This window comes from Erythrolamprus reginae, chromosome 2, assembly GCF_031021105.1.
Source record: "Erythrolamprus reginae isolate rEryReg1 chromosome 2, rEryReg1.hap1, whole genome shotgun sequence".
In the NCBI taxonomy this organism is placed as follows: Eukaryota; Metazoa; Chordata; class Lepidosauria; order Squamata; family Dipsadidae; genus Erythrolamprus; species Erythrolamprus reginae.
In genome coordinates this window covers 281,959,582-282,103,760 of record NC_091951.1, presented here as the reverse complement: position 1 = coordinate 282,103,760, position 144,179 = coordinate 281,959,582, and the positions used below count along the sequence as shown (strand labels likewise).

Here is a 144,179-nt window from a genome sequence, read left to right as displayed (position 1 = left end):
TGCCTTTGCCTTTGCCTTTGCCTTTGCCTTTGCCTTTGCCTTTGCCTTTGCCTTTGCCTTTGCCTTTGCCTTTGCCTTTGCCTTTGCCTTTGCCTTTGCCTTTGCCTTTGCCTTTGCCTTTGCCTTTGCCTTTGCCTTGCCTCATCACTGTTCGCTCATCATGCCCCTTGTCTTCCTTAAGTGCTGAGCTGGTCAGCTTGCCAGGTAAGCCTGTCTCCCTGTTCTTGGCGCCAGCTGAGCAGCTGGCCCACTCCTGTTCCCTTGTGGAGCAGCCAATCAACAAGGGCATTGCAGTTTAGCCCTATGAGATAAAGGAAGCAACCTCCTCATTGATTGGCTGCTGCTGCTGCCTCAATCCCTGAAGCAGGAGGCTGCTGTGGCCCAGACCAGGCCTAGGACTACTGGCCACATGGCTCAGCTGAAGTCTTTTACTCAGAAGCTGGTGAAAATGCTTTGCTTAGATGTCACCTTCTTACAGCTTCACCATCTTGTTGTGAGCTGCTCCGAGTCTTCGGAGAGGGGTGGCATACAAATCTAATAAATGAATGAATAAATGAATGAATGAATGAACGAACAAACAAACAAACAAACAAACAAACAAACAAATAAACTAACTGAATAAAAATTCAGGCTGCTCTGCCAGTGGGGCAGCCTCTTCAGGACCACTGGAGATCTTCAAAAAGTACCATATTTTTCAAAGTATAAAACACACCTTAGTTTTGAGGGGGGGAAATAGCGGAAAAATCTACCTACCAGATATTTATCTGGCTAGGGTTCTTAGTCTGCTCAGCTTCAGCACATAATTTTATCCCCTGGTTAGGGTTGAGGAAAAAAAATCTTCCGAGAGAGTAGCAATGAAAACAAGCCTGCAAAGACTTAGGGCTGGGGGAAAAAACTTATTCAGAATAGCACTGAAAAAATACTGCAAGCAGGGAAGTTCGTTAGCATCTCGTTAGGGTTGAAAAAAACTTTAAAGGAGAGAGTAGCAATGAAAACAAGCCTGCAGGCCAGGGAGAGCAGAGAATATTGTTATCACTTCATTAGGGCTGGGGGGAAAAGCTTGTAAAAGCTACATTCTGAGTATAAGACGCACCCAAATTTCCAGCCTCTTTTAGGGAGGTAAGTAATCCATGCAAAATGGGGTGGGGAGGAGTAATGGAATCTGAGATGCTAGCAAACCAGTTGATGGAGTCCCAGTGGGGCAGGATGGGGGTGGGAGAAGCAATTGTAGGGATCCCAGGGGAGCATGAAGTGATTTAGTGGATTGCCTTGTCTGCTCCAGCACTAGGCCCCATAAGGTGTTCTCCAGCCTGAGATAACTCATGTACATTTAAAGACCTGCACATTCGATTAACAAATGGGGGCACTGAGGACAGCAGGGAGCGATCACGTTCATTTAACGTGATTCAATCAAATGAATCCCCAGGTTCCAAATGTAATTGGCAGGTTCCATTACATTAGAACTGGAGGATTGCCTATATAATGAGAGGGTCTCAGGGAAGTCTCTTAGCCTTAGCACCACACGAGTCCTGGGATGCGCCCACCCTGGCCACACCCACCCAATCACATGACTATCCAGCCACACTACTGTTGTGAGGGCTCCTTGTTCACCTCTGGTCATGTCAGATTCTGAGGAGGATGAGCTAGGCCCCTCTGGATATCATGGGCCTGTGGGTTTGCCAGCTGATGCAGAGAGTGAGAGTGAAGAGGAAAGTGACCTGAATCAACCCAAGAACCACTAGAAGGGGCTGATATAATGATGGGGGAGTGGTCTCAGTTGGAGGAAGAAGACATTAGAGTGGACAATCTATTGTTAGATGCTAGATATAGGAGATTTCTGAGAAGGCAAGAGGACTTGCATAGTAAAAGGAAATAAGCTTACAGCTTTATCTCTTTGGGGTGTGATGTCATTTCCAGGCAGTATAGAAGCAAAGGATTTTGGGTAAAATGGGTGTGGGGTTTCAACGACATTCCTGGAAGAGGTGTTAGAGTAGGGGGTGCCTGAAAAAGGCTTCAAAACATGATTCCTGCCTCATTAAAAGACATTATTTGTGGGGTGATGTTTGTCCAAGATTCTGGTGAGCTGCTTTATTCTCTTGAATGATAAATAGACTCTGTTAACTAAGGAATGTCATTAGGTCGAATTGGCACTTTCCCCAGACTTTGCTAATGTTTCACTTCAGAGAGAAAAATCACTCCCTTTTCCTTGCCATTCAATCCACTTTTCACTGTGTGCTGCTTTTGCCAATCAATAGTGTGCTTTTACCATGAAATGGTGGACTTTTGGGTTGGTGGGTTCACTCCGAGAGGCCGTGCACAGAACACCTACCCAGCTGGTCATTAGGGCAGAGAACTGGTTGTTAAATTATTTGAATCCCATCACTGAATATAGGACAGTGCATATCAGTACAGTGAAAATGAATTCCCTTGTATGCCAATATTTCTCAACCTTGGCAACTTGAAAGTGTGTGGACTTTAATTCCCAGAGTTCCCCAGCGTGAACTTCAACTCCCAGAATTCACCAGACAACCTTGCTGTATGAGGAATTCTGGGACTTTAAATCCGCACAACTTTAAGTGCGAAAGCTGAAAAATACTGATACATGAGATACTTTATCTTTGGAGTAGCTTTCCTATAATTGTCCAAGCAAAATTAAAAAGAAAGAAAAACTGTATGAATGAGTTCAAAACAAGATTTTGTTGGAAGGCCTCAGAATAATTATAAGTTGTACTTATATTTCAACACAATGCTTTACAAAGCCCAGGGAATGCTCTTGTAGACTTATAACAATGTTTCCACATTGCACATTTATTGCAGTTATTCAGGAAGTCAGATTGCTAGCTCATGAAGTCATTGGGAAAAGAAAGAAGGATTTAAGACATAACAATTGTTAGATGCCTACATGAGGCTTTGGGAACAGAATGTGCTGTAGTTCAGAGTCCAGTGACCTTAGAGAATGTGTTAAAGTTGCCGTAAGCATGAAATGATTTTGGATTTATGTTTCAATGCTGCTTCTAGGTTCTTGTCAGTTCATTGTTCGATATAGTGAAATTATCTAAATGGAATTTTAAGTAATATTTCATCAGATTGACAAAGTAGAACTGTAAACTTTTATTTGTTAGTTGAATTTTTTAAAATGTTTGATTGGTCACCAGAGCAGGCAATTCTTAATTAGTGTGGTAGTATTATTAAATAAAATATGTTTTAGTTTATTTTGGTTTCCTGTATAAATATGATATATAATTTTATATCATGAATGGTAGATGATTTTACAAAACCAACAATAAATGTTAATACTGGGTACACAATCTTTCATTAGATAGAGATGTTTATTTAAAATGTAAATTTATTTTGACAAGGTGATCTAAGAAAGATGCCTGAAGTTATAGTAAGATAAATAATGCTGACTTCTGAATGAGCATCCCAACCTATATCCATGATATCATCCACCTGATTTATTCTTTTTAGGCAAATATACCCAGTTTTTAAGTGGTGGGAATATTTTGCACTCATAAAGGCTGATGAAAGCTGCATGGAATCCATCCTCCAGGGCATTCCTGCTCCCCATCAAATTGTCTAAGGAATCCAAAATGCTATAGGATTTCCTGCAGATTGCAACATTAGCTCTCTGCCTTCTTTTTAATGACAATTCCAGCAAAGACCAGCTCCCTTGACTTAGTTTAGTAAGTCAAAAGGTAGATCATCTTTCATTCATCACCTTTAATTTTTTTTAACATGAAGCACAGTCATAACCATCCATTGTTCATCAATACAGCTTATGAAATATTATTTCAGGATATTCATGATGATAAGTGAAGGAAATCTTAAAACTCAAATATTACAAGATTGTCTATGGAATAATTTAGATTAGTCTCAAAATGTTGACATAGTTCTAGAGAAAAGGAACATTGCAGTAACATTATTTTTTTGTTTCTTTCTCATCCCTTCCTCTTTTTTTCTTTCTTTCTTTCTTTCTTTCCTTCCTTCCTTTATTTCCTTCCTTCCTTCATTTCTTTCTTTCTTTTTCCACATCATATTGTTATCTCCACCCCAATCAAAGCACCACCTAGATTTGATTCTCAACTATAGTATGGATGAAAGAGTTATGCCTTTCTATCAACCCCATACCCCTCATAAAAATATCCTGTTTTAAACATGCTATTAGTTCAATGATATAAATCAAGACTGGTAACCTGAAAAATCTTCAAAGGCTGGACCACAATAGGGTTACAGGATCAGACTACCACAGTACTTCGACTAGTTGCAGTTTAAGATGATTATGGCAGGTGTATCCAACCTTGGCAACTTTAAAACTTGTGGACTTCAACTTTCAGAATTCTATGGCTGTCTGGAGAATTCTAAGAGTTGAAGTCTGCAAGTCTTAAAATTGCCAAAGTTGGACACCCCTGAGTCATAACCGCCCCACATCTTTTGTAGACATTAACAAGCATAGTCTCCAAAGTGCCATTGTTTGCAGTTAACTTGGTAATCTTCCATTCTTAATCGGTTTCAAATCTTCATTGTCATTTTGGATCAGTTTGAAAAAGAGAAGGGAATATCTGACACTCCAGATATGCAGAACCATGATGGTTAATGGATCATTGAGGCCAGCACTACCGAGTATTATTGTTTAGCAACAGTGTGAGGACAAGCCACCCTAGGACATTCTTCTCTAAATCTACTTTGGACCAGGTCATTGTTTGTACTGGAATTAAGACTCCTTTATTCATATTATTCTAAGTTCAGCCTCTGCTTTGTGGCTGTTCACATCTTGGTCAAAGATATTGGCACAACTCCTTACATATTTTCCAGTGTGGCTGCTGCTGCTTCTGTAGTTGTACCCATCTCACATAGCTGCTTGTAGATGCTTATCCATGCAGTTCAGGCTCCTGGCTTCCATACAGACCACAGAAGTGACACCTTGGGAGGTCTACAGTAACATTTCAGGAAGTGAGCTGCACTATCTGTGGGTGGGTGAGGGAACAATTGCACAGACAACCAGGTTGCCTTTTCAAGGCCAAGCTTGAAGTTAGACCACAAATGACACACACACACACACACACACACACACACACACACACACACAAAGCCTATGTAAGGCAATTCCATATTTTTATGGAAAAGACTGACCATAAAAACAGATGCACCCACATGATTTAAAGTGATAGGAGAGCATGTCCGGTGGACGTAAATAAGATAAATTAAGTGTTAACTAGTTTCAATAAGCCTTGTACAGTGATACCTCTACTTATGAACTTAATTTGTTTGGTGACCAGGTTCTTAAGTAGAAAAGTTTGTAAGAAGAAGCAATTTTCCCCAAAGGAATCAATGTAAAAGCAAATAATGCGTATGATTGGGGAAACCACAGGGAGGGTGGAGGCCCTGTTTCCTCCCAGGAGATTTCTAGAGAGGCCCCACAGAGGCTTCTCCCTGCCTTTTCTGGCCCTGTTTCCTCCCAGAAGATTCCTAGAGAGTCCCCATGGAGGCTTCTCCCTGCCTTTTCCTGTTCCAGGAGGCTCGGGTTTGTAAGTGGAAAATGGTTCTTGAGAAGAGGCAAAAAAAAATCTTGAACACCTGGTTCTTATCTAGAAAAGTTTGTAAGTAGAGGTGTTCTTAGGTAGAGGTACCACTGTACTTAACATTTGTGGGAACACTGTGAATCTCACAGACCTTTCAGCTATTTTAGAAAAGAGAGAAAATGAACTTGCTGTAGAATAGGGGTGTGAAACTGATGGTCCACGGGCCGGATGCATCATACGCAGGCCACACCCACCCCAGCTCCAGGAAGGGAAAAAACATCACAACAGGTCATGTAAAGGCAACCTGACATGGCAAGTTTGATACCTATGTTTTAGAGCAGTGTTTCCCAACCTTTTTTTGAGCCGCGGCACATTATTCAAATTTACAAAATCCTGGGGAACATTGAGCGGGGGGGGGGGGCTAAAAAAGTTTGGACAAAAAACCCTCTCTTCCTCCCTTTCACCCTATTTCTCTCTCCCTCCCTCTTTCTTTCCCCCTCTCTCTCCATCCCTCTTTCTTCCTTCCTTCCTTCCTTCCTCTCTTTTTTGCTCTTTCTCTCTCCCTCCTTCCCTCCCTCTTTCTCTCTTTCTGGCTTTCTCTCTTTCTCTTGCATTCTCTCTCTCTCTCTTGCTCTCTCTTTTATTCTCTCTTTCTCTCTCCCTTGCTTTCTCTCTTTCTCGCTTTCTCTCTTTCTCTCTCTCTTGCTTTCCTTCCCTCTTTCTCTTTCTCTCTTGCTTTCTCTCTCTCTCTCTTTCTTTCTTTCTCTCTTTCTCTTTCTTGCTTTCTTTCTCTTGCTTTCTCTCTCACACACACTATTTCTCTTTCTCTCTCTCTTGCTTTCTTTTTCTCTCCCTCTTGATTTCTCTCTTGCTTTTACTTCTCTCTCTTTCTCTCTTGCTTTCTCTCCTCCTTTCTCTCTCTCTCTCTTTCTCTCTCGTGCACCACACCAGCAACAGAGAGAGAAAGAGAGAGAGAGTGGAGAGAGAGTGGAGGGCGGCTTGCTGGTCCGTGACCCCCTGGATCAGCAGCCCCGCATGGCCCCAGCACGGACTCCGCCGTTGCCTTCGCCTCCGCCTAAGAGGCAGCAGCCACATTCACCACTTTGCCCTCCCAGGTGTCCATGGCGCTCAGCGCCCGGCCACGCACCGCCTCCGCCTCCCAGTATCCCGCCTGACTGCTACCTGCAGGAACGGGTGGTGGGGTGCCACGAAGGGCGGCGCCGTTGTTGTCATCACAGCACAAAGCCACACAGTCCCGGATCGCTTGCTTCTCCAGCCAGCAAGCCAGCTGCCTGGGAAAGCGGCACGCTTTTAAAACGCGCGTTTTTCAAATGCGCCGCTTTCCTAGGCAGCAGACTTTGCTGGCCGGAGAAGGGAGCGATTCAGGACTGCGTGGCTTTGCGCCACTTCAAAAATTTCTGCGGGGGGTCCTAATGGCTGTGCGGGTGCCCACCCACGCAGCTTAGAAACAACAGTGGCCGGTGCCCTCCCACCGGGCCCCAAAAGCTCACGCCGTCACCGCTAGGGAACCTCCAGCCAGGCCAGGCTCGCGGCACACCTGACCATGTCCCGCGGCACACTAGTGTGCCGCGGCACACTGGTTGGGAAACACTGAGAGGATAGAGGACTACTTAATGCCTCCAGTGCTGGAATTCTTTGAAAAATGCCACAGTTTAATAAAACTATTAACTCAGTCTTCTAAAGGATTAAATTAGGGAATAGTGGAATGTTTATTCCATTGAATTGATGATGAGGGCATCTCACCACAATGGAATAAAGAAAAAATATACTAATTTGCTACCATTGATCAGAATACAGAAAGAGAAAGAAAACAGTAAGCAATTCAGAATTCAACCCATCTTGTTCTGCAATAGAAATAGCTACTATGCCTGTATATAATATACAGTGACCCCTTGTTTTTCGCGGGGGATGCATTTCAAGACCACCCGTGAAAAACAAATTTCCGTGAAGTAGAAGAAAGATATTTTTAATGTATTTAATGAGCATTTGGACTTTTAAAACCCACCTTTTGCATTAAACAGTCATTCTATGATGTTTCTCAGCTGGAACTTTTTCTGTTGGCTTCTAGTACAAGTCTCCGATGAAAAGGAAATTGGCTCAAAACAGACACACACACTCAGTAGAAGTCCAGTAAATGTTTTTTATCTCAACAAAAGAGAAACAAAACTCTCTTTTAGAATTCAAAGGGATTTCTTGTATAAACAAGGCAGTAGTGGATTACAGTCGGATAACAAGGCAAGCAATAAATCAGCAATAAACCAGTACTGTGCAGTTCGGCACAAATACTGTTTGTTCCAGACGTGGCAAAAACTTACAAGGATTTCTTTTCTCAAACTCCGTGACTTCCAACAACTACAATCAGATAATCTCCACACTGCTCAGCCCGCACCCTGCCAATTTAACAGCTGCTATAATTATGTGAGCCCCACCCAACCACAGGTGGATTCTCTATCGCCTGTAATATTTCTTCAATTGGTCTCTTCTATGCATAACTTTGTGCATGCTTGGGTCTAGCAATTCCTCATCCGAATCGACCGAAGATAATGGAGATTGGCTTCCTGGGCTGTCTGCCAAGCCCCCCTCTCCCAAGTCACCCCCACCTTCTTCTTCTTCCGAGGAAACTTCACTACCTGACTCTGTCAGCAATAAAACAGGCCTATGACATGTTGATGTTTCCCCTGCATCCACCTCCACATTCCTTGGGGCAGGAGCTGGGCCAGAGCCAACCACAACAGAACTATATGTGATATCCTACCAGTTTATTTAATAGAGTAGAAGAATTTTATGAATTTTTAATGGATTTAAAATTTTTAATGGATTTAATGGATTTAAGCCCCCTTTGAAAACCTATGAAGTAGTGAATCCATGAATAATGAACCACGAAGTAGTGATTACTGTATACTACAGTATATATCTGTACAATCACCTTACTTAACTGAATAATTTAAACCACAATGTCTGGCTTTTTCTCTATTATCTCCAAATCCTAATTTATTAAAAGAAAGCAAGTGTGGCAATCTTTAGTCCTGTCTAAAAGAGGGAATAGTAACTTCTACATGAAATTCTTTACAATAAACATGGTGGAACAATACATGAACAACAGAGATTATCCTTTTTATTCCAAGTGGTAGCTCTTATCGGAATACGGAATCCATTGCAATCTTCAGTCTAAAAGGATCAACATAGAATATTAACATATGCTTCTGTAAATATTTTCCTATAGTAGTAACTTCTAGCCTGAAATCCTGAAAGTAGATGTGGCTCCTTTAATGAGTAGTTACATTTATGTTTTTGTGTGTTCAGAACTGCCTTTCCTAGACAGAATTTAGAGCACTGAACACCCCTGTTTTCTATAGGTAGCAATACAGTATAAAATCAGTGAAACAGATTCAGGAAGCTTTCCTTATTAAAGAGCATAAAATGACTAGATGCCCTACTTGAATTGGTTTGAACATCAACAGATTTTCTACGCTGGAAAATAATCTCTTTCGCTTTGCAAAATCAGACTGGTTTCCTGCATAGGTTTCCCAGATGTACTGAAAATTGTTCCAAGGTACTGAAGGATTTAAACCCCAGTAGAGAAAGCGAGAGTTTGAATGCAAAAGCTGAAAATGTTACCTCATCACCTCATCTCAGTTTATGAAATCTTGGTTACTATTTGGCACATTGTTTTTGAGGTCTATAACTGGCACACATCATAGCAGAAATAGTATACTTTTAAAAAAAATTGGATTGCATCCTTTCTAGTTATCCTTTTTAGCCTTTAAAATACCTAACTGGAAGACATAAAGCATCTGGTTCAAATGCCTTGCCTAAAATAGGTTTAGAGCCAAAGGCATATTGGCCTCCAGTTTAATAAAATAATTTAAGGATAACTGATATACACCCCTAGACAGTCTTGGCTTTGTATCTGCAATGTGCTTCCAGAACTTTTTAGCAGAAAGAAGTAATCCAATGTATTTGATGAGATAAATTAATTGGTCTATTAAATTCTCACAAATAAGCCACTTTTTAATTTAAAGCTTCATATAGAATGCCTTCCAGATGTGTTGGATTGCAACTCCAACTCACAGTTGTGTTTGCTGGGGTTATGTGTGTGGTCAGCCAATACATTTAAAGGGCACCAGGAGGAAGATGACTGGCATGAAATTATAGAAATGGTTTCTCTGTCCCTGTGTGAACCCAGAAAAATGAACAAATGTGCACAAAGCCCTTTAGGACAAATAGTATGGCTCTGAAGACAGTTTTGCTTTGTTCCAGAAAAGAGAGAAATCCTTCTATTTTAACCGGCCCACCACTGATATCAATGAGAACATGTCAGAAATTATTTACCCTCACTTGCACGCAATGTTCTGTCTTGAGTCTCAAAATATCTCTGATCGTATTTTATCTGGACTTTTGCTCGGTTTCTCCTTTTGTAAATTTTTTCCCAAGTTTGCATGTTGCTATGTCAGGCCTTTACCTCATTTAATCATGTTTCCTTAAACCTGTATCTTTGCTGCTTTCTCCCAAAAGTGCCTTCAAGAGGCAACTGGACTTTCTGGTTTTTCTTGGAAGACATTTCACTTCTCATTCAAGAAGTTTCTTCAGTTCTTTGGGACAACCATGACTTGGACCACTGAGAAGCTCCATAGACTGCCTTTAATCTCATTAAGTGGTGGAATTCTGCATTATTTGCCATGAGTATAATTGCCCATCACAACAAGAGTTTCAACATTATTATATTTAAACCTTAAGATAGTTCTATTTCACATAGACAAAATGTCTGCCCTGGAAAATGGTTTCCCTAAATATAAAATGACTGCAATGACAGGCATGCACAGTTAGAAATCAACCATTCATTCATTCATTCATTCATTCATTTATTGTATTTCTATGCCGCCCCTCTCTGAGGACTTAGGGCTGCTCACAACATATAGTACCCAGTATACAAAATCTTGAATCCTATTAATTAATTAAGAATCTAAAAAACCCAAAAAAACCCATTTGGCAGAGGACAAACTACCAACCCATCTTACATTAAAAAAAACCAAAAACAACTTTTTACCATCATTGGGTGTACTTTGCATGAAGAGGACCATGTTAGTTTAGGGTAGCCAAAAGTTATTTACAAAACCTTGATAGCATAATTTTAAGAATAACCAAGATTTGTTACCTTAAAATAAAAATGGATTAGTGTAGTTTTAAAAACCTGTATCAAGATCATTCTGATTTTCAGCATTTTGTACGATAAGCCATCAACTTCAAACCAAGTCCTTTTCTCACCCATTCATTTTATTTTATTATTTTATTTTGTTTTGTTTCATTACGTTATGTTTTGTTTCGTTTCAACCAAAATTTTTACTGCCACACTGTGGATGCGGCTTATTTTGTGGGTGTGGCTTGATGGTCATGTGACTGGACAGCACGGGAAACATGTGACCAGGTGCAAGTGGCTTGAACGATCATCACCTTTCAAGTGAACTGTTAAGTCCTCGACTTACAACCTCACCAGTGTCGCTCTCTGGGGCGACAATTAGCTTCATGTTTCCCGTGCTCTCCTTCCTGGGTCACTCCCTGCCTCAGGCTGGGTAGCTAGGCAAACTGGTGCCAATCAGCTGTTGATAAAAGATGGGGGAGGAAATGGGCCCCCTGCAACTCCTGCTGGTGCTGGTCTCCCTGCTGCTTTCCAAGGAGCAAGATGGGATGATCAGCTGGAGCTGGGCACACAGCTTCATTTATGTTGTGAGCCGCACCGAGTCCTCAGAGAGGGGCGGCATACAAATCCAATAAATAAATAAATAAATTTCCACTGGTGGAACTGAGTTCCACTCCATCCTGCCTGCTGCCCATCCCTGCATCCAAGTCCAGGAAGGAAATATCAGAAATTCATAGTAAAACCAACATTTGTAAATGTAGTAAAAATTCATGGATGGGAAAAATCTCAAGGGGATTTTTGTAGGTGAGGTCTCTAGAACTGAACACTTGCTTTATATCTTTTTGGATCTGTATTATATTTTTTGTAAGCTGCCCTGAGTCCTTCAGGAATGGGCGGCATAGAAGTCAAATAAATAAATAATTCAAAAAGTGAACTACTCACGCAGAGGAAGCCTAAAAGGCCATTCACTTGGTTTAAACAAGGTTCTAATTGCTCCCATTAAAAATGAAATCCCCCCCCCCGTGGAGCGTGGGAACCAGGGGTGTAGAACCAACCTTCCTTGAAAATAATCTCGGTCTGAGCTTGACATGATGACGAGAAGATTGAAAAATCAAGAAGAATCAGAATTTTATGAGGTTTGGCAAAAGGTATATATCTGGTGGGATACAAAGAAACATAGATAACCTTATTTTTACACTATTTTAAATATATTTGTACCTAATAGTTATATTGTATTAGACAGTGATTATTAACAATATAAAGATAAACTCCTTCTTTCCTCTTCTACCATTTCTCTTTCTTTTTCCTTCATAATTCATTTCAAATCATAATTTTAAAATTTCTATATATTTTTAAATGTTTTAGATGTGTTTTTACTTATTATCTTACAATTGATATATCTAAGTATTTTATAAATAATGATAAAGTTAGTTTATTTTTTATTTTTTTTACTTATTATAAATATAAAGATGACTTCTACTTTGAGAGGAGCGATTGTTGCTCCACTAAATGTTACATGTAATGTATGTTTTGTCTGTCTTTGCAATTTAATAAAAAATATTTATTAAAAAAAAGAAAAAGAAAATAATCTCAGTCTCTTTAAGAACATACACTCTCAAACCAGACTTGATCCTGATTGGATAGAGTGAAGATTGAATATAGGGAGTAGTTTTTTCGGCCAAAATAATAATAATAATAATTTTTAAAAGTTGTATATTGTTTGCTCAGAAAGCCTGGAGGACCTTCTCAGTCCTGTTTCAGGAAAACCACAGCGTGTCATGGACCTCAGCTTTCTGGCAGGAAGGAGGGTGAAGGAAAGGGAGAGGATCAGAGGTAGCTGAGCACCCCTCCACGCATAGCATATGTTTCATTCCTTGGCAGCTGTGTAAATGATAACACTCACTAATCATCCAGCCATTTATTAAACCCTGCAATGAGAACCAAACAGCCACGGAGCAGACCAAGAATCTCTTTCAATGAGTGCATTAAACATACAGAAATCAGGCTGAGTATGTAATGCCGAGAGACACCACATCTGGCGCATGACATTTTATACACACTGTCATAATAACACAAGTCTAAGTTCTCTCAAATAAAAACAAGGTAGCCTAACCTTTCCACACTCATAAGGCCATTAAGAACCAAGGCAGGAAAACGAATGCCAGTGCAGAAAAGCATGAGGCCAAGGGCATGGTGTTTTAAGGGATTAATTAATTAGGGGAGAAAACATCAGAAGCAAAGGCACACATATGAAGATTATTATTATTGGAAAGATGGTTTTGCTGAAGAATTTTTCTAAATGGAAACTGCTTCAAGTTCAAGCCATATTTAAAAATACAACCATATGGGACAGTTAAGAGCAGCAGCTGTGCTGAAATACTTTCCAAAGGAAAAACATTCATGCTCTGCCCGTTCTGTATCGCACAACGTTGTCGCTCACAAAGTTGTTTGCAAAAAGGAATTATTTATTTGCCTCTTTAGCTATGAGATTCTATTTGGCTACAAGCAAACACTACAGACAATACAACAAAATATTTTTTTGATCTTCTGCTGTCCAAACCGCATAGAAAAAGAAACATTTAAAATTCTTCTTTGCTTTTCTTTTTTAAATCAAAGATTTTTTTAAAAAGCTGTTAAAAAGAAAATGCCTGAGAACAGACATGAGAATGATATTAACTACTACAAAAACATAACACTGAGAGCCATATTGAAATATATCCTTTAAAAGTGGGTATAAATTATGGCAGCCATAAATTAATGTAGTACTTTACAAAGAATTACAGTATAAATAAAAGAATGACAGGAACAAAAGAAAGAAAAGAATCGGTTCTGTAGAAGCACACTGGAATAACTGTGTTAATAGTGAGAAAGGGAATGGTGCTATTGAAAATGACATGTAAAAGGATCTGGAAATAGAAATAGAAAAATAAAGACATGAATTGCTTTGGTTAATATACATTGCAATCCAGTCTAAATTAGTCTGAATCATACTGTCCCAAATGATATAGAGTTCCTCTGTTTATTGATACCACTTTAAGTCTATCTCTTTGCAATTTTTGTTGTCACTCTTAGACAATTTTTGTTGTCAATCTAGATTTTTAGACCCAGTCTAGCATTGTGTCATTAGTAAGATGTTTAACTCATGCAATATACTTCCCATAACATACTTCCCAACCTTTAGCATTATGTATTCTTATAAAATTCTATTTTCTCCAAGCTTTTTTCCCCCATACTTATTAGCAAATGTGACTTCCCATCAATGCAGTGTGTGTAAGTACACTGAGCCATTGGTTCCTGTTTACATTGTAGGTCTTACCAATTATTATATTTGAAAGTTGTCTATGGCCACAAGACAGTAAAATATCATCAGTTTTGGTAATCTTGTGAATTTGAATAGAATGAATCAGCTTTCATTAGAGTTGATATGAGATTAGAGTTTTACAATATTTTAATGAGATTTCAAAGATTTTAATCAGCTTGCGAGAGATTTCGCGTCAATGCATTCAGGTTTACTGAGATTATACAAGAAATGCAATCTTCTGAGGTTTATCTAATGTTTAAATTATGAATTTATTAATGTCAACTTTGGTGACTATCAATATGTTTCAGAAATTGCTGAAAGAATAAATTGGATTATACTCACTACTCATTCTGAATCCTCAATAGAACCATCTCTGAGTTTTCTATAATGCAGCCTTCAATTATTTGTCCCTTATGGGTGAACCAAGTGGAAATCTTATTTACACTGAGAGCATATGCACCAAAACAAATGTCCAATCACACTTGGCCAATAAAACTATTTTCTATTCTATTCTATTCTATTCTATTCTATTCCATTCCATTCCACTCCATTCCATTCCATTCCATTCCATTCTAAATTCATTTCTCCACATGGCCACAGTGATGAGTAGGTTTATATGAGCCTCAAATAGGGAATTCCCTTGTTTCTTCTTCTCCCCTCCCATACCAGAAAAACAAATGCCAATTCCTTTCCTTTTGTGAGGGTATTTTCTGAAGTTTGGTGAGCTGGGGTGGGGGAGAGTGTGATGGGAGTTTTACTGTCTTCCTGTCACTTCACTAGAAAGGGAAGCTTGGCAGAAATCTTCTCAATTTCACTCAGTTTAAAAACAAACAAAACAAAAAACCCTTTCAATTTTATATTGGTCGTCTGTGTTCAATGATGTTAATTGGGTCCGGAAACTCCGCTGCTAAATATCATGTGACTGAACCACTTCTTCTGATGGACAAGAAAACTGAGGTGGAGACCACTCCCCAGAAGGCTGAATGGCTTTCAGGAATGTCCTCCATTCTTACCAGCCCCAAATGATGCGTAACCCATCCTCAAAGTGAGGCACTCTGGAAGCGTAAATGGGTTTTCAATTTCAGTGCTGACATACAGCTCTGCAAACTACATCACAGCATAATTCCTGGGTGGGTATTATATTTTAGAAAACCTTAACTTTTGTTGTGGTTAGCTCTGGCCCAGCTCCTGCCCCAAGGAATGTGCACAGGGATGTGGGGGAAACATCCACATGCCGCAGGCCTGTTTTGCTCCCGATGGAATCTGCCGACGAAGCCTCCTCTGACCAAGGAAGCGTGAGTGACAGGGAAGAGGGGAGTGTGGCAGACAGCCCAGGAGGAGATCAATCATCTGTATCATCCTTGGATTCTGAACAAGAATTAATGACACATCCACGCATGCATAGAGTGATGCATAGGAGACAACAACTGAAGGATTATTACAAGAGAAAATGAGGCCACCTGTGGTTGGGTGGGGCTGCTGTAATTAGTGCTACAGATAAAAGTGCAGCCTGGTGTTTTAGGCTCATGGCAGTTTATCTGATTCATTGTTTCGTCAAGATCATGGTTTTTGTGCTGTTCAAGATTGTGCGTGGACTCTCTAGACTTTAGAATTAGACTCAATTTCCCAGTTATTGGGTGAGCAATTGGATTGCATTTAACCTGTGCCTTGGCATGTACCAGAAAATCCCTTTGACATTTAAAAAGGGAGCTGTTTCTGTTTTTCTGTTTATAAAAACTTTTGGGTTTTCCTTTTATCGTGTGGTGTGTGTCTTCCTGGACTAATTACCCTGTAATTACGGGTGGTTGAAACACACCGGCAGAACAACTTTAGAACCTTTATAGCTCATTTCACAAAGGCTTACTCAAATGCATAGAGCTGCCCAGTTCACATTTTGGTACCTTTTGTGCAAAGAATGAAATCAGATTTTAGAAATTCATAAAGACAGAGCAAGACAGACAGGTGTCACAGGAAGAAACTGAAATGGCCCCGCAGCATTGATTCAGAGGAACATTAGCAGTTAGCAAAGCAATATGACATAAAGTGGTAGAGAAGATAACCCATGTTATTGCTAATTTGTTCTGATATATCCATTGCCCCGTCCCCAAAGGCTTATGATGGATAGTGGAAATTTCCTCCTTCAACGGCATGAAACGAAAGACACAAACTTGCTCCATGTTCTGTCAAGGAGAGTTCACAATGTGTGTGAAAAGCTGGCCTCCTAGCTGGCCCTGATTTTCTTTCCAGCTGCATTTGGAGGCTGTGCTTATGTTGGATGTTGCTATTAACTATCTAGTGACGAATCCTGAAGAGTTTCCAGGCTATTAATTACTCTTGGCTTTTTAGAGAAGCTGTGCTTGTTGTTCTTCAAAGCTTTCTCTCCCAGCTCCTCCTACAATAAGACAGACAAACCCTGTTTTTAAGGCACACGCATTCTTGGGAATAATATGTCAGGAAACTTACTTCTTCAACCCATTTTTTTTCTTTTTCTTTCCTTTTCTGACGTTGACATTTTCCTCTTTCCCTGTCTCATACTTCAAAAACACATGTCTTCAGGAGAGAAAATCCAGTAGAACTCCCAGTTCTACTGAAGGATTACATCCTTCACTGTGAAACTAAAATCTGTAGCTCAAAAAAAAAAAAAATAGCTGCAAAATCTGTCTTCAGAGAATTTTCTTTGTGGCAACAATCAAACTCCAAGTTGTCCAGCTTAGCACGCAAGGACTTCTGGAAGCTTCACAGGTCACTGAGGATACACTAGTGTAGTGTCGATTCCAGTTTGGTGCGGCCAGAAATGAAACAGAATCTTCTAGACAATTTATGGTGATTCTATCTGATTTCTAATAAAGCCAGAATTCCCTTTTTAAAGATATATAGGGAGCCTGAAAGTTCTTTTTCTGGATGCTTCATGTCTTCTTTCTTTGTCATATATTCATTTTAGTTGGCATATTTATTTTTACTAGAATAGAGTAGGCCAAATGTGCTTGGACACACAAGGAATTTGTCTTGTCTCTAAAAATTAACATTGTGCAACAAAAGGAAGCTAATAATTATTTTTTTCATTTGCTACTGGTAAGTTTACAGCATTACTTGATTGAAATCCATTAGTGATCTTTGCCCATTTGTTCATGGAGACTGAAATTGTGTCTTGAAAATTAAACCTTGTTCCAAGTTTAATTTCCGTATGACTAAACTATTAGATTTACTTTTAAGAAAACATTGTCTCTTGAAACTCTTGAATTTTGGTTTGACGTATAAGGAAAGTTAGATATGTATTAATGTATTAAGTATAATCTTGACTGTTAGATTTGCCTGTAAAGAAGGAGCGAGTCTCAGGAACAGTTCAGCACCTTTATTGTCTGTTAGTCAGAACTAATATGGACTGCCGGTAGGCTGCAGGGTAGCCGCTTTTAAGGGCTTCCCTGAAGCCTACTAGCCACTGACAGCAGTTTATTTCTCCCGCCGCTAGATTAACCAATCAGTGGGGGTTATGCTCATCGCTGCTATATATGCCTGTACGTAACATTGACTCCTGTAAACTTGATGAGCAGATCAAAGATCTCGTTCAAAGATATGGTAGAGAAGGACAGATTAAGTAATAATTGTTAGTAAAAGATTGTCATCACCAAGGGCTTTTAGTAACTCAGATTGCTTACATTGTATAATATCTGTGCATTTAAAATCAGGTGAAATTGGAGCGAAGGGGGGAGGAATTGAAGCTTAGAGGTACTACCTTTCTTTCTATTTTCTGAAAAATAGAAAACAGAATCCATGAAGGTAGTGATGACAGATCATCTGCAAAGGCTTTGCTGTTAAGCACTTAGTGAAAGGGTTGGGAGATACTTACATTGAAAACACTTGACATACATTGGAGTAAGTTATGAAAGACCGAGGAGCTGAATTAGCCCTTTTGTGAACAAAGCAAACACAGGTTAACATATGCAGGGTTGAACCTTCTATTCGGAATATGATTTTTTAAAATTAAATCTCCCCTAAAACCACCACTTCAAAAATTTTAGCTTGAGTGATTTAAATTGTGAAAACTGTACATGAGGTCGGGAGAGAATAATTCAAAAGTCTCTGGCGTAGTTTTAAAGCAAACCCAGGCTGAAGAGATTTTGCAGTTGCAAAGTATAAATGGTCATATTTCTCTAAGTTTTTGTTCTCTTGTTTTGATGTTTTGTTGTTTGTTGTTGTTGTTGTTATTATTGTTATTATTATTACAGTTCGGTCCCACAGAGTTGGCCTTCTCCGGGTCCCGTCTACTAAACAATGTCATCTGGCGGGACCCAGGGGAAGAGCCTTCTCTGTGGTGGCTCCGACCCTCTGGAACCAGCTCCCCCCTGAGATTAGGATTGCCCCCACCCTCCTTGCCTTTCGTAAACTCCTTAAAACCCACCTCTGCCGTCAGGCATGGGGGAACTGAAACATCTCCCCCTTGCCCATGTTGTTTTGGTGTTAGATTGATTGTGTGCTTGTTTTTTAATATTCTGGGGTTGTTTTTTATGAATTTTTTAGCTTAAAATTGTAATTGGATTGGTGGGTATTGGATTTGCTATTATGTATTGTTTTTACTTTGTTGCGAGCTGCCCCGAGTTTGCAGAGAGGGGCGGCATATAAATCCAATAAATCTAATCTAATCTAATCTATTATTAATTAGATTTCTATGCCGCCTCTCTCCGAAGACTCGGAGTGGCTATTAAGAAATGTAATAGGTAGCATATTGCATATTGTCACATTTTTTGTGCCTTCCGATGTGTTCCTAAACTAGATGCACACTTCAGATGGAATGGATATACAGTGCTATGCATTATTAGTTTATTCTGGGAGGTGCGATGAGTATCAAAAATGATGAGCACTAAAAAAAAATCACATAAGGAATAATGTAGTGAGTCACAAGGCAGTCTCATTATCAAGTTCTAGCTTGTGCATTGAGTATGAAACAAATGATGAGTACTGAGATAACATTTTCAGGAAAATTTGCATTGAGTACCAAATTTGATGAGTATTCAAAGCAGTTGAGTACCAAGATACTACTGGAGTTTAATTTACTAGTATGGTTGACTGATTCAGGACTCCAGGAATTGGGTTGCAAAAACTGGACAATTGCTTGGTAGTATTGAAGAGATGCAGAAATTTTCAAAACCTGGCCCTCAGTCAATTTTAATTAATGTTTCATGATGGTTCTGGAAAGGAAATTCCTGAAATGGGTTAAATTAATTTAAAATCTGACAAAATAAGTCATAGTTCAGCATTAGAGATACGTCATTCAGAAAGTAAACATTTAATACAAGTTATAGTATTGTTTCCAATGCCACATGCTCTGGTCAGAAAATTACGTTGATGGTAAAGCAAGGAACTTGAAGCAGATATCTCAAAAAATTAGTTTGAAGTCCTACTTCATACACCTTCATGCCATACAGCAAAGACGTATTACTTTAGCTTTCAAAATGTATTCAGGCATATGGTTGCTGTCTTTACAGCTAGTGTATCTGGTTATTACAAAGAATTAACTATAGTATTCTTTATTCCAACCTCCATGGGACAGATCTTGGCCTCTGTTATTCAATTTCCATATTAAACATACCATACAGACCCTTACTAGAGTTGTAGACCATTTGTTATTTTTAGCTCACAACCCAATTTATATCTACAGTATACCTACCTGTCTGTCTTGCATTTCATTGCCCAGCTGAAATGCTGGAAATGAACTTTGCAAACACTAGGATTGTTTTATTTCCATCCTTCCAAGGTTGGTAAAATGAGGACCCAGATTGTTGGGGGCAATGTGTTGACTCTGTAAACTGCTTAGAGAAGGCTGTAAAGCATATGTGAAGCTTAAGTTTAAGGGCCATTGCTGTCCCTCATATAAGGACAACCAACAAGTCCGAACTGAGCAAGTAAAGGCTTTCAAATACTTAAGCAACTCTCTCCAATTTCCTGTCTCCTGGAAACTTCAGTGCTTAAGTTCCACACACAAACTTTCTTGAACTTTATCTGAATGCATTATTTAGACTTCTCTCTTTTCTCCCTCTATCCAGGCGTTTTAAGACCATGCAATCATGGTCATAGTTACAGGGGAAATTGTCTGTTTTCATAATTTCTAACAATGTTTTCATTTTACTTTTATAATTCTTAGGGGCTTTAAAATAAAACAGACCAATGGCAGCAGCAGCTTAATCATTTTCTCAGTACAAATTAGGCAAATGTATATACAGTGATCCCTCGATTATCGCGAGGGTTCCGTTCCAAGACCCCTCGCGATAATCGATTTTTCACGATGTAGGGTTGCGGAAGTAAAAACACCATCTGCACATGCGCGCCCTTTTTCATGGCCGTGCATGCGCAGATGGTGGAGTTTGCGTGGGCGGCGGGGAAGACCCAGGGAAGGTTCCTTCGGCTGCCCAGCAGCTGATCTGCTCGGCAGCGCAGCAGCAGCGAGCAGACGAAGATCGGGGTTTCCCCTTTGCGTGGGCAGCGGGGAAACCCCAATCTTTGTCTGCTCGCTGCTGCTGCGGCCGCCCAGCAGCTGATCTGCTCAGCAGCGCAGCAGCAGCGAGCAGATGAAGATCGGGGTTTTCCCGCCGCCCACGCAAAGGGGAAACCCCGATTCGGCTCCTCGCTGGTGCCGCGCTGCCGAGCAGATCAGCTGCTGGTCGGCCGAAGGAGCCTTCCCTGGGTCTTCCTCGCTGATGCCCCCGCTCGCCCGCCCACCCGCCCGCCGCCCGCCAGCAAGAGGGGGAGAGAGAGAGAAAGAGAGAGAAGGAAAGAAAGAGATGAGAGAGGGAGGAAGAGAGTGTGAGAGAGGAAGAAGCAAGATAGAGAAAGAGAGAGAGAAAGAAAGATGAGAAAGGAAGGAAGAGAGTGACGTCATCGGGTGGGAAAAATCGCGATATAGCGTTTCGCGAAGAACGAGATCGCGAAAATCGAGGGATCACTGTATATGGTTCAGAGTTGATACTGTAGCAATTTTACTTCTTTTTTTTGTGAGGAGTATTTTATTTTCCTTTTGTGTGGAGTAGTGGGAAGGAGATTGGCAATAATTCAGAAGGTAGGACATGATCAACATATTATTGTCCTCATCCACTGGTTGACTGAGGAAATTGTCTCCTCTGCATTCCGTGGCCAGTGGAGGTACAGATCAGTATGGGATTCAAACATTTTTACTACCAGTTTTGTGGACGTGGCTTGGTGACTGTAGCTTGGTGGGTGTAGCAGAGGAAGGATACTGTAAAATCTCCGTTTCCTCCCAATTAGCTGGGACTCAGGAGGCAGAGAATAGATGGGGGGGGCAGGGCCAGTCAGCAGTGGTCTTTGCCAGTTCTCCAAACTACTCAAAATTTCTGCTACTGGTCTCCAGACCTGGTCGGAACCTGCTGAATACTACCTCTGGTACAGACAGTCATAAGTTAGCCTGAAACATTTTGTGAGACATGGTATAGTTGGTGCCTATGTGCCAAGTAGATAGGTTCAAGCTTGAGAAATGAATATAATAAACCCACTTCCCTTTCCCCCCTCCTCCGAATAAGCTGCAAGCAAACTATTGGCTGGAGAAGGCTGCTCTACCCACTTACGTGGGAGTAAGTCACACTGAACAAATCATGGCAAGCATGGTGCCCACTGAGAAAACAAGAACCCACTCGACTCCCCCGCTCCACCTGGCTGCCTTCTCTTCCGGGCTCGGAGCAGTGTGCAACTGGGAAAACACTCCCCGGCTGGGGGAATCAATTGAGAGGGACCACGCATGTTCCCCAGAGTCACATGCGCCCCCCTGACATATACTGTTTTTATCACTGTTGTGAGCCGCCCCGAGTCTGCGGAGAGGGGCGGCATACAAATCTAATTAATAATAATAATAATAATAATAATAATAATAATAATAATAATAATAATAATAATAATAGCTCTGTGCCCCATCCAAGGGAGCCACCCCACTATTTGAGAAGCACTGCAATAGGTTAACATGCTATCTGAAAGATGTTTATATATCTATGGCTTAAAGCCTCACAGACCATCTTCTCTGAAAAATACTTAAGACAGTCAGTTCTTAAAAGCTCTTTTACTGGTAAGGCAACACAGCTCTTTTTGAAAATGACTTCTAATAAGAACGCGACTGGGCTAAACAGTGCCAGTGCGCTCCTTATATATTTTATTTTTCCCGCTAAAATCTGGCTGTCAAACTCTCAGCCAATCAGAACGCAGTAAACATTTCAACTATTTACATTTACCTCAGCGCATATTTAACATTCTCCTTCTAGATCAAGGGTGTCAAACTGGTGGCTCACAGGCTGGATGTGTCACATACAGGCCACGCTCACTCCAGCTCCACAAAGGGAAAAAACATTGCAAAATGTCATGTGGCATCAACATGACGCCATGAGTTTGATACTCATTCTAGATAATGATGGAGGAGGAGGAGGAGGAGGAGGAGGAGGAGGAGGAGGTGGGGGTGCCTGGCTCTTGGGAAGACTTCCAAACTTTGAATTACTATAATAATTACCCATCAGTTATGTTACAACACTGATTAAAAGTAACTTCATGATTATGTCGTATTCTTCAAACCTTCCACTGAACTATTTATTTTGGTTGGTTGGCTTTTAGCACGTTGTGGTTACTCAGCCAGTTGTATTGCCTACAAATAGTTCATTTTATTGATCCCCATAACTGAATTCTGTGATTCAGGCCATTAAACAGAAATCATTTCAGAGATGAAGGCTCTGTTCAAGCTGGATTCACCAGCCTTGCCCCCTGCCTTGGCACCTTTCACTTCCCCCAAATAAATGCTTCTTGGAAATTTTGAGAGCTGTGATCTATATATAACCCAACACGTTAAAAAAGCTGGATTTGTCCTTCTCATGGGAAAAAAAAGTAATCAAGACCTTTTTGCAAAAAGGAATGAAAATAATATGTTTGGGATTGCACAAAAGAATGAGTTATAAGATTTCAACTGCTTTATTTGTATAGCAGTATATACAAATAATATACTGTACTGTGATTGTAAGTTGAGGACTACCAGTTTTTGTTACATAAGGACAAAACAAGTTGGTTCTTTTTAATCCTATTAGCAAAACTTCTGCCTCAGTCTGTATGCTGCATATGCCTCTAGAGGCCAGCAAAGTATTAGAAAACAGCTGCTCTGAAAGATGAGGTAGCTGCTGTGCAAACCCCGAGTTGCTGCACTGTTTATTACATTACAAGCTTCTGCCAGCTATCCAAGATTGGCTTGCCTGTTTTTATTATTATTATTTTTTTAAAAAAAAGTTTTCATTTTTGCATGGCTTGTACAGCACTTACTGCTGCAATCTGAAACCATCTCATGCCTTGTTAGGACCACAGATGTTAGAAATGAAATGCTCTGTTTGGGCCTCCTTCATCGATTCCTGCAGATGGATCTGTTGGGATCTGTCCAGGATGATCAGAAAGCCCGAGTATTTGGAGAAGCAAAGTCTCATAATCTGCAAATGTAAGAATCAGAAATGTGGACACGACTGTCTCAATATGCTTCAAGTACTTGAGGGGTAGCGAAAAATGGAGCTGCACCTCAGAGCACCCAATTTGCACTGAAAGATATTGAAAGAAAATGCTGAGCATCCTGCATAAGCCACGCCCAAAGAGTGGTAGTAAAAATTTGGGTAGCCTTTCACTGGTTCTAACTTACCTCACCCCTGATTCGCTTCCTCCCACATTGCGTGGCTGGGCACTCATTGCCTGCCATGTGGCTGCACTGTGTAGCTGTGTGTGCATGCACCCTGCCAAAAACTCATCTTCTGCAAATGCACAAAAGCAAAAGCTAGCATCCCCAAAAGCCAAAAACAAGATGTCACCACCGATTTACTACCAGTTTACTACCAGAGTCTACGGAGAGGGGCGGCATACAAATCCAATAAATGAATGAATGAATGAATGAATGAATGAATGAATGAATGAATGAATGAATGAATAAATAAATAAATACATAAATACATAAATACATAAATACATAAATACATAAATACATAAATACATAAATAAATAAATACATAAATACATAAATACATAAATAAATAAATAAATAAATAAAGAAAGAAAGAAAGAAAGAAAGAAAGAAAGAAAGAAAGAAAGAAAGAAAATTCTATAGAACCGGTGGGGAACCCATTCCTGGGGCACAGCCAGACAAAGCATACAAGTACTGAGTTTTTTATTTTTTATTTTTTGTTTTATTTTATTTTATTTGTTTATTTTTTCCAATACACAATACATATAGAGGAGAATAGACATGAGGTAATATATATAAAGAAAAATATAAAATAGAGAAGATATATGAAAGGAAGAAAATATATATGATATATGGGATAAAGGAAACACAATTGGACAGGGGGCGAGAGGTCAATTGTGGATAGTCTAAGGGAGAAATTTTGGGGGTTAGGGGTTGACACTATTGAGTCTGATAATGAGTTCCACGCTTCGACAACTCGATTGTTAAAGTCATATTTTTTACAATCAAGTTTGTAGCGGTTAATATTAAGTTTGAATCTGTTGCGTGCTCTTGTGTTGTTGCGGTTGAAGCTGAAGTAGTCATTGACTGGTAGGACGTTGCAGCATATGATCTTGTGGGCAATACTTAAATCGTGTTTTAGGCGTCGTAGTTCTAAGCTTTCTAGACCCAGGATTGTTAGTCTATTTTCGTAGGGTATTCTGTTTCGAGTGGAGGAGTGAAGGGCTCTTCTGGTGAAATATTTTTGGACGTTTTCAAGGGTGTTGATGTCCGAGATGTGGTATGGGCTCCAGACAGATGAGCTGTATTCTAGGATTCATAAAGAATTATTTTTATCCCAGTTTTGGTTTGAAAACAGCCAAAATTTAAGTGGATAGAATCTAACCAGAAGAGAACAAAGGTATCGGCTATTATCTTTGTCTTCCAGGTTTACTCAGGAGGAGCAAGGGAAGCATTTTAAAGAGGTATCCATGCCTGTTTAGAAACAAACCTCACTACATTGCTTTTTCCATCCTCCCAGAGGATGTAGCAGTGAAATCAAACAAGGGCATTTCGTATCAATGCAACACAGAAAAATAGACAAATATTCTAGCTGCTCTTCGATGCCTGGAATCCAGAATTTCTCCATCTGCCCTTCCATACTGAGGGCATTTCATCTTTCTGAAATCCAATGAGAACAACCTGGAGAAAAAACAGACTGGTTAAAAAGTACCTTGCCAGAGGCTCACAGATCATTTGGGAAAGGATGTGGCTGAGAAAACTTGCCAGGCAAATTAAGAAAGCAGCAGGTTCTGCCAACTTCTTTATTTTCTGCCCAATATAAAACCATCTAGAGAAATATTTTCCCCACTGGAGTATTTGGATAAATTTTGTGCAATATTGTACACATCAAACACAAATCCAACGTAGGTTTACCAAATATATTTTCAGCCAAGGTATAGTAGAACCTTGCCAATTTTAAGTCTTAGTGGACTTCAATGCTGGCTAGGGAATTCTGGGTGTTGAAGTCTGCCAAGCTTAAAGTTGCCAGGGTTGGAGACCTCCGTAATAGAATTGCACCTTCTTAAACCTAATTTAATGACAATTTAAAATCAGATATCATTGCTCGCATTTCTCCATTTTGATCTCCTGCCCTACTTCTGACCATTTGGTAATGGGGGGAGCATGCGCTCGACTTAGTGTTCTCTCAGGGCGATGGAAACATGATCTGATATTAAGGGGTACAGACACCTTTCCCTTGTCATGGTCAGATCATTTCCTGTTGAGGCTAGACTTTAAGGTGCCAATCCTTCACCACAGGGAGGTGGAGCCAATTACCGTATATACTCGAGTATAAGCCGACCCGAGTATAAGCCGAGGCACCAATTTTTGCCACAAAAACTGGGAAAACGTATTGACCCGAGTATAAGCCGAGGTTAGAAAATGCAGTGGCTACTGGTAACTTATAAAAATGGAAAACAATAAAATTACATTAATTGAGACATGTTTTAGAATATTTATTTTAAAGAAAATCAGTAAACTAGGTCTGTAAATTTAAAAGAGGGTAAACAAATTAACAATATTAACAATAAATTAAAAAGTAAAAAAAGTAGCTCGATCAGCAACAAAGCTAAAACCTAAGAGTTAAAATCCTTCAAAACTGGATTCCTTCTCATCATTAATTGGATTTACATTATTGTTCTGTTTTTATATATGCTGTGAGCCACCCTGAGTCCTTGGAGAGGGATGGCATACAAATCCAATTAAATAAACAAACAAACAAACAAACAAATAAATAAGTGTATCCAAAGAAGAGCTTCAGCATTAGCTGTTGTGAGGTTATCAGCATAGAAAACCAAATAGATAGATAGATAGATAGATAGATAGAAAGAAAGAAAAATAGATAGATAGATAGAAAAATAGATATATAGAAAGATAGAAAAATAGATAGATAGATAGATAGAAATAGATACAGACAGACAGACAGACAGATAGATATAGATAGAAAGATAGATAGACAGACAGACAGACAGATAGAAAAATAGATAGATAGATAGATAGATAGATAGATAGATAGATAGAGAGATAGATAGATAGAAAAATAGATAGATAGAAAGATAGACAGATAGAAAAAGAATTCCTGTCTAGCTCTGCCTCATAACACATTATTAGATCCTATCCAAGCAAGAACAGCAACTACCACAAAATACCATTTTTTAAACAGTTTAAATCCTTTCAAAGGAGGGGGAGGAGAATCTGACAGCAGGGGGCCTTTAGTTGCTGTAAACCTGTTGACAAATACACACAGGGAGTAAAAAAAAAAGCCTCTGGGTTTCAGCAAGAGGTAGCTGGCTTTTTTCACGGTGGGGGGGAGAGGGGGCATACACACACACACACACACACACACACACACAACCTCACCGGCTTCCCATTGCTTTTTTCCCCTCTCGGTTGGAGCAAATGGCTGCCTCCTTTGCTTGAGCCAGGGAGAGGAACTACGGTGTGCGAGAGGGGACAAAAGCTGGTGCCTCCTCGCTCTGGCTCAAACAATGGTGCCCTCGTGTGGTGACTTTGTCAATGACCCGAGTATAAGCCGAGGTTGTGTTTTTCAGCCCATTTTTTGGGCTGAAAAACTCGGCTTATACTCGAGTATATACGGTAAGTGGTTTTGCCCCAGGTGCCTAATGGACCCAGCAGGGTTTCAGAAGGAACTTGGGGAGATACCTGACTCCTTGTCCACAATCCAGCAGAGTCCTTGGTATCTGCATGGAACGAGGCAGCGTCGGGAGCTCTAGACAAGATTGTGCCTTTGCAACCTCTCCAAGGTGATGGATCCCGGAAAGCTCCTTGACTCACTGAGGAGCTCTGGGAGATGAAACGCCAGAAGAAATGTCTGGAGCGACACTGGAGAGCCAATAAATTCAAGTCTGATTGAACACTGTTAAGAGCCTATATTAGGACTTACCTAGTATTGATACGGGCGGCAAAATGTTCACGTTTTCCCACTCTTATTGCATTTGTTGATTCTCACCTGGCTGTCCTGTTTAGAGTAACCTGCTCTCTTCTTAATGTGGAGAGAATGGAGGTTCCCTTGCAGGGCAGAGCTGAGGAATTTGTTCAGTTTCTGATGGACAAAATGACTCAGATTCGAACAAGCAATGGGCAATGTCAACCAAGATGACTGGGGCAAGTCTTAATCCCATTGTGTGAGACATGTTTGATCCTGTGACTACTAATGAAGTGGACAAGGCCGTGGAAGTGATGAGCGTTTCCACTTGTTTGTTAGATCTAGTTTCAGCCAGTAGGGAGTTGACACAAGGCTGGCTACAGATGTTAATCAATGCCTCCTTTATTTTATTTATTTATTTTATTACTTAGATTTGTATGCCGCCCCTCTCCGAAGACTCGGGGCGGCTCACAACACGTGGAAACAAATCATAAATAATCTGACAATTTAAAATATTAAAGATTTAAAAAGACCCCATATACTAACAGACATACACACAAGCATACCATACATAAATTAGACATGCCCAGGGGAAGATGTTTCAGTTCCCCCATGCCTGACGGCAAAGGTGGGTTTTAAGGAGTTTACGGAAGGCAGGAAGAGTAGGGGCAGTTCTAATCTCCGGGGGGAGTTGGTTCCAGAGGGCCGGTGCCGCCACAGAGAAGGCTCTTCCCCTGGGGCCCGCCAACCAACATTGTTTAGTTGACGGGACCCGGAGAAGGCCCACTCTGTGGGACCTAATCGGTCGCTGGGATTCGTGCGGCAGCAGGCGGTCTCGGAGATATTCTGGTCCAATGCCATGAAGGGCTTTAAAGGTCATAACCAACACTTTGAATTGTGACCGGAAATTGATCGGCAGCCAATGCAGACTGCGGAGTGATGGTGAAACATGGGCATACCTAGGTAAGCCCATGACTGCTCTCGCAGCTGCATTCTGCATGATCTGAAGTTTCCGAACACTTTTCAAAGGTAGCCCCATGTAGAGAGCATTACAGTAGTCGAACCTCGAGGTGATGAGGGCATGAGTGACTGTGAGCAATGAGTCCCGGTCCAGATAGGGCCGCAACTGGTGCACCAGGCGAACCTGGGCAAACGCCCCCCTCGCCACAGCTGAGAGATGTTTTTCTAATGTGAGCTGTGGATCGAGGAGGATGCCCAAGTTGAGGACGTTCTCTGAGGGGGTCAATAATTCCCCCCCCCCAGGGTGATGGACGGACAGATGGAGTTGTCCTTGGGAGGCAAAACCCACAGCCACTCCGTCTTATCCGGGTTGAGCTTGAGTCTGTTGACACCCATCCAGGCCCCAACAGCCTCCAGGCACCGGCACATCACTTCCACCGCTTCATTGACTGGGCATGGGGTGGAGATGTAAAGCTGGGTATCATCCGCATATTGATGATACCTCATCCCATGTCCTTGGATGATCTCGCCCAGCGGTTTCATGTAGATGTTGAATAGCAGGGGGGAGAGGACCGACCCCTGAGGCACCGAACAAGGAAGAAACCTAGGAGTCGACCTCTGGCCCCCCACTAACACCGACTGCGACCGGCCAGAAAGGTAGGAGGAGAACCACTGAAGGACAGTGCCTCCCACCCCCAACCCCTCCAGCCGGTGCAGAAGGATACCATGGTCGATGCTATCAAAAGCCGCTGAGAGGTCAAGGAGCACCAGGACAGAGGATAAACCCCTGTCCCGGGCCCGCCAGAGATCATCCATCAACGCGACCAAAGCGTTTCCGTGCTGTAACCGGGCCTGAAACCCGACTGCTGGGGACCTAGATAATCGGCTTCTTCCAAGGACTGCTGGAGCTGGAGTGCCACCACCTTCTCGACAACCTTCCCCATAAAGGGAAGGTTGGAGACTGGACGATAGTTGTTAAGGACAGCGGGGTCCAGGGAGGGCTTCTTGAGGAGGGGGCGCACGAGCGCTTCTTTATAGAGTGATGGAAAAACTCCCCTCCCCAAGGAAGCGTTGGTAATCTCCTGGGCCCAGCTCCGCATCACCTCCCTGCTGGCCGAAACCAACCAGGAGGGACACGGATCCAGTAAACAGGTGGCAGAACTCACAGCTCCAATGGCCTTGTCCACTTCATCAGGTGTCACCAGATCAAACTCTTCCCAGACAGGTGGACAAGTACGTGCCCCAGTCACCTCGACTGACTCGTTGTCAGTCGACTCTGCTTCACAATTGGAGTCGAGGTCGGCCCGGATCCGAGCGACTTTATCAGCGAAAAACGTGTTAAAATCCTCGGCACTACTCTGCAAGGGCTCCCCAACTCCCCCCTGGTTAAGAAGGGAGCGGGTCACCCTAAACAGAGCGGCCGGGCGGGATTCCGCTGATGCAATCAAGGCGGCATAGTACGCGCATCTTGCCGCCTTGAGCGCCACTTTGTAAGTCTTAATAAAAGCTCTTGCAAGTGTTCAGTCGGATTCAGACCTACTCTTCCTCCATCGCTTCTCTAGACGTCTCTTCTGGCGTTTCAACTCCCGGAGCTCCTCGTTGAACCATGGAGCTCTACGGGGTCTAGCGCCTCGGAGAGGTCGCAAAGGCGCAATCCGGTCAAGAGCCTCCGCTGCGGCCTTGTTCCAGGCTTCCGCAAGAGACTCTGCCGAACTGTGGACAAGTGCCTCTGGTATAACCCCAAGCGCCGTCTGAAAGCCCTCTGGGTCCATCAGGCGTCTGGGGCGGAACATCTCCTTGATTGAGGGGTCCTTTCCACAACCTTTAAAGGAAGCAGTTGTGAGACCCCTCCTCAAGAAGCCTTCACTGGACACAGCCTCCTTGAACAACTACCATCCTGTCTCCAACCTGCCTTTGTGGCCAAGGTTGTGGAGAAAGTGGTGGTACTCCAACTTCTATGGACCTTGGAAGAAGCAAATTATATAGAACCATTTCAATCTGGCTTCAGACATGGCTACAGCATGGAAACTGCTTTGGTCATGCTGATGGATGATCTGCCCAGCCCGGGATAGGGAACATTCCTCTATCCTGGTGCTTCTTGACCTCTCAGTGGTATTCGATACCATTGACCATGATATCCTTCTGTGATGGCTGGAGGATTGGAACTGCAAAGCACCGTTTTATGGTTGTTCTCCTACCTCTCGGGCCTATCACCGTTGGTGTTATAGGAGGACACCATTCCTTTGTGGGGGGCTCGGTCCTCTCTCCCCTCCTATTCAGCATTTACATGAAACCACTGGGGGAGATAATCCGATGACATGGGGTGAGTTACGCTGATGACTTTTCCACCCCATGTCAGTTCAGCAAAGTGGTAAAAGTGATGTACTGGTATCTGGAAGCCGTGAGGGTCTGGAATCTCTGGATGGGAGTCAACAGACTCAAGCTCATACTGAGTGGCTGTGGGTCCTTCCACCCAAGGACTATTCCACCTGTCCATCTTTGGAACTGGTGGGGGGGGAGAAATAACCCCTTCAGATAGGGTTTGCAACTTGGGTGTCCTCCTAGATCCCCAGCTGAGGTTAGAGCAACATCTCTCAGCTGTGGCTAGGGGGGCTTTTGAGCAAGTTCATCTTGTTCACCAGTTCTGACCCTACCTAGACCAGGAGGCTCTTCACACGGTCACTCACACCCTCATGCCTTGACTATTGCAACATGCTCTACATGGGGCTACGCTTGAAGAGCATTCAGAGACTTCAGCTGCTTCAAAATGCGGTTGCACAAGCAATACTGAGATACACCCATATTACTCCAACTCTACGTGAGCCAATGGCCAATGCAGGCCACCAGTCGGTCTCCGGATGCAATTCAAGGTGTTGGTTATCACCTTTAAAGCTCAGGGTGAGACTACTTATGGGACCGCTCCTGCCTCATACCTCTCAATGGCCAATAAGGGCCCACAGGGTTGGCTTTCTCAGGTACCATCCGCCAAACAATGTTGGCTGGCGGGGCCGCGGGGAAGGGCCTTCTCTGTGGCAGCTTTGACCCTTTGGAATCAACTGCCTCCAGAGATCCATACCATCCTCACCTGCCGGTATTCCAAAAAGCCTTTAAGACCTGACTTTTCCGCCAGGCCTGGGATTAAGAATGATAGAGTGTATCACAATTCAGAATATCTCCGAGACCGCCTTCTGCCGCACGAATCCCAGCGACCGATCAGGTCCCAGAGTGGGCCTTGTCCGGGTCCTGTCAACTAAACAATGTCAGTTGGCCGGCCCCAGGGGAAGAGCCTTCTCTGTGGCGGCCCCGACTCTCTGGAAACAGCTCCCCCCAGAGATTAGAACTGCCCCTACCCTCCTCGCCTTTCGCAAACTCCTTAAAACCCACCTTTGTCGTCAGGCATGGGGGAACTGAGATATCTCCCCCGGGCCTATACAATTTATGTATGGTATGCTTGTGTGTATGTCTGTTTAATAATGGTTTTTTAAAAATATTTTAAATTGTAAATTATTAGATTTGTTATAAACTGTTTTTATTGTGTTGTGAGCCGCCCCGAGTCTACGGAAAGGGGCGGCATACAAATCTAATAAATAATAATAATAATAATAATAATAATAATAATAATAATAATAATAATGTATGGCTTTTTAAGCCATATGAATACTGTATGTGTATATGTGTATGTGTATTCTATTTCTCATCATTCCTATCACCCATTTCCTCCCACTGCATGGCTGTAACTTGTTTTTGGTATCCTTAAGATTTTTATTAATATTCATTGTTTTTTCTTCATTGCTTATTTGACCCCTACGGCAATCATTAAGTGTTGTACCTCATGATTCTTGACAAATGTATCTTTTCTTTGATGTACATGAGAGCATTTGCACCAAAGACAAATTCCTTTTGTGTCCAATAATGCTCGGCCAATAAAGAATTATATTCTATTTCCTATTTTTATTATTTTTATATTGATTTTTAGTCATTGTAATTGTTGTGAGCCAGAGTCCTGCTGGGGTTGGGTGGCATATAAATATCACAAAATAAATAAATCATATCTAAACAAAATATCATCGCGGAAAACACATTTATAATTCGTGGTTTAGGTTGCATGCAAAAGATGGATTGCAAATCTTTCTACTCTCCTCTTAATCACTGTTCAAACAAATACTCCTGGTAACAGATGGAATAACTAGCATTAAAATAGCAACGGGAAGTAGCTAGCTTAGTTTTTTTGTTAACCAATCATCCGGTTACCCTTAACAGGTTACAAGAGGATCATGATTTCACAAACACAAATAAAATAAATAAAATGAACCTCCCATTGATAAAATGGGCAACAAAGTACAAATAAAGTAAAGGAGAGCTGGGTTTTGATTACATAATTGCATCCTCACCCTGTTTTTATCACAAGCACAATTGTTTAAAAGATGTTATGGAAGAGGAATAAGTTTTACTAAGACTGTTATTGATCTCAACCCTAAAGCCCTGAATCGACTAGCTGCCTTATATGATGGTTGAAGATGATGTTTCAGCTACACTAAAGGAGTAAGAACCAGCTGGTCATCTAGTCAGTTTCTATAAACTATTACTGAAGAAAGCAGCCTCTTTTTCAGCTTCACAAGTGAATGTCAGACCAGATTATCATGATTGATAAAAAGATAACCCAAAGGTGAATGAAATAGTACTTAACAAAAAGTATAACGTAAGTATAATATTCTATTTAAGCCAAATTGTTTTACGACTGGTTCTGTGGGCAGGCTTGGTGGGCATGGCAGGGGATGGACACTGCAAAATTCTCATTCCCTCCCCACTCCTGGGGGAAGGATATTGCAAAAATCTCCATTTCCACCCGACTCTAGGGCCAACTAGAGGTGGAATTTGCTAATTTAATTATTTAATTTAATTTAATTTAATTTAATTTAATTTAATTTAATTTAATTTAATTTAATTTAATTTAATTTAATTTAATTTAATTTAATTTAATTTAATTTAATTTAATTTAATTTAATTTAATTTAATTTAATTTAATTTAATTTAATTTAATTTAATTTAATTTAATTTAATTTAATTTAATTTAATTTAATTTAATTTAATTTAATTTAATTTAATTTAATTTAATTTAATTTAATTTAATTATTAGTTTTGTATGCCACCCCTCTCCGAAGACTCGGGGCGGCTCACAACAGTAATAAAAAACAGTATAACAATGGAACAAATCTAATAATAAAATTATATAAAAACCCCCAACAATTAAAAACCATACAACACATACATACCAAACATAAAATATAAGAAAGCCTGGGGGAGATGTCTTAGTTCCCCCATACCTGGCGATATAGGTGGGTCTTAAGTAACTTGCGAAAGACAAGGAGGGTGGGGGCCGTTCTAATCTCCGGGGGGAGTTGATTCCAGAGGGCCGGGGCCACCACAGAGAAGGCTCTTCCCCTGAACTACTTGAAATTTCCACTACCAGTTCTCCAAACTTCTCAAAATTTTTGCTACCAGTTCTCCAGAACCTGTTATAACAGTGATGGAAAACCTATGGCATGGGTGCCACAGGTGGCACATGGAGCAACACCTGCTGGCACATGAACCATTGCCCTAGCTCAGTTCCAACATGAATGTGTGTGCCGCCCAGCTGATTTTTGGCTCGCACAAAGGCTCGGGGAGGACATTTTTGGCTTCCAGAGAGCCTCTGGGAGGTGATGAGGGAGGGCATTTTTACCCTCCCCTGCTCCAGGGAAGCTTTTGGAGCCGGGGAGTGTGAAACACAAGCCTACTGGGCCCACTAAAAGTTGGGAAACAGGTCGTTTCCGGTGTCCAGATGGCCTCCGGGGGCAGGGGAAGCTGTTTTTGTCCTCCCCCAGCATTGAATTATGGGTGTGGGCACTTGCACATGCACGATAGTGTGCATGCACAGTCTTTTGGCACCCGAGGGAAAAAAGGTTCGCCATCACTGTTTCTGCTGGATTTCACCCCTCAAGTCTTATTAAATTCAAGCCAGAAGAAAGAATACCCCAATTAGGAACAGTGGGGTATAAAAAGTCCTTTTTTGGATGCTTTTGCTTTCCACTCAGAAACTCAGAGTTTAAGAACAGATTTCTAATTATGTGAAACAGCTCTTACACAATAGGATGTATAGATCTGTGAGGTCATTCACACAATCAGCAGATCTTTAAGAGAATGTACTGCTGCTAACTTTTTTATTTGTGAAGATGTAGCTTGGTCACCTTAACAAGGATGTTTCCATTATTCTTTTGCCTAATTGATGTGAATGGTATAATAGTAGGATTCTGGGAAAATTTTGGGATTTTGGCAAACAAATCTAATAAATTATTATTATTGTTGTTGTTGTTATTGTTATTACTATTACTATTATTACTATTTGTTGTGGTTAGCCCTGGCCCAGCTCCTGCCCCAAGGAATGTGCAGGTGGATGTGGGGGAGAAATCCACATGCCGCAGGCCTGTTTTGCTCCTGATGGAATCTGCCAATGAAGCCTCCACTGACCAAGGCAGCATGAGTGACAGGGAAGAGGGGAGTTTGGCAGACAGCCCAGGAGGAGATCAATCATCTGTATCATCTTTGGATTCTGAACAAGAATTAATGACACATCCACGCATGCGTAGAGTGATGCATAGGAGACAACAACTAAAGGATTATTACAAGAGAAAATGAGGCCACCTGTGGTTGGGTGGGGCTGCTGTAATTAGGGCTGTTGCTATAAATAGCAGCATGTGGGTTTGGCCGTTGTGAAAGAGTATCTGATCACAGTTCATCAGGAATCCTGGGTTGATGGTTTCTGGACTTTGCTTGTTGATTTTTCACGCCTTTGAAAACAAAGCAGAGCAACGTGTATGTGTGTGTGTGTCTCACTTTGTTGGAAGAAGAAGGGGTGTGAAGTTTCTTCACAGCTGCTAGCTAAGTACTTAATGCTGCTTAAGGTTAATTGTACAGACTACCCGCTTGTTTTGGGAAGAGTGCTCTTTGCAAAAAGAGTGCTTAGTTTATTTTGACTTTTGGGATAAAGAACATTGTTCTTTTCAAATGTGTGTGCGTATCTGAAATTTGTACCCTTGAATTTTCTCCTACCAGAGAGTCCGGCAGAACACTATTATTATTATTGTTGTTGTTGTTGTTGTTGTTGTTATTATTATTATTATTATTATTATTATTATTATTATTATTTTGAACAACTTGATGCAAAGATTTATTTTTCAACTAATCTCATCAATCCAATTAATTAAAACTACCATTTGGGAATGAAAGAAAACCATGATTAAGTACCTCAGGATTCTATTCCTTTCATTTTTATCCATGAGAGTGGGGCAATGACCCTTATTTCAATTAACAAGTCTCTCTGATTACCTTTAAATAACATGAAATGTTCCACTGTCACTTTTATCTTTTTAGCTTGATTGCAGTCTTGAGGGCTCAGTGTGATTTGGGAGTCTAGAAGGTTCTACTCTATCATCAGAAGGCATTTTTCAACAAGGCCACAGTCCTGTGGGTGGGCAGAAAGATGGATGGATAGACAGACAGACAGACAGACAGAAAAGGGAGTTTCCGTTATGGGTTTCCAATAATTGTTCTGCGGTTTACATTCCATTCATCTGAAGGACTGGGATATTAATCAGAAACAGGCACTGGCTATTTTAATACCTCTAGCATCCACAAACATGTGTCAGTGTATTTTCTCACATGCCTCAGTACCCACTGCCCCTGGAGAGAAGCTATGGTCATTTATTGCTCTGAGCTCAGCTCTGCAGGTATCATAGTAGGATCCTTTTCCAAGGAAAGGTTTTGCTGATTGTTGGTTTCAGAAGAGGAATTACTTTGCAGTAAAGGGGAGTGATCTTCCTCCCTTCCCAACTGGCATAATTTATGTAGAGGAGAAATTGGTGTGAGGTCGAATCCAACTTTGAAAAACCTCATCTGGATGGAACCCTGGCTGTCTGGCACTTGGTAGTTAGACAGGAAAAGTAGCCAGGCAATGAATAAAACCCCTCTGCTAGGCTGTACTTTGTGATCCAAAAAAGTACATGCTATCAGGATAAAAGTGCCTCATCGTGACCCAGATGGACCATTCAGCCAGACGATCTACGAGACCACCTCTTGCCACATACCTCCCAGAGACCAATAAGAGCACATAGAGTTGGCCTCCTCCAGGTCCCGTCGACTAAACAATGCAGGTTGGTGGGACCGGGGGGAGGGCCTTCTCTGTGGCTGCCCCGGCTCTATAGAACCAACTACTCCTCGATGTCCATACAGCCCCAACCCTACTGGCCTTCTGTAAGGCTACGAAGACTTGGCTTTGCCAGCAGGCCTGGAGGCCATGAATTGTACATCTTTCATGGCCAAACTGTATGAATGGTGTGTATGCATGCAATTATGACTGTTTTTTGTTATAACAAATGGATTTTTATTACGGGGTTTTAGTTTTAGATATTATATTTGAGTTCTTCCTACACGGGCAGAAACCCGAATATACCAAGACCATCATACCTGTACCCGTGAAAATCTATGAAAACACACACACACACATATATGTTTTCGCGGGTACAGGTATGAACACTGCGAGACCTGAGCTGCCTTCCTTCTATAAATACCAGGTGTTATCCCACTGACTCACCAGGAAGTTTCTACACAGCAGGCAATTGCTGAGCCATCAAACCACACCCAGCCACCAGTATTTATAGAAGGAAGGCAGCTCAGGTCTCGCTGTGTTCGCCCTAGAACAAGGACACAAACACCAGCCTGAAGATGACAAGTGGGACCTCGTTGAAATGTCGCCAGAAATTTCCAAATCCTACACGGGAAGAAACCCGAATATACCAAGACCGTCATACCTGTACCCGTGAAAATCTACGAAAACATATATATATATATATATTCTAGATAAGAACCGGGTGTTCAAGGTTTTTTGGCCTCTTCTCAAGAACTATTTTCCACTTACAAACCAGAGCCTCCGAAACTGTAACTAGAAAAGGCAGGGAGAAGCCTTCGTGGGGCCTCTCTAGGAATCTCCTGGGAGGAAACAGGGCCTCCACCCTCCCTGTGGTTTCCCCAATCATACACATTATATGCTTTTACATTGATTCCTATGGGAAAAATTGCTTCTTCTTACAAACCTTTCTACTTAAGAACCTGGTCAAGGAACAAATTAAGTTCGTAAGTAGAGGTACCACTTTATATCCATCCGGAGTCAGATACTTATTCGCTTTTGTGAATAGTAGCCGTCCAACACAGAGCTCTGTTGGAAGGCATTCAGAGACTCACATTTTGCTTGAAGTGAGAATGAAACCCGCCCTGCAAATCATGAGGAACTGGCGTCAGACCACACACACACGCACACACACACCACAGCAATTGCTGAACTCCGGCTCACTTCCTTCGTCATTCTCCCCACCTCCCCTCCTGCCACAGTCCCCCCACCGTCCTTCTCCTCCAAAACAAGTTGATGACTGACATTAAGTCCTTTAAGCATCAGACTACAATGAACGGCAAAAGGAGGTTTTCAGAGCTTAGGCGGCTGATTGTTAGCAATGAGCTGATGAAAAAATGGATTACTACAGTATGTGCTCGCCATGGTGAAGAGGAAAGTCACTAAAGTCCTTTCCCCACTGCATGCTCTTTTTTTTCCTCTTTTCCCAAAAGAAAAGGCAGCTGATCTGTATATTGTTGTCTTTTCAAGTATGCCTCCAGCGCTGGGAGGGGGCAGGGGTTGAAGAGGAGTCCTGGGCACTTTCCTTGTGGGCTATTTGTAAAGGCAAACTAGAAGAAATAAAACTTTGAAAATGGATTTGCCTGGTACTCCGTCCATTTGTTTGGTAGCTTTAAAAAAAGGCACTCTGTTTTTGTGCCCTGCAATGTGCTCTCTCGTTTTAGTCTTTCAAAGTGACACTACTCATTTGTCATTTCCACACAGTGCTATTTTTTCTACTTTGGAACATTGTTATAATTTTGACAATACAAAGAGCCAATACAGAAGATTTGGAGGGAAGCCTGATTCACACCTGTCTGTCTATTATCTATCTATCTATCTATCTATCTATCTATCTATCTATCTATCTATCTATCTATCTATCTACCTACCTACCTACCTACCTACCTACCTACCTACCTACCTACCTACCTACCTATCTATCCATCCATCCATCCATCTACCTACCTATCTATTCACCATCTATCATCTATTTCTATCTATCAATCATCCCATCCCATCCCATCTATCCATGCATTCATCCATGCATTATCCATCCATCCATCCATCCATCCATCCATCCATCCAATCTATTCACACACAAGGCTTTGGTCTCTCATAATTTTGCTACATCTCCTGTCAAAAAGGAATTATAGAAAATATATACTTGAGATCAATTATACTTAATCCCTTCAAATAAAAATCTAAGTGATATGGGATCAATTATACTATTTATACCTTCATACTTATGTTATGTATTAAATATACATTTCATGCATATCATACGTTTTGACATGTTACACAGTAGTTATTATTTTCAACTTAACTGAAATCACCTATAATTTTCATTTGAATGGATCCATGAGTGCATAATTCATTTAAAAATATTCCAGATATTGAATCTAACATTTTGTTATCTTTGACCTCAAATATTGCCATTTACCACATCCTGGTGAAAACTTATGATGGAGACTAGTATTTGTTTTACAAGTATATATTGAAGTCCTTTGCTACTTCCTACAATGTTGAAGATATTGAAATATCAGGTCAAATATGACTATAGTGTCTGATGATTATGTCCCACAACCCCTGCTGTCTTCCAAGGAATTGTGATGTATCATGATGAAAACCTTAGGTGTATGGAACTGAAGTGAGTTGTGGGTGGGAGGAGGTGGTGGTTTTTAAGCACGCTTAATTTGGTTGAGGGTATTTATCACATAAAATAAACGCTTGACACATTTATTTTAGAGTAGGGGTGGATACTTGATGTCAAGGAATGACTAAACTAAAAAGAAACAATTCCTTGCCTTGGTTTTTAGTAGTACAGTGTTCCCTCGATTTTCGCGGGGGATGCGTTCTGAGACCGCCCGTGAAAGTCGAATTTCCGCGAAGTAGAGATGCGGAAGTAAATACAGTACACTATTTTTGGCTATGAACAGTATCCCAAGCCTTCCCTTAACACTTTAAAGCCCCAAATTTACAATTTTCCATTCCCTTAGCAACCATTCAGATTATTACTCACAATGTTTATTTATTAAAGTTTATTTAAAAAAAGTTTTTTAAAGGCAGATGAAAGTTTGGCAATGACATATGACATCATCGGGTGGGAAAAACCGTGGTATAGGGGAAAAAACCGTAAAGTATTTTTTAATTAATATTTTTGAAAAACCGTGGTATAGACGTTCCGCGAAGTTCGAACCCACGAAAATTGAGGGAACACTGTACTGAGGAAATACTGAGTTCTACAGGCAGATGGTAAAGAAGGCAGTTATAGGAAGCCCACAGAAATGAGTCCTTTTCCTAACATGTCTTAGCTCTACCCAAGAGCATTTTTAAAAGATGGCATCTATACAGTGAACGCCTACCAAAATTTTTACTACATTGTGGGCTTGGCTTATGTAGGACACCCCGCATTTTTTTCAACATCTTTCAGTGCAAATTGGGTGCTCTGGGGTGGAGCTCCATTTTTGCTACTCCACTGTGTCCCCCACACCCTGGATCTATACCATGTCTACAGAACACATGGTACTACCAGTATAACATGAGGGTTTTATCTGTGCTTATATTGGACAGACCGTTGCCACTTTTTTCTGGTTGCATCACTTTATGGTAGTACTTCTCAATTATGCCCCCCCCCCTCAGGAAGAAGTAAATATTTCGTGTCCCCCTCAACTCTCCAATCTGGGCCCTAATGGAATTTTAGTGTTAATAATTATTATTTTACTTATTATAAGCTGTAAGGAAGGAATTGGTTGGGGAAGGGTGTTCTACCCACTTACCTGGGAGTAAGTGACACTGAACTCAGTGGATCTTTGTTCAGTTAGTCAGGCATAAGCTACTGTGACTTGTGGACTTCAACTCCCAGAATTCCTGCGCCAATCATGCTAGCTCAGGAATTCTGGGAGTTAAAGTCCACATGTCATAGAAGAGCCAACTTTGCCTACCCCTGTTTTAGGGCATAATGCAGTATATCATAAAACGTTTCCTGTGCTGCTGTCAGTACATGCTATATAGTTCAACAAGGGCTATTTTCAAGAGAGAGATATTTCTGAATGTATCCTAATTTTGTTAGTGAAGGCAACACATTAAAAAGTCTGTCATTGTTTTTCTAGTTGATACTTAAATTGCAAGGGATACTTTAAAAAAATAATTTTATCATGTAGACTGAAATGATACCCATTTAATAAGAATCAAACATTTAAGAGATTTAATAGGGACACACAATTACACTTTGTGGTTTAAGTAAGAAATGACTTATTTTCAAATGGACAGTTTATAATAATAATAACCAAGTTAAAGTTATATCTGTCACAATCACTGGCTTTGATGAAATGCAGTTAGGAAATATTTAACATAATTTAAAGTACATAGACACAGATCTGTTTACAGATAAAATTGTCAATATCATAATGTGATTTTTGATGAACTGCAAAAATTCTGTATTGAACAGATACAGTCCACTCAGCAAAGAGTGGTGAGAGGTTTTCAGTGAGGCACTGATGCCTAACAGATTTCAAATTATATAAAAATGGATGAATAGTAGAACATTATGAAACATTTGTCTTTTTAAAAGTCTAACATCCAGAGTGCTAAATTCTAATACCCAGAGTTCTTATGGGCCGAAGAAGATATCCCTCATATAAATAATAATTACTAATTTCAAATATTAAAATGCTTTTTCAAAAAAAGAAATCTTTAACATTTTAAAAAATTAAAATACAATTGATTTTTTAAATAAAACAAATAAGGGGACATTGTCATATGCTTCATACACTGATCATTTTAGTTTTAAGTAATTGAAGTCCTAATTCCGGTACTGCTACTGTATTTACATCATCGCAGTGGTTTCCCCCCCAAAATATTCTCTGAATTGTAGTGTACAACTATCTCCTGTTATTCACTGAGTACTTTCAAAACGTTTTAAATTGTATCCCAATTTTATAGTGCTTAGGGAAAAACCTACTGAAAAATTGGAATTTAAATCTAAAAGTCCCGTTATTTTAATGAATCTATTCAAAGCAAATTTCATTGGTAGATAACTCCACAATTTCCAAGTGTTTACAGATTGCTTTGTTTTTATTTTTAAGTCCAAGCCCATATTGTTTTCAATGTAGTCCCAATTGAGTTTTCAATTGCTTCAGAAATGTAATAAACCCTATGATGCAAACATCAACAGAGCATGAACAATTTAAAAGAGTATAGTTTTCACTACATGACACTATAATATCTGTTGTGCCCTGACCACACTAAATACATGATAAAAATACATGTAACTTAACTAAGTAGAAAGGGAGGAATGTGGTTGACCTCAAAGCTTGCATGCAAAGAAAATGAGATTCTGCTTAACCTCCTCAAGATGCTGCTTTTTTTATATACAGAGAAGGATAATACTTTGCAGGCAAGGGAAAATTTCAATGTGGAGATTTGAATACAAAGCAAATTGGTAAAATCTCCACATTGAATACACTTTTGAAATTGGATTGCTAATTTGAAATTGAAATAAAACCGATTCCCTTCAAACTTATCAAGTGACTCCCTTGCTTTTTTTGCAAATGTGCAGACAGGCTGTTCAGCTTTTCAAACCTACTTGTTCCAGTTCCCACTGAAAAAACAGAAGATGGGGAAAAAATACCCACACTCAATCTCTGAATTTTCTTCAATTCTTGTAAAAGACTTATCTTTTTTTTTCTTGCAACTTCCTTAAAACTGATAGAAAATGTCTGAAAAATAAATATATACATTTTCTTTGTAAGATTTTTGAAAGGAAGGGATCCTTGAAAAAGCTTTTTAGAAAGTTTGCAGTTCTTTAAATTGTTTAATTAACTTCAATTCATTAAATGCATTAAGCCACTTCTGGGAATAAAACCATAATCTGCGGAGTCTGCGGAGTCTGCAGAGAGGGGCGGCATACAAATCCAATAAATAATAATAATAATAATAATAATAATAATAATAATGATAATGATAATGATAATGATAATAATTCAAGGATGTCTGTGAACATTTTTATTCTCTGTCCCCAGTATTTAAATTCCAGATTAAATACCAGAAAAAGATTCATCATCTGTGTCAGGTTTCTTCTCTATTTTCCATAAGAAATTGTCATTTTCCTTCCAAAGTGATTTCTCATTCTCTTCTTTCTCTTTGAACAAAGAAGTGAAAGACGGTCTTTCACACAGTTCCTCTATGGCTGTCACATCTGTGAGTCTTTGGAGACACTCCTCATTCTCTTCATTCAGCATGTCCCAGAAATCTTTTGGTCGAGTTGCTGCTTTTTCGGCAGGCCCATTAAGAGGCCTCCTGGGTATCTCGGCTGGACTATTTTCATTACTTGTGAAGAGGTCATTTAAAATAGAGGTGTCTCCCAGCAAGTCTGCAACAGCATTTTTCTGGCAGATTTCGGCCTGTCTGCTTTCTGAGTCAGACATAAGACGTTTTTTGGGCGACAGTGTCCCCTTCAAATTCAGCTGTCCTTTACAACTACTTGCAGACAGTCTCTCCATTATTTTTGATTTACCAGTTAGTGACTCAGATGCCATAAAGTCTTTGGATGCCTGACTGTTTCTCCCATTAATGCTGTCTTCGGGAATATAAGTTGGCAATTGTTTGTCTTCCCTATTTTGACCCCCAGGAGCCTGTCCAGAAAGCTTATACTGAAATTGTTTTTCTTCAGTGTCAGATCTGCCTGGAACACCCAGATTGATAGGAAGACCAGGCCTCAATTGCCCAGGGCTAGAAATGGAAAGTTTTCCCCTGAACTTGGTTTTATACTTGCGGCCTTCCTTCTTTCCTTCTGAAACAGGAGCTGGGACGTCAACTTTTAAAAGATCTTTTAATTCCGGGTGTTTTGCACTGTAAAATTCTTTTAACATTTTCTGCCTTTCTTCTGATGTAGTTTGAGTGACGTACTTTGCAAATTCTTCCACAGGAGCTTTATGAAAATGATCTGCCATCTCCTCAAACTGCTTCCTGCAGCAATTGGTGAAAAGAATAGTTAATTCTCTCAGAGAATAGGAAGGTTAATCAATGACACTTCTTTCAAAACTAGGTTAAGACTAAATAATGGAAATACAGTGATACCTTGTCTTACGAACTTAATTGGTTCCAGGACGAGGTTTGTAAGGTGAAAAGTTCGTAAGACGAAACAATATTTCCCATAGGAATCAATGGAAAAGCAATTAATGCGTGCAAGCCCAAAACTCACCCCTTTTGCCAGCCGAAGCACCTGTTTTTGCACTGCTGGGATTCCCCTGAGGCTCCCCTCCATGGGAAACCCCACCTTCGGACTTCCGTGTTTTTGCGATGCTGCAGGGGAATCCCAGCAGGGGAATCCCAGCAGCGCAAAAACGGGCGCTTTGCTGGCAATGGAAGTCCGGAGGTGGGGTTCCCAGGGAGGGGAGCCCCAGTGAAATCGCAGCATTGCAAAAACACAGAAGTCCTTGAAACCCCATCTCCGGACCTCTGTGTTTTTGCGATGCTGCGATTTTGCTGAGGCTCCCCTCGCTGGGAAACCCCACCTCCGGACTTCCGTTGCCAGACAAGCACCCGTTTTTGCGCTGCTGGGAATCCCCTGCGGCATCGCAAAAACACAGAAGTCCAGAGGTGGGGTTTTCCATGGAGGGGAGGCTTTGGCTGGCAAAGGAAGTCCGAAGGTGGAGCATTCCAGCGGTGGCGGCTTGGGTTCGTAAAGTGAAAATAGTTCGGAAGAAGAGGCAAAAAAAATCTTGAACCCCAGGTTCGTATCTCAAAAAGTTTGTATGACGAGGGATTCGTAAAACGGGGTATTGTCACAAAATAAAAAGGCTAATGTTATGACTACATTTAAATCAGTGAGATTGTTTTGGAAGAGAAAAAGGTTGAGTTAACAGCATGGTCTGAATTCCTTGATTTACCATTCACTATTTTTATCATTCTGCATGTGAGATTATGCAATATTAAATACAATGTTAAAATTAAATAGGGAAGAGAAAGACTTTTCTTAACTGGTCCTTCTCCCACTCCTTGCAAAATCTTATTAAGAATTCAGATGTAGCACTAAATGTTGAGCTAAGGTTTGTGAATGGCTACTAAATTGTGATTATTTTAAAATCATGCTTTGAAATCCAGACACAGGAAATGTTGGGTTGGGATTTTGTTTAAATAAAAACAAAACATGAAATGGGTTGGTACCCTAACTTAGAGTTTGCAGATTGGGGTTTGGAATCTAAAGCAAAGTTTGTGTAAACTACCTTAAACAACCCCAAATGAATTTGGCAACTAGGTAAACACTCTCATCTGCATCCAGTTTTAAGCAAAATGCTAGAATTATACCGTGGATCATCTAAAAAGGAGAATTTTGTGATGCTGTCAAGTCACAGAGGTGGTTTGGTGTTGCATCTGAACTGGTGCAGAATTTTCAAAAATTAACTTTCATATGGGGGAATGCAAATTTTCAACCCCGGAAAAATAATGACATATGGACATTTGCAATTGTTCATATTAAAAGCTTTCAAACAAAGACTGTAAAGAAATGGAGATATTTTTTTTTGAAAATACAAAAATATCTATTGTGTCACTAGACTCTACGATCTGTACAAAAATAAGACCTATTCATTTAAACCTATTTACTCATCTCTCAATATACAATGCTTCTTCTTCTTCTTCTTCTTACTAAAACACATGAAAAAGCTCCCTAATTTTCTGTAAGCACAACCTCTGGAATTTTTCCCAAGGAAGCATAAGCCAAGTTTTTCAAACATAAATCACACAAAAAATTTGTTTCACAGAACATGTCAAAGCTTCTGATTTGGTAAAATGTCTTTCTTTCTTTCTTCCACCCACCTTCTATCTTTATTATATTGCTATTGTATTGATTGTAACTTTAATAATTCTACTTTCAACAAATTAAAATATAGTAAATTTAGCAATATTTGTGTCCCATACTTATTTTATAATAAATAAAATGTGATTTGTACCCTAATTTGCACAAAACAAATTGCTTTTAATATATAATTGGTCCAATCCAAGAAAGCAATATATTTCATTAGAGACGTGAAATAGCTTTGCATAGCTCCCAGTGACTGATAAGGCCCACAGGGTTGGCCTAATCTGAGTCCCGTCAGCTAGACAGTGTTAGTTGGTGGGGCCATGGGAGAGGGCCTTCTCTGTGGTAGCTCTGGCTCTCTGGAACAGCTACCTCCTGGGATCCGCACTGCCCCCACCCTACTAGCCTTCTCTTCCCTCTCTATCATTCTGTAAGTCTCCTGAATGAGAAGGGGGTCAGACTAGATGGCCACCGAGGTCCCTTCCCTCTCTATCATTCAATGTGTGTGTTTGTGTATGAAAGAGCAAACTGTCCCATTCTTTCCTTCCAAAAGTAGCATTTTGTAACAACCGTTCTGATTGGATGGTGGCGAAGTGTACCATGTGGCCAAAAGGCTGTGGCTGAATTTGGATTTTTGTGGCCAAAGGGCTGGGGCCAAGAGCTAGGGGCCTTTGGGCGAGGGAGTGAAGGCAGCAGTCGAGGAGCTGCTGCGGAGGAAAGAACTTCATCCAACTAGCGGAGGCAAAAAGTCCCATTCCCGTCTAGATATGCTAAACTAAAGAGAGGTACAAAGCCTCTATAGGCAACTCCTTACTTGCATTTCTGAAATGACAAAAGCCCCATTTAGGAGGACATTAACCCTAATCTGCCCCGTATGAAAATCTCCAGAGACCACATCAAAGAAAGTATTCCTAAACTATCATTTTGCTTGAGATTTTCAGGAATAATTCACCTCATGGAAAGGGATGTAAGCGATCAAGCTAATTAAACTACGATGCAGTGATTCTGAAATGAAAGTTTACCGTCTTCTTGGGCAATGAAGGCTTCATAAGACATTTCTTACAAATCTTGATGAGGTCAGTGTTTCATTTCCTAGTCTTCTCTCAAAAGTCCCTTTCCAATAGTTAGATCAAATACTTACAATTAAATATCTTTACTGTGATCGTTCAGTTAAAACACAGGCTTTTCACTCAGCTCAATCTCTGGATTTTTTCCCCTGTTTATTACTTGTAGAAGACTCTGCAGCTACAGATAGACCTCGACTCATGACTATAATTGAGCCCAAAATTTCACTTGCTAAGTGAAACGTTTTGCCTCCTTTTACAACCTCCCTTGCCACAGTTGTTTAAGTGAATCATGGCAGTTGTTAAAGTTAGTAACATATTAAGTAAATCTGATTTTCCCATTGCCTTGTCAAAAGATTGAAAAGGGGGATCACTCTCCGAAGTCTTCGGAGAGGGGCGGCATACAAATCTAATAAATTATTATTATTATTATTATTATTATTATTATTATTATTATTATTATTATCAGGGGTGGCTTCTAACTAACCTCGCTGCTGGTTCGCTTCCTTCCATTTTGGTTTTGGCTTTTTTTATTTTTGCTTCCTTAATTTATTTGGCTGTGCACAGTGCCAAAAAAATTAAGAAAGCAAAATTTTAAAAAAGCTAAAATTTAAAAAAAGCTAAAACTAAGATGGCAATGCATGCACAGTGCCAGAAATTTGGCTTTTGCACATGATCAGAAGAAAAAAAAACTAGGGAAAAATTCATTTTAAAAAAAACAACAACCAAAAAACGTTTTTTAAAAATGAGCGAGACAGCGGCATCCACAGACCAGCAATGACCAAACTGATTTCATGATATCATCATGACATCACCAGTGGGTTGCTACCGGTTCAGGCAAACTGGTCCGAACCAGAAGGAACCCACCTCTGGATCACATGATTCCGGGATAACGCAACTGTCATAAATATCAGTTAGTTGCCAATTGTCTGAGTGTTGATCATGTGACAATGAGGTTGCTGCAATAGTCATGAGTGTGAAAAATGGTCATAAGTCACTTTTTACTGTGATATTGTAACTTTGGACATTCACTAAATCAACTATTACGTCATTGGAGAAGAGATATTAAACAATGCCATAGATATAAATGTATATCATTATTAATTTGTGAGGGAATGAAGGAATTCCAGTAAACACAACATTTGGTTACACTAAACTATTACAGAATAATTTCAGCTGCATCTGCATGTTACACACAATCATCAAAAATTAAAAGATATAAACTACTGGCAATACCTGCATTAATTTGCAAGAAACTATAATTGTAAGGACAAATATTTTTAGATTGTTTGCAAAATATAATAAGTAATAATTCCAAATAAATATTATTTTATTTCTTATTCTTCTTATTTTATTTATTACATTTTAATTTTTTTAAAAATCTTGTTCGGTACAATTAGACAGGGCCCAGAAAACCTGAGGTCACTTAAAACTTTACACTCCAACATCGTAATCTTACCTGCGGATTTTTCTGGGTGTTTTTCCAACCAGGAAGGTAATTGAGCCTATCCGATGAACCATCTTCTGTTTCTGGTGTACAGGATGTGTAATATAAAAGAAAGGAGGCCTGCTGGTTTCACTTGTTAAATGATCCTGCTTCACATTTTTTCTCTTTGATGAACCATCTTCAGGACTCTGTCTGCTTCTCTAAATCAAATTGAAAGTGGAATATTTTAATAGTTATTTTATTCAGCATTATTTCTCATAACATTCCTTACAGATTTTAGGTCAAAAAGATTTTGACCTTATTATGCTTGGATTCATATTATCATCAACTGCTTGATGTTTTTATTGGGAAATTGATTTTTAATCAATGTTAACATGTCACTAAAACTTTAGCCATTTTGTGACAAATGATCACTCTCCGTAATGAGCTCTTAATGGTTCCTTTGCAGCGAAATTCAACAGAGTTGCTTCCTGCATAAAGGAAAATGAAAAAGAAACAGGTAGCCTTAAAGATATTAGTTTATGTACACTAGTGTTTATATTTCAATTATATCCACTTTTTCCAAGCTATAAAGCATACAAACAATAAATAGCCAAAATGGGATAAAACTTAAAACAAAAATCAATAGTAACATCAAGAATTAAACAAAAAAGTAAAATTAAACTAAAATCAGCATAAATGAAGACATGTATAAATGAAACAGGAATGAGTCAATTTCAAAATCTATATCAAGAAAAAGATGTCCAACACTTTTTTCACTTCTGTTCCTTTTCCCCCCTTTAATGATAGTAGCATAGAATTTTAGGAATTTGGCAGGTCCATATAAAGAAAGTTCTTTTTTTCATGCACCATAACTAAAATTTCAAATGGATCAACATGGTGTACTTTAATACCAAGCTTTATAACATCTCTGAAACAAGCAAGAAACCAAAGAAACAAAATTGGGAAATATAATATATTTATACATATATGTACAAATATATATACATTTTTAAATTTTATTTTATTTATTTGTTTGTTTGTTTTGTCAAGTACGTATTAGTTATATACAAAGATATAATAATATTTATATACATGATACCAATAAAAGAGAAACATTAGGACAGGGGACAGAAGGCACTCTGGTGCACTTATACATGCCCCTTACTGACCTCTTAAGAATTGGGAGAGGTCAACAGTGGATAGTCTAAGGGTAAAGTTTTGGGGATTTTGTGATGATACTACAGAGTCTGACAGTAAGTTCCATGCATCAATTACTCAGTTACTAAATTCGTATTTCCTTCAGTCAAGGTTGGATTGTATCTGTTTTGTGCTCATGTGTTGTTGTGGTTAAAGCTGAAGTAGTCGTTGACAGGAACGACATTGTAGCAGATGATTTTATGGGCTATGCTTAGGTCGTGCTTAAAGCGACATAGTTCTAAGCTTTCTAAACCTAGGATTGTAGGGTATTCTGTTGCGAATGGAGGAGTGGTGGGCTTTTCTAGTCAAGTATCTCTGGACATTTTCTAGAGTGTTTATGTCCAAAATGTGTGAGTTCCAGACAGATATACTGTATTCAAGGATTGGTCTGGTGAAGGTTTTGTATGCTCTGCTTAGAAGTGTGAGATTACCGGAGCAGAAGCTACATAGGATTAGGTTAACAACTCTTGAAGCCTTTTTTGCAATGTTGCAGTGGGCTTTTGCACTTAGGTAATTTGATATGAGTATTCCAAGGTCTTTTACGGAGTGAGGGTTGTCTGTAAAATCTTGTTTATTCAGCTTGTATTTAGTGTTCTGATTCTTTTTGCCAATGTGTAAGACAGAACATTTTTTGGTTGAAATTTGGAGTTGCCAGTTGTTTGACCATTCAAACACAAAGTCAAGATTTTTTTTGGAGACTAACTGTGTTATCAGAGGTGTTGAAAATTTTTACATCTTCGGCGAAGAGAACGCAATTGCTTTTAATGTGATTGCAAAGGTCATTTATATAGAGTACGAATAATGTTGGTCCAAGTATGCTGCCTTGGGGTATGCCACTTTTAACCAGAACAGGTTAAGCAGGTGCTCCCTATTTTGACAACTTGTTGTCTGTTTGATAGGAATGCAGTTACCCAACTATGGAGGGATCCAAAGATGCTGTAGAATTTGAGTTTTAGAAGTAGTTTGTCATGAACTACTGAGTCGAAGGCTTTACAGAAGTCACTGTAAATTGTATCTATTGATTTGCCCTGATTGAGATATGCAGTCCATATGTTTTTGCAGTTGCAGGTTACAAGATAATTTTTTTCTGAAACCAAATTGTTTGTTAGAGAGTAGGTTGTTAGTTTCTAAACAATATTTAAAGTAAATTAGTTTCACCCTCACTTCTATCCCACCTTCCAATCATCACTGGATTCCTGGCCACTGTCTGGATAAATCCCCAGAGTTTTCTTGGCAAGATTTCAGAAGTGGCTTGCTAATGTCTGTTTCTTAGGATTCTTAGGATTGAGACAGAAGAATAACCTAAAGTCATGTAGTTGGCTTTGTGCTTAGAGTGGGACTAAAACTCATACTGTCCCAGTTTCTAGCCCCTCACCACAACTATTTCAGTTAATACTAATCCAATTTAGACTTCAGTACTGATCTGGAATAGACACAACTGATTGTAAATATTAAATAGGATTGGGTCTGGTTAGTATTTGATAGGAGCCCATCTGGGAAATTGGGGATTGATTAACCAGACTTCTAAAGTTGAAAAAGCATCCTAAAAGAAGGCAGTAGTAAATCACTTTTAATAATAATATAAATATGCATGGAAATAAAACTACTGTATATGGAAATAGTCATCAAAGGTTGGGGTTCACTGAAGGGCATCTTTATCCTATTTCCTAGAAACTGGGGTTTTGACCTAAAGTAGTCTTACTTAATAATCTATTTTGCAGGATTTCTGGATTTCTTCTACATTTTCCTCTTTTGTTACTTTTGCTTCTCTTACAATAACTGTCTCCAAACTCATAATTTTATGGAAGTCTACTTTTCTTCTGTCTTTTCATTGTCAAATTATAAATGTCATAAGCAATCTGTTTCTTAGTTGGAATATATATGAAATCTATAAAAAAGCCAATGGAAGAACAAGCAAGGTAGGTGCCCAACAAAGTTTCTGTAAGTATATTAGTACCCTGATTCCAGTTATTATTGCCCAGATGTTGAAAGTGGCTTATATCATTACAACTGTCCATGTGAAACTGTCTTTTGGTCCATATCCTGAGGTGGAGAAGAAAGATAATACAACTGGGAACCTAACTAATATTATTACTTTAAATGCTGAATACCTATCTTGGTTCAATATCCTTGATTTCAATAGATTAATCTGATGTTAGTAGGCAATACATATCACTAGGACAGCAACCTTTCATCCCTATAGTCTTAGATAAGCCACTGAGAAGCTTAAAAGTATATTAATGTTGCTGAATTAATGTAAAACATATATACTAAATAATCATATCTTTCTTAAAAGAATTTTGAAACCTAAGAATGTTCATTTATTTGCCTTACTTGTTAAATAGTACCAACCCACAAATCAGATAAGCAAAAAAGTAGCATTTTTTAAAAAGGGGAGAAATAATCAAGCTTTGTAAGTAGATTAGAAGCCCACAAACTTGCTTGAAATACAGTATTGTCAAAACTAATGCAATACTTCTTACCGTGTTTCCCCGATAGTAAGGCAGTGTCTTACTATCTTTTTACCCCCAAAAGCCCCACTGTGTCTTACTTTGGGGGTATGTCTTATATTGTCCTGGGCACCGGGGCCGGCTCGTCTTCGGGCTTTGGCCCGGGCGAGGCCTCTTCTCCTCCGGGCGGGCGGCGTTAGGCGTCCACCCCCCCCCAGCCCCGTACCTCTTTACGGGCTGGACGATTGGGGGGGCGGGGGGACGCGAGGCAAAGGTAGTGAAGGGAACTACGAGCGCCGGGAAGGCACGGAGCCAGGTGCGAACGTCGCGGCGCGCGTGTCCTTTCAGACCCCCCCCGCCGTTTCCCGCCTCCACTCACCAAATTGACAGGGTGAAGGTAGCCGTTCCCGGAGGGCTCTTCTTGCCCGGGGTTTTTTTACGCGCCTTGCCCGCCGCCGCGCCCCGGCCTTTGCCCGGGGAGCCCCGCTAAGCCTTCTGCGCCTGACTCGGCGAGGCGAGAGGGAAGAAGGAGAAGCGCAAGTGGATGCGGAGCGCCCGGGAGGCATTTATCTGCCCGGGAGGCATTTATCCGTCCTTCGCTTTGACGGCGCTGGTCCGAAGCGAGCCGAGCGGGCCGACCAGCGCCGTCAAAGCGAAGGACGGATAAATGCCTCCCGGGCGGATAAATGCCTCCCGGGCGCTCCGCATCCACTTGCGCTTCTCCTTCTTCCCTCTCGCCTCGCCGAGTCAGGCGCAGAAGGCTTAGCGGGGACCAGCGCCGTCCTTCACTTTGCCAAGCCGGGGAAGAGGCGGTGGCGCCGCGGCAAGGCGAAGGACGGCGCTGGTCCGAAGCAAGCCGAGCGGAGGGGAGCGCCGTCCTTCACCTCGCTGCCACCGCCTCTTCCCCGGCTTGGCAAAGCGAAGGACGGTGCTGGTCCCCGCTAAGCCTTCTGCGCCTGCGGCTGGGGGCATTGCCCGGGCCCTTCCAGTAGCGGCTGGGAAATAAGCAACAGAGCAGCCCGCCCAGTCCCGAAATGATCCCGTCGCTGCCGCTGCAGAACCTCTACCGCCGTCCAACTTCGGGGAAGGAGGAGGCGGGCACCCTCTCCCCTCCCTCCGCCTCCCTCCACTGTGCTCACAACTGGCTGCCCTCCCGTCGGCAGCCGGGTTAACGAGAGGCTGGGCTGTCAGCCTCTGGGAAACCCGGCGTGCCCGAAGGGGGTCTGCATCTCGGAGGCATATGCAGAGCGCAGGTGGCTGAGGGAGGCGAGGCGAAGCGAATTCAGGGCGCGCGAAGGAGAAGCCGGCTCTCAAACCGATCGGATTACCTACCGCGCCTTAACATTTATTTATTTTTTCCCCACCTGAGCGGATGCACCGGCACTCGCGAATCCGGTCTGCTCAAAAGCAATTTGGATCGGGAGATAGGAGCCTAAAAACACTCTTCTTTTTTTTCCTTTTTCTTTTGAAATACTGGGTTGTACAGACCCAACCTGTATAGCTGAGCAGACGAATCCACTGCTGAATTAGCATTCGGCATCAAAACCTTTCTCCTTCTTCCCTCTCGCCTCGCCGAGTCAGGCGCAGAAGGCTTAGCGGGGACCAGCGCCGTCCTTCGCTTTGCCAAGCCGGGGAAGAGGCGGTGGCGAAGGACGGCGCTGGTCATCCGGCTCCCCCCCCGGCAATACCCCTGTGTTTCCCCGAAAGTAAGACATATGTCTTACTTTCGGGGTATGGCTTATATTAGCCAACCCCCCTGAAACCCCCCATATGTCTTACAATCGGGGGGGTCTTACTATCGGGGAAACACGGTAGTATAAATAAATTATTACAGTTGGGATCTCTAATTCGAAGGGGGCAGGAAACATTGCTAAAAGTGCCTGCAAAGCTTGTATTTGAAATACTCTTCTCAAAATTAACTGTTAAGTTTCTGCCCAAAGGCTAAATAATAAAATTGTAAACAGAATATATTTCATACTAATGGTAGTATAAGCTTAAGCATTCATAAATTATCCTTGAAGTAGTATTTAGGGGGGAAGGAGTAAAAAAATTTCTGCTAGCTAAACAAACCAACTAGCTGTCTGTCATGTAGGAATACTGAATTAATTTGAATTTGTCAAACATTCAAAGGAAGGCAGCTAATCAAGCTAAACATGTATAGAGTTCCCACAAATGCCTATCAAGAAATAAAGCTCAACACATTTCCAGACAGTTTCAAATATAAGAATGAAAATGTTTGCTGATGTTGTTTTTAATTAGGGCTTGAAAATCAGCAAATTTCAGAGCAACACAGATAGTTCAAAATAGGGGTGGGGGGAAACGAATTGTGCAAGCTGTCGGAATCTTCGCTAACGTATAATTATTTGAGATCTTGACATCTTAAATGTCAATGCCATTCCAAAATTGTTTAAATTAATTTCTAGATGTTTATCTTACTGCAGCAAAACAGCTGAGCTCATGTATACAAGTTTGGAATCTCAAATCAACTCTCAAAAAACCCTATGGCCTTGTCTCTTGCCTGGGGATTATGGCTTGGCTAGTTCTGCTGCTGCCACCACCTACCATGCAAAGGCACATCACTGGGCATTCTGCCTCAAATCCCAGTATGAGATCAGGATCTTATAATTTCAGAGGTTGGTTTCAGCAGGTTCTGGAGAATTTTGAGTAGTTCGGAGAACCAGTAGCGGAAATTTTGAGTAGTTTGGAGAATCAGTAAATACTTTATGTTTGTGTGTATGCTTGCTTTTAATAATGGGTTTTTTAGTGTTTTTTAAATTATTAGATTTGTTCTTACATTGCCTTTGTTATTGTTGTGAGCCGCCCCGAGTCTACAGAGAGGGGCGGCATACAAACCTAATTAATAATAATAATAATAATAATAATAATAATAATAATAATAATTCTTTATTATTATCTATTTATTTATTTTTTATTTATTATTTATTTAGATTATCTACGGTTGACCTATCCAGATTCCTAAGAGGTCAGTAAGGGGCGAGTACAAGTGCACTAGAGTGCCTTCCGTCCCCTGTCCTATTGCTCTCCTATATCTCCTATACCTTTCTTCTATTTCTATATCTCTTCTATTCTTTCATTGATATGTTCTATTACTATACCTTCTTTTCTATTATTTCTTAGATATATTTTACTATGAGTATCTCCTCTATAACCTTCATCATGTATTTTACTATGTGTATATAGATATATACCCACTAAAACCCTCATTGTGTTGGACAAATAAATAAATAAACAAACAAACAAACAAACAAACAAATGTTAAATAAATAAATAAATAAATAAATAAATTTATTTATTTATTTTATAAAGAAGCACTACTAAGGAAGGAGATAGAGTTAGAGAAAATAATAAGAGAAAAAAGTGAGGGCACCAAGGCACAAGCAAGTAATATATATAAGATGTTAGCACAGGCAGATGGGTGTGTGATCCAAGGACTGACTAAATGGCGGGAAAGTGAATTACAAGTAGATGTGCAAGAGATGAAGAATACAATGGAGAATATAAGGACAATTAAGAATGCAAGGGTCAGGGAAATGAGAAGGAAAATATTACATAAGTGGTATCACACCCCCGCTCAACTTGCATACTTCCAGCAGAATGTTAAGAATACCTGTTGGCATGGGTGTCAAGATAAGGGAGTGTTTATGCATATGTTTTGGGAATGCCCGGTAGTGCAGAACTTTTGGAAAGAAGTGCAAGAGGACACCGATAGGATGTTAAACATACGTTGGACAATTACAAAGGAAATGGCGGTATTAGTCAAAAGGAACGAGATGGGAGAATTTAGAGAAATAAAAGAAGCAGTAATAGAAAGCGCTCAGGCGGTACTAGTCCTAGGCTGGAAGGATGCGACAAAATGGACAATACAAAATTGGTATCGGTACATGGTGGGTCATATTCAATTTGAGATTGTGGATAAGAGGATGGTGCAGGAGGCTGACTAGGTCACACCACCATGGCCACACCCACCCAGCAACCAGGCAGAGAACCCCTTGGTAAAAAAAAATTAAGTCCAACCTGTAGATATCTCTCTGTACAAAGAATATCTCTCCCCCATTGTTATTCACTATTACTGCGGGGAAGTTTGAGCATCTGAGATTCCTTGAGTCTGTCCACTATCTAGGAAATATATTCACAACTGATTTTTTTTTTTTGGTACGGGATTGTTCACAAAATTAACACTCCACTTTTTTCCTTTACAAATATCAATTAATTATATGTGTATTTATTTAATATATACCTTACCTTTTCTCTAGATACGTAAACACCTTAACCATCAAGATCTCCTTTCATGTGAATCCCTAGAGCAGTGATGGTGAACCTTTTTTACCTCAGGTGCCAAAAGAACATGGGGATGTGCTATTGTGTATGTGCGAATGCCCACACCCATAATTCAATGCCTGGGGAGAGCAAAAACAGCTTCCTGCCCCCCCCCCTCCGAGGTCCTCTGGAGGCCAGAAACAGCCTGTTTCCCAATTTCTGGTGAGCCCAGTTGGCTCGTGTTTTGCCTCCCCCCCCCCAAAGTTTTCCCTGGAGCCGGGGCAAGGTAAAAATGCCTCCCCATCCCCCCCGGAGGATCTTTCGAAAGCAAAAACACTCTCCCAGAGCCTCTGTGTAAACCAAAAATTAGCTGGCCAGCACACACATGCACGTTGGAGCTGAGTTAGGACAACATCTGGTGTGCCAGTAGATATGGATCCACGTGCCACCTGTGGCATCTATGCCATAGGTTCGCCATCACTGCCCTAGAGGCTAAACCAGTGATGGCGAACCTTTTTTGGTTCGCATGCCAAAAGGGTGTGTGTGGGTGTGCTAGCATATATGTACGTGCCCACATCACTTTCCTGCCACCTCACATGCGCAGCCCCCCTGCGCTTTTCCCGCGCATGCGCACAGGACTTTCTGAAGTCTGGTAGGCAGTGATGGGTTCCTGTCGGTGCAGTCCAGTGAGCCGCACCTTTATGAACCCACTGATTTTCAGAGATTTTTTTTTTGTGGTGTCTCGGTGTAGAAGAAGCCCTCCCGCCCACCCTTGTCTTAATGCTGACCTTTATTCTTCATCCGAAGCACAGCTAAGGACGTCTTCCACACGAAGACGCCAGAAAAAAATTGCGGAAAATCAGTGGGTTCATAACGGTGCAGTTCTCTGGAGCACATCGGTATGAATCCATCACTGCTGGTAGGTGAAAAAAAAATGCCCAAATGGGCAAATCGGAAGTGCATTTTCCTGAAGTTTCCCTGAAGTGTCCGGATGACGAAACTGCCTTTCCAAAGGCCAAAAATCAATTGGCCAGCACACACATGCACGCTGGAGCTAACACAAGACAAATAATAATAATAATAATAATAATAATAATAATAATAATAATAATAATAATAATAATAATTTATTAGATTTGTATGCCGCCCCTCTCCGAAGACTTGGGGCGGCTCACAACAATGATAAAAACAATATTATAGTGGCACAAATCTAATATTAAAAGAAACAACTAAAACCAAAGTCTTGTGTGTCCTCCCTTATGGCTCTGTGTGCCATCTGTGGCATGTGTACCATAGGTTCACCATCACTAGGCTAGATTGAAACAGCCTCAAGTCATTTCTGTGACTGAGGTAGCATACAATATAAGAGATAAATAAAAATCCAATTCCTTTCTCACTTCCCTCTCTTGGCTTTTTCCTCATAGTTTCCTACAAGTACATGTTTTTAGTCATCTTCCTGGCCCGCTTGGAAAAATGTTACAAACTGAAATTTGTAATAAACAGAAATACTGAACTGATTCAAAACTCTTCAAGCATCACTCTGGGAGGTTTGAAAATAAAATCTGAATTAAAACCACAAATGTTTTTATTAGTAATGATTCCACAGTATAAGTTAAAAGTGTCACAATTTGTTGAAATATAGGCTGATGGTGACACATGTTCACTTGATGTAATATTGGAAAAAGTAAAGCTGGCCAATGATACAAAACTGGGAGGTCAAAATAGAGAATATATGGTAATGGAGAAATTGACTGTATATATTTACAAAAGAAGTCTAACCTAAGTCAAAATGGTTCCTTACATGCAACATATTTATTACTTATTTATTAAACAACTTTATATCGCTGCCCAAGTCATTTGCAGCAATTCACATTAAAATTCACAATGTAAGAATCCATATACACCCTCCCCAATGGTGACAATTACACAATCACAGCAGCTGTCAAGCATGAAAAATCAGGCCCACAAAGGTTCTAAATTATTGATTTATTGCTAAAGCGTATGCACCAGAATCTTCTCAAATTAGTTTGTACCTGGACAAAATTAGGTAAGCGTCAATGATATCCAGGGGGAAGTTGAACTTCATTTTCTTGTATGTGTTGTGGTTAGCTCTGGCCCAGCTCCTGCCCCAAGGACTGTGGATGTGGGGGAGACATCCACATGCCGCAGGCCTGTTTTGCCCCCGGTGGAATCTGCTGATGAAGGCTCCTCTGAACAAGAAGACATGAGTGACAGGGAGGAGGAGAGTGTGGCAGACAGCTCAGAAGGAGATCAATTATCTAGCTCCTCCTTGGATTCGGAACAAGAGTTAATGATACAGCCACGCATGCGGAGAGCGATGCATAGGCAACAACAACGGAGAGATTATTATCAAAGAAAATGAGGCCACCTAGGGTTGGGTGGGGCTGTGGTAATTAGTGAGGCTGCTATAAATAGCAGCCTGTGGGTTTGGCCATTGTGGAGGATTATCTGATCGTTGTGTTTCCTGACTGCTTTACTGACTTTGACCTTTTGTGTGCTGATTTTTCCCCCGCTTTGAAACTAAACCAGAGCAAAGTGTGTTTCACTTTGTGAAAGAAGAAGGACTGTAAATTGCCTCACAGCTGCAAGCTAAGTATCACAGAACTAGTAAGGGACTTGTACAAATTACCAGTTTGTTTGGAGATGAGTGTTCTTTGGCTATAGAAAAGAGTGCTTAGTTTATTTGAATTTTCAGTATAAAGAACATTGTTTTGAATTTTCAAACGTGTGTGTGTGTGTGTGAAATTTGTATCTATGAATTTTCGGGAGGATTCTACCAGAGAGCTCGACAGAACAGTATGTAAGAATTCTAAGCTGATGCCTCATTTAACTCTTACTCCTGGCTCTATTAGTCTCCCTCCTACTCCAGCCACTTGATTAATTCCATATCACCGAGAGGTCCCCAGGCCTGTTGACAGAACTACATCTTCCAGAAAACTATCATGTAAGGATCAATCTTATCTATTGGAAAATGGTATTCCAAAGAGGGGAAGGAGCCACCACAGAGAAGGTCCTATTCTGGCATTTCACTAGATGTACATCCTTTAAAGATGGATCTTGTAACATACTTCATCCTCCCATTTTGGTGGTGAGTATATGCAATTTTATCCTCCAAGATCTAAACTAAGAGATTTAGATAAAATGTTTGAATAATAAAATAAATTAGTTTAACAATAATTCATAAAATTATACCTATTGTTTATATCTAATAGATATAAATCATTATTTTATTATACCCCAGAAAAATCCTTGTTTATATGACAAAAACCTTTGAGAGACTTGTATGGTTACTTCTTTTTTTCTCTGTGTTTCTTTGAAACCACGATTTTTCATTGTTATGAGTCAAAAATTGCAATGGAGATTGGTGAGTTTTTCTCTCATATACAGCAATTTCGCTGAATTAAACTCCAGGAAAGATGATCAGTACTCCAACGTAATGCAGTTAACAAAACCTTTTGTTTATACGACCAAATCAAAAGTACTTTTGTAATACAAAACTCAAGAGCCACAATATGTTCTTAATAACCTTAATTTTTTAATGTACAGTATTCTGCAGAGTACTTAAGACCTGCACTGGGCATAAAAAGGGGACTTTTTTTCTCTCATTTACACCACATTGCAATAACATAAAGAGGGGTTTACCATTAATCCAGGTTTTACTACAAAGCAGTCTGTTATTTCTCTATCAAACTTTGTCAAGAGTGCCAAGTGTCTGTCATCCAATTCAAGGGATTAAGTCTTCTTTTATAGTGCGATACTTGTACCAATTTATTAAAATACAGATATAGTTTCTTAGCACTGATCACTGTCTATATTTTGGACTAGGTTCATGCCGCAAAAGTTGAATATGACAGCTGGCAGGAAGCTGAGGGGAAAATACATCCCCTTTTCAGTCACCACATTTCAGTTGCCATAGTGATTAATCCTCAATTCAATGGGTATCTTTGTATATTTCTTTTCAGTGAAACTTTAAGTAAACTTGTTGAAAACAAGCAATTGACAGAAAAAAAGGGGTCTATATAACCAAGGGGCAGAGTATACATTTTGTGACCTTGCATTAAAACAACAAATTAACTATACAGTGCACAATGCAATTATATGATTTCTCTGCTCATATTATATTATATTGTGCTAAGTAATTTTTTTCTTTTCTTTTTTTAACCAAGACTATGTTTTGTATAATCTCCAATTTGGGAACCTAAATACTGTATAGGATTACCAGATTTCAGCTCCAAAAATCTGGGTAGGTTACAGCTTTTCTCTTTGTTGCCATTTACGGCTTATCCAGAGTTCTGAAGCCCCAATCTGGTAGCTACCAAGCAAGGCAAATCTATGGTATATCTCCTTGTAGTTCTGAATTATGTTACAACTTTTTGAGTGTGAACTATGTTACAGACTTCTCCTTGGTTGGATTTTTCTATTTTAGCTCCCTTTGCATATGAAGCAAGGCATGACAAAGTATCAACTTCTGCTCAGGCAATCTCACACTACTCACAAGAGCCTATAAAACTTTTGCCAGACCCATCCTAGACTACTGCTCATCTGTCTGTAACCCATACAACATCTCGGACATCAACACCCTTGAATGTCCAAAGATATTTCATAGAAGAGCCCTTCACTCCTCCACTCAAAACAGAATATCCTACGAAAATAGACTAACAATCCTGGGCCTAGAAAGCCTAGACCTACGGCGCCTAAAACACGATTTGAGTATTGCCCACAAGATCATATGCTGCAACGTCCTACTGGTCAATGACTACTTCAGCTTCAACCGCAACAACACAAGAGCACGCAACAGATTCAAACTTAATACGAACCGCTCCAAACTTGACTGTAAAAAATACGATTTCAACAATCGAGTTATCAAAGCGTGGAACTCGTTGCCGGACTCAATTGTGTCAACACCTAACCCCCAACATTTCTCCCTTAGACGCTCCACGATTGACCTCTCCAGGTTCCTAAGAGGCCAGTAAGGGGCATACATAAGTACACTGGTGTGCCTTTCGTCCCCTGTCCAATTGTCTTTCCTTTCTCTCACTTATCATGTATATTTTCTTTCTTTCATATATCCTCTCCTCTAAGTTCACTTTACCCTTATATATATTACTACATGTCTATTTTTCTTCCTATGTATTTGTGTATTGGACAAATGAATAAATAAATAAATAAATAAATAAACTCTCATCTGCAGGAATCTCCTAAATGGAAAATGAAAATAACAAGAATCTTTTTTAGAGAAAGAGACTAATGGTGGGAGGCTTTTAAACTTGCAAAAAGGAAGCACTGCTTGTCACTCTGAATGTAAAATAAGCATCCAGAAGCAGGAATCTTGTTTCTCTTTTAATTGGCAAGTTCTTCTCCAGTCAGGAAATGTCAATATGACAATGACCAACATAGGTGTCCATTTCTAATCATGTTAATATCCAATCATCATCATTTTGTCACTTCCCCCTTCTTTGTAGAGCAGCCTTCTATTAGATCCTCAACAGCCTTTCCTAATTTCCTATCACTTTTACTGGGAGGCTTTGTCAATCTACCGGAAGGATTGTCATGATAAGAATATGGAATATTCTCATAAACCCAATACTTTTGAAAATGTCTTCCATTCCTAATTGTATTACTGGAGCCTGTTTCTTCAGCCCTTGGACCCCTTTCTTGAAAATATCACTTTTGACACTGAAAATCTGCCCTTCTACTTGTATACCAGAAATTAATTCAGTTTTCTCTATGACCTCATTTTCTACCAATATTCATTTTAATTTCCCTAGTGTTCACTACTCTAGATAGATATTTTAACATTATGGTTAGCAATATGAATCTCTATAGGTTTATATCTTTTGTTATTTTACATTTCTTTAGTGCAAATTTGTGAATCACATTTAATCATTTCCTTAGGTAGCCTTATTTTCTCAATTAGTTCTCCTCAATATTACTGGTTAACTATTCTTGTGAATCACTTAGCTGTGATAATTCTTTCCTGATAGTCTATTTTTCAAAGTTTCTTTTTTAAAAAAGAATTGTGATCTTCCAGAAAGAAACAATCTTCCCTTTTCAAATTCCCTTGAGATACAAGTCCCCGTCATTTTAAAAAAAAGTATTATTTTAACTCAAATATGACTATGCTGATCTCCTGTGGCAATGTAAAATATAATTGAAATCTTATCTTTCTTATCATTTAACTAACACACTACATTCTAAACATTAATTTAATAATAATAATAATAATAATAATAATAATAATAATAATAACAATTTATTAGATTTGTATGCCACCAATCTCCGTAGACTCTGGGCGGCTCACAACAATAATAAAAACAATATACAGTGTAACAAATCTAATAATTAAAAGTCATTTAAAAACCATACAACACAAGCATACCATACATAAAACTCTGTAAGCCTGGGGGAGGTGTCTCAATTTCCCCACGCCTGGCGATATTGGTGGGTCTTAAGCAATTTATGAAAGACAAGGAGGGTGGGGGCAATTCTGATCTCTGGGAGGAGTTGATTCCAGAGGGTCGGGGCCGCCACAGAGAAGGCTCTTCCTCTGGGGCCCGCCAGACGACATTGTTTAGTCGATGGGACCCGGAGAAGGCCAACTGTGTGGGACCTTATCAGCCACTGGGATTCGTGCGGCAGAAGACGGTCCCGGAGGTATTCTCGTCCGATGCTATGTAGGGCTTTATAGGTCATTACCAACACTTTGAATTGTGACCGGAAACTGATTGTTTGATATTCGGTCTACTACTGCTTCCCTTTTCATTGACTAGGATATACTGGTAGTCACTTAAAATGTATTCAAAATTAAACCTCTTTATAGCGGTGGTTTCTGTGATGTTGATTAAAATCACATATCACTACAATAATTTCCCCTCTGGAATCCTCCCTCATTGCCATATCCATTTAAAATCACTCATTTTCACCGAGGAAGTAAACAATGCATCAACAAGTAAACAGATATGAAAATTAGCCTTACACATAAAGATATAAAATTAAAGATTGCAAAGAGATTATTAGGTTAGCTAAAGTAGGAGGTAAAGATGGTAAATAAAATCACCAAGCAATTTTTTCCACCAAGATTGAGGTTTCATTTCCAGTTAGGAACTCCCACTCAATAAATATAGAAAAACAAAATGCATGAGACATGAATCGCCTTCCATAAATGGAAAGGAGTGGGAGACAGATATTCCTTTAACAAAACATGATTCCTACCAATCACTGTGATTCTGCAACTGCTTCTCATCTAAGTCAAGCATGATTATAGCCTTACAAATAAGAACCACTGGCGTGAAACAACAATTACAAAATGCTACATCACAGAATGAAATATTTCCCATACCGGTGAAGTGAGTGAACTAGAACACAGGAGAAGATGGAAAAGTAGGAATCACCACAAAGGGAAAATCTCAAGGCCACAATAAGGATTGTGGAGCCAAAGAAGCATGATAGCTGGAATATGATACACTCACACCACCAAAAAAGCTTCTTGCTTTAGCTGCTTTGATAGCTTTTGCAAATCTCTATGTATGTAATCCCCTCACTACTGTCAAACTATTCACTAAAGCTGCATTACTAAAGCTGCATTACTATCTCATTGTTCCTATCACCCATGTCCCCTCATTTATGACTGTAACTTGTTCGTATCCTTACGGTTTATATTAATAATGTTTCCTGATTGCTTATTTGAACCCTATGACGATCATTAAGTGTTGTACTTCATGATTTTTGACAAATGAATCTTCTTTTATGTACACTGAGAGCATATGCACCAAAGACATATTCCTTGTGTGTCCAATCACAATAAAGGCCAATAAAGAATTCCATCCTAGGGTTTTGATTATTCATCAACATTTGGGTCTTCATTTGAGCCATAGATTTATAGCATGGTGATGTTGAGTTGCTTGCCTTGAATTTGGATAGATAAAAATAAAAAAAATGAAATATAGTAATATCTAATAGAGATTAGATATTACTATATTTCATTTTTATTTTATTTTTATCTATCCAAATTCAAGGCAAGCAACTCAACATCACCATACTATAAATCTATGGCTCAAATGAAGACTCAAATGTTGATGAATTTGAACTTTTTTTACAGTAAGCTTCAAAGCGCTCTCAAGCAAATATCAAAAAAGGATCTTTTCTATATTATGGGTAATTTTAATGCAAAGCTAGGACAAGGATAAGTTGCAAAAATAGTAGGCAGCTTTGGAGCTAGCTGAACATTATAAAGCCAACAATCACCTAGTGCAATTTTGCCAGGAAGATCATCTCAACATATTGAATATGTTGTTTATTCAGCACAAGCGACAGTTATACAGATAGGCAGGACCAAACAGACAATACTGAAATGAAATAGGCTTCACTGTATGCCAACAACACTGGAAAAATTCATTTGCAAATGTTAAGACAATTCCTGCTGCTGATTGTAGCACAGATCATCAGCTATCAATGGCGAAACTGAAGCTCAAACTTTGCAAAATGAAGATATCCCCCCAAAATTTAGTGCGAACAGTATCTCTCCTGTGTATACCATAGAAGTTAAGAATAGATTTGAGCCTATGGATTTAGAATGGAAAGACCCAAATGAACAGTGATGAGAAATGCAAATGCAAATTGTGGAAAGTATTGTATGTGTCACACCAAAAACCATAGAAAATGAACAAGTGGCTATCCGATGACACTATCAAAATAGCTGATCAGCAAAGGGCAGCCAAAGCTAATAAGGACAAAGTTTAAAAAGCTGAAAGTAATTTTCCAACATGAAACCATTAAAGACCAAAATGGGCAGTGGAAGGAACAATATCAATTTCTGAAATAATCTAATAGGAAAAGACATACTAAGGGCATGCTTGCTGTAAAAGCAATTCAGCTTTTCAGCACGACAAGCCACATTAATAAATAATCAAACTTCTTGATAGAAGAAGTAGAATGGGCCATGGAGAAATTGCCAAACTGGGAAACCCCAGGTATTGATGGAATGCCTGCAGACTTATTAAGACCAATGCCACTTAATATTGATGTGGTTAGCTCTGGCCCAGCTCCTGCTCCAAGGAATGTGCAGGTGGATGTGGGGGAGACATCCACATGCCGCAGGCCTGTTTTGCTCCTGATGGAATCTGCCGATGAAGCCTCCTCTGACCAAGGAAGCATGAGTGACAGGGAAGAGGGGAGTTTGGCAGACAGCCCAGGAGGAGATCAATCATCCGTATCATCCTTGGATTCTGAACAAGAATTAATGACACATCCACACATGCGTAGAGTGATGCATAGGAGACAACAACTGAAGGATTATTACAAGAGAAAATGAGGCCACCTGTGGTTGGGTAGGGCTCCAGTAATTAGGGCTGCTGCTATAAATAGCAGCGTGTGGGTTTGGCCGTTGTGAAAGAGTATCTGATCGCAGTTCTTCAGGAATCGTGTGTTGCTGTTTTCTGGACTTTGTTTGTTGATTTTTCACGCCTTTGAAACCAAAGCAGATTAATGTGTGTGTGTGTGTGTGTGTGTGTCTGTCTCACTTCCTTGGAAGAAGAAGGGGTGTGAAGTTTCTTCACAGCTGCTAGCTAACTACTTAATGACTGCTTAAGGGAAATTGTGCAGACCACCCAGTTGTTTTACGAGTGATCTTTGCAATACAAAAAGAGTGCTTAGTTTATTTTGAATTTTGTGATAAAGAACATTGTTTTGAATTTTCAAATGTGTGTGTGTCTGAAATTTGTACCCTTGAATTTAATATTATCACTCCCTTCTGTCAAGAAATATTGACTACATGTCAATGACCTCTGGACTGGAAAAGATCTGGTTGTATCCCATTAATAAATAAAGGTGATGCCAGAGATTGGTCCAACTATTGCATGTTTGCACTGAAAGCTTGTTAAAAATCATTAAAGAGAAGCTACAGAAGCATTGACCAAGAGTTGCCTGATACACAAGCTGGCTTTAGAATGGGGCTCAGCAACTCGTGATCACATTGCCAATGTTAGATAGATTATGGAAAAGGCATGTGAATATTAAAAGGATATTGTATATGCTGTAATGATTACAGAAAAGCTGATCAGGAGGCAACAGTCGGAACACTTTATAGGGACTCCATTCCTGGAATCATTCAACAACTTAGTATTCTATAGGAGACGCCTTGTTGAAATCAAATAAAATTCTAATTAATTAATTCTGTAATTTTGTTACATTCACAGGATTAACAGTCTCTATAGTGGCATATATTTACTCTATGCTGGTGGGGAGGAGAGGTTGCAAAAGGAAAGGGAAAACCTATCTGTCACTGAAGGACTGATAATCTTTTCTAGATTATTTCATTCTATCCTAAGATTTTTATTAATATTGCTTCTTCATTGTTTATTTGACCCCTATGACAATCATTAAGTGTTGTACCACATGATTCTTGACAAATGTATATTTTATTTTATGTACGTTGAGAGCATATGCACCAAGATAAATTCCTTGTGTGTCCAATCACACTTGGCCAATAAAAATTCTATTCTATTCTATTCTATCTCCAGACACAGGATTTCACTGGATTTCCCTATTGATTTTCCCTCCAATAAAGTCTGCAACTTCTCAGGAGGGAGAAGCTTCAAATTAATTGACATTATAGTATTAGTAATGCGGCAATTACCAATATGGCCAGTAGACAGACTCTATATGATATCTGAGAGACATGAAAGTGGAGAAATGAAGAAGACAGAAGAAGTTTTGAAAGAAAGGTCTGTAAACTCTAAACTAAGGAACCAAATATAATATAACAGGCTTGTCAAATTTATACAATAGGACAGCTGATACAAATTTAAGAATCACATGTGACATTCATCCAAAAACCAAAAAAGACTTCTGCTATAACTGTAACCTTTTAACTCCATCAAGGAACTGAATGACTACAGACCAGTTGCTCTAACATCTATAGTTATGAAAACCTTTGAAAGGCTAGTGATGTTCCACTTGAAAACCATCACGGATCCACTGTTAGACCCCCTGCAATTTGCATACCGAGCAAATAGATCAACAGATGATGCTGTTAATATGGCTCTTACACTACATCCTTTAACATCTTGAATCTCCAATGACCTACACTAGGGTCCTCTTTGTGGACTTCAGTTCAGCATTCAATACCATCGTACTGGACATTCTCTTAACCAAACTAAATCAGCTAGCGGTACCTGAACACACTTGTAAGTGGATCACAAACTTCCTAACAGACAGGAAGCAGCAGGTGAAGCTAGGAAAAATCAAATCAGATACATGTACAATTAGCACAGGTGCCCCCCAAGGCTGTGTACTCTCACCACTTCTCTTCTCTCTATACACTAATGACTGCATCTCAAACGATCCATCTGTTAAACTACTGAAGTTTGCAGATGATACAACAGTGATCGGACTCATTCGAGACAATGATGAATCCGCATACAGATGGGAAGTTGAACAACTATCCTTGTGCTGTGACCAGAACAATCTAGAACTGAACACACTCAAAACCGTAGAAATTGTGGTTGACTTTAGGAGAAACCCTTCCACCTCTCACAATACTAGACAACACAGTATCAACAGTAGAGACCTTCAAATTTCTAGGTTCTATCATATCTCAAGACCTAAAATGGTCACCTAACATCAAAAACATATGCACCAAGATAAATTCCTTGTGTGTCCAATCACACTTGGTCAATAAAATTCTATTCTATTCTATTCTGTTCTATTCTATTCACAAGTCTTAAAGTGGTATTCTGATGAAAAGATGGAGAGAAGGGGAAATTACAGAAATAAACGTATCGAATTAAGCTTCTGATTTAACATATGAAATAAACATGTGGGGGGTGTTTGCATACTATAGTTCCTTTCTGATTGTTGTTTTTTTAAAACAACAATCAGCAACAAAAGGATTTATGCCATATCCTTGGCATACCTGACATGTACCATTAAGTATTTCTCAGTGAAACTTCCATAATAATTTTCTCACCCCCCTGGTACAGAAATAGCAACATTCACTTTGTTAAGTGTCTGCTGTAGGCACCATTTTCCAGTAACTGTACCTTTGATCTTTCACGGTGGTCAACAATGAAAAGCCATGTTTAAAAAGGAAAATACTGAGGTTAAAGAACAACAATAGCAAAGGAAACATACTTCTCAGTTTCTGCTCTTTACCTTGGCTCTGCATACTGCTATGTTTGCTGGGAGCTGGGAAAATTGTCGTAGTTCAAAAACATCGTGGACTGCCCAATGACTCATTTTATTTTCAGCTTTACTTGGGCCAACCACATGTTGGTTTGAATGAACATATGGAACCTCAGCAACATTATCTGATAATTGAAACAAAATAAAGAGATTATTGGTTTAAGATTACAATATTATTATTATTATTATTATTATTATTATTATTATTATTATTAATTAGATTTGTATGCCACCCCTCTCCGAAGACTCGGGGCGGCTCACAACAGTAATAAAAAACACAATAGTAATGGAACAAATCTAATATTAAAAAACATATAAAACCCTATCATTATTTAAAAAACCAAACAGCACATTCATACCAAACATAAAACAAAGTATAAAAAAGCCTGGGGGAAAGGTGTCTCAACTCCCCCATGCCTGGCGGTATAAGTGAGTCTTGAGTAGTTTACGAAAGACAAGGAGGGTGGGGACCATAGTTCCCTCTAAGCTGAGCAGTGAGCAATGGCTCACTTAAAAATCATCAACAACTCAGAGTTTTTCAAACCTGCCCAGAAGCCGAGAGGGAAAGTGTGAGAGGGAAAGAGTGCCGCCCAGTCCCAAACGGACTGCCGCTCAGACACTATACTTTTCTGCCCCCCCCAAAAAAATTAGAGGGAACACTGGTGGGGACAGTTCTAATCTCCGGGGGAGAGTTGGTTCCAGAGGGCCAGGGCCGCCACAGAGAAGGCTCTTCCCCTGGGGCTCACTAAACGACATTGTTTAGTCGACGGGACCCGGAGAAGGCCAACTCTGTGGGACCTTATCGGTCGCTGGGATTCGTGCGGTAGCAGGCGGTTCCAAAGGTACTCTGGTCCACTGCCATGTAGGGCTTTAAAGGTCATAACCAACACTTTGAATTGTGACCGGAAACCAATCAGCAGCCAATACAAGCCATGGAGTGTTGAAGAAACGTGGGCGAATCTTGGAAGCCCCACGATGGCTCTCGCGGCTGCGTCAATATGATTGACTTGTAGATGAATGTTCTGTTAAAATTAAGTTCCTCACAAAATCCCAAGGTTAATTTTCATTACTATGGATTCAGAAATTCTAAAGACCTTGTAGTTGGCTGATGGTGCATTTTAATCTCTAACTTTAAATATTTAGCAATTTGGGGGGGAAATGTAAATTTCATTTTTCATTAGTAAAGAGAAACATTTTATTTCCTTGTAGTGAGCTTAATTTATAATAATTTCATGGATATGACCATGCTGTTGTTGTTCTGGGATAATAGAGAAGTGCCTTCTTTCGGGTGTTTTACTTCCTAATTTCCCACTCTAGTCTTTCTGGGCGGTGTCTCCAACTTTATCCAACTTGCTTAGCTTTCCTGAAAGTGAACTAGATAATGCCATCCCATCCAACATTAATTATAATAATTATTAAATATCGCATTGTAATTATTATTTAAAGGGGTTGGTGCATAACATAATAAAATACAAGGTAATGAAAATATATATGCCCATGTTACACCAACACTCTGCAGTCTGCATTGATTGCCGATCAATTTCCGGTCACAATTCAAAGTGTTGGTTTTGACCTATAAAGCCCTTCATGGCATTGGACCAGAATATCTCTGGGACCGCCTTCTGCCGCACGAATCCCAGCGACCGATTAGGTCCCACAGAGTTGGCCTTCTCTGGGTCCCGTCAACTAAACAATGTCGTCTGGTGGGTCCCAGGGGAAGAGCCTTTTCTGTGGCAGCCCCGACCCTCTGTAACCAGCTCCCCCCTGAGATTAGAATTGCCCCCACCCTCCTTGCCTTTCGTAAACTCCTTAAAACCCACCTCTGCCGTCAGGCATGGGGAAACTGAAATAACTTCCCCAGGCCTATATTGTTTATGTATAGTGTGTTGTGTGCATGTTTTTAAATTATGGGTTTTTAGTTTAAATTATTAGATTTGTATTACATATTGTTTTGCTACTATTGTTGTGAGTCGCCCCGAGTCTACGGAGAGGGGCGGCATACACATTTTAATAATAATAATAATAATAATAATAATAATAATAATAATAATAACAACAACAACAACAATATTCAATTTTTAACCACTTAAAATTATTTCTGTTTGATCAGCTTCAAAGATTACACAAAAGAACTAACAACTCTATTCTATGCAATCAACAAACATGAACAACAATCTATATCCAGATTAAATGTTTTAGAGGTTATTAATTACATTTAATAACCACGGAATACATAGGGACTCTTGGCAATTTATAAGAATCATACACACGGAATAAAGAATAGATTAACAAAACGAGACTACAAGAAAACTAAGGCAGAATGAACATCCGAAACACCCCTCTGAAAAGCTTTATTTGGACCAGTTTCTCAAAGGTAGTCTGGGTGACAGCCAATCAGGTGCTAGGGAGAGGCCATGGCAAGGATTTGATGCCAAATGTTCCACCGGCTTTTGCTACTAGTTTAGCAGAAGTTTTGCAAGCCCATGTAAAATTAGTTCATAAGAACAACACCTAATATCTTTTACTGGCTTTGTAGAGAAGGCATAATGCAGGACCTCATGAATGATACATAATATGTGGCATGTAAATATTTATAATAAATACTTCATGTTTAATGTGTTGTGAATTGCTAGATGATCTCTTCCAGTAGCTTCTTTGTGAAATTACATAACAGTGATGGCAAAGCTTTTTTTCTCTCAGGTGCTGAAAGAGCATGCACACGCACTATCACTCATGTGCGAGAGCCCACCCATAATTCAATGCCCGGGGACAGCAAAAACAGCTTCCCTATCCCCCGGAGACCAAATTAGGCCTGTTTCCTAATTTATGGTGGCCCCAGTAGGCTCGTGTTTCGCCCTCCCCCATCTCCCCGGAGGCTCTTTGGAAGCCAAAAACATCCTCCCAGAGCCTCTGCGTGAGCCAAAAATCAGCTGGCCAGCACACTCATGCACGTTGGAGCTGAGCTATGGCAATGGCTCATGTGCCTGCAGATATGGCTCCGCGTGCCATCTGTGGCACTTGTGCCATAGGTTCACTATCACTGTTATATAACATTAGCAACAAGATCAAATCTTGAGTTCTCGGAGAGGGGCGGCATACAAATCTAATATATTATTATTATTATTATTATTATTATTATTATTATTATTTATTTATTTATTCATTCGATTTGATTTGTATGCCCGCCCCTCTCCGGAGACTCGGGGCGGCTAACAGCAACAATAAAGCAGTGTACAATAGTAGTCTGATGTTAGAAACAATTAAAAACCCATTAATATAAAAAAACCAAACATACATACATACATACCATGCACAGAATTGGAAAGGCCTAGGGGGAAGAGGGTCTCAATTCCCCCATGCCTGGTGGCAGAGGTGGGTTTTAAGCAGCTTACGAAAGGCAAGGAGGGTGGGGGCAATTCTAATCTTTGGGGGGAGTTGGTTCCACAGGGCCGGGGCCGCCACAGAGAAGGCTCTTCCCCTGGGTCCCGCCAAGCGACATTCTTTAATTGACGGGACCCAGAGAAGATCCACTCTGTGGGACCTAACTGGTCGCTGGGATTCGTGCAGCAGAAGGCAGTCCCTGAGATAATCTGGTCCTATGAATCTATTATTATTATTATTATTATTATTATTATTATCATTAAATAATAATTTGTTATCATTGACCAATAACTCAACATTGCCTTCTGATCTCTCTGATTTCCAAAGAATGGAATCATGTAAAGCTGACCCCTCCTAAGCAGCACAAAATACTATGTTGATAACATTGGGCATTTTAGTAATACCTGCTTAGGAAGACTTTATCATCTCAAGGAGAAAGTCTAAGGAAGAACTGAAGATGTAATACTGCTTCCCAGTGCTTTACAGCCATCTCTAAGCAGTTTACAGAGTCAGCATATTGCCCCCAACAATCCTGGTCCTCATTTTACAGACCTCGGAAAGATAGAAGACTGAGTCTACCTGAGTCAAAATGGCAATTTTCTAGAAACAAATCCTTTGTGAAGTAAAATATAATTACCTAAAAGTCCATCCAGTGATCCTAGTTTTTGTTCTTGGCCTGAGGGTGGCTCTTTGCTTACAGAAGACTGACATCTGCTAGAATTACTGTGTGTTCTCAATGTCTTAGAAGGATAATTGAGATATGGTGAGAATCTGGGCATCATTTGAATTCCACTCCTATTACCCTTTAGTGTTAGTTTTGTTTTACTAGTGATAACTCTCTTAATGACTGGAAAATGTTCTTCTTCTGATGAATATTCCTCTATAATCTGAGAATCAGCATTGCTTTGTTTCCTACTTTGATTGCTTCTATGAACAACGGTTCTAGAAGACTTATTTCTTTCCTTGTTCTGGAATAGTTTTTGTTTCATAGTACTGGTTGATTTCTGCTTTCCTGAAATGGACATCTCAATATCTTCTGATTCGTCGCTAACATCACTTACTTCATTCCTAGCTGTTCTCTTTTGGATGTTTTCAAATGGTTTTATTTTACTGAGAGGCAAAGCATTTGTGCAACTCTCCTCGGAAGTCAAATGTTTTTGCAATGGTGTAAGTAAACGTATTTTTTCTGCATCACAGCTTTTGTCTGTCTCTTGAAATCTTCTAATAGATTCCTGACCATCAGGAAATTGGGAAGGAAAGATAATATCATTTTCACTTGAGCTGTCATCAATGTTCATAACAGTTCCATCTTTATTTGAATTATACATGTTTTTACATTGATCCTTTTCTTCCTCAGAGGATGATAAAACAGGATACGCCCTATTTGCTATTTCACCAGGTTTCTCTTGTCTTTCCGTACTCATTTTTGACAGCAAGGTTTTCTTACATCCTGAAATGTTCCTGCCTTCAATTTTCACAGAACCATCATTCTGGGCCTTCCCTTTGGATTGCTCTCTTACAATTCTGTGATCAGCATTTTCATCAACAGACCTCCCGATGCAACCGCCATCCTCGGCTGTTCTAGTTTTCTTTTCCAGAAGTTTAGAAAATCCACACTGCCGTAAACTGAGCTGTCCCTCTGCCACTTTGTCATGTTTTGCTTTGTAATTTCTCTTTTTTATTGCTTGGGCCTTAGACTTCTTCTCGTGCTCCTCATCACTGAAATCACTCAAATACCCAAGTCCTTCTTTTTCGAATGGGTTTGCATCTTGATCTTCATAATTGCACTCTGTCTCCTGTATGAAAGAAGCCACTAGTTTAAAACGTTTCATTAAATATCATTGGTAACAATCAGCCTTTAAAAATTACATTGCTGTCATAAAAGTACCACATTTTTCGGAGTATAAGAGGGTGAAAATCTGGGTGTGTCTTATACACCAAATGTAACCCCACCCAGCCTCTCAAATGGAGCTTTAAAAGGCGGAAAACAGCCTCTGAAACAGAGCTTTACAAGGCTGAAAAAAGCCTTTCAAACGGAGCTTTGGGAGGCTAATGTAACTGTTTCAAACTGTTTGCTAAGGACGCTAGCCAGATGCATGCTGGTAGGCAGGGTTTTTTTTCTTATTTTCCTCCCTAAAAACTAAGGTGCGTCTTATACTCCAGGGCATCTTATAGTCTGAAAAATACAGTAATTGTAAGTGTTTAAAAGCTGTATCACAATTTTTAATGTAAGGTGAGATTTATCAGCTCTTGGATTGGTTTTGTGGATCAACTACGAAGAAGGGTTATTTTTCTAATTTCTCTTTTCACATGTAGCTCTCTGAAAAAATGGGAGATACAGTGAAATATGTTGGGAGTTTCACAGGGAGATGGATAGTATTTGACAATATCAAAAACAGACTTCTCTCCTTTTCTTTGGCTTGTGTTCATTGGCTATGCCTGCATTCTGCCTGCACTTATATTAAGCAGGTATGAATTGTTGTGGAAAAGAAAATCCTTAGAAACTAGTCAAGGTCTTGAGATGACTATGCAACAACAAAAAGGCTATCTACTATTTACTTACTATGGAGAAAATCTCCACATAATAATGTCTAATCTTTCAAGAATTTTTCTTTTTTATTTTGTGCAAAACAAAATCCAAATCAAAGATACATGTGTAGCTCAATAAGAAAAGAAATCCTATTCCATTCAAAAATTGTTGTAACTAATACATACAGTATGGTATTAGAAGTTTAATTGATTTTAAAGAAATATATTGCAAAAACTGTGGCATATATGGTATAGAGTCTGCGGAGAGGGGCGGCATACAAATCTAAATAATAATAATAATTTTAATGCATTCCATATTTTTTTAACTTATTTATCATTTATTAGATTTGTATACCGCCCCTCTCCATAGACTCGGGCCGCTATATTCTCTATATATTCTCTATATTATGTTATATTTTAATGATACAGTTGCTACATATGCTTATCATACCTTGTTTATCAGCTGTACTAGGGTTCTTTTTAGAACAAAGTCTTTGACTATAACAAAATATTCATAATTCCCTTGACTCCAAATATAAACAATATAAATTCTTAAAGTTAAGGGAGGTACTTCAGATAAACTTTGCAAATGTTCTCATGGTACAGCTCTTGAAAGTTGTTATCATTTTCTAATAGGAATCATATATCAGAATCTCTATATTTCATGGAACTGCTTGTGCAACTTGCTGCCAATATATCATTATAAATTCTCACTTCTATTACTAAACTGAACATTCTAAATTCTGAATTTTAGTAGCGGGAGAAAATGTTGTCCTGCTCTTGAACTGAGGTACAATAAAGATATTAAGACAGTAAAAGACAAATATCAAATTAGAGTTCATTACACTAGCTCCATAGTTGCATCAAAAGCTTCACCTCTTTTATTTCACTTTTAAGAACCACCTTAGCTGGCTGTACATTAATAAATGTTTGGTTATGAGAGATCTCTGGATTAGTTAGTGCAACTTAAACTGTGCTCTGCAGTGTCATGTAACACTGATCATATCTATTCAGCTTTTCCTTTTCATGAACAAAACTCAAAACCTGCCAAAGGGTCTGGAAAATAAACTTTGTACATTATAATGCAAGTTTTGTATATTACATTTATATGTATAATATAATTGAATTCAGAATATCAATGGCCTCACATTCCTAATACTTCTAATTCTTCCTGTTTTCTTCAGATTTTATTTGTAGAAGGAAATGTTATAAATCATATTTACAAAAACATTATACAACGTGTTTCATGATATTGTTATTTATTATTTCTACCTCACGAGGCCGGGATCCCTCTTTCAACCATGTAGCAGCTGTCATGACACCAGCTTCTACTTGGCCTTCTCTCTATAAAACAGCAAAACAATTTTAAATAAGTCAATCCCTGAGTTGGTCTACAAATTCTGTCTATGTCACTAAATTATATACTAATAGTATAAACATTCTATTTCCTATGCAAGAAATCTGACTTCAATTTGTGCTCAAGGAATAGGAATACAGAATAACAATTGGCACATTTACTAAGGTCTGAAAAGACCAGCTCAATATAAAGGAATTTCCAGTTTTTTAATTTCAATGTTTCATGTAAGAATAAATCCCCACAGTCCTAAGGAATATAACCACCCAAAATAGAAATCTGTCAGAAATAAAGGAAGGGGATATGTAATACAATGTCCCAGAGGAGAGACTGATTGAGTGGCTGACATCCTGAGCAAAAAAACAAACAAATCATAACGATGAAGATAAAGGAAAAAATTATGTATTCACATTTCCCAGTAGGGTAAATCTGTACACAGTTAAAATTAAGCGAATAGGAGAAAAAATGCTGCCGTAACAAACTGGACTATTTTCACGCAATGAGAATTTCTGATTTTATCATAGTGAATATTATTTTAAATATTCTTTTAAATTTTCTAATTAGTCATTATTCAGCGACATAAAAAAACTAATAGGGTGGGTAAATCAAAATATTAAGAAAACCCAAATAAATGTAGAGTTACCTCTAGAATCTCTTTTGTAAGACAGGTTCCTTGGTCTTGAAGTCTGAAAAGATTACGAATCCCAAAAAGTTCTCCTTGATGCTCGCTGAATCCTTGAACCGCCTTGAAATATCGCTTGGCATTTTTACTTCCAATCGCTACACAATGCAGTTGCTAAAACAGAGCAACACACAGGTTTCAAAGGCACATGCCAGTGACACAGCAGAATTTCCAAACACGCATAGTACCGAAACAGGTTTATGGAAAGCAAGCAGAATGTCCAACAAGGAAATAATATATTTTTATTTTCCCAGTAGATATGGTATTGTTCTACCACATTAACATATAGCACAGGACAGGCATGATCTTTCCTATTATTTTGTGTAACATATGAAATTAATAAATCTATTTAAAAAAACTGTTGCAAAGACATACAGTTCAGGGAATCGTCATCTTCATCCCTGCAATAATTCATTAGCTAGAATAGCAAATTATATTAAGATACTAGATAGCTTACTGTCAAGTAAGTATTAATTGAGCTAGGTCACAGAAAGGCCATGAAATTGGTCCCAATGTATTATTATTCAGGTTTCCTTTGGCTAGACCAGTGGTTCTCAACCTGGGGGTCGGGACCCTTTGGGGGGTCGAAAGAGCATTTCACAGGGGTCGCCTAAGACTATGGGAAAAGACAAATTTCCCATGGTGTTAGGAACTAAAGCTTCTATTCTGGTGCTTTGGAACATATTTTTACAATCCGACTAATCAGGCGCTTACAGTGGGAGTGTCCCTCTGACCTTCCTGCCAATCAGCTTAAAGGTCTTTTGGGAGAATTGGTGCTAGGTTGGGGGTCACCACAATATGAGGAACTGTATTAAGGGGTCGCGGCATTAGAAAGGTTGAGAACCACTGGGCTAGACTCTAGAGCAGTGATGGCGAACCTATGGCACGGGTGCCACAGGTGGCACACAGAGTCATATCTGCTGGCACACAAGCCATTGTCCTAGCTCAGCTCCAACGTGCATGTGTGTGCTAACCAACTGAGTTTTGGCTCACACAGAAGCTTTGAGAGGGTGTTTTTGGCTTCCAGAGAGCCTCTGGGTCGGATGGGGGAGGACTCTTACCCTCCCCCCCGGCACCAGGGAAGACTTTGGAGCCTGGGGAGGGTGAAACACGGCTTACTGAGCCCACCATAAGTTAGGAAACAGTCTGTTACCAGCCTCTAGAGGGATTCTGAGGGGGGTGAGGGAAGCTGTTTTCACCCTCCCCAGGCATTGAATTATGGGCACTCGCCCATGTGTGATAGCGCGCGTGCACACTCTTTTGGCACATGATGGAAAAAAGGTTCGGCATCACTGCTCTAGAGCAAACTTGCAACCCACAGCCGAATGCATCATGTGCTGGCCACACTCATCCCCGGGGGGGGGGGGGAGTGACGATACATCAGGTGACAATGTGACAATGTGAGTTTGACACCCCCTGGGCTAGAGCAATAACCCACTTCCTCCTGATCAAGTGACATATCGTCACTCTCTGGTTCTGAATTAAGGTACTCTGTGAGAGGAAGAGCTTCCTAAAAGGAGCATGTGAAGCCGATGAATCATATGTTTATGTTTGTTTGTTTGTTTATGTTTATTTAGATTTGTATGCCGCCCCTCTCCGCAGACTCGGGGCGGCTCACAACAAAGTGAAAAAACAGTTTACAACAAATCTAAATTTCTACTAAAAACATTTTAAAAAACCCATTTTCTAAACACACATACATACACACATACCATTCATAAATTGTATATGCCCGGGGGAGATGTCTCAGTTCCCCCATGCCTGACGACAAAGGTGGGTCTTAAGGAGCTTACGAAAGGCAAGGAGAGTAGGGGCAGTTCTAATCTCCGGGGGGAGTTGGTTCCAGAGGGCCGGGGCCGCCACAGAGAAGGCTCTTCCCCTGGGGCCCGCCAACCGACATTGTTTAATTGACGGGACCCGGAGAAGGCCCACTCTGTGGGACCTAATCGGTCGCTGGGATTCGTGCGGCAGCAGGCGGTCTCGGAGATATTCTGGTCCAGTGCCATGAAGGGCTTTAAAGGTCATAACCAACACTTTGAATTGTGACCGGAAGTTGATCGGCAACCAATGCAGACTGCGGAGTGTTGGTGAAACATGGGCATACCTAGGTAGGCCCATGACTGCTCTCGCAGCTGCATTTTGCACGATCTGAAGTTTCCGAACACTTTTCAAAGGTAGCCCCATGTAGAGAGCATCACAGTAGTCGAACCTCGAGGTGATGAGGGCATGAGTGACTGTGAGCAGTGAGTCCCGGTCCAGATAGGGCCGCAACTGGTGCACCAGGCGAACCTGGGCAAACGCCCCCCTCGCCACAGCTGAAAGATGGTTCTCTAATGTGAGTTGTGGATTGAGGAGGACGCCCAAGTTGCCGACCCTCTCCGAGGGGGTCAATAATTCCCCCCCCCAGGGTAATGGAAGGACAGATGGAGTTGTCCTTGGGAGGCAAAACCCACAGCCACTCCGTCTTATCCGGGTTGCCTGCCTCTGATATAAGACGGCAAGATTATCTCAGGGACCGCCTTCTGCTGCACGAATCCCAGCGACCAGTTAGGTCCCACAGAGTGGGTCTTCTTCGGGTCCCATCAATTAAACAATGTCTCTTGGCGGGACCCAGGGGAAGAGCCTTCTCTGTGGCGGCCCCAGCCCTCTGGAACCAACTCCCCCCAGAAATTAGAATTGCCCCCACCCTCCTTGGCTTTCGTAAGCTGCTTAAAACCCACCTCTGTTGCCAGGCATGGGGGAATTGAGATACTCTTTCCCCCTAGGCCTTTACAATTTTATGCATGGTATGTCTGTATGTATATTTGGTTTGGGTTTTTTTTAATAATGGGCTTTTAACTGTTTTTAGTATTGGATTATTATTATATACTGTTTTATTATTGCTGTTAGCCGCCCCGGAGAGGGGCAGCATACAAATCCAATAAATACATAAATAAAATAAATAAAGACAGCATCTCTACTATGCATTTTACTGAAGTCCAACTTCAACAATTGCATCTAAAATATACTGCATAAATATGGAAATATTTAGATTGGCCATCGGCCAAAATCTATGTAACATAGCATAATCTTATCAAGTAAAATGTATAACCGTGACACAACTTTAAATCTCCCAAATTATTCTCCCTCCACCATGTAAAGTGGGAGCACTGAGGATCACTTAAAAGCTTTATATTTCACAAATTCAGATACAGTATTGCGTAGATTCTAGATATATGAACTTCTATGATAGTGATCTTATTTCCTGGTTCTGAACCCTAATGAGCACAGTAGCACTCATTTTTATGGGTAGTATTCCTTCCTTTTCTTTTCTATGGTCTGCGCTGGAAATTATCCTTAGGAGCCTGTTGCCCTCCAGCTGTGATGGATTATACTGTTTGGAGATGATGAGAGTTGAAATCCAGCATAGCTGGAGGATATCAGAAGTCTGATTTAGAAGGATCAAAATTCAGACTGTGTGAATACATCACGTTTATGGTTGAGGCATGGAATTTCAGCATGTCAGCTGAGCAGTAGAAAAGGAACTGGAGGACAGAATATGAGAAAGAAGGAATAGACGCCCTTAGATCCTTAATAGCAGTTAACAGTAAATATCCTACGTGAGAGATGTCAGCAGTGAGATCAAGTAATCCCTACCTCTACCTTAAAAGAATATTTCAGAAGCAGCAAAATAACTTCTTCCTCTCCTTTATTCTACAGATAAATGAAACACTTCATGATGTGCATTGACTGAACACTATAAAGCACACTAGGAAAAAAGTATCTTGGAGACGCAGGGAAAAAAAGCATCTTTTCTCCTTCCTGCAATTATAAATTAAACAGACAGCAGGGATATAATTCAGGACCTGACAACACAGAGGCTATCTGTCAAGCCATATATTGTAACCCTATATAAGTCAAATGCCTCCGCCACATTTGACAATCAGATTTGGAACTTGGGATGGGGTGTTTCTTTCACCCTCCTTTGCTGCACTGTAAATCCTTGATGACTTCATTATTTGCTTTTGCATTGGAAAAACAGTTTGATTATTACTGGACAATATTTAGATTGGCTGCCCTTGGAGAAATTGCACCTTTTTCCTGGCTAAGAAGGTGTTAAATATGCAGATATACAAGTAGTCCTTGACTTATGGCCAGGAGATCTGGAATTTTGGTTGCTGAGAAATTTGTTTTGCCCTACTTTGTGATTTTCCTTGCCATATTTGTTAAGTGGATCACTGCAACTGTTAAATGAGTTACATGGTTGTTAAGTGAATCTGGCTCCCCCATTGATTTTCCTTGTCAGAAGGTCACAAAAGGGGATCACATGACCCCAGGACACTGCAACTGTCATAAATATGAACCAGTTGCCAAAGCATCTGAATGTAAATCACATGCCTATGGGGATGCTGCAACGGTCATAAGAGTGAAAAATGATGTCATTTTTTTTCAATGCCGTTGTAACTTCAAAACATCATAAATGAACTGTTGTAAGTGGAAGACTATATGTAGTATGGTGACATTGGGAAGATTATTACATTTCTTAAATTAAATGACAAATGAATTTAATGGCCAATTCATACCATTCTTCACCTATGGCTAGAAAGAGATTTGGAATTAATTGTGTTTTTAGAATGGGCATGGAAGAAAGTACAGAAAGGGATGGGACAGCTATTATTATTATTATTATTATTATTATTATTATTATTTATTGGATTTGTATGCCGTCCCTCTCCGCAGACTCGGGGCGGCTAACAACAGTGATAAAAAAACAGCATGTAACAATCCAATACTAAACAACTAAAAAAAACCCTTATTATAAAACCATATCATTCTTCATCCTAAATGCTGATCTCTCTCATTGACTAATGCAATTTACAACTTTCCACCTAAGAGTGTCTTTAAAATTATAGACCTTAAAGCCTGAACATTCCCTTTTGTGACTCTTGTCTGCTGAAAAAAATGTTGAGACTTAAAAGTTTACATAATTTCTTGTGCCGGTTTGATTGTCCCAACAAATATATTGTGATTGAGGGTATAGTAATAAAATAAAATTTGATATTATTTTCATTAAATGCACTTGGGTGAATGGCAGAGTTCCTTTTCCTAAATAATATATGGTTCAGGAATGTTTATGAAACAAAATTAAATTAATCCAAAAGCTATAAAACCAAGCTAAAGATTACAGAGTTGTATTTGGCTGATTTCCTTTCCCAACAAACAGCAATATATTAAGAAACCAATATGGCTGCAAATATAATGAAAACTTTTACCTGTTTGTAAATCTGTCGTAAGTACATGATTTCTTCCACAGTCCCCAAAGAAATTAGCCGAAATACTTTCACATTCCTACGCTGGCCAATTCTGTATGCCCTGAAAAATCAATATTTTCAAGATCAAAATAAATATGAACTCCCAACCAGGGATGGAATTCAGCCGGTTTAGACTAGTTCAGGTGAACCTGTTGTTACGATTTTGCACAGTTTGGAGAACTGGTAAAATCACCCACTGGCTGGACCTGCCCACCCCGCCCTATATACAGTGTTCCCTCACTTTTTGCAGGGGATGTGTTCCGAGACCACCCGCGAAAGTTGAATTTCCGCGAAGTAGAGATGCGGAAGTAAATACACTATTTTTGGCTATGAACAGTATCCCAAGCCTTCCCTTAACACATTAAACCCCTAAATTGCAATTTTCCATTCCCTTAGCAACCATTCAGATTATTACTCACCATGTTTATTTATTAAAGTTTATTAAAAAAAAATTATTACAGGCAGACGAAAGTTTGGCGATGCCGTATGATGTCATCGGGTGGGAAAAACCATGGTATAGGGAAAATACTCCGCAAAGTATTTTTTAATTAATATTTTTGAAAAACCGTGGTATAGACTTTCCGCGAAGTTCGAACTCGCGAAAATCGAGGGAACACTGTACTATCCTTCACCACATGGTCCAGATAATCTCCATGCCTCACCTCCGCGCCTTGTCCGCTTTCCTCACCAAAGGTAAGCATACTGCCCGTTCGCCCTTTGCCTCATTTCGGGGCCCATCCCATTCCCCAGTTTCAGCCTTTCCCCCGGCCTCCACCCACATGCCGTCTCAAATTACCAAACTGTTCTTATCTAAAGCGCTATAGCAGAGATTTTGCAGCTATCCCTTGCCGAGGCTCAGTCACTCGCGGAGACACTCCATGTAGTCTCCGGGCCAGCAGCTGCTTCTCTCCACTGCTGCTTTTGCTGGGAGAGACAGCATTTCTTGTGCCATTGAGCAGCTGTGAGCTGCCGCTTTCCTCTAAGCCCCATCCGGAAACTACACAACACAGAGAAGCAGCAGCCCTATTGAATGCTTTCTCTCTATGCCACAGCACGTTCCAGATGGGACTTAGGAAAGTGGAGGCTCACAACTTGCTAAATTGAACAAAAAACTCTTTCCCACTGTTGTGGTTGGCTCTGGCCCAGCTCCTGCCCCAGGGAATGGGGAGGTGGATGCAGAGGAAAATTCAATATGTCACAGGCCTGTGTTATTGCCGACAGAATCAGTTCAGAGTTTAGTTTCCTCGGACGAAGAAGAAGGTGGGAGTGACTGGGCAGAGGAGGGCTTGGCACACAGCCAAGGCAGTCAATCTCCCTTATCTTCCGTTGATTCAGATGATGAAATTTTGGACCCATACAAGCGCAGAATTATGCGTAGAAGGGACCAAGTAAGAACATATTACAGGAAATAAGGGAGGCCACCTGTGTTTGGGTGGGGCTCCAGTAATTAGGGCTGCTGCTATAAATAGCAGCATGTGGGTTTGGCCGTTGTGGAAGAATATCTGATCGGAGTTCATCAGGAATCTTGTGTTGCTGGACTTTGTTGCTTTTTCATGCCTTTGAAACCAAAGCAGAGCAACGTGTGTGTGTCTCACTTCATTGGAAGAAGGGGCGTGAAGTTTCTTCACAGCTGCTAGCTAAGTACTTAATGACTGCTTAAGGGAAATTGTACAGACTTCCCGGTTGTTTTGGGAAGAGTGCTCTTTGCAATACAAAAAGAGTGCTTTGTTTATTTTGAATTTTGTGATAAAGAACATTGTTTTGAATTTTCAAACCTGTGTGTGTCTGAAATTTGTACCCTTGAATTTTCGGGAGGCTCCTATCAGAGAGCCCGGCAGAACACCCACCAAGAACAGCAGTGGAGAGAAGCAGCCACTGTCCTGAAGAGCAGAGATGGAGTGGAGTAGGCCCCAAAACGCTGCTCAGTCAACCTTCGCCACAAGGTGGAAGCCATGCATGCGCACTCACATTTTTGGCGAACCATTTGTTATCCCACCACTTCTCCCAACCATAGAAAGAAAACTTTAAAAACCCCAACAATTTAAGAGTTGGAATGTACCTGTCAATGGCTTGAAGATCGTTTGCTGGATTCCATGTTGGATCAAACAGTATAACAATATTAGCACCAACAAAATTAAGACCCAATCCACCAGCCCTTAATAAGGAAAAGACAGGTAAAGAGTCAGGAACAAATACCAGAGTACAAACAATGTATACCATATAGTACCCCTGCTCTATTTTTTTTCTCTTTACAAATTAATAACAATTTCACAATTATCAGCAAAGTATGACTAGAAAATTTAAAAAATTGCAATGTAGATTTTCACTGTAGACAAACTCACTGCACAGTTCTATAGCCAATCAAGATTTTTCCTAGAACCATTTGAGTATTTTATTTATTTATTCATTCATTCATTCATTCATTTATTCATTCATTCATTTATTAGATTTGTATGCCGCCCCTCTCCGAAGACTCGGGGCGGCTAACAACAATGAAAAGACAATGAAAACAAATCTAATATTAAAAAATAATCTAAAATACCCCAATTTAAAGAACCACTCATACATACAAGCATACCATGTATAAATTCTATAAGCCTAGGGGGAAGAGAAATTTCAATTCCCCCATGCCGGACGACAGAGGTGGGTTTTAAGGAGCTTGCGAAAGGCAAGGAGGGTGGGGGCAACTCTGATATCTGGGGGGAGCTTGTTCCAGAGGGTCGGGGCCGCCACAGAGAAGGCTCTTCCCCTGGGTCCCACCAAACGACATTGCTTAGTCGATGGGACCCAGAGAAGGCCAACTCTGTGGGACCTAACCGGTCGCTGGGATTCGTGCGGCAGAAGGCGGTCCCGGAGATATTCTGGTTCGATGCCATGAAGGGCTTTATAGGTCATAACCAACACTTTGAATTGTGACCGGAAATTGATCGACAACCAATGCAGACTGCAGAGAGTTGGTGTAACATGGGCATATCTTGGGAAGCCCATGATTGCTCTCGCAGCTGCATTCTGCATGATCTGAAGTTTCCGAACACTTTTCAAAGGTAGCCCCATGTAGAGAGCATTACAGTAGTCGAACCTCGAGGTGATGAGGGCATGAGTGACTGTGAGCAGTGAGTCCCGGTCCAGATAGGGCCGCCACTGGTATACTAGTGATGCCCAATCACTTCTATAATTCACATCCCGATGGGGAAACCTTAGCCATTTTTACAGTAGCATAATAACGTTTAAGATATATAACTTGCCCAACAAAATAAACTTTTCATTCTTTGCCAACTTATATGGAGAAAACTAAACATTTATATTAAATCTATAAGGAGGTGACAAATGCAAGATCAATCAAGAGTGCAATACATTTGCAATACATTTCTATCTAGACAGAGGCAGACATGGTGTTCTCTTACATTGTAGAAACCAGGCAAATGTTAACTTCTTCCATGCTGTTGAACTCTTTTACTATTTTGATTCTGTCCTCCGCCTTTGTACTGCCATCGAGTCTTCTGTAATCTAGCCCAGATGCCATGCAATATTGTTCCAGAACATCAAGCAACTGATAGAAAAGTCAGTAAATGAACAGATAAAAAACAACTAGCAGGCAAATTAAGTTCCTAATAACCCCTTTTTTCATCATCATGCCAAAGTCACACATACTGGCTTAAAAGAAATATTTCTCATTTTTATTGTTGGCATTTATTATATTAGTATTAAAATTTTTCCAATCTCTAGCACATTTTAAAAAACTAATTAGATTTCTATGCCGCTCTTCTCGAGACGACATGATATAATAATGTTGTAATTTAATACAGAAACTTTACATATTTACATCAGAATTTGTTTAAAAAAAACCCTACAGACAATTAAGTGTGAAATTTCTGCTTTGTAGCATTTGGGATTTATGACATGGTTATTATTGTTTTATCTTGATTGCCACGACATAAAGTCCCCAAAATAGCAAAATAAGAATTCCACACATCAAAACCAAAGTGTTTGGATTTAGTTAGTACAATCTTATATATATACTGTTCAAAAAAATAAAGGGAACATTCAAATAACACATCCTATATCTGAATGAATGAATTATTCTCATTGAATATTTCATTTGCACAACTATTCCATTTGCACAACAGCATGTGAAATTGACTCATCATCATTATTATTATTATTTTATTATTATTTATTAGATTTGTATGCCGCCCCTCTCCGTAGACTCCGTAGACTAGAACAATCAGTGTTGCTTCCTAAGTGGACAGTTTGATTTCACAGAAGTTTGATTTACTTGAAGTTATATTCTGTTTTTTAAGTGTTCCCTTTATTTTTTTGAGCAGTGTATATATGATTTAGGGGGGGGAAATCCTGGTGTTCAACAGGGATTATTTCTAAGGAAACAGCTATTAGCTTTTATATTTAGCAAGTAATTCATGTATTATTCACTTTTCTTGTAGAAAAATTCTCAATTTCGGAAACATATCACATCTACATGCTGAGCCTCATATTATGATATACACAAATTGATTTTATTGCACGAACCAAGGAATGTAAGAAGAGACTTGCTGAATTAAAACCAAAGTCTCATAAATCCAGCATCCACAATGCACAAGGGCTAACAATATAATATACTATTTTTATAATATATTTCAAAAACAGAAAGAGAGTATAATCTACTTTAATACCCTCTGGCAGTTGAAGATATTCTGCATATTATTGAGGGGATGTATGCATCCGTAGTAACGTATGCTGTCTCTATCCTTCACACATCTAAATTGATGCTCCTTTATACTAGTGCATTCCATATTTTTAATATCTACTGTACTTTGTATTTTCTTTTCTTGGTTTTGAATCTGAATTATTTTCTATGAATGCTCCTAAATTTTAGTGTTCTGAGAGCAGAAGGGAGGCAATATCAGATATAGTACTCATTTGGGGAGCATTTCCCAAATAATAATTTTTTTATTGGAGTAGAAATGTATGATGTAAAAGACTTTCTCCTGTAAAGAATTATAACATTTGAATATGCTTTGTTCTCTATTGTTCCCTGCATAGTCATTTCAAGCTAGAAAGCAGCAATGGATGAAAGATTCTAATAATTCCCCGGGCTTTACATTAAGATCAAGTAGCTCACCTTTGTTGAAAAAGAAAAAAGCAGCACTTTATCTTTGTTTTTTCTGAAATGATTTAAAAGTTTCTGAAGAACCTGGAGATGAACAATGGACAATAACATTGACTAAATTTCATCCCAAATGTTTTACCGTATCTATTTTACATAACATATCTTTACTTTTGTCTTTAAATAAAAATACAAATATAGCAGTGTCAACAAGTATCACAGAAAAGCAGTCTATAGAACATAGGAGAACAGGGACTACAAAGTTAAAAGGTGGTTAAATAAAGCTATAAAGCTGCTATGAAACTGAAAACTGCATATAACACATGAATAAAACATACTAAAATGATGTTGTGCTGTATGCAACCTACAAAAAAAGAAATGAATTAAAAATTAAATTGTGGCAACAGAAGCTACACAACCAAAATCAGGAAATAACCACCAGCAGTATAATAGCACACGTCAAGTCTGTTTAGCTCTGGCTGGCCATCAATTCCTGATAATTTCTGTACAATTCTGCCAAGAATTTGACAATATTATGAGTTGAGTTAGAGATTTATAGGGAGATCTAGTATTGCCCTCTAAGCTGATAAACCTAGTGAATAGTTTGAGAAGAAGGGTACTCTGGTAATCTATCTAAAATAAGCAGCACAGGAAGATGTGCTTGATAGTTCCAACTGCCCAGCATACCTGAGGCAAACTTATTGAAAGAAGGTCTTCCTGTTTCTACCATCTATATGAGCACTCATGGCACTGCAGCAAACCAAAGTAAAGATCCTTGTGTTATTAGGGTCCTCTAGTAGAGGTCCCCAACCTGTGGGCCACAGCCCACTACTGGGCCGTGGCATGTTGGTCACTGGGCCACATAAATGGCTGACCAGTGTGTGTGTCTCTGCATCATGTGGATGCTAATATCACCCCAAGTCGGTTGGCATAGTTTCAACAGAATGTTAAGAGTATTTGTTGGCATGGGTGTCAAGATAAAGGAGTGTTTATGCATATGTTTTGGGAATGCCCGGTAGTGCAGAATTTTTGGCAAAAAGTGCAAGAGGATATTAAATATTTAAATATTAAATATACGATGGATAATTGCTAAGGAAATGGCATTATTAGTTAAAAGTAATGCGATGGGAGAATTTAGAGAAATAAAACAAGCAGCATTAGAAAACGCTCAGGCGGTAATAGTCTTGGGTTGGAAGGATGCGACAAAATGCAAAATTGGTACGGGTACATGGTGGATCACATTCAATTTGAGATTATGGATAAAATTATGAATTTGGTTAATGAAACTGATTTGCGACAACTGATGGGACGATGGGACAAGGTAAGATGTTATATGGCGAGTAGAATCCGAGACCAAGCTACAATAAACAAATTGGAATCACTTTATAATATGTACATAGATATAGTTTGCTCTTGAATTAAAATAGTTTATACAAGAAACACCCCTGATTTGGGGATGGGGTGTGAATGTTTGTCTGGTGGTGGGCACTAATCACAAAGCACCTGTTTTATGTTGTGTGTGTATTTTTAAAAATCAATAAAAATATTAAAAATTAATTAAAAATTAATATCACCACAAGTGTCACATAGATGCACTCACAGTTCTTTGCGTTGCACGCCCACGGCCCTGTTTGTGCCGCACATGCGCTTGTGGCCTCATTCACACATGCTCATGCGCTCATAAAAACGCCCACTCCTCCCCCACAGACAGCCAATCCAGAAAGGTTGGGACACTCTGGTTTAAGGTATGCAACTAATATTACACTAAACCTTAGGTTTTGCGTGATAGGTAAGTTTAGAGTTTAGCTTGAATCCGTTTAGTAGTGTTTCCCCATTATATATTGCTCATGGAGTAAATGAAGTGGAAGAGAGGAGTCCAAATGATAATTTGTCCAGCAAGATTCACTTTCAGGAGGACAAAGACCTACTTTCAGCATTAGTGAGGCTAGGCCCACAGGGGAAAATACTTTCTGGGCAAAAATTTAGTATCAGCATCCATATTCCATACTTCACTTTCATTTAATTATAGACCAACAATTAAGCGATACAGTGAGATATCTGTTTTATGGAATTTGGACAAATTTATTTATTTATTTGTTTATTTATTTTATTTATTTATTTATGCCGCTGGGGGAGGGGGATTAAGTTTCAAAATGGTTAAAAAAAGAAGTTTCATCATGACTTTTTTTCAGATAGTGTAAGAACTGCAGGTCTGAAAAAGCTGTATTTTGACTATAGTAAATTTGAGGTTGTAATATTATATTTCTCAGTGTTTGGGGGAATCATAGTTGCTGTGGGCTTCCTGGAGCCAGAAGCATGAAATGTCGCACTTAAAAGCATGAGATTTACTCAACTTTGTTCTCTTTGTATGTCACAAGTATATGTCAGAAGTGTGCCTTTGATCTCCTGGCAAAGGCCATAAACATGGTTTTATGAAAGCTTATTTCCAGATGAGCCTCTCTTCAATATTGAACAAAGTCACCCCACCCATCCCCATCTTTTGAGTACTACAGGGGACCCAGAAAGAATCATCATTCCATCCATCCATGTTCTTCGACTGGAGGCAGGATGATGCAGATGGAGGGGAATAAAAGACCCAGCACAGCATTTATGAGAAATTTAACAGAAGCTCTGCTCAACCTTTGGGTTATAATAGTGCTTGATTAATGACTTTGGACTTTGCAACTGACTTTTAGGGACATACCATTGTGGAGATATGAATAAGAGATAGTAACCACTAATCAATCACAGAAGCTTCCAGTTTCTCCCACAAATTGGCTCAAGAAAAAGAGTGGAATGTAGACTTGAGAGCTATAAAGGCTGCCTATGGAGAAAGGACTCCGAAAGGAATGTTTTTCAATTAAATGCTGGAGCACATTGGGCAATAGTCAAAGATACATCAACACTTCTGGAACCCAGCCTTTTTTTTCCACTTTCTTGTTCCTGTCCCTTAGATCCCAATACAGATGGCTGCTGCAGAGTTTTCTGACTATGATAAGCAAATAAATGAGTCTAGAGTTTGCTAGGCATTCTCTTCCTTTTTTAAAACCTCTTTTTTTAGGTGGCAATCATACTTATTGAGAAGATCAAAATGGAAATCCACTTCACTTATTTTTAGCTAGCTTCACATATATATAGTGTGTGTGTGTGTGTGTGTGTATACACACACACACACACACACACACACACATATATATATATGATGGTCTTGGCATATTCGGGTTTCTTCCCGTGTAGGATTCAGAAATTTCTGGCGACGTTTCGATGAGGTCCCACTTCAGGCTGGTGTTTCTGTCCTTGTTCTAGGGCGAACACAGCGAGACCTGAGCTGCCTTCCTTTTATAAATACTGGTGGCTGGGTGTGGTTTGATGGCTCAGCATTTGCCTGCTGTGTAGAAACTTCCTGGTGAGTCAGTGGGGTAACACCTGGGGTCGTTGAAGTAACTGAGGTATGCTGATTAGTTAATGATTGTGGATTAGGCGTGATATCCTGAGTAGTTGGAGCTTGCAGGCTACTTGATTGTTTTGCAATGTGTGTTCTGAGTCTGGTTTCAGTTTCTATGGCTGGGATACGTTTGAGGGCTGGTTTCCAGATGTCTGGTAGGCGGGAGGTATCATCCCACTTGTTCATATTTTGGGGATGTTTTTCTATCTCGATGGCTTCCATGATTATTCTTCTGCTGTAGTGTTCTGTTTTGCAAATTAATTTAGTACTGTCAAAATCAATTTCATGTCCTGTAGTTTTGAAGTGTTGTAAAAGGGAGGAGGTTTTTTCTTTTTTCTTTAATGCATTCTTATGTTCTGCAACACGTGCATTTACTCTCCTGTTTAGTTTGTCCAATATATGTGGCTGGGCAGATTTCACACGGTATTTGATCACTGTGTACATTTATACAAGATCACTAACAATCATTCAAAGTTACAGTGGACCACTTCATAACTTCTTGCAAATTGTTTTTGAAGTTACAATGGCTGCATATACAGTGATCCCTCTATTATCGCGAGGGTTCCGTTCCAAGACCCCTCGCGATAATCGATTTTTCGTGATGTAGGGTTGCGGAAGTAAAAACACCATCTGCGCATGCGCGCCCTTTTTTTCTATGGCCGCGCATGCGTAGATGGTGGAGTTTGCGTTCCCCGCCGCCCACGCAAAGGGGAAACCCCGATTCGGCTCCTCGCTGCTGCTGCGCTACCGAGCAGATCAGCTGCTGGGCGGCCGAAGGAACCTTCCCTGGGTCTTCCCGGCCGCCCACGCAAAGGGGAAACCCCGGCTCCTCGCTGATGCCCGCCGCTCGCCTGCCCGCCAGCAAGAGGGGGAAGACCCAGGGAAGGTTCCTTCGGCCACCCAGCAGCTGATCTGCTCGGCGCAGCAGCAGCGAGCAGACGAAGATCGGGGTTTCCCAGCCGCCCACGCAAAGGGGAAACCCCGGCTCCTCGCTGATGCCCCCGCTCGCCCGCCCGCCACCCGCCAGCAAGAGGGGGAGACATAGAGAAAGAGAGAGAAGGAAAAAAAGAGATGAAAGAGGGAGGAAGAGAGTGTGAGAGAGGAAGAAGCAAGAGAGAGAAAGAGAGAGAGAAAGAAAGATGAGAAAGGAAGGGAGTGACGTCATCGGGTGGAAAAATCGCGATATAGCGTTTCGCGAAGATCGAGATCGCGAAAATCGAGGGATCACTGTACACATAGTCCCATAATCACATTTTGGGGGCAACTGGCTAATCTCTACAGTCATTTACAGCATACTGTGGTCACTGCATTGTGATTCATAACTCTTTTTGCAGGTTTCCGGTCTTTATTTCCAGTTTCTGGCAAAAAATGCCAATTGGGAAAATGGGTTTGTTTAATGACCATGTGTTTGCTTACTGACCCCCACACAAATTATCGAAACATTGGGACCAGTAACATAGCGTCTCGATTTATATTTACAATGACTTTCAACCATAATTCTGGGTTCAATTATGGTCATAAGTTAAGGACTACCTGTATTGCAAATTCTAGAAAGACAGAAATCATAGAGTAATAATAATAATAACAACAACAACAGAGTTGGAAGGTAACTTGGAGGTCTTCTAGTCCAACCCCCTGCTTAGGCAGGAAACCCTACAATACTTGAGACAAGTGGTTATCCAACATCTTCTTAAAAACTTATTTGGAGCATTCACAACTTCTGGAGGCAAGCTGTTCCACTGATCAATTGTTCTAACTATCAGGAAATTTCTCCTTAGTTCCAAGTTACTTCTCTCCTTGTTTAGTTTCTACCCATTACTTCCTGTTCTACCCTCAGGTATTTTTAGAGAATAGGTTGACTCCTTCTTCTGTGTGGCAATCCCTGAGTACTTTTACATATTCTGGTTTTACATATCCTTCTATGGAGGTACAAAGAAAGAGATTTGATTTTTGCATTGCCTAATTCCAAATTGCAAAAATCTCAACTAAATTCCCCAGAAAAGTAATGTGTCAATGGTTATAGTTTTATAATAATTATAATTATATAATCACTATGGTTTTTTTTTCAAACTGGTGTGCTGAATGCAAGCAAAAAAATGTACTGGAAAACACCTCTATCCCATCTTTCCCCCCATTTACTTACTTTCATTTTCCCACTATATTTTGGATCAGAAAGAGTTTCAAAGGCAGCGTTTTTGCTAAGATCCACAAAATCGGGAAACTTGGAAAAAACATGGCTGCAGATCCTTGTGATGTAGGCCTCCTAAAATAAAATACAAATCAAGCAAAAGAAAAAGCTAATGTTATTAACAGTTGAATTAAACGAAGTGGAAGAATACACTCAGTGCAAGAAAAAACTGAAAACATTTGAAAAACTCTACATATTCTACATTTGATGCAGATATAGAAAACAAATGTCAGGACCAGTAAGCTGTTTCTGTATTAAAGACAAATAGCAGACTCATTCCACCTGTCTCTATTAAAGAATCAACCATTCCCATTAAGACTACAAATAGCAGGAATTTCATGAAAATATTCTGGAGGAGCAAAGAAAATTGAGAAGTAACAATCTAAGATATAACATAATATACTGGTGGAATGTAATTGAGATGGATATATGAAATATTTCAACTAGCGGGAGAAGTAGACTAAAGAAACTGACCAGGTCTGAGGACACTTTCGGCTATGGGATTTATTATTTGTCCTTTTGTCACTCCCCATTTTTCCCCTTTTAGTTTATTTAAAGTAGAAGGAATGTTTTATTGCTATTGCTACTGTTACAAAAATGAAAATCCCTTCTCAAACTTCTGCAAATAGCCGTCTATCTTCTCTAGAGACTGCCCATCACTATTTAAAGGTTTCCCTGTAGAAGCACAGAAACATAGAAGAAAGACCTCACGGTCCATCTAGTCTGCCCTTATATTATTTCCTGTATTTTATTTTAGGATGAGTACAGTCGTGTCTGACTCTAGGGCAGTGTTTTTCAACCAGTGTGCCATGGCACACTAGTGTGCCGCGAGACATGGTCAGGTGTGCCGCGAAGAAGGAAGCTCAGGTTCCAGTCTTGCAACTTTTTTCTGAGAGAGAGAATGAGAGAGAGAGAAAGCAAGAGAGAGAGAAAGAGAGAGAAAGAGAGTGAGTGAGAGAGAGAGAAACAAGAGAGAAAGAAAAGAGAGAAAGAGAGAGAAAGCAAGAGAGAGAGAGAGAAAGCAAGAGAGGAAGAAAAGAAGAGGAAGGGAGAGAGAGAGAGAGAGAAATGAGCAAAAAGGGGAGGAAAAAAGAGAAATGAGAAAATGATTGAGACAGAGAATCAGAGGAAAGAGAGAGAAACAAAAGAGAGAGAGAAGTGACTCTTGATTTAAAGCATATGATAAAAAGCACCCAAAGAATAAGAGAGAGAAAAACTCCAGTCCTCACCTGTTTTTGGAAATGGTTCAAGAGTGTGTATATATACACACACACAAGGGAGGGGAGGAGACAGGGATGGAAAAAGAGAGTAGAGTGTCTTAGGGTGTCATTTTGTGTCATTTTTGTTGGTGGTCCAGGATTTTGTAAATGTAAAAAATGTGCCGCGGCTCAAAAAAGGTTGAAAATCACTGCTCTAGGGCATGGTACTCGCCTCCGTTTCTTGGCCGTGGAAGCCATCTTTGTTGAAAAACATTTTCCCTTGTCACGTGGCCAACATGGCTATATGCCAAGAGCACTCAGGACGCTGTTATCTTCCCACCAAAGTGGCACCTATTAATCTACTCGCATTTGCATATTTCCAAACTGCTAGGTGGGCAGGAGCTGGGGCAACGAATAAGGCCCATGACTATTCCCCCTTATTCCAGATTGAAATCTACAACAATCAGCTTCTGTTTGTAATTTCATTTCCCTCACCTCTTAGAAAGGAAGAGGAGAAAATGAGGAATAGCAACTGAATCCTCTGCTGATTTTTCTAAACTAGGACATCTGACTGTTACTACACCATATTTATATTTCGAGACAGAAAGGAGGGAAATTAGTCAGCAGAAACCTTGGATAATCCCTTTGGATATTCTGCAGCCATCCCTTTTTCTCTTTCTATTAGAAGATGAAAAGAAAAGAGAAGAAAAGAGAAGAGAAAAGGAAAAGAGCAGGCTTTTAGCTTAACTACTGATGCCGGCTAGAGAAAGCTGCTCTCAGAAAGATTGTTTTGAAATAAATGAATGTAAAACACACAGCAGGTATCAAGGAGATTGCCAGGTTACAGGGAGTGGAATGAGGCCACCACATTGCCTCTTTACTATTGGGACAATTCTTGCTATCTTCCTTACAGTTTTGTTTTCTGTTCCTGTTGCCATTAAAAAAGTAAAGGCGGAAAACAACAAATCCGGGAAGAGCAATATAGGCAACTCAATCGTTAAAAATCAAAGCAGTGTTCAAGTGAAATCATGTGATCCTAATTCAGGTTTCATCTGTTTTATAGATTCACGTATGTCATAAATGATTGGAGTTGCCTTTTCCCCCACTATCATAAGTGCAAAAAAGGACAGCCTGCACTCAAGATAAATAATGATGGTAGACACTGTAATCGTGTTTTTATTACTAGATTCGAACAGTAGATCTATTGGACTTGGAACTACCAACAGACTTGGAAGTACAGTGTTCCCTCAGTTTTCATGGGGGATGTGTTCCGAGACCGCCCGCAAAAGTCGAATTTCCGCGAAGTAGAGATGCGGAAGTAAATGGCTATGAACAGTATCACAAGCCTTCTCTTAGCACTTTAAACCCCTAAATTGCAATTTCCAATTCCCTTAGCAACCATTTAGATTATTACTCACCATGTTTATTTATTAAAGTTTATTAAAAAAATATTTATTAAAGGTGGACAAAAGTTTGGCGATGACATATGACGTCATCGGGCGGGAAAAAACGTGAAATAGGGTAAAAAACCGTGAAGTATTTTTTAAATAATATTTTTGAAAAACCGTGGTATAGACTTTTCGTGAAGTTCGAACCCGTGAAAATCGAGGGAACACTGTACAGTATATTCCTTGAAAAACTATAGTTTCAACATAATTTTAACAGAGTGAGTGAGACATAAAATGAAGACCGGAATTTATTTTATTTTTATTTATTTTATTTATTAGATTTGTATGCCGCCCCTCTCCGCAGACTCGGGGCAGCTTTACCAGTAAGTTGCTGCTTCAAATCAAAGACTTGAGAAAACTAACCTGCTGTTTGCTAGTGTTCTCCGTCTGTAACAGGGCAGCATGATTTGCTATCTTACGAAGGACTGTCAAATAACTGAAATATAACGCACTCATTGTTTTTCCGTGAGCATTTGTCTGTAGAAATATAAACAGTTTAAAAGCTCAGACAACTATAGTACTAAAATAAGGCAAGAAATATTTGTTTCACAAAATCCAGTGTTCGGATTTCTTTTCTCAGGATTAGGGGAAAAACCTGAATTCTGCAATATTAGAAGTGTTTTAGTACTGTACTGAATGGAAAAATACACAATATTGTGCCTCTAAAATTGTTTAAATGTCTGTTAAAGTTTATAATAGGAACATCCTATTTTTGATCTGAAAAAGGCAAAAAACATGTCTATTTCCTTTTCATTTTATGAACAGAAAATATCCCAATAGTCTTTCAAATATAAAAGAATACAATGTGCTTTGAAACTATCATCTGAAAAGAACTGAATTCTAACTTTCTATATTCATTCAAAGTTCTCCGATGTGTAAAAAGAGCTAACTTGATTGCGGATCTATATTGTCAGCCTTTCAAAGTAGCCCAAACACATCCCAAACAATGAATACTGATTTATTAATATCACCCTTATTTGAAAGTTACAGTAACAGAATCTTGCATGTCTTATTTTTGTATACATTTATTTTTTACAATGTAGAACATAGAAATGGGATGTTGGTTTTACCTGATACGACTCTTCTTTTGGGGTGGAGTTAGTATTCAAAATGGGTTGTCCTCGTCCAATCAGTGTGAGGACTGCACTTTTGGAATCTCTGAGGGAAATGCCAAATTTCTAGACTTTCGGGGGACCGGATCCATTGGAACCAGGCCGGAGCTGAAGAAGAGAGGCACTGACCAGTGGTTTGGGGCAGGGGTAGGCAAAGTTGGCTCTTCTATGACATGTAGACTTCAACTCCCAGAATTCCTGAGCTAGCATGATTGGCTCAGGAATTCTGGGAATTGAAGTCCACAAGTCAAAGAAGAACCAACTTTGGATGTGGATTTAAAGCATTTTTGGAAATTTCTGTAAGATAACTGGTTTGTTATATTGGGAAACCATCAAAACCATCTGCTGACTAAAAGAAAACATTGTAACAATTTGTGGAAACAATTTGTGGAAAAAAATTGCTGACAGTGGAGATTGACCTTGTATACAAAGATAGGTGTGTGCTGTGCTATGGTGTTTGATTGTGACTTGTTTTGGTGGCAGAAAATAACAGGATTCTGCACTGGAATGGGATAGACTAAAATTGGAGATTAGCACACTGAAATACAAAGAGACTATATGGATTTAAGCTTCAACTTAAAAAATAAAATTTTTAATAACTATAAATTCAATAATATGGAGGTGTGTATCTATGAAGAATTAACTGGGATATTAAAATATATTCATGAAGATATAAAACATATTTTTTTGGAAATTAAAGGTGATAAGAAAACAAAAAACAAAGTTGGAATATAAAGAACACTCAGAATGTACAATGCTGGAAAATTAAGAAAAAGGAGATTACATTGAAGAAAAAGGGATTGAAAATAAAAAGAACATTCATGATTACATTGGGATTTACAAAGATAAAAAAAGAGTAGACAGAGAGGAGTATGGGTTTCAGAATAATCAATCAAAAATAAGGGGGGGCAATAGGGAGAAGAAATCAGGAGGAATTGGGAGCAGATTCAAGCAAATAATACATTCAAAAGGAAGGAAAGGAATTCGGGGGGGGGGGGGAGAAGTTATGTACAAAAAGAAAAGAAGAAAGCTAAGAGAGGCAGAGAAAAGGGGAAAATGAAAATGGCCTCCCCTGCCCCCAGGAAGCACTCCAGAGGCTGAAAAGCCCTCCCAGAGCCGAAAAACAGCTAGATGGTGCACACATGCATGCTGGAGCTGAGCTAGGGCAACGGCTCGCAGATATGGCTCTGTATACTACCTATGGCACACGTGCTATAGGTTCGCCATCATGGGTATAGTAGGTGCAAATGTTGGAATGTTATATCATTTGTGTAATTACTCTTTCAAAAGGTTTTTTATATAGGATTTGTAATGGAAAGGAAGAGGGATAATAAGACATATATTAATAGACTTAATTGCATCAATATTATTAATTATATATAATTAATCAGGATACAAGTTTTTTTACATAAGATTGGCATATGGTGATATACTGCATATTACAAAAAATGAAAATTAAATTTTGATGATGAATTTAGAAAGGAGGAAGGGAATTCCTCCTTTCATCTATAGTATAGTAGATGAAGTTGTTGGAATTTTATAAAATTTATATACCTATTACCTTAAAAGTTTTTATATAAGATTTATATAATTTTAAATTTTGATTTAATGTTGAGAGAATTTTGATAATTAGTGGGTTTCTGTGTATTGGGAAGTTAGTTAATGTTATCATCCAATAGATGGATGTGTAGCGTAAGGTCAGATTTTGTTTAAATATTGAGGATGACTTAAAGTAAGAAAAAATGAGTAATAAAGGTGAGGTGAGGGTTGAAAAGGTAAAAGAGATTAGAAATTTAGGGCATTTAGAGATGATTCAATAAAAATAAAATAAGGAAAGATAAAAATTAAGGAAAGGAGAAACATGGCCCAACACTAAAAATACAAAAAGGATGGAGTTGAAAGATCAGTATGAAATGAAGAGAAAATGAATGTGCATGGAGGATAAACATTAATGATAGCATTAATATATCTAGAAATAAATACAATATATGTATAAATATCGGGGGGATATAAGTGTAGCACTGAGGATTAAATGAAGTTAGGAACTGAGCTACCTGTCAGTTAACCATAAAATGAATTATGATTAGATTTATTGAAGGAAGGGAAAGAAGGTGGAAGAGGAAGTAGAGAAGGAAGGGGAGAGGAAGAGGAGGGAAATATGAAAGAGGGAAAGAAGGAAAATTAAGGTAGAGGGAAGAGAGAGGGAGATAGAGGGAGGGAAGTGTTATGAAATATTGGGGGAAAACAGACAGATGCTAAAAGAACCAAAAATGCAAAATTAGGATGCCTGTTTCTGGTTTATTGATAGAAATGTATAACTATATATATATTATATGATTTATGGTATACATATGGATGTTTATGTGATGGTGAATTTTTTAAAAAAAAACGTAATGTCCTAATAAATCAGAAATTATTTCTGTAAACATAGTTTACAGAAATGGTCCCACAGACTGGGAACTTTATGACTGAGAGATGCATTTCAATTTCATTATTCCATTTGTTAAACAACTTTTGGCTGCTTAATGTTTATTCAGATGCGCCACTGTTATGCAAAGAGGTATAATCTGTAGACACCACTCCGTATCTCTGGCATCTTGTGTCAGTTCTTCCATGTACTTTGCAGACTTCCATATGTTCTTAGGCGTGTAGTTCCTATCGGCAGCAACAGCTGTCACTGTCCCTGGTGCCCCAATGTCTCCAATTATTATGATGTCTGTCCAGTCATCTATTAAATGATGATGTTCCCTCTTCCTGAGCATGCAATGTGAAGGAGCATGCAGTTTTAGTAATGCATGAAAAACGATGGTCTACAGCAGGGGTGGGCAATTAATTTTGCCATAGGGCCGCATGAAAAATTGGGATGGTTTTAGAGGGCCGGACTAATATAATTAACTGAGTTCTACCCAATACTGTATATTATTGGGTAGAACTGAGTTAATTATATTATAATTATATTGTATATTGTATATTGTATATTGTATATTGTATATTGTATATTGTATATTGTATATTGTATATTGTATATTGTATATTGTATATTGTATACATTGCATATTGTATATTGAACACCCGGTTCTTATCTAGAAAAGTTGGACCGACCTCCGCGGGCCGGTCACAGACAGCGGGCGGGCCGCATCTGGCCCTCGGGCCGCATCTGGCCCAGGTCTGGTCTACAGAAAAGGTTCCCAAACTTGGCAATTTGTGGACTTCAACTCCCAGAATTCTCCAGCCACCTACTCCATGCTGGCTGGAGAATTCTGGAAGTTGAAGTCCACAAGTCTTAAAGTTGCCAAGTTTGAAGACCTCTGGTCTACAGAATAGTTTATATCACCTTCCTTTAACTGTTGAAATGTGAATATGACATTCATGACTAGGACAAATAATTTAAAGTGTAATGGACAGTGATGTGCATGTGTGTGTGTGTGTGTATAGGGATACATTTACGTCGGTGTTAACTTTTGGCAACTGCCTAGATTAAGTCCTTGAAATTTTCTTGCCAACATTTTTAATAGTGTTATTTGCCCTCAGGATTTGTAGAGTGTGACTGGGCCAAGGATACTCAGCTAGCTTTGTGTCTTAGTCAGGCCTAGTACTCATACCTTCCTGTTTTTTAGCCCAATACCTTTAACTGTACCAAACTGGCTTTCATAACAGCCAATACAGATGCATAAATCCAAAAAAATTGACAAACATTATCTAGAATAAGCTTTCAGCTCATTTTTTCCTCCATGTTACAGTTGGCTGGAAAAACATTGCCTCCACTTATTCTCCGTTGACTATGTTTGAAGCATATGCAAAAGTATACTTTGCCTCATCTTTCACAATTGTTAGCTTTGCTTACTTTGTATAAAGTTAGGATATAAACTTAAAAACACCTGGGAATTTGAAATGAATTCCACACCACATGCTTAAAATTCAAAGTATTCTTCTTCAAGTATCTGAAACATATTTAAACTGAAACAACTATTAAAAAAATCTCATCCAATAGCTTTCCAGTAGACCAGCAATGATATCAACAACGGTCTCAAATAACTACTTTCCTGGCTATGCCTGGCTGATTTTTAGGTGATGATTCACTGACCATTTATGTTGTGGTAGTCCAGTGAGGTAAACATGACAAAAATTAAGTTTATTCATTTTATGGTTCACACGAGATGAGCAATAATAAAACGGCTTCTATTATCTCTTAGTAATATAGCTTGTAAAGGTGTGCCACAAAGCCTTTTCCTTGATTATTTTTTACTTTGAAACATTTTCAAACACATCTGTTTAACCTGAAGTAAATCAATAGCAATCAATGAGGCCATTTCAAAATGGAGGTATGATTAGACATACATTTAGCATCCCATTCAAAAAATATCTATTTATTAAAAGATGAATAAATCTCCACCCAATAGAAGTTTTTCTTTTTTTCCATTCAAGTGTGTGCTATTCTCCAAGACTACTTGGGCAGGTTCCTGCAATTTTCTTGGCAAGGGTTTTCAGAAGTGGTTTGCCGTTGTCTTCTTAAGGCAGTGGTTCTCAACATGGGGGTCGAACGACCGTTTCATAGGGGTGGCCTAAGACCATGGGAAAAGACGAATTTCCCATGGTGTTAGGAACTAAAGCGTCTATTCTGGCACCTCGGAATATATTTTTACAATCTGACCAATCAGGCGTTTACAGTGGGGGGTGTCCCTCTGACCTTCCTGCCAATCAGCTTAATGCTCTGTTGGGAGAAGTGGTGCTATACTCATGGTTGGGGGTCACCACAATATGTGGAACTGGATTAAGGGGTTGCGGCATTAGAAAGGTTGAATACCACTGTTTTAGGGCTTCAAGAAAGTGACTGGCTCAAGGTCACCCATTTGGCTTTGAGCCTAAGCAGCACCAGAACTCGGAGCATCCCAGTTTCTAGCCTGACACCTTAACCAGTACACCAGAGTGGCTCTCATACACACGATTTAGCATTGTTGTAATACTGTAGTAATAGTGATTGAACTTCTATTTGGGTAATTCAAATCAGTGCTTTTTTGTTGTGAGTCGCCCCGAGTCTTCGGAGAGGGGCGGCATACAAATCTAATAAATTGAATTGAATTGAATTGAATTTCCCCCCCTTTAAATTAAGGGGGCCTTCTCCGGGTCCCGTCAACTAAACAATGTCGGTTGGCGGGCCCCAGGGGAAGAGCCTTCTCTGTGGCGGCCCCGACTCTCTGGAACCAGCTCTCCCCAGAGATTAGAACTGCCCCTACCCTCCTTGCCTTTCGTAAACTCCTTAAAACCCACCTTTGTCGTCAGGCATGGGGGAACTGAAATATCTCCCCTGGGCCTATACAATTTATGTATGGTATGCTTGTATGTATGTCTGCTTAATAATGGGGTTTTTAAAATATCTTAAATTGTAAATTATTAGATTTGTTATGAACTGTTTTTATTGTGTTGTGAGCCGCCCCGAGTCTACGGAGAGGGGCGGCATACAAATCTAATAATAAACATAGAAGCATTAAAAAGACTTAGAAATTGCCCCCTCCCGCAATTAGCTTGTTTGTATTTATTTATTATATCTACAGCACAGAATGTCATTATCCATGTACTCTACAGTCCCGTTAAGATTTATGTTGGGGGAAAAAACAGAAGCTGGATATGTAGTAGGTCAAAGCACTATTGTAGATGGTCATTGTACTTCAAACAAACTTAAGTTTAAAAATAATGCTTACTTTGTAGCAACAATTCTTCCTTTTATGGCCACTGCTACAGCTACAGGCTTCACGTGCCCGCAGAACGAACTGCACATCTTCTGTTTCCAATACAGTCTTATAAACCATCCTCTGGAACTCTGTCAAAGAACAATATACCATCTGGCGAGATAAAATGCAAAACAGGGGGAATAAAACAACACAAATAATACATTACAAACTAAAACATGTACCAGGTTTGAAAACTGAAGAGGTGGGCTTTTTTCAATGTTTATGATCAACCAGCACTTTATATTCAAATGATACAATCTGCTAAGAATGTGAAAGATAAACTGTTGTGATCCCCCTCAATCCCTAAGACAATAGATCTTAAATTGCTTAAAAGATCCATTTGCCATTTCCTGGCACTATTGTGGAGACTAATGCAGGCAGCAGGAATAAAAAGCCAATTTTTAAGACTGACATTCTGAATGGCTGATATAGGAGGGAGAGATTCTTGGACACTGGTATGACATACTTAATCCTTCCTCTTTAAGATCATGGGTGGCATCTCCCTGACATCTTTTGGTCTCAACCAGCAGGATGCAGATATTCTAAGACCCCTCCTGCATTTGGGCCACCCACAAAGCAGCAGCACCATGCCGTGCTATAATAATCGAATGCTATCTTGAACATATACTCACATTATCAAGAGAAAGGGATAAAAATAAAAGCTTCTAGATTAAAGGCAACCGAGTGACATTGCTGTTAATCTTCTCTTTAGAAAACACAGTTTAGACTGCATTATTACAAGCTTTAGCTGAAAGGCAGGTATAAACAAGGAAGAAAGAGCAGCAGAGAAATGTGCATCTTTATTAAACGTGTGATTGGGCGTTCTCCGGCATGTATTTCTACATTTATCAAAACATTCCAGGCAGGATAGCTGAAACGTTTGTACATCTTTCATAAAGGGAACAAAGCCACACAGTTTTGGACTCATCCATTTTATACTATAAAAAAGAGCCACAAAAAATATGGAACTCCAATTAATCCATGGATTTTGAACAAATACTGAACATTATTATTATTATTATTATTATTATTATTATTATTATTATTATTATTATTATTATTTATTGGATTTGTATGCCGCCCCTCTCCGCAGACTCGGCGCGGCTAACAACAGTAATGAAACAGTGAATAACAATAATCCAATACTAAAAACAGTTAAAAACCCATTATATAAAAACCAATCATACATACATACAGACATACCATGCATAAAATTTTAAAGGCCTAGGGGGAAAGTGTATCTCAGTTCCCCCATGCCTGGCGGCAGAGGTGGGTTTTAAGCAGCTTATGAAAGGCAATACAACATGCGTGCATTTATGCATCTTCCATCAATTTATGCATATTGGACAGAAAATGAAAGTCTCTGCATGAAAATTATTCATAAGAATATTATAATGTTCCAGTAATATTTAGTGGAAATGAGAAGAAAAGCAAAGGGTTTACAGTGATCCCTCGATTAGTGCGGGGGTTACGTTCCAAGACCTCCCGCACTAATCAATTTTCCGCGGTATAGTGGTGCGGAAGTAAAAACACCATCTGCGCATGCGTGCCCTTTTTCCATGACCGCGCATGCGCAAATGGTGGAGCCGGGGAGCAACGAAAGTGCGGAAGCCGACAAAGATTGCTTTGAATGTCGGCTGCCCCTACCCCCCAACACCCGCCCGCCCGCCGTTCACCCGCCAGCCTGCTCGTTCGCCCGGCCGCTCGCTCACTCGCCGCTCGAGAACAAGAGGGGGAGAGATAGAGAAAGAGAGAGAAGGAAAGAAAGAGATGAGAGAGGGAGGAAGAGAGTGTGAGAGGAAGAAGCAAGAGAGAGAAAGAGAGAGAAAGAAAGATGAGAAAGGAAGGAAGAGAGTGAGAGAGAGGAAGAAAGAGAGAGAGAGAAGAGTGGAAGGAAGAGAGAGAGAAATGATAGAAAAAAGGGGAGAAAAAAAGAGAAATGAGAAAATGATTGAAGCAGAGAATGACAGGAAAGAAAGAGAAAGAGACAGAGAAGTGACTCTTGGTGATGACGTATGACGTCATCGGGTGGGAAAAACCGTGGTATAGCAAAAAAACCGTGGAGTATTTTTTAATTAATGTTTTTTGAAAAACCGTGGTATAGCATTTCGCACTAATCGAGACCGCACTAATCGAGGGATCACTGTATTTCAAACTCTTGTTTTTCAAGTCATGCTTTTGGCTTTTTCATAAAAATCTGCCTGCACAAATCATATTTGGAATCTCATTGAAAGGTGAAAGCCTTGAGTCTTTTCCTTTAATTCCACATAATAACACATGAAAAGACTGCCACAAAGAGCAAAATCAATACAGATATTTCATTTAAAGTGCTCGTGACTCTGGACAGTCCACCATTTATAGATAATTTAACAACCAAATTCCATCTTGATGCACTCTGGGTAGGTCTCACTCACTGTAAAAGAAGATTTTTAGATGATCTAAGCCATAAAAAAATCTGAGCATTATTGTATAGCATATTTCATATGTTATGCCATTGATTGTTTTGTAGACATACTAAGATAACTACAGACCTAGGGAAAGGTTAGAAGATTGGACCTGGGGATTTTTTGCATCTCGGAGCAAAACTAAATTAATTTGATCAACCAGTCAAAAAAGTCATGTCTGACATGGACAGTTATACAAATTATTAGTGATTAGACAATCATTAGGTGTTGTACCTCATGATTCTTGACAAATGTATCTTTTCTTTTATGTACACTGAGAGCATATGGACCAAAGATAAATTCCTTGTGTGTCCAATCACACTTGGCCAATAAAGAATTGAATTCTATTGTATTCTATTGTATTCTATTCTATCATATCATATTCATACATTTCTTATTTTAGCTAAGATCATCTTTTTTAAAATTTATCCAAAGAAAAGCAAAAGGTAATTTAATGAATTTAATTTATTAGATTTGTTATAACTGCCCTCTTAAAATATTTTTATTGAAAGAAAAAATATAAACAATTAAACACAGTTTTAAAAGCATAACTTGACTTAGCAGCCTTGCATTGGGGGAAGAGGGCAGAGTCCATGGTGTGACATAGAAGGTTTATATTTTTTTTAAAAACTTTAAATGTTATAACTTGAACCTGCTGATCATGGAAAGGTGAATTGGAGAGTGATGTGAGACGATTAATTGTAGAAAGCTTTTGGGTATTATACCTAAAGTTGATGCAACAAGTTACTGAATTTAAAATAATAATATATTTTTTTCACACTAGACCTACATGAAGTGTAAAATTCAGAGACAAAAATATGCAAACATTCCAAAAATCAACTGAGAAAGCAAATACCCCCCTCCCAAAGAAGTATATAAAGATGAAATCCAGGAAAACTGAGAGGTTAGTATTTTCTAAAAAGGTCAGACAATCAAAGAATGCATTCCATAGGAACAGGTTTTGAGCTCCCCAATCAATAGCTATTTCAAGACATGAACTTCCATGAAAAAGACAGACAAGTTTATTTTAATGAGCAGTGGGAATGGAAGATTCATGTCCCAAGATACAAAAGAACCAAAGTAACTCCAAATCCCTACTTGTTTCAAAGAAGTCACCAAGAGGAGGACAATGCCCTCTGAATTTTCAGGGACAATAACTGCAACAATCACTTGGATAATTTTCAGAATGGGTGCAGTGTTTCCATTCATTATTTTCAATAACACTATAGAAATCTAATATAACAAAGAAGTTGTGTGCACATTGCTGAAAGGCCGATAACTACTACAGGCCAAAGGTAGGTGCTAATAATTCATGCAGATTCTGCAAAACAAAGTATTTGGAATTCTGCTTTTATAATAGGCCATTTAATGATATCACTGTGACGTAGATCAAATCCTTGCAAGGCTGAAAATGCACTTATGGAAAAATGTTTGATAAAACATTTGTATCAAACAGCAACAGTTAGCTGACTATGGATGATTTTACCAAAACTAAGCAGAGTTTGATATGATTTGTACTTCAATGGAAAAACATCGGAAAATCACAACACTGCAGACTATATAAGAAATTGGAAAATATATTTTCCATAAAAACAGTTAGTGATTAGCAAGTAGTATCCAGATTTTTGTTTTTTAAAAAAGTTGCAGGAAAGTAAAGGCTTTGTTCTTCCAGAATATTATTTAGCAATATGTCACAAATGCCACACAAAATTATGTTCCCTTTGTCTAATTTCCCTACTCTACACAGAGATAGCATCTATCATTCAGGTATTTAAAAATCTCTAGCTTCCAAGTCAAAGAATATTACTGGTAACATCACACACAAAAATAATGAGTTTTATTTTACATTCACTTGGTGCACATGAAGAGCTTAGGAAAACATAATAAAGTCCCACACAGTAACCTCCTGAGTTCTCTGAAAGTGAAAAGTCCCTTCCTCCAAATGTTAGGAAAAAATGGCATAGAGGATGGCTAGGTTGCTCATAGCCTTTGAGAGGAAGGATAACTTATTTTTTCTTGAAGTCAATTATGTTACAATTATTCACAAATCAAAAAGAGGGCTGTGAAAATATTTACAAATGCCTCACATCCTGAACATAAATTGCACTATAGAGCATTGCGCATCAGAACAACTAGACACAAGAACATTTTCACGAATGCCATCATTCTGCTAAACAAATAATTCCCTCAAACTACTGTCTACTAAATACTGTACTGTCAAACTATTCACTGTCTGCATTATTACTATTAATCTTACTGTGTTCAATTCTGGAGACCTCACTACAAAAAGATATTGACAAAATTGAACAGGTCCAAAGACAGGCTACAAGAATGGTGGAAGGACTTAAGCATAAAACGTATCAGGAAAGACTTAATGAACTCAATCTGTATAGTCTGGAGGACAGAAGGAAAAGGGGGGACATGATCGAAACATTTAAATATATTAAAGGGTTAAATAAGGTCCAGGAAAACAAACTTCCAGCAGACATGGTAGATAAATCCACAGTAACTGAATTTAAACATGCCTGGGATAAACATATATCCATCCTAAGATAAAATACAGAAAATAGTATAAGGGCAGACTAGATGGACCATGAGGTCTTTTTCTGCCGTCAGACTTCTATGTTTCTATCATTCCTATCGCCCAACTCCTCCCACTTATGACTGTATGACTGTAACTTGTTGCTTGTATCCTTACAATTTATATTGTTTCCTAGTATGATTTGATCACTATGACTATCATTTAGTTCTGCACCTTATTTGTTTAGCAGAGTGATGGCATTCAGGTAAAAACTGTTCTTGTGTCTAATTGTCTTGGTGTGCAGTGCTCTGTAGCGACATTTTGAGGGTAGGAGTTGTACATTAAAAAAAGATACATTGTCGATAATCATGAGGTACAACACTTAATGATTGTCATAGGGGTCAAAAAGCGATGAGGAAGCAATCAATATTAATAAAAATCTTAAGGATACAAGCAACAAGTTACAGTCATAAGTGGGAGGAAATGGGTGATAGGAATGATGAGAAAAAACTAGTAGTAATAGTAGTGTAGACTTAGTAAATAGTTTGACAGTATTGAGGGAATTATTTGTTTAGCAGAGTGATGGCATTCAGGTAAAAACTGTTCTTGTGTCTAATTGTCTTGGTGTGCAGTGCTCTGTAGCGACATTTTGAGGGTAGGAGTTGAAACAGTTTATGTCTAGGATGTGAGGGGTCAGTGAATATCAAGGAAACAATCAAGTCGTTTTCTAGTTCCCCATCTCTAAATGTGCATGCCACTACCATATGGGCAGTTTCATATGTAGGATACCTTAACATACTGCCTATATAAACTGTACAAAATCCACAGTAATAGGAATAAATCAAGATAATAAATGGAGCTCACTCTGTCTTCTTTCTTGGGCAACTGGTCACTGATGAGAGCCTTTGTACGCCTTAAGAAATAGCCCGATAGTTTTTGAGCTAGCCTTGTCATTGCCTTTCGACCTGTGGCTAGCTCTCTTTTAGTTGCAGTGTGCCGCTGGCCCAGTTCTACAGGCTCAGAAAACTCTGTCTTGAAACGTGCTTCGCTACCCAACAGCCCAGGTACAGCCCTAAGAGAAAGAGAAAACTGTTGGTTTTTTTGTGTATCAAGCACTTATATAGGATATTAATTTTAGCAGGCTTCTAGAGTCAAAGTTCTACAGTTGTTATCGACTTTCGGACACCAGTTGTAAGACTTACCAAGTTTTAACTATTTGTTGGACCAATTTTGGGCTTTATTCTCATTTTATCATTTATATTTTGTGAAAAGCCTCTATAATAAGTGAAGTAAAACACCACCACCGAATTTATTTATTTATTTTATTTATTTATTGGATTTGTATGCCACCCCTCTCCGTAGACTCGTGGCATTGTGACTGTGGAGCCGAAAAACAAACTATCCAACATATAGTGAAAGAGTACCAATTAAGAGTCTATAATGGACACTTGGTTGATTTCCTGGCTGCGACAAATGAAGCAAAAAATTATAACTATAATCTAGATCAGTGATGACGAACCTATGGCACGAGTGCCACAGGCGGCACGCAGAGCCATATCTGACGGTGAGCAAGCCAGTGCCCTAGGTTAGCTCCAACATGCATGTGCAAGCTGGCCAGCTGATTTTCGGTTAACATGGAGGTTGTGGGAGGGCATTTTTGGCTTCTGGAGGGCCTCTGGGTGCCGTGTTTTTACCCTCCCCAGGCTCCAGGGAAGTCTACTAGGCCCACCGGAAGTCAGGAAATGGGCTATTTCTGTCCTCCAGAGGGCCTTGGGGCAGGCGGGAAGGCCATTTTTGTGCTCCACAGGTTCCAGGGAAGTCTACTGGGCCCACCAGAAGTCAGGAAATGGGCTATTTCTGGCCTCCAGAGGGCTTTGGGGTGGGCGGGGAGGCCATTTTTGCGCTCCACAGGTTCCAGGGAAGTCTACTGGGCCCACCGGAAGTCAGGAAATGGGCCTTTTCTGGCCTCCAGAGGGCCTTGCTGGGGAGGAGGCCATTTTTGTGCTCCACAGGCATTGAATTATGAGTGTGGGCACTCGTGTGTCTGCGATAGCGTGTGTGCACATGCTTTCGGCACCCGAGGGGAAAAAGCTTCGCCATCATTGATCTAAATATAAGTTTATAACATTTTCTATTTCATGTTTTATATAATTATCTCTTTTAATCAAAAGGTGATGAGAATGTGCCATATGATAAATATGTGGAAAGCCATCTTTAGTGTGGCAAAAACAATATTTTCCTTTAATTGGTTTCAAAAGTTGCGGATGCTGCAGTGCTCCTGTTGTTCACCTTTACGATTGATCGCAGGGATGCAGCGGTGCCTCCCCACCTATCTCTTTCCCTCTCTCCAGCCAGGTCTCCCCCCGCCCCGTTCTGCTCCCAAGGCTCCACAGAGTTACCTTAAAAAAACAGAGTCCCCTGCAGCTTCATGAGAAGTACTATTTGCTAGAGGAATAGCACATGGTTATTACAAGATAGCCAGTCTCTATAGAAAAGTTGAGCTTTGGATCGCATTGGTTTTGCAAAAGAGTGCTGGGTTCCTCTTAGAAACATAGAAGAAATATAGAAGACTGACGGCAGAAAAAGACCTCATGGTCCATCTAGTCTGCTCTTATACTATTTCCTGTATTTTATCTTACAATGGATATATGTTTATCCCAGGCATGTTTAAATTCAGTTACTGTGGATTTATCTACCACGTCTGCTGGAAGTTTGTTCCAAAGATCTACTACTCTTTCAGTAAAATAATATTTTCGCACGTTACTTCTAATCTTTCCCCCAGCTAACCTCAGATTGTGCCCCCTTTTTCTTGTGTTCACTTTCCTATTAAAAACACTTCCCTCCTGAACCTTATTTAACCCTTTAACATATTTAAATATTTCGATCATGTCCCCCCTTTTCCTTCTGTCCTCCAGACTATACAGATTGAGTTCATTAAGTCTTTCCTGATACGTTAAGTTTTATGCTTAAGACCTTCCACCATTCTTGTAGCCCGTCTTTGGACCCGTTCAATTTTGTCAATATCTTTTTGTAGGTGAGATCTCCAGAACTGAACACAGTATTCCAAATGTGGTCTCACCAGCGCTCTATATAAGGGGATCACAATCTCCCTCCTTCCTGCTTGTTATACCTCTAGCTATGCAGCCAAGCATCTTACTTGCTTTTCCTACTCTTCAAAAAAACAAAACGTTAAGTTGGGTGCTGCTGGGCTTTGGAGTTACACGAGGAGCAGGATGAGTCCTGCAAGTCCCTTGGGTGACTGGGTGGAAAGAAGGTCTCAGCCTGCATGCTGTAAGTGGCCAATCATGTCTACTGACTGGTTTTAGGGTTGCTTGCCTGTCTGACTGGGTTGCTTTAGAGCAGGAGAAGATATGGAAAGTCTTAGGAGAGGGAGTAGAGCACTAGGTGCCTCAGGGATGCGGGAGGCCTTAGCAGCCCCAGGCAGGAGGGCCTGGGTCTATGCTAGGTCACTGAGACCCTTCTCTACCCAGGGCACCTGGGTTCACTTAACAACCCACCCAATTGTTGAACGATTGCACTGGGGAGAGTAGGGATAGAAGCTTCTTAAGCAAGACGTTTCGCTGAATGGCCATCATGACATGCAACCTTAATGGGCATGCTCCATTACAGTCAAAAGTCGAGAAGTACCTGTACATATTAGGTTAGGATCCTTACTTACCTAGGAAAAAATCCAAATGAATTAAATCAGATCTATCCCTGTGCAAATCCATATTAAATTGCACTGTAATCTTGTATAATATTGCCAAATACATTCATTTTTAGAACTCTCATTTAATTTCATTACACCTAAGTTATAATATCTTGAGAATCAAACCTATTTTCCAGTTTATGGAAACGTAATGTGGAGACGTTTGTTAAGGCTGACAATACTACTACTATCAATGACAGTTGTACTATGAAATCATAAAGTTTAAAAATGGTTGTGAGCGTATGTATTATTTTTGCTATACTCGTAAATGAAATCAGAATAATTTTAATGTATTCTTACATGGTTATTGCAGGGAAAAAAGTTCCAGTATTAGAAAAAATGGGAATACAGTATAAGCTAGCACATGAAACTTGTATCACATTACTATTAAAACTATAACTTCACTAGCTTCCAATGCTGAAAGCACTATAAAAGAGATGCACTCAAGTAGACATGGGCTCACATATGTGTCTTAAGAAACATATGTGCCATGCTAACAAAGCTATGTTGGTACTCAAACCTGGGATAGCAGGTTACTGTACAAGCCCAGGAAAAAAAATAACACCTTTTTCAGGGTTGCACCAGATGTATCTCCTTAGGGGACAGAACGCACAACATTTCTTGCTTCCCCACTTTACCTGATCCACTAGAACAGAGAGTCAAGGAATGTTGCAGGTTCCATTCCCTAAAGAGATTTGGTGGAAACCCTATGAAGGGCCTTCTCCGTGGCGGCTCCCTCCCTCTGGAACATCATCCCTCCAAAATTAAACTAAGGCCCTGAATACATGGTTCTGCCAGTGGGCCTGGGGAGCCTAGAGCGGGATACATCCACTAAATGGCTGGTATGAATGTGTATTGTCACGAGAGTGAGGAGGGCTGGGGTTTTTTTGTTTTTTGTTTAATTATTTTTATTTCTTTTATATTGTGTTTTTATGTCCTGTAAGCTGTCCTGAGTTGCTATGTGCCAGTAGGCGGCAGCATACATTTTCTAAATAAATGAATAAACCTTTTCACAAAATTCCAACAGGTGTACTATATGTGCTATACATCCCCTGAAGAACATTTTCTGCATCACATGCTGTACACCCTAACAGAAAGAAGGCGGCATACATTTAGGTTTCTAAACTGCTCTTTCCTTGTATTTTTAAGCAGAGTATAAATGCCTACAACTAATGTCATCAGGCACTGAAGGAGTCATCTCACACATTACACAGTAATAAATGCACATTTATCATGCTTGTTCCATGACAAACACTCACACAATGGGAAATATGCATTCTATCAATTCTTGGCACAGACAACTAAATTTTGGGTTGCCAAAATTCTCTGCAAAAGACATCTGTAAGACATGTGAGTGCCAGCCACGCGTAATACATGAGAACTTTGTTGCGCAGAGAGATAAACAAGGGGGAGAAAGAATGATAAACACCCCATCTCTGCTTGTAATGTTACATTTTATTTCACTTACCAGTCCATAACACACCAAAGCTCTTTCATGTTGTTCTGTAAAATTGTCCCAGTAAGTCCCAACCGAACTTTACATGTTAGAGCTTTCATCGCCTGAGAAATCTGAGATTTTGGATTCTTGATTCTATGTACTTCATCTGCAATGACAGCTGACCACTGTAAGCTATGAAAAATAAGGAATTGGAAAATAAGTTTTTCTAAAGTCTCTCCTTCAATTCAGTTTTCATAATGAGCCAGTGCTCATTTTTTTCATACTGATCTCATCCTATTCCGCCATATATTGTATATTAATAGCTTGAATCAATACACTGCAGGATGGCAGCCTGTTTAATGAAGGTTAGGGATCATAATCTAATACAGTGTCTCCCAACCTTGGCCACTTGAAGATATTTGGACTTCAACTCCCATAATCCCCCAGCCAGCATTCGCTGGCTGGGGAATTCTGGGAGTTGAAGTCCAGATATCTTCAAATGGCCAAGGTTGGGAAACACTGATCTAATTCACAGAACTACATTGTAGGGTGAGAAATATGTTTTCACTTTTCTAATCTATAGCTGATTGACTGGCTTAATGTCAATCATCCAGTTTGTCTGTCTAAAGAAAGATTACAAAATGGATCACTCTGCTGCAAATATAGCACCTTAATCACTACACCATAGCGGCTCTCATATACATATTTCACTTCTCTATTTTAAAGAGCACTGAACATTTAAAAGCTTAAGGCAATGCTCATATCTTTGTTAATAATTAAGGCTTAAAGGCCCATAAAAGCAATTTTTAAGAAGGAAAATAGGACTTTGTTTGGAAGGATGCCCAGATTGCTAAAATGAAAATGCAGACAACCATAGGTCACTGAAAGCAAACTCTTGACTCAGTAAAGGGCATTTTTCACTGGCAGCATTTGGTGAATAGCCAAACCCCCATGTGCGAGATTGCAGAATCTGAAGGTGTCTGAGACTCATTTTCATTTGTTTGCATGTGTTTATATCACATAGACTTCAACCCGGGTGAAATTGGAGAACCGGTAGTGGAAATTTTGAGTAGTTCAGAGAACCGGTAAATACCACCTCTGGCTGGCCCTAGAGTGGGGTAGGAAGGGAGATTTTGCAATATCCTACCACTGGAGGGGGGTGGGAATGGAGATTTTGCAATATCCTTCTCCCAGGAGTGGGGTGGGAATGGAGATTTTGCAATATCCTTCCCCTGCTATGCCCACCAAGCCATGCCCACAGAACTGGTAGAGAAAAAAAATTGTATTTCACCCGATTCGAACAAAGGCATTGTGTACCCAGGATTATACAGGGGGTGGACAAAAAAATGGAAACACTTGACTTTTTGGCATCATAATGTTTGAACATGTTCAAATCAATCAAAACTTGACATATTTTAATGTTTTTTTAAAAAATTCTGTTATTTGATGTTTTTTTAAACTACCTTTTTTTTTTACAGAAATTTAAGGAAATTGGTTATAACCTTCTAGAAATAGCAGACCTCTCACACTTTCAAAGAGGCCAAATTGTTGGTGCTCGAATGGCAGGCGCTAGTGTAACAGAAAGTGCCTGAATGTTTGGCATTTCAAGAGGTAATGTCTCAAAAGTTATGACTGCTTTTGAAAGAGAAGGGAAAATGCCCTCATCCAAGCACAGATCTGGTCGAAAGTCGAAGTTGTCTGAGCGAGACCATCCGACTATAAAGCGAATTGTTAGAGGGGATTGCAAGACCACAGCTCCTAAAATCACTGCAGAGCTCAATAGACATTTACAGAACCCAGTTTCCACCAAAACTGTTCGAAGGGAGCTTCACAAATCTGGATTCCACGGAAGAGCTGCAAGGTGTTTCCATTTTTTTGTCCATCCCCTGTATTTCTTTCTTACCTTTTCCTTTATCTCTAGCTATTTGAAGGATTGATAACACCAACTTATATATTTTTTAAAGCTTCATATTCAGTAGCAGTCATTACAGAATGTACCTGTTAAGCTCATTCAAACAAAGGCGAAGTGCTTCATAGGTTGTTAGCACAATTTCACATTTCCCCAGCTTGATTCGATTTAACTCGTGCTCTTTTCTGTTGCCATGCAGAATTATAACCTTGAAGTAGCCCCAAACATCTAATTCTTCTTTCCAATTATAGAGCACAGAAAGTGGGGCCACAATCAAGAAAATCTGAAGCACAAGAAACATACAATAGTGCGCTGATGAATAAAGGAAAAAAGTAACCAGAGTGCAAAACTGTTACAATTTTCAAATGAAATAAGTTTTCTTTTCTTTTTTTTCTTTTTTTTTTTGGTTTTCTTTTTTTTTTAAAAAAATGATGTTTATTGGTTATATACAAATATATACAAAGAAACAATACAAAACAGTGTTGACAAGACAAGGTGTTCATATCATAAGCATCTGATCATTGTTTCCAATAGGGTCGAACGAACCACATTTAACAATAACATTGAACATAAGACAACCCCTTCCCCCCCCCACCCCGCTGCCAGTCTGTAACTTGTTGCGTATATCCAAAGATTTTTATTAATATTGCTTCTTCATTGCTTATTTGACCCCTATGACAATCATTAAGTGTTGTATCACATGATTCTTGACAAATGTATATTTTATTTTATGTACGTTGAGAGCATATGCACCAAGACAAATTCCTTGTGTGTCCAATCACACTTGGCCAATAAAAATTCTATTCTATTCTATTCTATTCTATTCAGTCAGCGGAATCATATTTCTTAAAGTTTGCTTAATCGTTGGTCTAAAGCTTCCTTTTCTAAATAATGTGTTTAGTATTATGATTGTTATAGTTCTAATTCATTTCTATCCTAAAAAGAAGAAAAAGAAAAAAAAAAGAAAGAAAAGGAAAAAAAAAAGGAAAAAGGGTGTCAGCGAGCAAGCAAATAAATCGTCATATTTTGTTCTTCTCCTTCTCTCCCCCGTTCTTGATCTTTTTATAATTTGTTTTATTGTATTTTGTTTCCCTTCCCTTCTTTAGCTCTCTCCCTTTCATTGATCCAGTTATAGAACTTGTCCCATGTGGTTATATTTTTTGTTTCCTTGTTGTCTTTCAGTTTTTGTGTTAAGGAGTCATACTCGGCGCAATCGAATATTTTTTTAATCATTTCTCTATCTGATGGTACCTCTTCCCTTTTCCAGTTTTGAGCTATTGATATTCTGCTTGCTGTTATAATGTGTTGGATTATATAGTAATCTGTTTTCTTTATTTTTGTGTCTATTATTCCTAATAAAAAGGTCTCTTGTTTGAATGAGAGATTAATGTCTGTAATTTCGAATCTCCAGGACCTTATTTTGCTCCATAATTTTTTTATTTTTGGACAGCTCCACCAGATATGGAAGAAGGTTCCAGAGGGATTTGAACATCTCCAACAGTTTGGTCTGGTTTTGGGAAAAATCTGTGCTAGTCTTGATGGCGACATGTGCCACCTATAAAACATTTTTATGATGTTTTCTTTGTATGATACTGATTTAGTGATTTTGTAGTTCTTATTCCAGATTGTCTCCCATTGGTCTATATGAATATTGTAGCCAAAGTTCTTTGCCCAGCTGGTCATTGGGTCTTTTGATATTTCAGTTTCCATTTCATAATTTATTAAGTAGCTGTATATTCTTGTAATACATTTTTTTTCCCTTCCTAATATTAGTTTATCAAGGGTGTGTCCTGTGCCAGTATTCCTTCGTTTTTAGTGTCTTTTTGCCATTTTGAAAATATTAGCCTGTATGGCCACCAGTCCAAAATTATGTTCTGTTCTGCTAACTCTTCCTTTGTTTTTATATTTCCTTCTGTATTTAGTAAGTGGTTGTAGGTTATCATGTTTTTTAATTCTGTAATGTTCTGTAATGTTCGGGTGGGTAAGGGCTTCCAGACTGGAATACCATCTAGGTATTTTTATATAATGATCTTTTTTTAATTTGAGCCATGTTGTTATTAAGACATCTCTGATCATGTGGTTTTTTAAATAAGTCGGAATCTTTTGGTGCTGGTTCCATAACATATTGTGCCAACCAGAGAGCATGTCATGGCCTTCTAGTGCCAGTAATCTCTCTGCTTTAAGCTCTATCCAGTCTTTGATCCATAGTAAATTAGATGCTAAATGATATATCTTAAAGTCTGGTAATCCCAAACCTCCTTGTTTGATTCTATCTTGTAACCATTTTAATCTTATCCTGGGCCTTTTGTTGTTCCATATGAATTTGGAAGTAATTTTATTCAATCTATTGAAGAAATGATTATTTAGTTTTGTTGGGATTGTTTGGAAGAGGTACAAGAATTTCGGCAGTATTGACATTTTGATTGTCGCTATTCTGCCTAGTAGTGAAATTTGCAGCTTATCCCAGTCTTTTAATTGTTTCTCCGTTGTCTTTAATAATCTTTCATAATTATTTTCTTTAATGGTGCTACATTTTTTTGTGAGTAAAATCCCCAAGTATTTGACTATTTTAACTATTTTAATTTCCAAAATTTCTTCCAAATTATTTTCTTGCTCCTTTGTCATATTTTTGGTTATAATTTTAGTTTTTTGAGTGTTTTCAATTGTTGTAAAAAGGAAGGCGGGAGAAAAATTCAGAAAAAATAGCATATTTTATTAAGATGTAGATATAAGAATATTTTTGAAAATGGAGTCCAGGGTATGTTTCATGGCAATCCTGAATAACACAGAATAATCAAGTTACATTCCACTATCTGCATGAGCTAAATCCAAAAAATGTACAATTCTTTCCCCTATATTTCGTAGAGCAACATTAAAAACAAATGATTTCCTGAATTACTACTGGCCCTGCATTGCATCATTGGCAAGTAATGATCCTATCAACAGAACCCAGCTTTCATAATTATAACATATTGCAGACATTTATTTATTTTATTTATTATTTATTTATTTATTATTTAGATTTGTATGCCGCCCCTCTCCGAGGACTCGGGGCGGCTCACAGCAGAGAAAAACAAATCATAAATAATCTGAATACATTTAAAACATTTAAGATTTAAAAAGAAACCCCATACAGTACATACACACTCACAAGCATACCATACACAATTTAAACATGCCCAGGGGGAGATGTCTTAGTTCCCCCATGCCTGACGGCAAAGGTGGGTTTTAAGGAGTTTACGGAAGGCAGGTAGAGTAGGGGCAGTTCTAATCTCCGGGGGGAGTTGGTTCCAGAGAGCCGGTGCCGCCACAGAGAAGGCTCTTCCCCTGGGGCCCGCCAACCGACACTGTTTAGTTGACGGGACCCAGAGAAGGCCCACTCTGTGGGACCTAATCGGTTGCTGGGATTCGTGCGGCAGGAGGTGGTCTCGGAGGTATTCTGGTCCGATGCCATGAAGGGCTTTAAAGGTCATAACCAACACTTTGAATTGTGACCGGAAATTGATCGGCAGCCAATGCAGACTGCGGAGTGATGGTGAAACATGGGCATACCTAGGTAAGCCCGTGACTGCTCTCGCAGCTGCATTCTGCATGATCTGAAGTTTCCGAACACTTTTCAGAGGTAGCCCCCATGTAGAGAGCATTACAGTAGTCGAACCTCGAGGTGATGAGGGCATGAGTGACTGTGAGCAATGAGTCCCGGTCCAGATAGGGCCGCAACTGGTGCACCAGGCGGACCTGGGCAAACCTATCTTTTTTCTATCTATCTATCTATCTATCTATCTATCTATCTATCTATCTATCTATCTATCTACCTATCTTCTATCTATCTATCTATCTATCTATCTACCTACCTACCTACCTACCTTCTATCTATCTATCCTCGCCACAGCTGAGAGATGGTTTTCTAATGTGAGCTGTGGATCGAGGAGGACGCCCAAGTTGCAGACCCTCTCTGAGGGGGGCAATGATTCCCCCCCCCAGGGTGATGGACAGACAGATGGGATTGTCCTTGGGAGGCAGAACCCACAGCCACTCCGTCTTATCCGCACACATTTCTGATCAGACATAAGCTGGAATTATTCTTTTAGCTCCTATTCCTAACAGAACTAAAATTACTATCAAATAGGTCACAGGGTCACATGTGAACCCTAGACGCTTTGGAGACAGTCTCCAAATTCTTTCCCACATTGTTACTAAAATATTATTTTAAATAGGACAACATAGAAGTAACAGTTACGCAGATGTTGAACTAGTAATAAAACTTAATTAACTTAATTTAATCTAAAAGAAACAGAATCAAATATAAGTTCTTACAGTATCTTACGCTATGTTAAGGAGAGGAACTTGTAGGATCATGCAGGGAAGATCTACCAATAAAAATAATTTTTTAAAAATATTTTGGACAGCAAATCAGACATAAATACCAACTGGGATTTTTCTCACAATTCACAAAGATGTAAGTTTCAAGCCAGCCCTTGTTACCATAACAGTATCTATATTGAAATTATTATAAATCCTTGTTACATCAGTGTCTAAGAATATCTGCTCTAATGTCTCAAACACAATGCCCCTGTTTGGCACCTAACATTTTGTCATAATATTTCTATGGAACATAAGACATTTTATTGCTATTGTTTTTTCTTCTGACTCTCAGACAAAAGCATCTTGAAATGTTCAAAAAATGTATAGTACCCTAACACACACACTCCATAAATTAAAAACAATGAAGAACCATGTACAGGGTGAGAAAAGGGGGGAGGGAAGAGGGGGGGGGGAAACAGAAATGAAAACCATTCAACCAGCTTTCACAATGAAGTGGAATGAGTGAAGAGATTAATCCCCAACAGAAGATTTAACAGATAGTGAGGTACAATATGTAGAGCCCAGAGTCACAAATGATCCCTGGAAGACCTGGGAACAGCCTCCAGATCTTTCCCCAAACTGTACAAATTAGTACAAATAAATACAAATGTATAATGCACATTAAATGTATTCAGATTTGGTTGCCATTTATTGTATTGTATTGTATTGTATTGGATTGGATTGTATTGGATTGGATTGGATTGGATTGGATTTATATGCCGCCCCTCTCTGAGAAGTCGGGGCGGCATACAACATATAAAAGAAAACAACGAAACATTTACAGTGGTACTTCTACTTAAGAACGCCTCTATTTCAGAACTTTTCTACATAAGAACCGAGTGTTCAAGATTTTTTTGCCTCTACTTAAGAACCATTTTCTACTTAAGAACCCGAGCCTGGAAAAATTTCTCAGGAAATTTGAGAGTGGCATGAAGACCCGGCCAGTTTCCCGGCCATCTCGGGCTTTTCTGGGCTGCCAGAGGAGCCTTTCAGTGGCGCTTAAGGAGGCTTTGGCAGCCCAGAACGAACGGAGCATTTTCCTTTCTCTGGGTGCTTGGAGAGGGAATAAACCACTTCGCTGTGGTGACTCCCTCGCGCTGTTACTAGAAAGACTTGAAGAGCGTCTAATGGAATTCACCAGTAGTGTTGAATAGATGTTTTGCTCTGTGCTTTCACTTCAGATGGACAGTTACCAGCTATGTCACTTTCAGGTTCTTGCTTTCTATTTGTAACCTTGCTCATTTCTAAGCTGAGTGGGTACTGATTAAAGACTGCATTTAATACTGTACTTTCTTCTTTGAAAGTTTTTTTTCCAGTAAAAAAAGACATACTAAGAAATAAAAACGTCAGGCATCTGCGTAACTGTTACTTCTATGTTGTCCTATTTAAAATAATATTTTAGTAACAATGTGGGAAAGAATTTGGAGACTGTCTCCAAAGCGTCTAGGGTTCACATGTGACCCTGTGACCTATTTGATAGTAATTTTAGTTCTGTTAGGAATAGGAGCATATGGGCACGAAAAGGATAAAAGGGGGCGCTTCGCCCCGGCCAGATCAACCCGGCTCAGAGTCCCTCTTTTTCTCTTTTTTTAAGCCTTAAAGTTTTGGATTTTTTTTATTCCCGTCACCTCACCTTCTTCCTTCGGCAGCGACTGTCCTCCTTCTCTTCTTCCTCCTCCTCCTCCCACCCAAATCCCAAGCTTTTATTTCTGTCCTAATTGGTTTGCATGCATTATTTGCTTTTACATTGAGTCCTATGGGAAAAATTGCTTCTACTTAAGAACTTTTCTACTTAAGGACCTGGTCATGGAAAGAATTAAGTTTTTAAGTAGAAGTACCACTGTATTAGATATATTAGCAAAACTTTTCCCAATACATTAAATTTATTAATGCAATCTGAATGTAAATACTGAATGTAGATTCAGTGGTGGGTTCCTACTGGTGCGGTCCAGTGCACCATTTCAGTAGCGGCTAGACAATTGCGCAATTCTGGTGTGACATCCCCGGTCTGTCTTGGCCAGTCCATGCATGGTGCCATCTTTTTTTAAATAATTCCTGTGATTTTCGACTCTGTGAGCATGTGCAGAAGGAAAATCGTCCTTCTGTATATGCACGGAAGCAAAATCGCGCTGGTTATGCTCAAGTGTGTGAAACATTGCCGTGCACATGTAGCGCACTAGTAAGAAAAAGTAAGCAAACCGCCCATGATGTAGATGTTTACTATTTTTATTTCAACTGCCCAGTCGCTGGGAGTCAATCAATTAGTTATGCCTTATGTTTGCTTATGCAGATATATAATGTGTTTGCTTGTTTGTATCAATGATTAATTTTTTTTATAGGGGAAGGAGTGGAAGAACCTGGGAGTGAAATTAAAAGAGGTATCAGCCTAAAATCCTTACATAGCCATAAGCAGACTCAGTCCAACCTCCCTTTAATTAAGTTGGTCCTTATTCAGCAGGTATTGAATATTTGTTGAGAAGATTCCCATGCATAAGCTTTTTAGCAATCAATCAGTTTAGATGAATCTTCTCATGTGTGGACCACATGGTCTTTCCTGCCTGACATTTTTATTTCTTAGTATGTCTTTTTTTACTGGAAAAAAAACTTTCAAAGAAGAAAGTACAGTATTAAATGCAGTCTTTAATCAGTACCCACTCAGCTTAGAAATGAGCAAGGTTACAAATAGAAAGCAAGAACCTGAAAGTGACATAGCTGGTAACTGTCCATCTGAAGTGAAAGCACAGAGCAAAACATCTATTCAACACTACTGGTGAATTCCATTAGACGCTCTTCAAGTCTTTCTAGTAACATACACTACATTCCAAACAGCAAAACTAATAATTCCTACCAAGCTATTTCTATTTCAAGATAAAAGACAACTCAAATTTCTGCATCTACAACTAAATTGTAGAAGTCTAGAGATTCCTCTCTGCAAATCATCTTTTATTTTACTCAGCAAACACTGTCATTTATTTTCCAGTTAAAGATTAATTATACTACATTTTGAAGACAAATATAAAAGTATGTAAATGAAAAGCATACTTTCTTTGGAACAGATGCCATTTCTTTTCTCATCGTTCGTAGCAAAAAATCAGGCCTGTTATTTTCAATATCTGCACGTGTTCCCTTTTTCTTTAGCACTGCAGCCAGAAATGAAATAACCTGGGGAAAGCACAGAAAAAATGTTCAAAGAACAGAAGACAAACAGGCAATGGAAGAATATGTAACTATGTTTAAATCCACAAATATAAAGAATGCAAACTAGAGGGAATTTGATAACGAGCATAATAGCAAAAGGATATTTTGCATCAATCAAATTTAAGATCCGGAATAAACAGCAAAACAATGTTGTTAACATTGGTAATCAAAAAATGTAAAGAAAATCAATATTAGTAGAGAACTCTGTTTACTGGTATGTTCATTTAACTACACATATGTATGCTGGTGAAGGAAAAATCCATTGTGTATAAAATAATTTAAGTTTTATTTTAAGAATATCAGTATTTGCTGTCTGTAGTTTCTGTCTTTAACAAGATTAGGATTTCCTTATCTTGTGACTGTCATTTTGGAATCTGTTTTTAACAAGATAAATGTTTGCTGATTAACAAGATAAATGTTTGCTGTTTACCCAATAAACCATATAAGGTGCTATTCATCTCCGGGAGAGGGAGGCAGGATGTGGACCATATTTGGGCAAGGAATTCTGTGTACCCCTATGATAAGTTGAGGAATTCTATGTACCTTTGTGATTTGTAAAACCTATATAACCTGCTCTTTAGCTTCTGTACACGTGTCTCTTCCCTTATGAAGAGTACCCGCTTTGCAAACCGTTTTTGGTATACCCAGAGAGAATAAACATTTCTTTTCTCTTTGTCCAAACGTCTTGTGTGAACTTTTTCATAAAATTCTAGCGCACACTGGTTTCAGTTTCTTGTATAATTAAAAACCATTATTATTCATAATTGAGTAAAACTGCCTTAAACCAGACTTTTAACTTCCAATCAGGTGAACACTTTTTAAAATGTTTAAAAAGAAACTCCCCCTGCCAATATATGTACATTTTATTTCAACTTATAACCAAGTTCAAATTATTTTGAACAAACTTATTTGTCAAAGGTATTCTATTTTCTCATTATAAATACAGCTTTCTACAAAATCATGCAAGAAACTATTTATAGAAAGTTCAAAGCAAACTGAGTGGTAAATTATATAATGAAATTGTAAATTGAAATCAATATGCAATTTAACCTCTAAATTTCACATAGAACACTGTTCTCTCTCAGACATAATGAGTTACCTTTCTGAGAGATAATATAGTAGTTTTTCCCTATGTGACAATAAATTATAGCTATTTTCTTCAGATACCGATGTTGTGCTATATATTCTGAAGAATGATATCCCGAAATAATGCAATCATATTTCCAACAGACAGAATAAAAGGGCACGAAGCAACTAATCTTGATTTTTAAGAAATATATGGAATTTATATTTTATAGTATATACATTTCTAGCTTATGGTTAGAAAATTCCAGTTTCATCAACTGTTTGATTTCCAAGTTTATTTGGTATCTTAAATAGGGTGGAAAAGGCAATTAAAAGATACTTCCAACTTTCTCATTATCAAACTTTAACCAATTCCATAAGATTTTTTAAAAAGCCAAAATAGTCAAAGATTCAAAATAATGATCCGTGTGAAAACAGTAAAGTTTTGATTTATTAAAATATTGATGCTTAGCTTTTTATAAATCAGTCATCAAAACTGCCACTTAGAAACTATGCAAACATCCAGAACCAAACTAATATAAGTACTTTTCCCCCCCTCTGTTAATGTTCCTATTAAGTCCCTGAGAAAATTTTAAAATAAGATTACAATTACTTGATTTAAACAGTATGGTATGTTTTGAAAAGGAGAAAAAAAACTTTACAATTCTTTTAAAGGCTTCTCCTAAATTCTATGCCAACTTGTCACTGCTGTTTTTAATTCATCGCCCGTCACAAATAATGCGAGAAGCAATATACTACACAAGATAGCAAAAGCTCAGAAACGAAAAGAAAACCCTACTCATATTCAACGGCTTCATTTCATATATCTTCATCTCCCTTAGGATTGCACTGTGAAGATCTACACAATTTAGTTTTCTAAATAAATAGTTTGGATGCTTTATTCAATTTGAGAAATATTGTCAGGTCTTTTAGAGGAAAAGGAGTCGGCAGAAATACCTGGATCGTTTTCCCAAGCCCCATGTCATCTCCAAGTATGCACCCACTTTTACGAACATAATGTCCATGGAAAAACTGGGCCCCTTCTCTTTGATAATCACGTAGGTATCTATTAATGGTATAAGGGATCTCTTCTCCGTTGTTGGGCAGCTCAAAGGCAGCTCTCTGTGATGGCAGATTTCGGTCTGGGAAATAAGGCTTTTCCAAATCTTCATCATCGAATATTAAATTCTTCTTTGTCGTTTTATTTGTTTTGATCTGGGAGAGTTTGGTTGTAAGTATTTTCTCTTCCTGATTTTTCCCAGTGGAAACTGCGGCAACACACTTCCCATCGCTATTTGTTTCAAAAGCCATTATAGTAGCATCGCAAAACTTCCAAAGTTCAGCAAGATATCTATCTCCAACATGCCAGTGGTCTGTTAAAAGCAAATGCAAAGAAAATAACATTTCAAACTGAACAAAAAGTAGAGCAATGCAACAAAACTTGGAAAGAAATCCTTGCTGAAAATAACACTGGAATGTAAATGCGTATACAAAGTACTAAGCTTTTGTCATAATCCATGCTGAGGATCAAGCAAGATATATATTTGAATAAATAAAACACCAAAATAGCCAAAATTGTCAATTCGACAAATGCATATTTCTCTTTGCATGTTTACTGCACAATTGACTGGTTAGGGTCCACAGGGTCGGCCTCCTCCAGGTCCCGTCAGCTGGCGAGACCTAGGGGAAGGGCCTTCTCTGTGGTTGCTCCGGCCTTCTTGAATCAACTCCTCCCAGAAATCCTTATTATTCTCACTCTCCCGGCCTTCTGGAAGAGCTTAAAAATACATCTATGCCGGCAGGCATAGAACTTGATTGCTTTGTACCAGCCTTCATTATTGTATGGCTGCTGGAGATATGACAGAGTTGTATGACATGTTTTTAGTTAAGGGTTTTTATAGTGATGTTTTATAGTGTTGCATTATTTAATTTTGATTTATTCCATTGTTATATTAATATGCTGTAAACCGCCCTGAATCTCAGGAGAAGGGCAGCCTAGAAATCTAACAGACAGACAGATAGATCAATCAATCTTCAACTTGTTATAAAGGCTAACTCTTAAAGGATAAATGCCACAGAATAAAATTAAATACAAGATTGCATGTCGCATAATAACACTCTTATATCTGGAAATGCCCATGAACATGTTTTGGAGTAAATACATTAAGAACTGTGCCAGATTACTAATCAAAGACTTACCACTATTTTTCTCTATACAATAAAAACAGATGGTGAAGCTCACTACACCTAGCAATTGCTGTGAAAAGGCTGCTGCCTCCGATATTGGAGATAAGCATTAATAACGGTGAGCCAATTGTTAAAATCCTTGAATATATTTAACCCCTTTTTAAAATTGCCCGCATCACCTTTACCATCTTTAATAAAATTCCTGTTATTCCATACCATCCATAATAGTATACATTTCCACCATGTTCCTCTTAACCTTTTTCCAGATTAGAAGGGCCAAATATCGGCAAAGACCATAGTTACAGGAATTTGTTTTCAGTGCTTTATGAAGAACTACTCTCTTAACCTCATCGCTGGCAAAGAAGGTGGATGAAGAATTAGAACAGAGAAGTCCAATTCATCATTTTACAGGGATGTATTGGGATTTTTTTTTTCTGGGTCCCCCCCCCCCCTCCTCAGTCCCCAGTCACAACTCTTCTATTTCTAAATGTGAATTCAAAGTCCCATTCTGTTCAGTTTTCAAAGAATTATCTTGCTAAAGAACAGAAAATCAGTGGAAGAGTCCAAACTTTCTCTTGTGTTAGAAATAAAGTGGTCCTCGATTAACAACTGTTTTGTTTAGTGACTGTTCAAACATATGATACCACTGAAAAAGTAGCTTTATCATCAATCCTTGAACATATGGCTAATCCGAGTGTCCCCACAAACATGGGATCATGATTTGGGCACTTCACAACCAACACACACTTACAACTGTCACAATGTACAGTGGTCGGGCTTCTGACAAGGAAAGTAAATGGAGAAGCTGTTAGTGATGTCACTCTTAACAGCACAAGGTGATTCGCTTAGCAAATAAAGCAGAATACATGATGTTTAATTAATTAATATGTTGCTCACCAAGGGAGCATCCTGCCTTAATTGCAGGTGTGAAATGAGGAATTTAAAATGCAATAATGATTAGATAGCAATTAAAATGCAATGGTTGCAATTTTACTTTTGATATCTTATGTCCTTATCTAAGATTGAAACATTGATTCCAGCATTACTATACTCTCTCTTTCAAGGAAAGTAATAAAATATAACTCACCTCTAAAAGTATTTCTCTAAATGAGAAAGAGAGTTGTACACACAGAGAGCAATCTTAGATACTTTGAATGTCCTGAAGATTGTTTATAAACATGATTGTAAAATCTGTCCAAATTAGAGCCAACTAATGTCTTTGTGCTATTGACAAAATCATACTACTATTACTGTATAATACCAGCTTGATCTCATTGCTACTAAGAGTTAGACAATTATAAATACTTCATTAATTAATAAGTTAAAGACACCCACAAGCTGAACTCAATTCTTAGCAACACAGCTTTCATTTTACTTGCTAGCGATGCAGAAGTATTTAAGAAGTTATTCCTGCCTTCTAGATTTTTTTCTTTCCAATCTTGCCCACAGTCCTGTGATTTCCTGGTGGTCTCCATCCAATACTAACTAAACCAATCTCAAAACTAAGTCCCAGCAACTCATGCAATAATGTCATAATTTGGTCATAGCCCATTCATACTGTTTCAACTAGACATATTCCTAAAACAAATTTCTGTTCTTGCACATAATTTACACATACAGTTCATCATGTTTTTAACTAATGCAATTTTTGATGTTTCCAAACACCTACCTAAGCTATAAACTTCAACATATGAGTAGCTTGCACAACACAATAAGGTAAAATTGACTTGTTAGAGGTTTAATGTATTGAGCAAATCCTTCTAAAGAGTCACAAAAAGCTTTCTTCCGCTTGGCTTCTTCTTGCTGTCTTAGACATAGTGTTGTTATATATACTACAGTACCGTCATATTAGTCAGTGCTTAACTTCAGTAGCTTTAAGATGGGTGGACTTCCAACTCCCAGCCTCAAGCAGCATGTGTTGGCAGAAGAATTCTGGGAGTTGAAGTGACACATTTTAAAAGCCACTAAGGTTAAGAAACAATGCATTAGACAGAGGAAGGCAACCTATAAAAAGTTGATTAGACAATCGATTATACAATTTTTTAAAAAATTGATTTAGACAATTTACAACTTCATGGCCTCTAATCTGATCTAAATGTAGTTCATAAAATCATATATCCTTCCTGTTAATGACTACTTCACCTTCAACCGCAGCAATACACGAGCACATCATAGATTCAAACTAAATGTAAACCGTCCAAACTTGACTGTAGAAAATACGACTTCAGCAATAGAGTGATCAGTGCCTGGAATGCACTACCGGACTCTGTGGTTTCTTCCCCAAAACTTTAACCTTAGACTGTCCACAGTCAACTTCTCCCTGTTTCTAAGAGGTCTGTAAGGGGTGTGCATAAGTGCACCACTGTGCCTACTGTCCCTGTCCTGCTGCCCTCTTTTATTGTTACTTTTTTACTTATGTTTATACAAACTACTACTATCCTATTCATATCTGACAAATAAATAAATGAATAATAAATAAACACTGGGATCTCGTTTGAGTTGATTTAGAGCTGCCATCTCCCACCTGCAATCATCCAAATACCGCAACAATGTGACAAAGTGACACAAAAACATTCTAACTACCTGCTTCTACCTACTGCTTATCCAAACTTTTTAGGATGTCTCAGTCTCAATAGTCTCAGGTATAAATTTTGGGAGGTTGGGAGTCAAGTCGCCCATCCTTTCTCTCTGAAAAGAATCTATCTGAATGTGTGTATTATATATGTACATAAACATTGCTATATCTTTGCATACTACCATTACTACTTGACAAAACAAATAAATAAAATATAAAATGCGCACTGAGAACGAGGTAGAAACTGTTCTCCAATCTTTAAACTTACTTCATCAAGGTTTTATACACAGGCTTTGTGAACCAAGCCCACTCAGAAAGCAGCAAATCCCATGCACACATACCTATAATACAGGGGTCTACAAACTTGTCGACTTTAAGACTTGTGGACTTCAACTCCCAGAATTCCTCAGCCAGCTTTGCTGGTTGAGGAATTCTGGGAGTTGAAGTCCACAAGTCTTAAAGTCGCCAACGTTGGAGACCCCTGCTGTAAGACATTTGTTTAAAAGGTCAGAAGCAAAACAAGACATTAGGATACATGTAAATAAACTGATGCTGTCACGATCTCCGCTTTAAAAGGCGGATATTCTGAAATATCTTTCCTCGGGCGAAGGTTTCTGCTTTCAAACATGTCTTTAAAGTTTGAGAACTTTAAACCTCCCTGACCTCCTCGCTTTATTACCCAAGTCACCCTTTCCCACCGTTTTCCTACCGGTACCACCATCTCGTAGCAATCGATGAAATCCCGCGAGAATACCTTTCCGTTCGACATCACGTCTTTAAAGAAAGGCTATTATTGGTGGCTTAGCCCCGCTACTTTCCAAAGGAAATCACCATAGATAAATCACCATAGATGTATAATAGTAAAGAGTATCTTTTCGGGAGACGCATCCTACATAGACGTCTTATCTTTTTTTATAACCTTTTCCTGGGATTGACCGCCTATGGCTGCGCATACTTTTTCACACTATCGGGATGACTGTAAAATAAAACATTTTTTTTGTCTCCATGCAGGGGGGCAGAGGGGGGGGGAGCCTTTGGTGCAATGGTTAAAGTTAAAGCGAATAGAATAGAATACAATTAGAATAGAACAAAGATAGATAGATACAGTAGGTAGGTAGGTAGGCAGGTAGGTAGGCAGGCAGGCAGGCAGGCAGGTAGGTAGGTAGGTAGGTAGGTAGGTAGGTAGGTAGGTAGGTAGGTAGGTAGGTAGGTAGGTAGGTGATAGATAGATAGATAGATAGATAGATAGATAGATAGATAGATAGATAGATAGATAGATAGAAAGAAATACAGACAGACAGATAGAATAAAGAGAAATAAATAAACCGAATAGAATAAAGTTAAACTGAATAGAATAGAATAAGAATCGAAATAGAATATAATATTTATTGTCACTTTGAATATACGCTGATGGGCATACATTAAAATGAAATTAGGTTGCATACAGCTCTAATACAGTTTAAACCATTAGGCTAAGAACCAGGAGACAGTGAGCTCTAGTTTTATCTTAAGCATGAAGCTGCAAGAGATTATGGGGTCATTAAAAGATGATGATGATGATGATGGAGAAGACAAATGGACTGACTCATATTTATGATGATTGTAGTGTCTCAAGAACATATCATCACCTTTTGCCACTTTCTCACAAGCAAAGTCAATGGAGAAACCAGATTCACTTAACCACTGTGTCACTAAATTAACTGCAGTGGTTCACTTAATAACTGTTGCAAGAAAGGTTGTAAAATGGAGCAAAACTCACTTAACAAATATCTCTCTTAGCAATAAAAATATTGGGCTCAATTGTGGTTGTAAGTTGAGGACTACCTATAACAATCTTTCTCATAAATAGCTGATCCCAACTAGAAAAGCACATGAAGTGTTCCAGAAATGCTCAAAGGCCCATCATTTTCCACAAGCATTGGAACAGAACAAGGCCGGAATGCAGTGAAGTTGTTTGTGAATACAGGTAGTCCTCACTTAACGACCACCTGTCTTAGTAACCATTCAAAGTTATGGGGGGGGGAACCCTCCACGTACTTATAACTCACAGCATCCCAGCAGTCAGATGGTCAAGATTCCAGCAAGTGTTTACAACACACCCCAGAACATAGCTAGCTTCCAACAGTCAATGGAGAAGTGAACAGTAACATTATAAGTTGTGGCCACATGATGCTTTACTTAATCATGTTGCTTAGCAATGGACTTGCTGATCTCAATTTTCATTAAACAAGGACTATATATTGTCCAATACTGTATATTGGAGTGTGTTGCTTTTAGGAGAGATCAGAGCTTTTGTAATTGTGTTTATGCTTTTTACTGTTTTTATTGTTCTTTGTGAGCCATCATGGCTTAGGGTCAGAGTGATAAGATGGGCAGTTATATAACTATAAGAAACAAATACAATAAATGAATTCAAATTAATGCCCTTAAACAGCCCTCAAGAAAACCTGTAAGGAGAGGACCACTTTCAACTCATATTAACAGAGCAGATGAAAGCTCAGCCTTTATTGGAGTAATTATAAATTATGCTGATATGCATTTCTTCACAGTAAAGACCCAAAAGAAGTTACAAGATGGCCATGAAGAAGAGGTCTAATCCATATAAAAATGCATTGGCATCCTTCAATTTCAAAAGACCATGGAATCATGCTCTGGATTCCCCAGAGATGTGAAGAGGGGGAATCTGCTGCTTGGGTAACAGTCTATCCTCCATATATGAATACTATGCAAATATATAAATGCATACATACCCACATAGACTTTACCCTTTACCCCAAAACTTTAACTTTAGACGATCCACTGTTGACCTCACCCGATTCCTAAGAGGTCATTAAGGGGCGTGCATAAGTGCATCAGCGTGCCTACCATCCCCTGTCCTAATGTTTCTCTCTTACTAGTATCATGTATATAAACATTGTTACATCTTTGTATACAACCGCTATGTACTTGACTAAATGAATGAATGAATAAATGAATGAATGAATGAATGAATGAATGAATAAATAAATAAATAAATAAATAAATAAATGAGATTATTATTATTATTTATTAGACTTGTATGCCACCCCTCTCCAAGGACCCGGAGCGGATGTATGTTTATGTGTGTATGTATGCATTTACTTATTTGCATAGTAAAACAACTTGAAATAGAGCTAAAAAAAACAAGCCATTTGGCTATAAATTCCATTCCTAAGACTAGGCACCAAAATACATGTCACAAAGTTTGAATATGTTCAGTAGCCAAACATTATCTACTAGTCTGGAAAAGGGCTGTTATACTACTTATAAAGCCTTAATAGTACCTTCCTGCTAGAAGGGCTCATGGGATATTAGGCATTTTCGGGGTGGCGGTGTTGAAAGTAGTTAGGATCCTCTATGCTCAACTCAACTGCAAATTGTGCAGAACGCAGCTGCCCGAGCAGTCATGGGCTTACCTAGACATGTACATATCTCTTCAACACTCCACGGACAGCATTGGCGGCCAATTGGTTTCTGGATGCAATTCAAAGTGTTGGTTATGACCTTTAAAGCCCTTCATGGCTCCAGGCCAGATTATCTCAGGGACCGCCTTCTGCCGCACGAATCCCAGCGACCAGTTAGGTCCCACAGAGTGGGCCTTCTCCGGGTCCCGTCAACTAAACAATGTCAGTTGGCAGGACCCAGGGGAAGAGCCTTCTCTGTGGCAGCCCCGGCCCTCTGGAACCAACTCCCCCCAGAGATTAGAATAGCCCCCACCCTCCTTGCCTTTCGTAAGCTCCTCAAAACCCACCTCTGCCATCAGGCACAGGGGAACTAAGATATCTTTCCCCGTAGGCTTCTACAATTTATGCATGGTATGTTTGTATGTATGATTGGTTTTATAACAAGGGTTTTTAGCTGTTTTAGTATTGGATTTTTACATTCTGTTTTTGTCACTGTTGTTAGCCGCCCCGAGTCGACGGAGAGGGGCGGCATACAAATCCAATAAATAAATAAATAAATAAATAAATAAACTCCCCCTGGAGATTAGAACTGCCCCCACCCTCCTTGTCTTTCGTAAGTTACTCAAGACCCACCTATACCGCCAGGCATGGGGAAACTGAGACACCTTCCCCAGGCTTTTATACTTTATGTTTGGTATGTATGTGTTGTTTGGTTTTAAATGATAGGGTTTTATATGTCTTTTTCTCTTTTAATATTAGATTTGTTCCACTGTAACATTGTTTTATTATTGTTGTGAGTCGCACCGGGTCTTCGGAGAGGGGCGGCATACAAATCTAATAAATTATTATTATTATTACTATTATTATTATTATGACCTATAAAGCCCTACATGGCATGGCATGGCATGGCATGGCATGGGACCAGAATACATACGGGACCACCCCCTGCTGCATGAATCTTAGCGACCGGTTAGGTCCCACAGAGTTGGCCTTCTCCAGGTCCTGTCAGCTAGACAATGTCAGTTGGTGGGGCCTAGGAGAAGAGCCTTCTCTGTGGGGTCCCCGGCCCCCTGGAATCAACTCCCCCTGGAGACTCATACTGCCCCTACCCTCTTGCCTTCCGCAAGAGTCTTAAGACTCACTTATGTTGCCAGGCGTGGAGCCATTAGATTCTTGCACCCTGGCCAATGAGTGGGCTGAGAGAAATTGATTGAATGGGAATGATTCGGTTTTTATGGTTTTTAGTTTTAGATTTTATATTTAATTAATTGGACCCGAAATGTTATATATTACTTTATTATATGTTGTGAGCCGCCCCGAGTCCCATAAAAGTCCCATTAATAAGTAAATAAACTCCCCACTTAGTGTGATTGTGTGCTGCAAAACCACTGCTGGGTTCTGCTGCTTGTCTAAGTTAGTGGCTGATTGGATTAAGTATACAGAGGAAATATGAACCTATGTGTTTCCATAACAACTACAGTAGGTAATCAGACATTTAGGGTCAAATGATGGTCATTCTGAAGTCAGAGCAGCTATATTCCAATAATTTGTTTCAAGAGGCAACGAAGTTTGGCACTTGCACTCTTCAGCCTGAGTAGTCTTGATTTTTTTTTTTATTCCACTGATTCATTTCTGCATTTTATCTGCTTAATGGATGATTTTAAGAAATATTGTCTTTAAATAAATATTGGATATAAATAGGTGATTACAGAAGCCCTTAGCTTAGACTATTGCAAAGAATGAAAACTGTACAATAATACTTCTTCTATTCAATTTATATTAGATATTTAATACTTCAGAAGAGAAGGATTTAGGGGTAGTGATTTCTGACAGTCTCAAAATGGGTGAGCAGTGTGGTCAGGCAGTAGGAAAAGCAAGTAGGATGCTTGGCTGCATAGCTAGAGGTATAATAAGCAGGAAGAGGGAGATTGTGATCCACTTATATAGAGCGCTGGTGAGACCACATTTGGAATACTGTGTTCAGTTCTGGAGATCTCACCTACAAAAAGATATTGACAAAATTGAACGGGTCCAAAGACGGGCTACAAGAATGGTGGAAGGTGTTAAGCATAAAACGTATCAGGAAAGACTTCATGAACTCAATCTGTATAGTCTGGACGACAGAAGGAAAAGGGGGGACATGATCGAAACATTTAAATATGTTAAAGGGTTAAATAAGGTTCAGGAGGGAAGTGTTTTTAATAGGAAAGTGAATACAAGAACAAGGGGACACAATCTGAAGTTAGTTGGGGGAAAGATCAAAAGCAACATGAGAAAATATTATTTTACTGAAAGAGTAGTAGATCCTTGGAACAAACTTCCAGCAGACGTGGTTGGTAAATCCACAGTAACTGAATTTAAACATGCCTGGGATAAACATATATCCATTGTAAGATAAAATACAGGAAATAGTATAAGGGCAGACTAGATGGACCATAAGGTCTTTTTCTGCCGTCTCTCTTCTATGTTTCTATGTTTATGTGGAATGCTCTTGTTTGTTTTATTCTGACTTATGGGAGTGACTCTAATTCTACTGGATCAATTTAATTATCCATCATCTTATTTTATTTTATTCTGGGGGTTTTGCAACATAATTTCAGAAACAGAATGGGATTTTATGTTATAATCCTTTTAAGAATACCTTTAATAAAATCAGAAATAAAATTCAGTGACTCAAACCATTAGTAAATAAAATCTTACTATATAAAGTCAAATGCACATGGGTTTGAGCCTCCATTTATGGTGACAAATTATAAATAAATTTAAAAGACAGACTTAAAGGTACAATGTATACCTTTTATGTTTTTACTGATAATTAATACATACCTGTTTTAATTTAATTTGATGCGACAAAAGAACTTTTTCACCAGGACAAAAATTAGGCATCAATTCTTAAGTGCAATTTGCTGAGAACAAGCTTTATTTAATACAGTCAAGCATTCTTCTGAGTAAATGTATGTAAGTTGATTATTTTCTAAAGTTTTTCCAAAAGAACATGCTGTGTACAATCAACATATTTAAATTGGCCATACCTACATTCTTATGTTAATTGAACTTTGTTCTAGCCTGCCCAAACTTTTCTAGAATTGGGGTCTGTTATACATGTTGAATATAAATAATTAATTAACTAAAGACACATGTTGATTATTGATGCAACATGCTGCAATTATTCCATTCCTGAATTCTTACTTATTTTATAATAACTCCAGGGTGCTTTACATTATTATATAGAAGTTTTATAAAATATTCCTTCCCTAAGGCTGACTGTGCCCTTTTACTATATTGTGCATGAAAGCCTTGTATAAATTTGCAATTCGAAAAGGCTTGTGTGGGAATAAATCCCATTGAATTCTGTGGGACTTATTTATGAATACCTAGGATTGGGCTGCATATGTTCCAGCAATTTTCCATTTTCATCCCCTCCTTTCTAAAGCCAAGAAATAGCTCAAAGCTATTGTTTTGTGACAGTGTTTTTAGAGCCTCTAGGCAAAAAGACTTGCAGCTTGTAGAATCTCTTTGTCATAAACCACAGCTTTTAAATTTCTGGGTGTTGGCTTTGCAGTTTAAAAATAATGTGTGGGGTTTTGAAAGTATATTATTTTCCCGGGGATTCAGACCACACAATCTTTTTGCAAAGTACTATTCTTTGGAGTGGCGTATAGCCAGTATTCAAATTCTTCTAAGCCAGTGAGCTTCAGTATTCTGAGCTTGTAAAGAAAACTTGTAATGTAATATGAAATTAAATAGGAGTGCTCTATCTTGGCCCATGGAGCAATATTGTGCCAACGAGGGCCTCCTTAGAATATTTTGGATGATTGCTATTGCAGTTTTGCAGTGGGTGGTAAAAGGAAAAAGAAACAAGCTGGAACAGCTCCCAAATGATCTTTAACTACTCATTTTCCTGTCAGAAAGGGTAAAACTGCATGCCAGCCCTGCAGCTATCATACTTGTCCATCTGATTAAAAGTAATAGGAAGAAAACCATCTGAAGTGCAGGCTGAGGAGACAAGGCCTTCTGATTTGAACCTGGAAGAGGGTTAGCAATTATGAATTCTTTCCTACCAGTTTTCTATCCTTTCTCCTAATATAAATGGTGAAATATGGACCTCTCGGAAATTTAAGAACCTCATCAATTAATCTGTAGCGTTTGGACGCAGGATTCAGCAGGCTGAAATTTTATTATCTGGACAAGATAGTCAACAAGATTTCTTTGATTGATTGATTGATTGATTGATTGATTGATTGATTGACTGACTGATTGATTGATTGATAACATATCTTTTACTTTAGAATGCCAAGCATGTTTGGTAACAAAATGAAAAACAAAATGAAAATAAAATGTTAAAAATCGTACTTTAAAAAATCTAGTACTATAATGTATTAATAATTAAATATCTGGTGAAAAGTTTTTACCATATTTTTCTAAATGGCACAAAAACAGGCAAGTCTTCCCCATGATGAGATGTGGTTAATGAAATCTAAAATTCATTTTCAAAATGGATTTTGGAATCTGTGAAGATTTTTCAAAAAGAAACCCATCATGACCTAGCATGATATATGAATCCAATCAATGATAGTTTATTAACAACAAAATAATACTTAGTGGAATTGGCATTTTTGGATAATCCTTCCCACTGTTTTTTCCACTTCAGTTTGGGATGAGTGCTATAAGAACTGTCACAAGAAGCAAAGTAATGTAAAACAGCTCCTCCCAGATTGTATTCGAATGAAGAGTACCGTGTTCCCTCAATTTTCGCAGGGGATGCGTTCTGAGCCCGCCCGCGAAAGTCAAATTTCCGCAAAGTAGAGATGTATAAGTATATACACTATTTTTGGCTATGAACAGTATCACAAGCCTTCCCTTAACACTTTAAACCCCTAAATTACAATTTCCCATTCCCTTAGCAACCATTTAGATTATTACTCACCATGTTTATTTATTAAACTTTATAAAAAAAAATAATTATTAAAGGTGGACGAAAGTTTGGCAATGACATATGACGTCATCAGGTGGGAAAAACCGTGGTATAGGGGAAGAAACCATGAATTATTTTTTAATTAATATTTTTGAAAAACCGTGATATAGACTTTTCGCGAAGTTCGAACCCGCAAAAATCGAGGGAACACTGTACAGTGTTCCTTCGATTTTCGTGGGGGATGCGTTCCAGGAACGCCCACGAAAGTCGAATTTCCGCAAAGTAGAGATGCGGAAATAAATACACTATTTTTGGCTATGAACAGTATCACAAGCCTTCCCTTAACAGTTTAAACCCCTAAATTGCAATTTCCCATTCCCTTAGCAACCATTTAGATTATTACTCATCATGTTTCTTTATTAAAGTTTATTTTAAAAAATATTTATTAAAGGTGGACGAAAGTTTGGTGATGACATATGACATCATCGGGCAGGAAAAACCGTGGTATAGGGGGGGAAACTGCAAAGTATTTTTTAATTAATATTTTTGAAAAACCGTGGTATAGACTTTTCGCGAAGTTTGAACCCGCGAAAATCGAGGGAATACTGTATATATTTAGTACCAGGAATAATAAGGGTTGGTAGTTTATGAAGATATTGCAATATTAAAGGAACATCTATACCAGTGTTTCCCAACCTTGGCAACTTGAAGATATCTGGACTTCAACTCCCAGAATTCCCCAGCCAGCATTTTCTGGCTGGGGAATTCTGGGAGTTGAAGTCCAGATATCTTCAAGTTGCCAAGGTTGGGAAACAATGCTCTATACAACCCAAAGTATTTGACAAACATTGATTCAATTTCTATTTTGAATGTGCTATTCTTAGCTTTCTCAAGTTCCACCAAGTCACATTACCTCAAATAAAAAATAAAAAAGAGTTCCAAAACGGAAAAGAGTTGGGTGATAACATAGCAAATGCATCTTTTGAAGATATCCCTGCCTGTCTATAATGGTATTATGTTTTAATTTTGAAGTAAAATAGAACAAGAGACCCCACAACAATGAGATATAAGACATGATGCAGCTTCTCTCTTCCCAGGTCCTTTTTCAATTGAGATTCTTGTAATATATTTGGGGAGAGTGAGTTCACCAAAGAACCAAAACAGCTAAATAATAGAATAGATTTTTTTTTTGGTCAAGTGTGATTGGACACACAAGAATTTGTCTTTGGTATATATGCTCTCAGTGTACATAAGGGGAATAAAATACATTCATCAAGAAGAAAGAGATACAACACTTAGTGATAGTCAAGGTTACTAATAAGCTATCGAATTGTACTAGGAAACAAAACAGCATAAATTGAAATATACAAGCAACATGGTTATAGTAATAAGTGAGAAGAGATAGATCCTAGTAATACAGTCTTAGTAAATTATTTGACACTTGTGGGAATTTCTTGTGAGCCGCTCCGAGTCTCCGGAGAGGGGCGGCATACAAATCTAATAAATAAATAAATAAATAATAAAATAAATTAGTTGCTAAGCAGAGTGATGGCATTCAGGGGGGAAAACCTGTCCTTGTGTCTAGTTGTTCTTGGGTCCAGTGCCCACCAGAAAATGCAAATTAAAACCAGTCAAAACCACAAAACATATTTTAGTGTGCTTCATGCTATGCCGTACAGCACAGTGAGCAACAGCCTTTTTACAAAGATTTTGATTGGCTGCAATTGTTTGTGTGCTTTCATTACTTCAAGTATTTTCCAAATCTTGTTTTTCAAACAAACTTTGGGTGATCCCACCCAGCAGTTGCAAACTACATTCAATAAAATGTATCCTGAGCACCTCACAGTGTCTTATAACTAATGCTTGGTGGAATCTTATTAGAAATATAGTCATCACAAACTACACCAAAGGCTGTTCATAGACAATACTGATGAAACACATTAAGCTTTTATACTGTGTGTTGCTCTTCCAAATTTTGCTTGCATAGATTGTTGTCAGTGAAATGATGTTATTGTAAAGACAAATCCTTGTGGCAGATCCTAGTATCAACTATAGATGTGGAAAAAGCATCTCTGGAATATTGTTGATGCTTTTCCAATTCTGTGATTGGCATTGATCGTAATGCCTCCAACATTTGCTGGTATGCTGCTGAAACATATGGATTCTCGCACAACAAAATAGCATTTTTTAAAGTACCAGATGCTAGAGATCAACCATGAAAGTGGCCAGATTTCTCCATGTTTCTTAGTTTTGTGAAAATGTTAGGCTTGCTAGAATAGATGGGCCATGGGCTGATTTTATTTATTTATTTATTCATTTATTCGATTTTTATGCCGCCTTTCTCCTTAGACTCAGGGCGGCTTACAACATATTAGCAATGGCACTTTTTAACAGAGCCAGCATATTGCCCCCACAATCCGGGTCCTCATTTTACCCACCTCGGAAGGATGGAAGGCTGAGTCAACCTTGAGCCAGTGGTAAGATTTGAATCACTGACCTACAGATCTACAGTCAGCTTCAGTGTCTAATGTTAAGTACTGGAGAATAAAAAAGAAGGAAAGCTTATAAATTGCATACTGTTTAGTAGAAGCAGAAATGGAATGAACATTCATAGATCCAAACATTTGTTGGAAATCCAACCAAACTGGAAGGAGATATAAGATAACACAATCTTGAAAAATATTATATTAAATTCTACAAGGAGGTTTTTCCCTATCTTTTGCTGGATTCGTGCAGTACGTTCTTACATAATGTAATCATTGGTTTAGAATGGATTAGGGAGTCCAGGTTTAAGATCCCTCTTGACCACTCACTGAATTACTCTGGGTCAGTCACATCCTCATAGTATAATCAATCCCATTTAGTTGTCATAGGAATAATAGGGGGACTTTCATGTAAAGAGCTTGACCTCTCATAGAAAAGATGCCATATAATATCATAATAATTAAGTAAACATTCTCAAAATGTTATTCTTTTGTTATTAAATCTGATGGATTTTTTTTTAAAAAAAAACACTCTTTCTTCTTCCAAATGTGTTATGTTGTAAAAACCACATGATGCTAACTTTTCATTGTTACTTCTTTTCGTCTCAAATATAATTCACTTATTTATTTGTAAGTCTTGGGACAGAAAAATAATTGTTAGAAGTATTAGATTACCCTTGATCTTTGGTGACATAAGAGAAATTTAAAATTAACTTCCAAATACATTTATGTAAACTGTGTATTCTCCTGCAGACAGAGTAATCCACTATGTTCACATATAAACAGAACCTTTAAATATGCACCAGATGTTCTTTTTTGAAATAGTTCTTGAATTCATTGACAGGCCTTTGGCTACACAGATGAATTAATTTGTTCGGGGCAGATTTCATAAACCCTCTAATAATTCTTACTCACGCACATCTTGACTTGATTTTTCAGATCTACAGCATGTGTTTTAAATGTTTTAACCTTTACTACTTTAATCAGGTAGCATTTACTTCAGGTTTGAAGATGATCAGTCATTGAAAGATACAGTTAACTGGGAAATAAAATCCAATTTGTCAGTTAAATCAGGTCCACAGACCTATATAAATATAAGAAATCAGTCAATTCTATTGACTCTTGAACGATATCATCTGCACCTTAGCTTACACTAAAAACGTTCTCACAAATGCTTATGAATTGACAGCTTTAAAACTGGCATTGCATACTGCTGATTTGCAAAACTAAAAGGAGGTTGATATAAAATAATATGTGTAAAGTACAAAAGTCTCTAACAGAAGGTAAAAAAAAGCTAAAATAAATTTTTCACCACACATTTTCATTGCCCTTGAAGAATTTAGTTCAATTTATCACTTTTAAAATCTGAATCAGAATGGCAATTAAGTTATTTCTTGTAATCATTTCACAGCATTTCCTTTACAATTTTTTTATAAATTATACCTGCTTTCTACTTCTGTAAGCACAATATCACTAATCAGGGTACTTCCCTTCCCTACACCAACAGGAAGTGCCCACAGAGCAATTATCTCTGGCAGCACTGATTGGAACTATGCATTAGGAGGGTAAATAGTTCCATAAGAAGGACAGCATGTTGTCAAATGCCTCCAAGAAAAACCAGATCCTGACAAAGACAAAGATCACCCATCAGTGCCACCAATGTTTAACCCATAACTGGACCTGAATTCTGCAGAAATACCGTAAGTCAAGATAATCAGTTTCCTGTGAGGCATCCCGCAAATGAAGCTCCACCATATTACAAGAAAATAGTCCTCCCACATCTTTAACAGTGAGTGTATAACTGGACAATAATCAAACTTTTATTGAACATATAAGGTGTTGGTCCCGAGTTTTAAAATAAAATAAAATATGCTGGCTCTGTTAAAAAGTGCTATTGCTAACATGTTGTAAGCCGCTCTGAGTTTAAGGAGAAGGGTGGCATAAAAATTGAATAGATAGATAGATAGATAGATAGATAGATAGATAGATAGATAGATAGATAGATAGATAGATAGGTGTTGTGGTTAGCTCTGGCCCAGCTCCTACCCCAAGGAATGTGGAGGTGGATGTGGGGGAGACATCCACATGCCACAGGCCTGTTTTGCTCCCGATGGAATCTGCCGACGAAGCCTCCTCTGACCAAGGAAGCACGAGTGGCAGGGAAGAGGGGAGTTTGGCAGACAACCCAGGAGGAGATCAATCATCTGTATCATCCCTGGATTCTGAACAAGAATTAATGACACATCCACGCATGCGTAGAGTGATGCATAGGAGACAACAACTGAAGGATTATTACAAGAGAAAATGAGGCCACCTGTGGTTGGGTGGGGCTGCTGTAATTAGTGCTACAGATAAAAGTGCAGCTTGGTGTTTTAGCCTCATGGCAGTTTATCTGATTCATTGTTTCGTCAAGATCGTGGTTTTTGTGCTGTTCAAGATTGTGTGTGGACTCTCTGGACTTTAGAACTGGACTCAATTTCCCAGTTATTGGGTGAGCAATTGGATAGCATTTAACCTGTGCCTTGTGTGTACCAGAAAATCCCTTTGACATTTAAAAAGGGAGCTGTTTCTGTTTTTCTGTTTATAAAAACTTTTGGGTTTTCCTTTTATTGTGTGGTGTGTGTCTTCCTGGACTAATTACCCTGTAATTAAGGGCGGTTGAAACACGCCAGCAGAATAGATAGATAGATAGATAGATAGATAGATAGATAGATAGATAGATAGATAGATAGATAGATAGATGATAGTTCAGAATAGTTTTTTATGGAGATGTTCAGTTATTCAGGTCATAGTTGTCTCAATGATGCTTTTTCAATGTTTTCCTTCTCAGCCAAGAATCTGTTTCTTAGCTCTGAAGAAGCTTTTTGGATGAGAAGCAAAATGTCTTCAAAGACAAAAACAGAAAGTCCAGTTGCCTCTTGAAAAAGCACCTGTGCCAAACTATCAAAAATAACAATGGAAACACAAAACAAAAACGATTCAGAGTTCTACAAGGCCTGGGAGAAATGGTTCAGATGGTTATCTAACTTTAAAAATAATAAAATAAACCAATCAAAATCTCTTAATATAAATCAAAATAAAGACATACACAATAGAAATTTGAACCAAAATCAATACAATCCCTGTCTGAGCTCAATCCACTTGATAACTATTAATAACGTACTAATATCATAACTCACAAATACTTCTCACTAACAAAAATAACAAACATAATCAAACTAAGTCGTCACAATCCATATGCCTGCTAGCTCGCAGGTACTACACCCCCCCCTCTCTTTTTCTCTCTTTTCTTTCTTTCTCTTTCTTTCCTTTCCTTTCCTTCTTCTTTTCTTTTCTATCCCACCTCCAACTACTTTTCCTTTCCATGTCACCCTTGGACTATTAAATACTACAGTTATAAGATTATCCAAATAAGAATATTGAATACATATAGACAAATATTTGGAATGTATATACAACAATATATATAAGCTGTTGTATAAAAATACTGTTTACCCCATCCCCCTCCTACTTTTCTTTTTTGTATTCCCATCCCCCCTTTCCCTGTTTTTTTTATATAACCTAATAAAGTATATTTAAAAAAGAAAAAAGAAAAAGCACCTGACTTTAGCACAATATTTCGATATACTTGTGTAGGCTTCATGGCTAGTATCTGTTGTGTGGTGTTGAACTTCAGAGTTTAGTAACTGTGATTTAGACAACAGATTTCCTGACATTTCACCAGCAACTGGCATGTTCAGTGGTCTTCAGAGATGAGGACGGGAGCTGATTCTTAATTGATCCTGCTTTTGAGTAGTACCTTGGTGTGATACAGGGAGGTGGCACAGACAACCAGTCTTTGTTAATCTTCAGATTTTCTTTGTCTCTTATGGAAGCTATTGCGATATTTGTGCAACTCAGAGGTCTTTCTGTGCAGTGTACTCAAATAGTTTGGGGTTGTTGACCGCACTTGTATGTTTTTGGATTGTATGATCATTAATGTTATGTTCTTGGTTTAAATGGAAGAATTATTTTGATTGGTTCCCACTCAACAAGCCGAAAATCTGCCAACAAAATTAAACGGCTGTCTGTTAGTTTTGCTGCCTTTTCTAAAAGTATAAATAAGGCAACGGACTAGCTGTTGCCTTTGTTGGAATTTAGCGTAGTTGGTGTATGTTCCTGTTTCAGTTCCCTGCTACTAATAAAACACTAAAGAACTTCAACAGTCTCGTGTGTATTGACATAACAATTAAGGTCTAGCCAGCTTGGTCTAGTAATTAAGGCACCAGGCCAGAAACTGGGAGGTTTCTGAATTGTTGTGAATTCAAATCCTGCTTTAGTCCTGAAAGCCAGCTTGGTAACTTTGGGCCAGTTGCGCTCTCTCTCACATACAGGGTTGTTGTGGTAGAGAAAAGAGGAGGAGGAAGGAGTGTTGTGTTTGCCGGCTTGAGGTTGTTGGGTATTTTTGAATTATATAATTGTCTCTCCTATATCTCATATATCTTTTCTTCCATTCCTATATCTTTTCCTCTATCCCTCGTTGACATATTTTATTCTTATATCTTCTCTTCTTTCTGTGATATATTTTATCATGAGTATATTCTCTATAACCTTCATTGTGTATTGGACAAAATAAATAAATAAAATAAAAATAAATATTTGTAAAAATAATGTTGGCTTGTCTCAGTTAGCTAGGCTATGAAACCTTCGACAATACCAAGCAGAGAATTTTAACAGAGCCTGGATGTGTGATAAAGTCAAGACACAGACTTAGTTAAATAAGTATTTTTTACATATAAACAAAATATAAACAATCCAGAATAAGCACGAAGCAAATACAGAATAATACGCACTGAGCAATTACAAGATTAGCACAAAGCAAAATACAATATAGATAATAAGCATGAAGCTAAAATACAATATAGATAACAAGCCACGGAGCTTAGACACAACTCCCACTTCTCTCAGGCAAAAGTAAAGGAAGTGACTGAGCAAGATAATGAGCTTTTATAGCTTCAATGAGGAAGTGACGAAACAGCCTTGAATATTAACTCTTCAAGTACAAGTTAATCCTTTAAGTGCACATTAACTCTTTAAGTACAAGTTTGGTACAAGTGTACAATATGCAGTTTACAAAGGCAATCCCTAACAACCATGTACCCTGTACTAACAAATAATAAAAGTGGGATATAATCAACCTATTATACAATAGGGTGTGTTCTACAATGGATTAATTTTTTCAGGCTGTCCTAGTCTGCAGTGCCTTTCTTGTCCCTTCATTCAGGAATTAAAACTATGGTTTTTTGCGCCAATGTGAGGCATAGGAGCCTAGTCAGTCCCTGCTCGGTGGCCTGTGGTGTGCCTAACAGGCCATCTTACCTTTGAAAATGCCAGCCACGGTTGCTGGTGAAACATTAGGAAATTTGTTGCCTAGATCAGTGTTTCCCAACCCTGGCAACTTGAAGATATTTGGACTTCAACTCCCAGAATTCCCCAGCCAGTGAATGCTGGCTGGGGAATTCTGGGAGTTGAAGTCCAGATATCTTCAAGTTGCCAGGGTTGGGAAACACTGGCTTAGACCACAGTCACTAAGACCTGAAGCTCAACATTGCCCAACAAAGATTTCAATGCAAGTGACTTTTGAATAGCTGTATTCATTTCCTCCCCAAACTTTGGCAAGTTACCTGACATTTTGAATACACACCTACATGAAACATATGAAGAAGAAAAGGCAAAAACTTCAGAAGAGAAGGATTTAGGGGTAGTGATTTCAGACAGTCTCAAAATGGGTGAACAGTGCAGTCAGGCAGTAGGGAAAGCAAGTAGGATGCTTGGCTGCATAGCTAGAGGTATAACAAGCAGGAAGAGGGAGATTATGATCCCGCTATATAGAGTGCTGGTGAGACTACATTTGGAATACTGTGTTCAGTTCTGGAGACCTCACCTACAAAAAGATATTGACAAAATTGAATGGATCCAAAGACGGGCTACAAGAATGGTGGAAGGTCTTAAGCATAAAACGTATCAGGAAAGACTTAATGAACTCAATCTGTATAGTCTGGACGACAGAAGGAAAAGGGGGAACATGATCGAAACATTTAAATATGTTAAAGGGTTAAATAAGGTCCAGGAGGGAAGTGTTTTTAATAGGAAAGTGAACACAAGGACAAGGAGACACAATCTGAAGTTAGTTGGGGGAAAGATCAAAAGCAACATGAGAAAATATTATTTTACTGAAAGAGTAGTTGATCCTTGGAACAAACTTCCAGCAGACATGGTAGATAACTGAATTTAAACATGCCTGGGATAAACATATATCCATTGTAAGATAAAATACATAAAATAGTATAAGGGCAGACTAGATTGACCATGAGGTCTTTTTCTGCTGTCAGACTTCTATGTTTCTATGTTTCTATACACAGGGAGAGAGAGAGAGAGAGAGTGAGAGAGAGTTATTGAATCCTGAGCAAAAGCAGCTGAAAATATTTTGATACCCTGCATGAGAAGATTTACAGCATCATGTGCCATAGCTAGCCATCTGTTTTAT

The 144,179-nt window shown here is 39.0% G+C and overlaps 1 protein-coding gene across 1 annotated transcript; it reads right to left on the bottom strand.

Annotated features, from left to right (window-relative positions):
• Positions 1 to 42,529: 42,529 nt before the first annotated feature.
• On the bottom strand, positions 42,530 to 125,418 carry ERCC6L2 (ERCC excision repair 6 like 2). Its single transcript, XM_070742791.1, has 19 exons — positions 125,346 to 125,418; positions 123,029 to 123,444; positions 120,851 to 120,970; positions 113,533 to 113,726; positions 111,565 to 111,726; positions 107,252 to 107,459; positions 101,393 to 101,533; positions 94,945 to 95,058; positions 91,890 to 92,009; positions 86,317 to 86,388; positions 84,602 to 84,747; positions 83,257 to 83,352; positions 81,159 to 81,258; positions 75,868 to 76,020; positions 75,143 to 75,214; positions 71,979 to 73,137; positions 67,931 to 68,085; positions 47,865 to 48,052; positions 42,530 to 43,507 (listed from the first exon to the last, which is right to left on the bottom strand). Exons 2-19 carry the CDS (start codon positions 123,380 to 123,382, stop codon positions 42,577 to 42,579), a joined length of 4,485 nt encoding a protein of 1,494 aa, XP_070598892.1. The 5' UTR covers positions 123,383 to 123,444; positions 125,346 to 125,418; the 3' UTR covers positions 42,530 to 42,576.
• Positions 125,419 to 144,179: the final 18,761 nt, after the last annotated feature.

What these genes read in the sequence shown, in the direction of transcription:
- ERCC6L2 (XM_070742791.1), bottom strand. Translation starts at nt 123,382, where the DNA reads ATGGCTTTTGAAACAAATAGCGATGGGAAGTGTGTTGCCGCAGTTTCC. An exon ending in GGAAGAATTGTTGCTACAAA is followed by an intron (nt 95,059 to 101,392) that starts GTAAGCATTATT and finishes ATATTTCTACAG; the next exon opens with ACAAATGCTCACGGAAAAAC. An exon ending in ATCACTGGATGGACTTTTAG is followed by an intron (nt 68,086 to 71,978) that starts GTAATTATATTT and finishes TTCAATTATCAG; the next exon opens with ATAATGTTGCTGAGGTTCCA.